The sequence below is a fragment of the Haliotis asinina genome, chromosome 12, assembly GCF_037392515.1.
Source record: "Haliotis asinina isolate JCU_RB_2024 chromosome 12, JCU_Hal_asi_v2, whole genome shotgun sequence".
Classification (NCBI taxonomy): domain Eukaryota; kingdom Metazoa; phylum Mollusca; class Gastropoda; order Lepetellida; family Haliotidae; genus Haliotis; species Haliotis asinina.
The window spans coordinates 1839403-1979244 of record NC_090291.1 but is presented as its reverse complement, the minus strand read 5'-3'; the positions used below and the strand labels follow the sequence as shown (position 1 = coordinate 1979244).

Here is a 139842-nt window from a genome sequence, read left to right as displayed (position 1 = left end):
CGTCACCTGTCACTGTGGCTGAGGCTGGTCGCATGGAACTCTGGGTAGGACACCGTTTGAAAAAGGTGAAAATAGTGAAACAGGAAAAAGTGGGCCAGTGTTTGTAGGAGTTATTTTTCCAAAATTATAGTGTGTATGATTGTAAATGGCTCATGAGAGCCAGTGGCTTTGGTTGTCGAGACACCGACTGTTGACTTGCAGCACTTCAAACTGGTTTCTCTCTTGTGACAGTTCATGAAAAACACATGACCATTTGAATTGTGTGCTACACTTTTTCACTTCGACCACATTACGATTCATTTATGATATTGCTTGATTTTGCTTTGTTGAGATACCTCACATCAGTGGGATTCTAACATATTTAGGCAGCAGGACAGCCTAGTACTTCAAGCGGCCCCTTGTCACGCACAGGACCCGAGGCCGATTCTCCACATCGGTACAATGTGTGAAGCCCATTTCCGGTGTCCCCACCGTGATATTGCTGGAATATTGCTAAAAGCGACATGAAACTCACTCCCTCATTCACTAATATGATCTTCCTTTACAGCCAGATCACGGCGGATGGAAGCTGTTTTATTCTAGACAGTCAGACATCTAGTCATGATCATGATTCACTATTAGATGATGGGACTCACATTCAAGACATCCCCATTACTCTTTGAAAAAGGCATGTGTCGTACTGAGTGGTAATGAAAATATTAATACTGCACACACTGTCAGCAATTAATATGGATCACCCTCTTCCTCTGTCCTGGTTCATTAAAGTCGAATGGTGGACATCAAAATGTTGACTTAAACCATACTGAATATTGACTAACACAGTGCCGTGACGTGCGTCTTTTGTCTAAGATGACAAAGTGCAGTTTAGTCACCAGTGTATATTCAGTTCTCTAATGAATATTCAATCCCACTGTACAAACAGTTTATTACAAACAGCACTATATGATCAGCAAGACTCAATTAATGCGGCACTCGTTATTCCAATGCACTGACAATGATAATCCGTCCATTACGCTTCATGCACATGGCTTAATGGCTTGATTGTTTTACCTTGGGCTGTTCATTACGGGATCCACAATAGCATTGGCCAGTTCTGTAGTACTGGTCTATCAAGTTACCTTGTTTTATTGGGTATTCTAACTATCCCTAACAGGGTTGGGCCATGGTGCGATGCATGTTTGTTCCAGAGTGTCCCGCGTTCTATTACTGGTGGGACTGGGAGACGGCTGTATCTGGCGCAATCGCAACCAAGGCAGAAGACCGGGAGACTTGCATCCATGGCTTAGATTCTAGGCTGACGTATAGAGGACAAGATACGCAGTGCAGTGTGATAGTGCTCTGTGGAATAACCTTAATTAGAGCAAAATGGCTACATATCTTTTAACTGATGAGTACGATTGTGTGGAGTATATTTTCTGAAGGCGTGCAGTTTCAGTAAGAGTTTCTCACGTTCCCCCATTTCAAATAATAAAAATAAATTAACATATACCTACATTATTAACAACTCCTAAACAACATTATCACAGAACTCATAAAAAAATTCTTAAAACTCCCAAATGTATTAGAATATATAGGGTCGAACCACGTTGTGTTGCTTCTGTCAATCTGCGGAAAAAAATATTGAGGAACGGAAGGAAGTCTTTTCGAAGTGGAGTGGGTAAGTGGGTGGGGATGTAGGCTAAAAGTAGGGGTGATGGTCCGAAATAGCATCTGAGGGTAATACATGCACGCTCTGATTTGGGCACCGAAGTCTAGTGTGTTTCAGTTGTTGTTTAATGCCGCAACGAGTTCAACTGTATTTCGACTTTCTGTAAAACAGTCAATCTAGTGATCAAAGTGAGTGAGTGAGTTTAGTTTTGCGCCGCAATCAGCAATATTCCAGCTATATGGCGACGGCCTGTACATAATCGAGTCTGGACCAGACAATCAAGTGATCAAGAGCATGAGCATTGATCTGCGCAATTGGGAACCGACGACATGTGTCAACCAAATCAGCAAGTCTGTCCACCCGATCCCGTTAGTCACCTCATACGGCAAGGATGGGTTGTTGAAGACCAATTCAAACGTGGATTTTCACCGAAGCCTTTGTTCGTATCGTATCGTAAATGATATTTTCTCATATCAAATCTGACGTCACAATAGTGCGTATCGTAAATGATATTTTCTCATATCAAATCTGATGTCACAATAGTGCGTATCGTATTGTCTTGTGAAGCTACAGCCCTTGCAACCGACGGGAACAGGAGAGCCCGGAATGACATAAGAACGTAATAAGGCTTCGCCCTATAGGTCTTTTTTCATCTCACTTTAATGATATCAACTTGGATGTACAGGCATGTGTAAAATAGTGAACGATTGTGTAGTTCCTTGCGCTTAAACTAAAGGACTTATAATAAAGGATTTTATCCTTAAATATAGGACTATAATTTTGAAAATTCGACAAACAAGCATTTGTCGACAGGGACGGGAGAGCCTCACAGATATCAGTGGTTTACAAAATGTCATGCAATGTTGTACGACTCGATGTCGAGTTTGAAAAACACCGTGTTGAAGATTAGTATTTCTCGATGGGTTGGGAAAACTTTCCTCTTGTGTTTTTTTCGGAGGACGTTGATGAAAAGCAAATATCGGATTGTTTCCGCTGGAAATATTATCTATATTGCTTCCTGGTTGATATATCGAGTTGGATGCGTTGTCCATCAAGGATATTGATTGGACAACGGTAGCGAGGATATATAACAGAAGCTGTACAGACATGGTGACGGAGGAGGATTATCTGATTCTTTGGTTTTTTAATTAACGCCGTACTCAACAAAGTTCCAGCTATATGGCGCTGGGGGTTGGAAGACTAGCGTCGGTCGTTCCGCTGGAGACTGGGGTTCGATGCCCCAACATGAGTACAATGTTTTAAGCCCATTTCTGTTGTCACCCGTCGTGATAATGAATACAGATTATTGTTAAGAGTGGAGTAAAACTAAACTCAGTCAGTCAGTCACATGACAAGGATGCTAATACGTGACATATGTGTGGCGGGTCCTGACTTGGAAAAGTGGACTGTGGCCTTTACAGCATTGCATATAACATTACACTTTGAACAGTACGAGCAAACTAGAGGAACCAGACATCACTCACACTTACTTACGTGCTGGTGTTTAAGTAGTACAGCGTGCAATCTCGTCTTATAATACATATAATAGAATATTATAAATACTACGCAAATGTGAAGATGTCAAGGCCTATGTTACGTAACAGGTAAAGCACGAAATGTCACGGAACAGGTAAAGCACGAGGTACTACTGGTACTACTGCTATTACAACCAAAGAAGTTTGAGTGAAGAAGCGCTCGTATATGAGCAGAGGGAAATGAAGTAATGTGTTGGGACCAAACATACACTTACCTTCTGTACCACAGAAACGTTATTTGTGCGAGTATAGTGTAGAGTCGTACTTAATATTCGACAGAATAACTTGCTATAATACCTTGTATATGGTCTAGATTGTATGGAGACACCTTCTACAGACTAAAGTTTCACCAGATTAGGTATATATCACACTAGAACAAGAGCGGTGAGTGAGTTTAGTTTTACACCGCCTTTAGCAATAATCCAGCAATATCATGTCGGGGGACACCAGAAATGGGCTCAACACATTGTACCATGTGGGGAATCGAACCCGGATCTTCGGCGTGACGAGAGAAAGCTTTGACCGCTAAGCTACCCAACCGCCCCTCCACTGATGCCATTGTGTTTTCACGGGTGCAGTCGTTAAACCCTTTACTGTCATTTAGAAAGTTCCTTGTTAAACCTTTCGAGGTCACTTGATCAAACATTCATTCGACAGTTAATGTCATGATCTGGTCGAATGATCGGAATGAAGAAAGTCAAATGTGGAAAGTTTTATTCCCTGGCTTGGCGTTATATGTTCCTTATCTGAAGTCTACTATAGTACTCTGAGTGTGGACGCTAGTCGTGTCAAACAACATGTTTACCCCAACAAATATCCCGAAAGATAACTATTATTTTCACGGACTGATTTGATTGGAAAAGATAACTGTTTTAAACTTCATAAAGTGTCATTTTCATGAAGCACTTTTGGACATTACTGTATTCAGTCGCTTGGTGTTAAAAACAATGCCGACATTTCAGGCAGACGACATCAGGCATTAACAACTGAACTAATGATAATATATGGCATTGACTACTTTCTGCATAAAAAAGTATCACAGTACATTGTATCGACATGTATGGTAATATTGTATGGATATTAAGCACGTACCTTTTGGATTTATGATTTTCCTATTTGACAAAAAGTGCAGGCACGTATGGAAATGACTTCGATTTCCAATAACGATATCACAGTACGTAGATCAGTCGTCATCAGTTATGTATACATGTGTCTGCACATTTACTGGTTCGTTAGCTGTTTCTTCAACTCATTGTAACACCTCAGCACGGGGACGAGTCATTCTGCTCCGGGAGCTGCAGCGACGAGGATACGGCCGCGTGGGAGGCGACATCGCACACACGGGTGTACGACAGCGCCTACCTAGCACTGTGTCATGCTGGCAGTGTACTGTAACGACAGACAAGCGTCAGTCTGTGACAGATAGGAAGCGGTGACAGTTCCAGAGTTCCGTATGTTACAGTCGTGATGCATGTAACAGGACATTCTGTATGACTGTTACAGGGTAAAAGGTGCTAACGTCGAGACTCAATGTACATGCAAGTTCAATGATGTCATATTGGGAATTATATATTGGATAACCATCTCCGAAGTTAATATAAAACATTTTGATATATTTGGATATCGACGTCTAGATATGGAATAACACATGGACGCGAAGGTGGAATAACAATATATGCATGTATAAATCGTATCAAGGAACGTTGATAATACGTCTATGGACCAAGGAAGTATATATGCAACTCGAATATGGAGTGTATATCAGTCATATGAAAAACACGGATGTTAAAGAACATATATCAGTGATATATACTGAAACAATGGATGGATGATATGGATCACTAATCGTTGATATTTGCTAACAGAAGAGTGGAATAAAGTCATATATCCCATGTGGAATACAGACAAGGACCACTAACATTTAGTGACAGAAGAATTGGATAAGGACATATATCAATAATATATATACCAGCAAAAACGGAATAAGGAAACGGAATAAGATGGACAAATGTCAGTGATATCAGCTGATTTAGGATAAACGCATTAATATGTTCTGATATAGATATTTGAAATACGAAAATCATAAGGACATATCAGTAATAAAAGCGTGTGAGTATTTTTTCGTCACACTCAGCAATATTCAAGCTATGACGGTTCAATAATATAAACTACAGAGGAAGTATACCAAGACGACCTAAGGACCTGATATGTCAGGAAACATGCCTTTCGTGTCAATATTTGTCATGGATAAGAAAGCATGACCTGAGATCGATCACACGTCACGTGGAGTGTTCATTGATATACAGTGTGGCGTACCGACCTCTCAAAGCTAAGACGTTTATATCTTGCCTGACTCTCCCCGGAGACCTATGCCACCATGTCTAACGTAACGACGTCAGTAACGTCAGAGGGAGAGACCACTGCACAGAAGTACCTTCAGGCGGTAACGCTGGCGCTTCTTATCCTGCTAGGTCTGTGTTTGAATCTCATCGTCATCATCACCTACATGTCCAGCAAGCTGCTGCGGCAGAGTAAACACAACGTCTTCGTCATGCACCTGATGCTCTGCGACATGGTCTACGTGCTGTGGGTGATGCCAGTGTCGGGGACGGAGGTCTTCTGTCGTGACGAACCATGCTTCCCTGCGCTACATGTAGGAATCTTGTGCGAGGTAAATACTTTATTTTCCGTCTTTACATATCGCGTTATTTTACTTCTCTTTCGTTATTTTAAAATTATTGTCTATTATGTATGTTTTTGTTTCGTATTTTAATTTGTTTTTGCGTTATATGTTATTGCCAGAATTGCTGTTTACACTTACTGCGGGGCGTTGAGGTAGCCTTGTGGTTAAAGCGTTCGTTCTGCACACCGAGAACCAAGGTTCGATTCCTCATATGAGTACGTTGTGTGAAGCCCATTTCTGTTGTCCCTCTCCCTGTTATTGCTGAACTATTGCTAAAGGCGGCGTAAAACTAAACTCACTCACTCATTCTGTTTTCAGTTTCTGTCACTTTTCCTAAGGACTCTTCCAAGATTGAATGTTCAGGTTTAAAAGTCAGTCTTGGAGGAGTCATTCATCGGTAAAGATTGCCACCTTCATCAAAGGAATAGACCCCAATGCCGCACCATTCTGTATGGTACAATGCATTTGTTGTTGCCTTGCCTTGCTCTCGACATTACGGATATATAATATAGATTGTCGGTTTATAAAATCAGTATACATGTACTGGGTTTGAGTAACAACAAAGCATCCTTGTTAATCCTTGGCAGGTTGTAAGTTATTTTTTGTACGTGACTCATTTTTCATTTACTCATCAAGTACTTTTGCTGTGCAAGATTTCCTCACTCATATGTACCAGGATACGGTGATTGTTGTTCCGACTTCCAGATTATGGTCCTTTATGAGACCGCATGCGTTAATGCTAGCCTAACGCCATTCGACTTTGCTGCCGAATAACGCTGTCTCACTGCATCCGGTCCTTACACTGTCGTTCCTCACTCGTCTACTATCACCGAACCTACAGCACACTACATCATCCCGAATACTAACATTTCATAGCCCATGTAATTACTTTCCATGAACAAATAAACACAAAGTAAATGTCTGTGTGTGAGCTGTGTGTGCGCCCTTGACTTTGATTACAGACCATATTCTGACATAATGTCACTACTATGATGAGTCGTGCAGGAGACAGTGAACAAAACATGTATTTCTTTCAGTGCCACTAAGATAGTGGCAAGTACAATACTGACAAACGTTGCGGATAACAACAGTACTTCATTCCTGCTTAACAATGGCACAAGCATCGAAACGTGGCACTCACGGAATAAAAGGAGAAGATTTTATCCGGAACGTTTGTCAATACTGCATTCATGTGCTGATTTTAAACATATATTTAAGTAATTATTATTTCTTAAACACCCGGGGATATTCCGGGTCAAACAGACAGTTCAGTCAATGGACATCGTTACTAAATAAATGCATTGATGCTACGAATCGAATGTAGTGTTTCTCTTCAGTTGTCTCGACAGTCCTCCTTGCTCGCTCACGGTGCTATAAGGCATAAAGCAAGTACTCATCACACAATTCTCGTGCATGTTTTAAGTCGATAATAAACATGACAAGGGTTTGGGTTCACGCGTGCTTCGCGGTTTTCGATTCATCGATCTGAATAAAAATGATTCATCATTAAGACATTGATATTTTTGTCGACGAAATCAATGTCCACCTAGCGTGACCGGGCCATAACCTCAGAGGGTGAAAAACATTGGGACATTGTATCGGGTTTACTGATTCTTACAACATCAATCTACAGCTTCTGGTGAGTTAATTAATATATTGTGAGACGCAGTTGCCTTGTTAATAATACAGAAGTCATAAATCCATACCATACGTTGTTAAGTTCTCGATACACATCCAGTTACGACCTCTGCCTAAATGGTATGATACTCACTTATAAACCGACAGTGACGTCACCCTATTGGTCTTGGCACTTTTCGTAACATCCCCCAAATCTGATACAATCTCGTGTCGTCGTGCAATTAGCTAAATATGAACTAGTACTTGTTTTGAAGACTTTGTCTTGCCATCTCTGAATATGATCGTAAAATATGACGTTATAGACAGATATCTGCGTGTAGTGCTGACAAGCGGCCACCAAACCGCAACCCTCTGCTTACTGGCTAGGCTGTTTTATCCTTTTGGCTGCGAGGGATCGCTGTGAACAAGGAGAGTGTTCCTCCATATGAAGACGGGTAGTGCGGCCAGCACTTCTGTATTGCGTGTGCAAGGCGAGGTTGCCTGTCTAATCCCTGTTGATTTCATCAGTGAATACTGAATATTATATTATATCTAAATTATATCTAAAACACATCTTCGGTCGGGGTTACCGTGGGAAATGCCCCAGGGCCGGGGGGGAAGAGGACTCAGTTTTCAATAATATCCACAGGCCATGTTATATCCTACACTTGCGACACCAATGGCCTTATGGCTACGTTCATGAAAGTGAGTGTGTGAGTTTAGTTTTACACCGCAATCAGCAATATTCCACCTATATCGTAGCAGTCTGTAAATAATCGAGTCTGGACCAGACAATCAAGTGATCGACAACATGAGCATCGATCTGCGCAATTGGTAACCGATGACATGTGTCAACCAAGTCAGCTAGTCTGACCACCCGATCCCGTTAGTTGCCTCTTACGACAAACATGGTATGCTGAACGTCAGTATTCTAGCTCTGACCTTCACGGGTACGTACGTGAAACGAAACGCAGAGATAATTTTGAGAATATTGGATTCGTGTAGCTTGACAAAAGTAGCACAAATATACTATTTCTTTCCAGAACGTCATTTTTCGGTCATTGTAAACAGTTTCAGAGCCAAAACTCGGCAATTAATTATTTTTCATCTGTTTTAGAAGCGTTTGAAGAAATATTTGCCAAAACGTCACCAAGAAAACATGCAAAGCTCAATGCACGTGCATGTCAGCGGAAAAAATGCAGTATTGATCACTATAAAAAGGCAAACGTTGTGTTTAATTTTGTCATTCGCTTGTGACGACTGAGTACCACCAGTAGAACATCGCCACACTCCGTCTTATTGTCGGAGAGTCACAGCCGGTAGTTGCCCGATATTTCAACTGCATGCGGTGGTGTCATTGAGACTGGCACTGGAGACGAGTCTGGTTCAGTGATGAGTCACGATTTCTTCTTCACAGTCGGAGTAGTGAATTATCGTTTTTCCAGATCGACAGATTCAGTGAATAAAGTGTCATGGTGTGGGGTGAGATATCCAGCACACAAAGATCTGGGGACCACGAATCTATTCACCAACCAAGTTCGTCCATCTCACATGCTTTCCATCACCTTGCCAATACTAACGTCACCATCTCTCTATAGCCTTCCCGATCACCAGACATAGACCCAGTAAGAACACCTATGACATCAACTCAGACCACCGTGCGGCAACATCAAAGCACACCTCAGACATTTACAACTGGCCACAGCATTGTAGAAACAGTGGGGAGGAATTTCACAAGAGCGACTTCATCCAGATTGTGCCCAGAGGGTGCCGAGCAATTGTGGCCAATGGTGGTCATACAAGATGCTAACTTTTCACCTTTTGCCACTGAAATTACATGAAATAATTGTTTTTAGGCTAACTCTAAATTACCCATTATGGTTCATGCGTTTTTCGTTTTGAAGAATGAACCATAGTGTGACCTTTATCCCTTGCTTCATGACATCACCGGTGCCAGTGATTAACAGTCTCACAGTCTGTTCGAAATAATGATCAATTAACAATTTTCCGTGTAACATCCTTTCAGATATTTGGTAATTTAACCTCAATCTCTGTGATTGTGTAATTTACTAATGAGCGAGTGAGTGATAATTAATATGGATTTATGCCGCTTTTAGAACCAATATCATGGCCGAAGATACCCGAAATGGGCTTTACACATTGTAACCATGTGGGGAATTGAACGCGGGTCTTCACCGTGAAGAACGAACGCTTTAACTGCTAGGCTAAACCAATCACTAAGAGAAATTGTACTACAATCTACGATTTATTATGAAATCATCAAAATCTGCTCTGTTTAAATCCCGTTTTGGAACACTGTAACCATTAGCCTACCCTATCGCCCCGATGAACAAATGAAACTCAGTGTGAAATATAACGTGATTGTCTAGATTCAGGGGAAAGGCCTTCCTGGCTACACAAATACCTGTTTACCTCCCCTCTTCATGTGCCAGGATGCGACTGTTTGTGCAACTGTTGGCGCGACCCGATTGTATCTTGCTGCATATACTATACAATGTTTAAATACCACTTTAACGAAAACAAGCATCATTATAAGAACATAAAATCGATGAAGCCATTTTAATTACACCCGTGTTTACTTAGGTCTAGTTTCACACGGAATATAAAACATCCATACAAATTCACAAATAGGGTAAACAACACAAGGCTAATCTGAAAACAGATTGAAGGTTAACATAACATGAGATAGTCATCTTTACATCAAACATATTTGTATGGACCATAATTACGTGGACGTATTTCAAAACATAGTGAGGGCGGATGTGTGAGGTACATTAAACAGAACAGAATCTCTGGTCACACACACATGAAAATGTAAATCAATAATTGTTCACCTATATGCGAACAACATATGATACACATTATGAAAGCGTTAGTTTGACAAGCACTCGAACTCATAACAGAAGCATTGTAGTTTGATTTGTATCCTTTTACTCGAATAAAACACGTGATATATGTCTAGACCCGTGAAGGTCCGGAATAGAATAGGCCATCAGCAACCCATGCTTGCCATAAGAGGCGACTATTCTTGTCGTTACAGGCGACTAAACAAATCGGGTGATCGGGCTTGCTGACATGATTGACACATGTCATCGATTCCCAATGGCGCAGACCAATGCGCATGTTGTTGATCACTGGATTGTCTGGTCCAGACTCGATTACTTGCAGACCGCCACCATATAGGTGGAATATTGCTGAGTGCGGCGTAAAACAAAACTCACTCACTGACATATATCTAAGGTGGCTTTCCGTTGTGTGAGATGTTTTAGGTCACATGCTAGATGAGCATGAGGTCATTGATAGCATAAACTTTAGGGCTAGTTTCAGAGATACGGAAATAAAGCATCTGGGTGAAAGAAGACCTTATAGGGATCAACATTATGCGTCAGCTTTAGACTCAGATGAAGACAAACGTGACTGTTAACTATAACGACGAGATGTTTTTAGAGAATTTGCTTAAAGGTCACATGCAACCAAAAAATCAAACATAATTAAAACACATTTATCACTTATTCATGACATATAATATACATTGCTGCTGTAAAAAAACAACAACAAATAAACAAAATTACAAGCGTACAATCGCGATTCAAAAGTGCAATATTTTGTACTTGGGCTTACTTTCCCCGAAACGAAGCCCTCGGGAAACCGAAGCCAGTCATGGCGGGTGGATGTGCACTCAAGTGTGACGACGGCTTCCGATTGGCTGGTTCATTTGCTGATATGCTGAGGGTTCATTGTGTGTACAGAAAGATGATCTGTTTGATGGGCATTTTAGAAGTATGGCGAGTCACAAGAAAGTAAGATTCTTTATGGATAACAACTTCCTTTTGTGTACTTGATGCGTCGTTTCAGTATGGATTCATATGCTGTTGTCAAACAAAATCATATACACTAAAACAAGTCGTTATCCATGAAGAATGTATAGAGAGATGTTGGGTTTTGAAAATACATGTTGTCTGAATTTGCGCTCGAACCAATCAAAAATCATCTCACTAGAGATGGTAAACTATGGCTGGAATCTGTCATTCATTCAAGTACAAAGCAGGACTTGAAACTGACAAGAGTTTGCACCAGTTTCCGTCAGATCCAATCATCCGAAAAAATGAATGTAGTTTTTTTGCAACCCACAGACATAAAAACCTGTCATGTGTATCACACGTGCCTAATTACATAATGTGCAGAGACGGGACTCAGGTGCACGAGTCATAAATCAGTTTATTATTTTTATGTCTTTTAGTCAGATATGTGTTAAGTTCAAATTGCGCGTGGTCAATGATTGAAGCTGTGTACTGCATGTTGTCTTTAGCAGACAAGCAGGCAGACATAAAGGTGTGAAGAAACCAGACACTGAGCTTTCTCTGTGACAGAGACTGCTTACCACAACCAACAAGTTTTTTTACGTAAAGAGTGGGATTACTGCTCACGACGCGAACCTATTCACTGTGCATGCGTTATGGACGCAGCGCAGCACAGCTGTTGAAACCAGTCCCCCCCCCCCCCCCCCCCCCCTCCCAGCGCTGGGGGAAATTTAGTGAAACGTTTGAACTCCGATTTCGCGGGCTTTTTTTTCACCGCGTTGTTTTCAACTTTATAGGTTGAATTGGCATTTTTTATGATTTGTTTCGGTAAGTGCATATCGAAAGGTACCAGAATCTGTAAAGTTGTATTTTACGTTGCATATGACCTTTAAAATATGAAATATTAAAATATTAATGTGTAAAAACAATCTTCTTTGTATTTGTAAGTTCATTTATCACAGAACACATCACGACTATCTACTCTTTCGATGGCAGCCGTGATAGTGGCTGAAAATTGCTTAAACCGGCGTAAAACTAAACTCACTCATAACTCTTTGACTTGATACATGACAGAGTCAGAGAGTTACATTTTGTTCACGGGGTTTGTGATGTCCACTACATCTGTCGACTCCGTCTTGTTGCTAGGTTACGGGCTTCTTGTCCGTGTTCCAGTGTACACTAGCCAGCCTGACACTGGCCACCATCGCCGTCGACCGCTACGTCGCTGTTCTCCATCCTCTGCGCTACATCACCGACTTCACCAAGGCCAAGTGTTTTGGTAAGTGTATACACTGTCGCCTATGCTGTGATGAATGTAATATAGTCGTGAAGATCAGGGTTAGAATATTGATCTTCAGCAAACCATGCTTGTCGTAAGTGGCGACTAATGGGATCAGGTGGTTAGGCTCGCCGGTTGACGATATGTCATCGTATACCATTTGCATAGATCGATGCCTCATGATCACCGGGTTGTCTGGTCCACAGAGGATCATGTACATACTGCCATCATACAGCTGAGTGAGGTGTTAAACAACTCAAGCAACTGAGCAGTTCTCCAGGCTTGATTCGAACAACGAACTTGAGGCCACGAGTGACTTGACTTGGCTCTTTGCTCATTACATCAACCATCAGTTCGACTACACTTGCTAGCTGGAATGTCGATATAATGGCTAGATATGTTAGAGGTGAGACCTTCATAATTTATTTGATTAATTCTATTAAAAAGTGATCCTAATACTGTTTCTTGAAAATGGTGTAAGGACATATACCGCTACTTCGCATCAAAAGTGTTATCAATAAAATATGCTACCTTTGCCGTTACTTCTTCAACATCATATGTTTGTCGTAAGAAGCGTCTAACGGTGTCGGGTGATCAGGCTCGCTCACTTGAGTGACACATGTCATCGGTTCCCAATGGCGCTGATCGATGCTCATGCCGTTGATCACCGGATTGACAGTTCAAGACTCGAGTATTTACAGACCGTTGTCATACAGCTTGGATATTGCCATCAGACGTTAAGAAACAAACAAACTAACTAACTAACTAACTAACTAACTAACTAACTAACTAACTAACTAACTTCTATCAAACAGTTGAATATTGCTTCGTAAAGCTGTCGTAAAACATCATTCAACCAACTTTGGATGTTTTCTCATCTCTGTTTTTCCTGCTGAATCTTCAAAGGAATTAGGAAGTCAGTATATAGATACCTAACATTTGATTCTCATCGCTGAATTACTATTGGATACGTCAAACCAATGCTGTGTAAATCCCATTGTTTCAACCGTGCTTTCTCATCAAGGTCTGTTAACCGGCTGCTGGCTGTGGGCGAGCCTGACCGCCCTGCCGCCATTGTTGCCGACGAAACCTGCAGAATACTACTTCGAGCCTGGCACCAAGCACTGTTCGCCCTCCTTCAGAACCAGCTGCTGGTACTTCTGGTACGCCATCATCATGGGCTACGGCATCCCTCTACCTACAATGGCATTCTGCTACTTCAAAGTGTCCAGGACTCTACGAGCTCACAAGATGAAGATTTTTGCTGCATCAGTTGTTCGTCCGACGTCAGTGAAAGAACACGAGGAGGTGACTGGCGTTAAGGAGATATCCGTGTGTCCAAATACTGCTATAACAAACGCTGTTACTATCAACAACGGCGGCACAGCGTACAGTGACATGGGCAACTACGATAAACACAAGCCATTGCCCGCAAAGAGGTCACACATACGCAGCGCAGACAAACAGATCGCAAAACGAGGTAAAATGTTCAAATATACATATGCTATGTATATTTAGACTAGAAAACAACAGGTTTCAAAATGTGTAAAATTGCTGGTTGTGCGTGTGCGTTTGGATGTGCTTGTGTGCAGAGAGAGGAGTATTGAGGGACAGTGAGAAGAAGGGAGAGACAGAGAGAGGAGTATTGAGGGACAGTGAGAAGAAGGGAGAGACAGAGAGGAGTATTGAGGGACAGTGAGAAGAAGGGAGAGACAGAGATAGGAGTATTGAGGGACAGTGAGAACAAGGGAGAGACAGAGAGAGGAGTATTAAGGGACAGTGAGAAGAAGGGAGAGACAGAGAGGAGTATTGAGGGACAGTTAGAAGAAGGGAGAGACAGAGAGAGTAGTATTGAGGGACAGTTAGAAGAAGGGAGAGACAGAGAGAGGAGTATTGAGGGACAGTGAGAAGAAGGGAGAGACAGAGAGGGGAGTATTGAGGGACAGTGAGAAGAAGGGAGAGACAGAGAGAGGAGTATTGAGGGACAGTTAGAAGAAGGGAGAGACAGAGAGAGGAGTATTGAGGGACAGTGAGAAGAAGGGAGAGACAGAGAGAGGAGTATTGAGGGACAGTTAGAACAAGGGAGAGACAGAGAGAGGAGTATTGAGGGACAGTGAGAAGGGAGAGACAGAGAGGGGAGTATTGAGGGACAGTGAGAAGAAGGGAGAGACAGAGAGGGGAGTATTAAGGGACAGTTAGAACAAGGGAGAGACAGAGAGGGGAGTATTAAGGGACAGTTAGAACAAGGGAGAGACAGAGAGGAGTATTGAGGGACAGTTAGAACAAGGGAGAGACAGAGAGAGGAGTATTGAGGGACAGTTAGAATAAGGGCGAGACAGAGAGAGAGAAAGTGTGAATCGCATGTACGTGCGTGCACGTGTGTGAGTGTTTAACCGAGTCAGGACTAATGCCTGTTTCATAGCGCTGACTCATTGAGATACTGTTTCATATCCGAACATAGATACTCCACTCACAGTTGTAGTCATGGAGGCCAGTATCTTGTAATGCCAAGTGTCCGGCAGGGTATCTACGAGTACCTTTTTTGACGTGTTTTGACATGAGGATCGAACCACCGACTGTCCGCTATTCAGCAGTCGTCAGGTCACCGAGTGGGGTGACACGCCGCTTGTGGTAATGTCATCAGAAATCGAACCTCACTCATTGGCACGATGGGAAAACTTTTGATATTGCGATAAGCAAAACTACTATTTCCATATATATATATATTATATATTTTGTTTTGCTTAAATGAAACAAGGAAGAGAAAACATTCACATCAACACAGTGATTACTAGTAAAGTGTGATAGTTTGCCCTAATTTCTCCACACTAAATAGTCCTGAGATTTCAGACAGCAACGTGACCTGGTCAGAACATAATCTGACACAGAGAAAAGCGCTATCAATCCTTCAGCGCAGTTTGCTTATTCAACCGGTTAGTCAGTGATGTTAGATGTACGCCGCTTTTAGCAATATTCCAGCAATGTCACTGCGGGGGACACCAGAAATGGACTTCACATATTGTACCCATGTGTGATGTGCGATGTGCGATGTGCGATGAGCGAACGGTCTAACCACGTGTCTACCCAACCGCCTGTTTGTCAGGGACGTATGTGAATTCTTGACAGGATGTAGATGATGCAGATGCGGTTGCTGCAGGTGACAAATTCTCTGATTACAGGTGCGCTGCTGATCACAGCCTACTTCTTGTGCTGGGGTCCGTACGCCGTCACTCACGCCTGTCCCGTGCACGTGAACACATCATTGTGGGTGGACGTGGCCGCTATGTGGCTAGTCTATTCCCTCACTGTCATCAACCCCATCATCTACGTCTTCAACAACAAAAATTTCAGGATGGAGCTCAAGAAGATGTTTGTAAAATGCCCCAGGTGTTGATTTACAAACTACGTTGTCACAGAAAATACAGACAGAATCCGTCAGCTGAGATGAGGTGCAGGCACATGGTGAAGCAAGAACATGAGTGTCTGGTGCACTCTAAGCATATCTGGAGCTCAGCCAAACGACTCTGGAGCTCAGGAAACGTGCCTTTAGTTCAGGCAAAAGTGGCTGAAGCTCAGGAAAGTGTCTGGAATTTAGGCATGTTTGTCTGGAGTTCTGGCAAATGTGCCTGGGGTTCTAGCAATTGTGTCTGGGGCTCTAGCAATTGTGTCTGGGGTTAAGACAAATGTTTCTGGAGTTCGGGCAGATGTGTCTGGAGATCAAGTTCAAAACGCAGAGATATTAGTGTATACCTTTAGGATTCGAATGTGTTGACGGCTGAAATATCTTTACGTGGTAGCAAAGATACTGCCTCAGTGAAGACAAATTTGACACTGCAACGAAATAATTACTCTGAAAGAATAAAAAGATTGAACCTTTAGAAGCTGTCTTTCTTGAGAAAATCCCAATACCTATTGTATACTCAAGACAATGAATCATGGATCACCTGAAAGTATGTACAAGCGTTCCTTTATTCATTCCAAGGCTTCCTCCACACCCGTTTCTACGAGTATGTTGTATCTCAATTCTGTGATCTTTAATACACTTCACCAGTTTGCTTCCAAGGCTTCTTTCAAGAAGGTTGAGCGAAAAGAAGTCATGAGCGAAAGAAGACCTTTGCTATTTTGGACACAGACGTCACTTCCGAAACGAAGCATAAAACGAGAATGAGGCTAGGAGAATGTCGCTGTTTGTGTCTTTGCGGGTCCCCGTGTATACAACACATGAATTACGTGTCACGCACACAAAATGTTTTCATTTAAAATACTTTAATAGTTTTTAAAGTGTTAAGTAAATATTTTACATCCGGGAAATAGATGCGTCAGATATAGTTTGTGGTATATACATGGTGGGCGTGATCTTTTTCAATGAACCGCTTACTTCATACCAATTCTATGAAAGTAGTGTGTGGTCGAGGTATGCAGCTTATGGTATGACTTTTCTGTGTTCATACATCAGCACGTTAATCACGTTGAGCAGCGACCGCCAGCTCTAATGCAACAGCAGATAACTACGTCGGGTAGATCCAGCGGTACCAATGAGCACTCACGGAATAGCTTCGTCCGTAACTAAGCAGTGAGGTTATCGTGTGTCGTTTTCATGTCACACACAGGAAGCAGTAAACTGATATTATAGTGGTGTTTGCTCACTGCGTGATGGATCATAAACCTGTATTTCGAACGCAAAGTGTTGACGGGCGTAAGTTAAGTACCATCATTGAACCTCTGGGGAGCTAGACAGATTCAACTGCACTGCAAATACAGCAGTAGGTTCATTAGGGGCAGGACTTCTGGTGTGGGCGTGGTCCGTCCTGGCGACATGGATAAACATATAGATGCATCAGATCGATATGCCATCTACCGCGGTGAATTATCATCTCAGATCGATATAGTATGTCAAATATCAGCTCGATCTGCCACAGCCGATAAATAAATCATGTGAATTTTGATCTAATCTTCATTGTTCCACACAGGAAAACGGCGTTAAACTCAACTCAGCTCATACTGTGCCTCAAACATCCCGTTAATCAGGAATGAGCTAAGCTAGTAAAATTGTACTAATTAACAAATGTCCTAATCAATAAAAATGTGTCTTGATTTATAAAGACGATCCAAAAGTCAATTGTCCGGATGTGTGAGTGAATGAGTGTTTAGTTTTAACTCGTTTGGCAATATTCCAGCAAAATATCACGGCAAAATAATGATAAGGTTACACATTTAAATGTACGTTCTAATAGATATTTTGTAATTTAACCTAAAATATATACACTGTATGTTCAAGTAACGTGTACTTTCGTTTTAGTCTGTAAAGATACTGACATTTTCCCTTTCAAGATTTTGGAGTTTCGATTTGAGACATGAAGTATCTGTGATCCACGAATGAGCAACAAGTGGTTTTACAAAGCTAGGCAATATTCTAGGAATATCATGGTGGAGGACTCGAGGAATCGAACCCGGGTCTTCAGCGTGATGAGCGAACGCTTTAACCACTAAGCTGCTAGGCGTCTCAGGTCTGGATCAATGAAATCCCGACTAACTGGATTCGAACTGAGACGGTTTTATATAAATTGTGTTACCCTGACACGTCAACTCCAACACGCACAGTTTATAGCTTGATATCCTGTGTTTTATTCATACGAATACTTACAGTGTGAGCTTTATAGTCCATGGTGTTTTGAATAATATCAAATGTGTTGTGATGAAGAACCTCGAACCTCCTGATATGAACTGATCTGTCCACCAAATACATTCTACCTCTTGTCATCAGCCACTACATGTAACGATAGTCTTTGACTGGCAAAGTTCAGAATGAGGTTTGTTGTGGAAGATGTGACAGTGAATCTTTTCACGCCAAAGTATTCATATAGCTTCAAAAGAACAGTTCGGTTAGAATGCATATTGTGGAGACATTCCCCAAGAGATGCAGATTGGTCTTCTTGAAACCAGTGACCAAGGGACTGTACTAAAAAACTGAGGATTATTATTAGAAGGAATCAGGGAATGGAGCTGAATAAAATGATATCCTGCCATGGCAACTGAAGGTCTTCAGTCCACTTGGTCATTGTGCAAGTCGAGCTTAGTACATGATGTTTTATGTCGAGCCAGGGCCAGTGATCACGCTTCCCTACACTTCCTTCTGTAGCCCACCTTGAATGTTGTCTTGTACACGAACTTCTGGACGATTCTGACCAGCAAAACATATGATATCTTAGGGAAGCACGCACAAAATACAATTAAACCCAGCAAATCCCGACTGCCCTTCCAAGATGATTTGTCATATGTTTCTAGTAAACAATATAACGTTAACTGTATTTACCGTTGACTTTTTAAAATGTTGCCCCGAAGAGACGGTTTACGGATAATAGGAGTTTTATCTTAACCAAGAAGAAAACAAATGTAGCCAAAGAAAATAGAAAGAGTGTTTGCATGAAAACCAACCAAAAGCTGCCCTTTCGGGTTGCTGTCTATTGCGTTTGATTGAGCCCCGAGTCTTGTGAAATTACAACGTTCTCACCAAGTTATACTTAATGATTCAACTGTTTATACATCAACCACATAGCGTTATGTTTGAAACCGTCTTTCGTACCTGTACGAAGTACACGTGTCCCAGCCGAACCTGCCGCACGGGACAGTGTAGGCTTCCCTCGCTGACTGCCGCACCCCCCGCTTCAGACTCTGCATGTATGTCACAATAGGGCAGTGTCTGTGTAGAGTACAATAAAAGAGTGAGCGAGCTGAGCTTTACGCCGCACTCAGCAATATTCCAACTATATGGAGGCGGTCTTTATGTAATCGAATCTGGACCAAACAATCCAGTGATCAGCAACATGAGCATCGATCTGAACCGATGACATGTGTCAACGAAGTCAGCAAGCCTGACCACCCGATCCCGTTAGTCGCCTTTTAGGGCAAGCGTGGGTTGCTGAAGGCCTATTCTACCCCGGACCTCCACGGATCGTACATTGAAAGAACACGTCACAATTGAGCAATGTCTGTGTAGGGAACAATAAAAAGAATACGTCACTATAGGACAATGTCTGTGTAGGGAACAATAAAAAGAATACGTCACTATAGGACAATGTCTGGGTAGGGAACTACAAACAGAACACGTCACTATAGGACAATGTCTGTGTAGGGAACAATAAAAAGAACACGTCACTATAGGACAATGTCTGTGTAGGGAACAATAAACAGAATACGTCACTATAGGACAATGTCTGGGTAGGGAACAATAAAAAGAACACGTCACAATTGAGCAATGTCTGTGTAGGGAACAATAAACGGAATACGTCACTATAGGAGAATGTCTGTGTAGGGAACAATAAAAAGAACACGTCACTATAGGACAATGTCTGGGTAGGGAACAATAAACAGAACACGTCACTATAGGACAATGTCTGTGCAGGGAACAATAAAAAGAATACGTCACTATAGGACAATGTCTGTGTAGGGAACACTAAAAAGAATACGTCACTATAGGACAATGTCTGGGTAGGGAACAATAAACAGAATACGTCACTATAGGACAATGTTTGGGTAGGGAACAATAAACAGAACACGTCACTATAGGACAATGTTTGGATAGGGAACAATAAACAGAACACGTCACTATAGGACAATGTCTGTGTAGGGAACACTAAAAAGAATACGTCACTATAGGACAATGTCTGTGTAGGGAACAATAAAAAGAACACGTCACAATTGAGCAATGTCTGTGTAGGGAACAATAAAAAGAATACGTCACTATAGGACAATGTCTGTGTAGGGAACAATAAAAAGAATACGTCACTATAGGACAATGTCTGTGTAGGGAACTATAAAAAGAATATGTCACTATAGGAGAATGTCTGGGTAGGGAACAATAAAAAGAACACGTCACAATTGAGCAATGTCTGTGTAGGGAACAATAAAAAGAATACGTCACTATAGGACAATGTCTGGGTAGGGAACAATAAACAGAACACGTCACTATAGGGCAATGTCTGTGTAGGGAACAATAAAAAGATTACGTCACTATAGGACAATGTCTGTGTAGGGAACAATAAAAAGAATACGTCACTATAGGACAATGTGTGTGTAGGGAGCAATGAAAGAACAGGTCACAATAGGTCGGCGTCCATGGTAAATAAACAAAAATGTACACGCCACAGTATTACAAATGTTGAAGTGGCAACACTGAATGGACAAGTCAAGTGGAGTTTCATTCATTGCCATAATGTTTATTCGGTTGATGGTCATGGCACGAAAAAAGTTGTTTGATTCGGAATTGTTTCCATGGAAACGTAGCAAAATAAAATAGGAAAAAGCACAAAGGACCTCAGTTACGCTGATCAATGCATGCGTTAAGCTAGGTTATAAAGTGTTGAAAGGTTTTCCAAGTCATGACTCGTAAACAAACCCTACCCTCGTTTGAGGCAAAATCGATATAATTTCCAGCTTTTTAATGTTTTTCAGTGGAAAAGTACATGTTAAGCTGAATATGCCATGTTGATTTGTCATGAAATGAACGAGTAGAAAGTTATGGCTCGACTTAGCATCGGAACAACGGCAACAACGTGAACCAACGTCTGTAAACCCAACTTTCCGGACACCCCTTTGGTCAAGCATCTTGCAAATGTAACTTGTTAGTGATGATGTTGCAACTACGGTCAAAACACCTAAAAGTGGGATGTTAACGAAAGACCAAACCCAAAGACCAAGACCAAACCCAGTCAGTTTCAGTGTATACGATAAGGTACTAAATCATTGCAAATCAGACATAATTGATTTCTTCTATGTCGCGAGGCAGAAGACTTTAACATGTAGTCACAAAAAGTGTTCTTTCAAAATCGTAAATGATGCAGAAAAGAGGTACCTGGAGGTGCTCAGCTATCAATAGTGTCTTTAATGCAACGGATAAATGATTCTGAAAGTTAATACTCAATATTTCCGAAACAACGAGATGTACCTATCTTGACACCGGAAACCCTTTGTTCCATCCGGGCACCGACACCTGTTGCCAGGGAGACATATGCCACCATTTTGACAAGCTGGGCGACAGTTTGCTCTGGGAGCTGAAACATGTAGTGGTGAAGGATAGGGTCAAGGTTAGGTTTTTCGACTGGGAATCGAAAAATACTTTCTTGGATTTCAAGTGCTGTGACACATGCCAATTCAGAAATGTAACCAATACTGAAATATTCGTCTGCTTGTAATTCTTGTAATGGCCCTGGTTCTCAATGACGTACATTGCTTCTGGTGTCTGTGCAGGGAAAGTCCAAACAAAGCTGGAATGTATGGCAGTATTATTTCTTATTACTCCTGTGATGCAATTTCTGTTGTCTAGACAACCACTGTACTCACTGCCGGCTAGATCACACATGAAACGGATGTGAGTGAGTGAATGAGTTGTGTTTAACGCCGCAGTTCCTTTAATCACACGACGCTGTAAACATAGCCTCTGTTCTAGTCATACCACGGCAGGTCACACCCATGTGGGGAATCAAAATCTTATCTTCAGCGTGACTTGCGAACGCTTAAATCATTAGACTGCCAACGCTCCCATTAATGTGACATACCTATTTGGCATATGTTTCCTCTGTATCCAGGCCGACACGTGCACTTGTTCAAGCCGACACATCTTCCGCCATTTCTACAGCGCGGGCGACACCGAGGACGTGCTGTGAACAATTAATAAAGGCTATATCAGTGTCACAAACGCGTCTTCGGAAATGGGGATTTATCCTTTATCCTTGATTAGGTGATTGCATATTGTTTCACGCCTATGTCGGCAGTATTCTGGTTATAGCATCGCTGCGATAAAATACTTCCGGGTCACGTAACCCGGAAGTTACCTGCATCAGCAACTGCCACACGTTATAATCACATGCGACCCTCGGTCGGTTCTCATGCTAAATGTGGGAAGCTAGGGCTGAAACTAGAAGGGTCAAATCTAAAAGGGCTTCCAGACAGGAATGGCGCCAGGGTGACCAGATTGTCCTGATCACGAGTGTCAGGAATGGAGGGGTGCTTGGACTAATAGCATTCCGTGTAGCCTATATTACAGAATATGACGTCCGCTATTCACTATTGTGTTCTGATTGTTCTTGGTGTGCCCTTGCATGTACTTGAACAGTTTGAGCAGGGAGCACTCATAGTTCGCGAACACCTGGTATCATCAATATTCGATAATAATTCACAAACCCGTGCGCTTAGTTAGATAGTGGGAATGTTACTGTCGTTGTTTACGATTTTCACAAGGTTCCGACATGGTGGAAAGACGGTGACACTGCTTACTTCCTGACTTTCTACAAAGCATGTACAAGGCCGATTATTGAATTAATCATTAATCATTTGCTAGGTGTAACGTCAAAAGGATTAACACCAATACATTGAGCGGTCAGGTCAACTGCCTTACACACAGTACCAAGCTCCTGTTGTGAATTATTCGACTATCAATTGATTAAATCATATGGGCATTTGTATCAGCTCCGCCATTGTTTGCCGCATTTACATTAGACTTGCAACCGGTTTATTTTCGGAATCTCGAGTGCAATCAGTAAGAAAACACAATCAGGTCTGTGATGGACCTTGGTTTGCTGTTCATGGACAGAGAATATATTTGTATGTCGACCTGATGAAGGCACAGGGTGCAAAAAGGGTTCAACAATAAGGAACTTGAGATCTATAAATGTTATAATTCTACAAAACACAAAGATCTGAGAGACGTGGGTTGTAAACTAATCTGACCGGACCTGTGTACGAGGAAGTCCACGTGATTACAACACCCATTGTTGCACAAACACTTGCTATCTAGACACCGACTAGTAGACCGACCTAGCACTAGACCCATGTAAGCTTGATATGAAACCCATGTAAGCTTGATATGAAACCCATGTAAGCTTGATATGAAACCCATGTAAGCTTGATATGAAACCCATGTAAGCTTGATATGAAACCCATGTAAGCTTGATATGAAACCCATGTAAGCTTGATATGAAACCCATGTAAGCTTGATATGAAACCCATGTAAGCTTGCTACATATTCACTATGACCCACAGTGTTGACGTGTATCCACGCCTGAATTTACAATGTCTTTTAGAAAGTGGTCAAATGCAGCATGGGTTGAGTACCAATTCGACCCTGCACTCTCACCTAATAATCAGCACACAAAGAAACCCTAACCCATTGCACTCAGCCACTGATATTCTAGATCACCATGCATGGGTGTATTTGCCACAGAGTATGCATTTTATCGTTCAGTGTTGACATGCAGTCCGTGATCGACAGTATTGACATACATACTTTCAACCGGTTTTGACATGTAAGTATTGACTGTGACCTACAGTTCTGACATCTTGGTCCCGAGAATCCCTTCTTACATAGGCAGACGTTCACCCGGATACATCGCCCGTCGTTTTCACATCCGGGGGAACATGTAGCTGCAATAAGACACAACACAAATGTGAGAAGGTATGATCAACCGTACTACCTATTAGCGTTCTATTGCCAGGTGTCTCATAGTGAGAAGACAGTCCAACCTGAGGGGAGCTGTGTGCTCTAAAATGGCTGACTTCCGGTGACGTGGAACATAAAGCGGATTCAAGGATAATGGGCTCCTGGAACAGTGTTTCAGTTATTCCACAAAGCGCTGTCACAGTACCCATGGGTCATACACGGATCTGATCTGATATTCTAACCCATGTTGACTGACCCTAAATTTTCACATTATGTACCATCACACATATTACGCACAATATCAAGACCGTATTTCAAGTAGAACCAATAGTATGTAAATACGTCGAATTGATAAGTCTTATGAAGATCCTGTTTTGGATTGCCTGCTTGCACTCAGATTTCTGTTCAGTAAAATGGTCACCATGACAACTGTATGTATACGCACGTGTCTGACACTGATCCCCAGTGAACCCTGATGAACACTGACACATGTTGGGTGCCACACATCGCCCTCCGTTCCTACAGGGTGTCTGACATACAGCTGAAACCAAAAACTGATGATATAAATGTATATTCAAATGTCAACGACATAAAACACCTAGTGTCGACCATTCCTGAAACAGATTACACTTCCTTTAAAGGGGTATACATGAACTGAGCCTTGAAAATAAGCAATGAGACCACTTGTTCATGAAAAGGGTAAAATAGGTAGCCCTACTGTTATCATACCCTAAATTGGTTCCCTAACGCTATTTCGCCCTAACAGAAGACTTAACCGGGTGACTGTCTCTACGAGAGTCAATATAGTACCACTGTTTATCGCTAAAAGTCACACCGCAAAAAAGTCACACCCAAACATCAAGACAAATATACTGCACGAAGACCAGTTTAAACAGAAACTGGGAGCAGATAGTCAAACCTGCATCTCTTTTTGACAAAAGGAAGGAGACAATCCGGACAACTCCCACCTCTCAGGCAGCTGTTCCCAGACCAGCCAACAGGACAAACACACCGGTTCCGTCTCAGACAAGTACCTCCGTGACTGCACGGTGGACTGCAGATTGCTGGAAGTAGTCACACAGGGTAAGCCGATTTAGCAGGATTCGCTTCTACCAGCTCTTTTAATAGATGAGTCGACGTCATATATCGTAAGCATGTAAGGATATCCACACAGACTATTGGCTAATGGAGAATATATTATGAAATGGTAACATAGATTCCGTTAGAGCTACACTCACCCGAACATCCGGGTCCTGGATAGCCAGCGGGACACAAACACTTGTTCGGTGCCAGACAGCGCCCGTAGTTGGAACATGGAGGGTCGCATGTTGCTGTGTACGAGTACCACGTAAAACATACATCAGTTAAACATAAAATAAGAATTCATGAAATTATAATATCATTTGTCAAAATTATTATCCAATTCAAACTCTTACCAATGCATGATAGGTCAAGTGGCCTTGACCCCTGTTATACTGACGGATAAAATCGATCGGGGAACGAGTCTAGGCTAATCAGTGGTTGATAGCGTGATAAGCTTTCCTTCATTGGGATGAATAAGCACACACAGCACAGGCCGTGTTTACGGACACTATAGCAGGCATTTATAGTCTCACCTCATACTTACCTGTGAATTAATTTACAGGACAAATAATGTCTGGGATTTAAAACTGCTCCGACAAAGATGTCATTCTTCTTGGGCAAACCATTTAAACAGAAGTATGACCACCAACGTTTCATAGCGTTTCCACAAAGCATATATAGTTTATATGTATCAATGAACTATGTGGGAGAAAGAGGATTTCTTCACCCAGAATTATAAATGTGACATTTCTAGATAGGTAACGGGTCACAGTTCATTAGTGACTAACATAAATCTCACAGTTGTTTGATTCAAATTGTATATTTTTATTAAAATATGGTACGTGCTAAATGTTGTTGATGGACTTAAAGATACTTCAGCTGATAGTGCTGGAACATTGCTAAAAGTGGCGTTAAAATAGAGTCACTCAATTGACAGAGACATTGGGATATTTCAGTGATAATGTACAGTATGGCTCATTCACACGTTTGCTTATGTGCATTTCAAATCAGAATACTTCCATGTATAATTACGTTCACATTTCCTCTGGTTGTTTATGTTTTTGCGCATCTGATAGCCCTTCCGGCATGCGCACTGAAAACTTCCGGGCGTATTGAGACATTCCTGTTCGCAGCCTGCGTTGCCGGAGAGACACTCGTCTATGTCTGAAAGAAGTAACGTGACACGTGAACAGAGAAAAGCATGACAGTATATACATGCCTGTTGATAGGTATGCGTGTGCCACGATATCACAAAGATCGCAAATGAATTTCAGCTGGCGCTTTGAATGACGACATCACGGAGCCCACTAGCATTTCTAGAAATACTTTCTATTGCCTTCATTTTGGAGAGTGTGCGTGTTAGATTTTATTTGCAACAAATATTGGTAAAAGGAATAGGTTGTTTCATAATGTTTACCCTGTTTTTCATTTTCCCGTTTAGTTATATTTTAGTTCAGAACATCAAATTAAACCGACAGAAGATACTACCTACTAGTGATATGCTGTCAGATTGTCAAACATCCACAGCAGTATGTCACGATGACCTTTATTAGCACAGTGGTCGTGTCAACAAATCTTGATAACCATATATCTAAAGTGTGTAACGATGATAACGGTTAACAGCGGAAACAACTGCACGTGTGTGTGGCCTTCGCTGTTTGGTCCAACATTTCTGAACTGGTGTTTTCGTTCTACAATATATGTCGGTATAACAAAACGTTGACGTACTTCCTAAGTCTACAGCCAGTATGTACCTCCCACACATAGTTACCAAATCTGGAATCCCAACCTTTATGTTTAGGCAGCGGTTTATCAACCAATTCCGCGACACAATCCTTACTATACCGATGTCCACCTCACCATTGCAGGATCTGCCATTGACGTTCTGGGTGAATCCAGACCTACAGGAGCATCTGAACTTGTCGTCTGGCAGATCCTCGCACACCTGCTCACAGCCGCCATTCTTGTCTCTGCAGCTCGCAATGGCTGGAACACGATACAAATCCTGAGCACAGGAACGTGCGAAGGTAAATACCTCTTAAAATGTCCTCAAACTGAACCTCCTTGTGTACGGGGACATACACCAGGGTATTGTTACAAATTCCATGCTACGTGATTTCTAAAAATTTATGAGACGATTTTTCAGATATATGTATTTGTGTGAGGGCGCATATGTTAAATACATGCCGTAAATAACATGGAACATCTAATTCTCATTTGGGAATTCCAGTGACATTCGGTGCTTATTGACTATCGGCCTCTAAACAGGACTAGGATTCCTTCTTGTGATGTGTGTTTTCATGAATGAATACCCAATGGTATTCAGATGTGCAATAATAATGTTTTTCTTGGCCATAAAAAAGTATCTTTTTGTGAATATTAGCCTTGTTTCAATCAGGTCAGTTCCTGCGATCTACCAATCGGATTGGAGCTATTCAAATTTACGGTTGAATATTTAACGAAATAGTTGGGACGATCGCATGAAGATCACGACTTAATTATATGTAAGATAACAGCAGCAGATGTTATAGCCCCTAACTTCAAGGCTACTCACATCTACAGGAGTAGAGGTTGCTACCGGGTCAAAGCTACTCACGTCTGTAGCAGCAGATGCTACTGATACAATCAGGTCAAGACTACTCCTACTTGCGTCTACACCAGTTGACGGTACAATGACGTAAAGGCTACTCACGTCTGCAGGAGAAGCCATCGTCTGCCAGAACAAGAGCGTCGGGACAGTGGCAGTAGAAGGAACCCACAGTGTTGTTACAGAATCCATGGCAGCCACCATGGTCGGTCATACACTCGTTCACGTCTGTAACGTAACGAATGCCATTTATGACTCTTGCCTAATACGTCTATGTCGAATGAAGCACTCATAGAAGATCGACTGTCGCAGCCGGTTTCTTGTAGGAGGTACTCCTCGACATTTAGCGTTAGCTCCCTTGGGGTGTTAACAAATGTACCTTGATCGTTTGAGACGTTAAGGGACAGATATGTGCCTATGCAAGAGCAGCTCAATGTAAATTTTATGCCATTTTACAAACTGAATTGGATGTTACCTTTTGACAAAGTGCCGAAAACATGGACTTCACGCCGCCTAGCAACATTTAATTTTTTATTCATCTTGGGCTGTTTTGTACTGATTTCATAATTAGGTTTCGTATCGACCGAATTCTTTATTAGCCTGAGTGTATAAATCTTAAAATCATCTTACTTGCCGATCATGAACAACTACTTACTAATAGTATTAAAATCCGAAAATTACCATCCGGTTGATCCGTATTCACTTCTCCATTCTCAAATATCACAACTACAGCAAATCATATCTGTTGTCTTATCGCTGTCGTAACTTTGACTGGAACGTATCTCGCATTATCAACGCTGCCTAATTCCATCAGTGGATCTAGGTTGGATAGCTGTTTATGTCATATGTACTTCTTAACATCATTACAATGGATATTTGATACACTTGATTATCGGGGTTGATGACGTGCAGTCTCACCGACACATCTCTTGTTGTCGACGTGCAACCTGTATCCCACGTTACAGCTGCAGTAGTAGGTGCCCACCACGTTGTTGCAGGTATGTTCACACCCGGCGTTCCCGTACTGACACTCGTCTACATCTGTAACACCGAGAACTCGCTACAGGCTGAAGTGAGTTGATGCCGTACCGTGGGCAATATCATCAATGTTGATTATCCTTGCCCACAGCAGTCCATGTGGGTCCATGTTGAAGTGACAGTGCGCCGTGCCTGTGCTCAGTTGGGTTTCACACTAGTGTTAACATCTCACACCTGCACCACAGGCTTCCCTCCCACATCTACCAGACCTTCCGAAACAGTGTTAAACCCAAATCATTGAAGACAGAGTGGTCGTTATTTGTGTATATTCACCTGTTTGAAGGATGTGTTAATTCAGGATGAGATGCGTATGGCTAATGTTCAAAATGACCTGCATTCTGCTTCACCTTCTTCTAACATTAATCAAATACGTATTGACATAACTTGAGCTCTGTTATGGTCATTGCCTCGTTGGGTTTTGTCTTCATTTTATTCGTCTCACCTTCACAGGTTCTCCCATCCCTGCCAAGTCGGTAACCATAGTTACAGCCACACCGGAAGCTGCCAGGGGTGTTGTGACATCTGTGATCGCAGCTGCCGTTGTTAACCTTGCACTCGTTGACATCTGAAACATCTCAGAATCACTCGTGGGCTACCCGGGGTATCTTCAACAAGCACTGGCACAAAACAGCCTTTAACACAACCCTACGGGTACGTGACTCGGGACACCAGAAATGGACTTCACACACTGGACCCATGTGTTGAATCAACCCCGGGCCTTCGGCGCTTTAACTACTAGACTACAACACCACCCCATAGCCAGCCATGATCATCCGAGCCACTGAGCACATACACAGTAGAATGCATTAACCAACTCAAGCCGGTCTCCATGTTAAATGACACGTTTTCTTGGGGTTGTGTACACGTCCACGTCATTTGACTCACCGTAGCAGATGTAGCCGCTGCCGCTGTACCCCTTCCAGCACTGACAGAAGTAGGAGCCGATCAGGTTGCCGCAGTGAGCATGCGCGTGACACCGGTCTTTACCGGATATGCACTCGTCAACGTCTAAAACAGGTAACATCTTGACTGCAGTTTATATCATCATGACGTATTGCAATACATATACACTTCATCACAATGCCACCGAACACTTATAGATCACCTGAAATTTCGGATCACAATCCCCAGTGTTGCAGGCCGTACGGTGACAAACATTAACATCCCCGATAATCATCCTAAAATGATATCCCACACCTTACAATGACTAGTTTCCGCAGCAACCTTCAGAAGGCATTTGCCTTCACGTCTGACAAATTGTCTTTAAACATGGAACTATATTCGTGGTAACTACGTTAGGTGACGAATGCCCGCGCGTTAAGGAAGTAGATTTAACCTTCTGTATTTTAGCATTGTAAGAAAGATGATGTCACCGGTGAATAAAACAAGATTCATCAATACAAGAGAGCTCGAACCATTACATAGAATTTATTGCGCATGGTACGTTGCAAAACATATACAACGTGCCTGTACAATAACCATAAAGCATAGATCTTCACTGCGTACAAAACATATACAACGTGCCTGTACAATAACTATAAAGCAAAGATCTTCACTGCGTTCAAAACATATACAACGTGCCTGTACAATAACCATAAAGCAAAGATCTTCACTGCGTACAAAACATATACAACGTGCCTGTACAATAACCATAAAGCAAAGATGTCCATTGCGTACAAAACAGTTTCTTGGTCATGCCATCAAAGACTAACCAGTACAGTGCTTTTGTCGAAATCTCCAATGCGTACAAGTCAGGGCATGTCCTATACATATGAGACTTCTTAACAGTGCTTAGGCCGAGATCTACTGGTGTGATAATGGTCACCTTGCCAAAGACCTCCATGACTCACGAATACCGTGGTGTTGAAGTCTTACCTACACACAGCGTGCCATTCTTCCGGTAGCCCTGCCGACACCCACAGTAGAAGTCCCCGAGGGTGTTGTAACAGATCAGCTCCCCCTCACAAGGGCTCACAGGCGTCCTGCACTCGTTGATGTCTGGATGGAGGATGTTCGTCATAGAGTATAGGTAAGAGAGTCAACAACAGAACACGTGGACCACAGTACCGATAATTCTAACAATTTACAGAACCTGTTTCTACACTATCAGTTCAATCATCTGGTTGGTTTCGCAAAAACGATTTAATGAAGAAACAGTCATTGCCAAATAGTCAGTGTTTAACTTGACTAAAAAATAAAGTGCTCTTGTAAATGAATGACACTAAAACAGTGTAACGATGAGGTAAACTGGTTCCTTCGTCGGGCAGTTAAGTCAAAGACCTCGGGATTCTGCAAATGATAATGAAAAATATCGTTACCCTAATACTATCATCCAAAACTGTGTTCCATGGGCAGAGATGTACATTTTTCACTGAAAACTAATGAAGAATGGTTTTTGATGATAAATAGAATCTCACCCTCGTGATATCAATTATATCAACACTCGTTAATAAAGGTAAAATATTTGTTACTTTATCAACTCGTGTTGATATATTTGGTGTCAGTACACACTTGGGTGAGATTCTCTGTATAAACAACAACAAAAAGAGTGGGATTTTTTTTCACCAAGACAGTGTGTGCCGTTGTTATAGTAACCCCTCCTACAGGAACAGAGGAAGCTGCCCACAGTGTTGTTACAGACGCCGCCGACAGCACAAGGAGAGGTTACACATTCATCTACGTCTGTAAAATTCACAACAAAAGTATGATCATTCCAACAACATCAGCAGGTCAGATACGAAAAGTTGACGTCAGCGTAACACGCATATCCTCAACACATACACCTGAGAATTTGTACATAATATTAGCTTTTTCAAAAGTGTGTTTACCAATGAACTACACAGAACGCAGACAGTTATAACAGATGTAATGTAATGAAATCAAGCATAGTAAAATTCAGTTGGACGATAGACAACTGAAACCGGTGAAATGAGTGATGAAGTGAAGACATCACCTGCACATCCGTCACTCGTATATTGGAATCCCGGGGGACAGGCACACTGGTAGGACCCCAGCAGGTTGTGACACTGGGACTCCCCGACACAGAGGCCTATGTCCATACACTCATCTATATCTGTCAACACCAACACATGGACACGTTAACATCTTTCAACACCAACGCAAGGACACGTTAACATCTTTCAACACCTGACATCGTGCCATGCAGACACACATGAACACGTTGGCATCTTTTTATACAAACACATGTACACGTTGGCATCTTTCTATACAAACACGTGGATACGTTGACATCTTGCCATAGAAACATATGGACGCGTTGACATTTTGCCATACAAACACACTTTGACAGTGTCGGTATAATGTCAGCGATATCTCGGAAGTCCTGTCTGGAACACCTGGTGATTGATATTATGAACAACGATCCACACTTTGGGTGTACGAGCGTAACCACTCATTCATTCAAACACACTCTTACAACCAGCATCTAGGCTGTCGGGATCTGTTCTAACCCGTAATACTCTCGGTTACCTGTACACAAGGGGTTGTTTCTTGCACACAAGATTTCGTTATTTGTACACATGTTGCCATAACCTGTAGACAATGTGTTAATTGTGACCTGTATGCAGGTTGTCGTTATCTGTACACAAGGTGTTGCTACAGACACCAGTTGTCATTACTTGTACACAGGGTGTTGCTAAAACACAAGTTGTTATCAGTACAGAAGGTGTTGTTTAGACACAAGTTGTCGTTACCTGTACACAACTTTTCTTTACCTACACAAGACGTTACCTTTCACAGATTGTCGTTTCCTATACACAAGTTGTCGTTACCTGTACACAAGTTGTCGTTGTTGAGGTAGAAGCCGGGTTCACAGGTACAGATGAAGGAGCCCATGGTGTTGACACACTGACCGTACTGACCACAGTAGCCGTCCTCACATTCGTCCACATCTGTGTTTGTACAGGACACAAAGTATTATACGACTCTCGAGCAGACTCAGAATGACTGGATGCCAGATGAACGTTAATCTATACGGATGCTATTGGTACATGACCAGGGCCTCATCTCACGAGGGCATATCAGTGTTAATCGAACTCCCCATACTTTGACAGTTTTTACAGTCGTAGTGCTATGCCACCTCAGTTTACGTTCCTGACACCACCAGACCTTTAACTTGTTTTATTCCCAGTGGGCGAATGAGTTCTCACCTCGTGTTTCAGGGATCATAACTTTGATAGCAACAAATAATCCCATTTAAATTGAAAAGGAGTCCTCAGGATACCAGAGAGCCTGAGGAAATACAGATTTGCTTCTTTAGCGTTTTAGCAGTGGGGAAAATAATATGATTCAGGGCTGTGAAACTTACCAGGACGACAGCGCTGGGAACGTTAGGAACGCGCGACGTCATCCTTGATTGCCAGAGTGGTGAACATAATGAACATAGACAGGCCCAGGCAACCACTGAGGGGAAACCTGCGAATCCTGGTACGACTAAAGCATGTAACTGCTATGCAGGTTATAATTACTGCTCCTTTAGACAATAGAGCTAACCATTGCAGATAACGGGCTTAGAGAATGACCGTAAATTGGACATCAGACTTTATCATAGAATAGATCAAATACCTCAGTGTCTGTTGTAATAACACATCAGTCACCCACTAACGCTTATATTGGAACACGGCTGATCTGACAGAGTTATCTTATCACTCTTATTCTCGTCACACATGCACCTGCGGAGTTCCTACCGGGTACCCACCTCTACACGACTCTCCGTCCAACATGAGTGAGAAGCCCTGATAGCAGTCACAGATCTGTGTGTCCGGCCCCGCCCTGTAGCACACCTGGTCACACGTGTTTCTCTCCTCCACACACTCATCAAAGAACGGGTTCAGAATGTTGTTTTCTTCTGTTAAAATACATATACACAGTATGTACAGTTGACTTGTTTGAAAACAAAACACGGAGTAATGTTCCAACTATATGACGTAGGCCTGCAAAAAATCCGATCTGGGCCAGACAAACCCGTGATAGACGACCATACTTTAACACCGCTGTGTCGATTAATCAATGTTCGATTAATCCTAATGTTCGACACATAATTCACAACAACAAAAGAATATGGCGCGTTCAACAGAGAATCCGTCACATCTGAACTAACCATGTTTAGCTGTGACAGTATCGTGTAGAATATATTCCGAACCTGTACATTCTCATCAGGTATTATTTGAACCACAATCACATCAAACATACAGTGTGGTACTTGTTGATTCAGATTGTGGGGCTAGGTATGTAGGGTACAAAACAAGGTCTGGACATGTGGCTTTACCGACTACATCCATGTAATTGAAATGTGGCCTTCACGGCAATAGTTATTTTTGAAATGCGGCTTCGAGCCTGACACCTATTTGTGAGTGAGAGTAGTCAGTGTACCGTATGTAAGTGGAAAGTATCCATGTCATACTATAATAACATAATAATAGTCATAGATATACGGGCACATCGCAGGAAGTTTAGTTTCATGATCTGTGACAAATGAAATCACATTCTTTTTAAATTTTAAAGTAAGAATGACATTGTATAAATAAATAGGTTATCACACTCGTATGTTTTGGGATGGTTAATATCATATCCTGCATTAGGAATAAACACTCTGTATTTAGCTCGCCAAGGCTCGCTAAAAACAATGTTTATTCCCAATATAGGATATTAACCATCCCAAAACACACTTGCGTGATAACCTGTATTGAACTGCCTGGTGGTTCTTCAGCGATGTCCCTATGAAGCAGACATTTCTGTGGATAAGGCCAAGATGCGTCCCACCAATCACGCGCGTGACGCACTCACTCACTCACTCACAAACCCCACACAGTACATAACACATGTGTCGAATTTGACATTTAAACGCATTTCTCCTCACGTTCCACTTCAAATTTCACTCAAGACTGTCGAAGAAACCGGTATACATTATATTGATTTTTAAGACGACAGACAGGTTTGACGTCATCACTATGGGACATTATTATTATTTATTATTATTTTTTGTCCTGAAGGTGGGGGGAAACATATTACCCCACGGAATGACGTACCTTCATTGTGTTGCTGGTCTGGCCAGTACACGAAGGGGCTGCTGTGGGGAGGGAGGTTATCGGCCCCTGTCAGCTGGAACAGCGGCCCGGTCGTGCTGCCCTACAAACAAGCCAATGTAAATGTGTCTCTTGTCATAGCCTCTGATGCTTTGGTGGATCTGCGTATCCATGCAGGGTATTTGTGGAATAGTTTCCATACTTGGATGTAGTTGCTGCGAAATTTTTCCTTAGTGAGATGACATCGTTAATATTTATATAGCCTTAAACCTTTGTGTTATATATGCCAAGTTACAAAATCAGACCAAGAGTCTACAGCAAAATGTGAATATTTCACAACCGCCGCCTCACTCACTCACTCACTCACTCACTCACTCACTCACTCACTCACTCACTCACTCACTCACTCACTCACTCACTCACTCACTCATTTCCCAACACTGAGCATGGTACTCTACAGAGAACGTTTCTAACAGAGCATTGTCTTCCCAGTGCCCAATACTTACACTCCCTTGGGATGTATCTAGACTATAAGGCATTAAATACCATCCACCCATTCAGCCATGCACCGTCAGCCTATCAAATAATAGTGTAGAACAGCTGGGTCTCCATCCTATCATATGTTTACAGAAAAACAAATGCACGTCCTTGGACAAAGACGTTTACTTCATGTAGGCTTTTAAATGGCAACGTGTACGTCTGAGACAGATGTTAACAGTTCATGATTCCAAAATATAAGAAATGGAAAACAGATGTAGCGATAGTATACAAAATAGCTTTTTAGGACATACATGCAACAATACTGTCAGCCATTTCTCAAAGACTTGCAATGTCCATATTTTGCACATGGTCTCATAATCTTTAGCGGAAACTGCACACTTTGTTGAAACAAATTAAGTAAGGTTTCTGGTACACAAACACTTCCCGTAAAGGCCAACACGGTTCCTAGAAGGATAAATAGTCTGGGTTATCACGTGGACGTCACGTTTGTTTGAGAAAGAAACACATGTCAGTTGTAAACATCTCCAAGCACCTGTTGTGCCGCCCTGTGTATGTAAACCATCTACAGCCTTACTTAACTTGCAACTGAAATGCGCAGTTAGCTGACATCTCTTTGGTAGTAACTTGATCCAGTAATGGCTTCCCGGAGAAGAAATGAGTATTTCCTGAAGCGGGACTGTGTTGAAGGGGGAACACATGAACACAGTATATTGTCCGCGAAACAAGGAAACTCCATGGGTACAGTTTTCAGAACAATTGGCAAAATTCTACCAGGACTGCTTAACGCGTTCTTCACATTACCTATCTGTCTGTCTGTATAATTCAAAAGGGTCTAGTGGCTGCTGCCAGATTAGGTTCCGATTCCTGGTAGCGTAGGTTATACCAAAACGCGTCCTCGTCGATAGGTTGTTTCCCGTCCTTACGCACGGCATTAGGGGGATATACAAGGCTTCGTTGATTCGAAGAAGTCAGCATATTTCGCAATAATTTGTAATCAATATCACAGCGGGGAACCTAGAAATGGGCTTCACACATTGTACCCGTGTAGGGAATGGAACCCGGGTCTTCGGCGTGACGAGGGTACGCTTTAACCACTAGGCTACCCCACCGGCTATGGCTAGTAGAAGGTACCACACATACATTACTGCATAAATGCAACAAGCATGACCTCGACTTTAAGCTACATTTCCTTCACTGCATAATATTATTAATCATGTTTGATGATGTTGCTTTTAGTCGCAGTCATTGATATCTACGGCGGTACATTATTGTCAAATGCTTTCATAGAATTAATAACTGTTGTTTTTTCAGTAACAGTTGGGTAACAGTCATGACACAGCGCAGCTCTGGATAGAGTGTATAACGTGGAAATATATATTCTGTAATTCTGAGTCACCTTCTGCTCTGACCATGGGCCATTATATATTCACCCTTCAAACTTATGTCTACAGCCTGTGTGCTGTGTCCACTAAACATGAGGCAATAGGGTAGACTTGTGGTTGAAGCGTTCGCTCGTCACGCCGAAGACCCGGATCGATTCCCCACATGGATACAGGGTTTGAATTTTCAAGCCCAATTCTGGTTTGATCCGAAGGGATATTGCTGGAATATTACTAAATCCGCTGTAAAACTCCACTATGCAGGGTAAGTTATGGTGTCTTGTATTCTTGTTAAGCAGAGACCACCTTAACTTAATCCTTATTGTTAAGCAGAACACCTTACCTAAATCCTTACTGAATATTTCAACTTACATCTACAGCTTCGTCTCCATAATCCGCCTGTGAGTACTGACACGTTCCTAATCCGACAATCAGGAAGAAAAAACACCGCATTGTCAACAAGTGTCTCCCAACTCCCGTACCTACAGGTCTACAATACTCATTGTCAAGCCCAGCAAGCACGGGTTGTCCCCCCGACCAGCTGTGGGACTGATGGAGACACGGGCTCTGGTTTCCTTGTAGGTAATTAGAGGGAAGTGATGTAGAGAAACTCGACACTATCTCGAACTGCGTTAGATAAAAACGTCTACAACTGGAAGAAACAATGCCGTTGGATGTGGTGGGAAGTGGAGGGGTGGCGGTAACCTACTGTCATTAATAATTAAATATTTAAATATATTTGATAAATAAATAAATAAATAAATAAATAAATAAATAAATAAATAAATAAATAAATAAATAAATAAATAAATACTATCAGGTGTTCGCAAAACGGTGAGCGCACTTTGCCAATACTGTGGCACCCCTCACAAAATTTAACAATTAATCTAATTACATTTTCAGCTGAAAACACGGGCACATATGGTCTATGTAATAGCCAAATGGTTATTAGCCGACTTGTAAGGACTCATGTGCAAGCAGTGAAGTAACGGAAGGCTTAAGAGATAAAATGATATAATAATGGTCATTTATACCGTGCCTTTTCCACACACTTCTCAAAGCGCTAACGCATTATTCCCCCGGATAACCCAAACTGCCTGCGAGGCGACTAAGGTTATTAGTCACGTGAAGAATCCCACCGGGTAACCACTTTCTGCTGGGTGAACAGAAGCGCATGTAGTTCATTGTGGAACAGGGCTGAAGTCCAAGAAACTAAGGGCGTCAGGCTGACAAAACACGGTCACCCAGTCAAGGTATGTCCGAGTTCAACGTTGCTGAACTTCAATTGATTTGTGTTCTAAGCTTTATGCACTGGTCCACACGCCATTACATGACCTAGAAGACAGAGGAAGACCTGATGACTGAATCCATAATTCGTCTGGCAAGACCCAAGACGTCCTTTAATTATCCACAGATAGGCAAAAGCAGGAACGTCTGTCGTGGTTCAGTTTCCGTGAAAACCGCAACTTGAGGATTGGGTTCATAGCTATCCACTGACATGCGGCAGAAGATGATCCATGCAGCTGAACCCTTTGATGGTTGCTCCCTTTCGTAAACTGTAAGTTGGATCCCAGTACCATGGACACTCAATGGTCAGTGTCGTACCACATTCTGAAAACCATACCCTTGCCAGTCGTCAGCTTGCCATGGAGGACAACTCTCGATCCGTTTACAGGACAACGACATGCAAACATCACTGTGGTAAACAAGGAGTATTAGTGTGAACCCCATCTCTGACACTACGCCAAGGTAGTGTTTTAGGTAATGTGAGGCATTTACTTTCAAATGACGACCACTCCGGTGTAGCCATTCTCTCGTGTACTCCACTCCCTAAAATTACACCATCCGTTTTGGCGCCACCAAATGTATCTGAACACGCTCATACCTCGCTGAAACACATCTCTGCATGCTTGCTGTTATACGCCACCTTGTGTTCTGACTCTATACCATGGTTAAATGCGAGTCATCGCATCTCACGAGACAGTTCTGACAGCTGCCACTTGAGTGCTGACACAAAAAGAAGCACCTTCAGGGCAGTTCTGGAACTGGACAAGACTGCAGTGGTGTGTGGACCAAACAGCCCAGTTCACAAATCAGTTGAAGTTAAACATGGTTGGTGTCCATGGATTGGTGACCATGTTTGGCACCCTGTCTCCAGAGAGTTTCACAGGCTTGAGTATTGCCCCCAAGGGAAGCACATGTGACACAACCTCAGCTGAAGTCAGGGACTTTGTTCATAATGTATGTTCACCCATTATGAATATGTACTTCGTAGAGTGAGACTGTCACACGACTGTTAACTATGACATCTTGTGTTGTAGCCCACACTGATCCATTGACCAGGTTCTTTGACAATAAACCATGTTCAGCAACACACTGCAGTCATATTGCTAAAAAACAACTACATTTACATAATTCCATATTTCAAAAAACTAAAAACAAAGGCATTTTTTCAGTGTATTTAATATACCAAAATTAAATACAGTTCTCAAAACAGCAGGACATTTGAGCACGAAACAGTCATCATGTAGACACCATACATTTATCAAATGATCAGCAAAAGCAGGTAAAACATTAACAACACTAACAAGGAAAATATATTATATATTGCTTTAACATGCTGTACACTTGACCATGTCCAACACATGGAGGTACAAGACATGTTATAACCTACTGAAACCGAGGACTTACCCATCCCCAAGAAATGAACTCAATATATGACTGAATGGTCGATGAGTGTGCGACTGTATGTCTAATGCCCTGCTCAGCAATATTCCAGTTTTGTGGGGGGTGGTAGGTGGTGTGCAAATTATTGACTGTGGAGCAGTCCTGTGATTGACAGAATAACTATCAACCTATGCCACTCAGCAAGTCTGATCCAGATTGCCATCTCCCATAGTGGACAAGATAAGTTAGGGATATTGGTATTTTTATAACTGACATTTTATGAGTATGTAAATGATTAAATACATCAAGCAATTTTATAATTTCAGAATTTACAAATATCCCTTTTTTTGTCCAGTATATTATGAGTGTGTGTGTGTGTGTGTGTGTGTGTGTGTGTGTGTGTGTGTGTGTGTTGTAGCTATCTGAAACAGATTTTGTTACAACATGAATGTCTAATCCAAATGCCTTTGTTAAATAACATCATATTGCTTCAATGTTAGGTGATGTTACTTAAAGTGATATAGCTAATTTTTCCACTTTACTTTCAATCACTGCCTGCTTATCATTATTTATTGTGTTCATGTGGCTGTATGTTGGTTACAGATCCAGCAATGTGATATTGACATCTAATAAAACCGCCTCATTATGCTTTAGAGGGATGGGCACCTCAAAGAAATTAGAATTATATATCATTAGACTCACATCCCAGACAGATTATTGTACAAAATGAAAGTATTGATCATAGTAATGTTGTGTATGAGAGGCTCAAATGTTCAGTCAGACCAGGTGATCCAGTGATGGACTTCACGAGCAACAATTCACAATGTCTGGTTACGACATGACATTACAACTCCCAGACCAACCAACCCATTCAGGCAGTGAATTCTGTTGCCCTTATTGACTGATATTCCAGAAATCGAGGAAGATAATTACATATTTTTCATCATATCATACAAATGGTTCTTGGATCACACAAGACCTCAGGATCAATAGTTTAAAGTAATTAAAGTTCCAGTTTGATGTCTTAAGGGAACTAGGGACCATCAAAACACCATTCCCGAATACACTTTTTGAAAATAACTTGCTTAAAGACAAAAATAAAAATTTCCCTGGACTGGAAGCACATTTTCTCCAACAAAAACCCATGACTGCCTGTCAGTACCTGTGTGGGTGAGTGAGTGAGTTTCTATTCATGCTCATTCAGCAAATATTCCACCTATATGGCAGAAGTCTGTAAAAAATCAAGTCTGGACTAGACAATCCAGGGATCAACAGCATGAGCATCGATCTGCGCAAATGGGACATTTGTCCACCAAGTCAGCAAGACTGACCACCTGATCCAGTTAGTCGTCTCTTAAGACAAGAATAGTCACCCTTTGTGGCAAGCATGGATCGCTGAAGAACTATTCTAGCCCGGCTCTTCATGGGTCAGCTAAGTACCTGAGAACCAGCTGTGTCTTATAATGCCCACACATGATCCATGTGATCCACATCATCTGCTGTACAATGGTCCTGCATGAAATACTTATATTAATCATATACAATTGTATCTGAAAGCTGTTTGTACAAAACATATTCCGCTAGTGGCATGTCTGATGAATAACACAACCTTTGACTGGACAAAGGGTTGCCATGAAATTACAGTTAACAGATATCATCTAAAGTACACAGTCAACATAATATATTTTGACTAAGCATAGTGAGTGTGGTTTTGCACCACTTCTAGCAATATCCCAGTAATATCACGGTAAGGGATACAGGAAATCAGCTTCACACCTTGTACCTATGTGTTGCATCAAAGCCAGGTCTTCAGAATGACAAGCTGATGCTACAAGCATTAGGCTGCTCCACCACTCCATGTGAGCAAAGCCACCTGAAAAGAGGTCTGAGTAGACCAGTGGGATGTAATCTATTTGTGTAACAATGTGTATCACGGTAACTATGCTAACACAATGGTCACTAAGCCCACATGGAAATAGAACTGGACCCAGAACTACATTATCAGGGGATTATAAAAAAGATGATGCAGGATGGAAAGACAAAATATTCCCTGAAAAGTAACCCATATAAAACACTGTAACCATGGCAACAATCATTTGTGTGCCTGGGTTTTAAAAGAGACATATTAGGCTGCATAAAAGAAATGAAAAGTTTCTCGAGCACACTTTTTTCAAAAGTGATGAGGGCAGTAGGACTTTTGTTTTTAATTCTTGATACAAAAACGTGATGAGGAAGGAAGACATTTGTATTTTTTTTCACTCAGAAATAAAGCTTGGGAAGTTCAGCATGTGTTAATGAGTTGTAGATTCAGTCACACTTGTCCTTACAAGCACTCATTCTTGTAGTGGACTAATGGATGATTAGAACGCAGCAAAGTCAAAATTATTTTTTAAACTGGTTATAAGGAATTATTGTGCGAACAAAGAAAAGTGATGGCCGATGCCCCAGAAACATTTCCCTTTTTTATTTAGCCTCAGAAACAGTTTATTCCTTCTAGAGACACACACCTTTCCTTTACAGATTCTAGCCTATGTACATGTGAGTCTGAGTCACCAGGATTAAGTGTGCCACAACCACTATAAGTAGTATAAATTGTATGCTTCTCTTGAGGGTAATACAGACTGTTATTAAATTTGACGAATTCTGATTGGTTGACAGCCAAAGCATACGAAACCATGTAGGCGGATTTGCCAGGGTGTGCGAACTGTACACCTCGTCAAATCTGTCACGTGACACACTTCACAGGTTGCACAGATGACCTTGGCCTCAGATGGAATGTGGCTGCTACATGGCTGATCGCTTCAAAATTTTAGAAATGGCGTATACAATTATGGATACAGAGTAATAGAACTGTTGCCATAATTTCATATTTGTTTGTATCCATAATTATATCCAAAATAAAAAGTTTTGTACATGTATTGACTTCTCATCATTTATCATTTTTATCATAAACTAAGCCATCTCGAGTTGTCTCCCTTTATGACCATACAGGAAAAGTCATGGAAAAATGTGCTGTGTCTCATTCTGCCAAAGTTTGAATGTTGTTGTTTAAAGATAAGCTAACTTAAAAGATCTTAAGGGTAATAAATTTGTCACACACTGTTTTGAAAGGGTGTATGGGACTGCCACACCTCAGAAAATACAGAATTTACAAGGGTCTTACAGTCCGGTACACCCTTTCAAAACACTGTCGAACTAATAACATGCCTCTTTGTGGCAGTGTTACACACAGGCAAACATCAGACTGTATTACCAGAGTGAGAAGTTTACATCATACCTATCTCACCACTATGTTAAATGTACAAAATATCATCATATTTTATTTTGAAGATCAATAAGATTGCTGCCAACTATATGACATGTAATGAAAATGGTGTCTGCCTCTAAAGAGAGAGCTTAAAATGAGTGAAACATATCCTGACAAACTTAAAACTGCAATAAAAGCTGCTAATTTTGTTTAGGTTGAGTGTGCAAACGAGGCAATGTATAAAATAGTTTGAATATAGCATTGAAAATCGGTAAATAAAATTTGTACATAGTGAACTGAAAAACAGCTAACTGAACGTTTTTCGAACCCACTGCACAGCATACTACAAATTATGATGTTATATGATTGTTTGTGATACTTCTTTGCAGAGGGAGTTTGCTGGTTATCATGGCAGCAGGTAATAATTTTTTCTACTTGTTAAAACATCATTGATCAATGAGGTAAGAAAATTTTACTTGTACATTGGTACTGTGCAGCTAGGCCCCTAGATCATAATTAAAACAAAAAAAAAGTGAAAAGTGGTGAGAAAATAGTTTCTTATTTGTCATATCTACATGAAGCTGACACTGAAAAATATACATGAACTCTACATATGAAATGATTTGATGTATTCATCAAAATGAGACAATTTAGCACTAGGGAAAACAATGATTGAGCACTTTTGATGAAACAAAATCTTGTGGTTGATATTACAACCAATGTGTAGAGGGTTGGGGGTTGGGGGTTGGGGGTTGGGGGTTGGGGGTTGGGGAAAAGTTATTGATGTCACACTGACAGCAATTTGGTTCCCATATGTATGGGTCTGAATCCTTGTTCCACACTAATTATTGGTCTGTTAACACTGAGCAGGGAATGTTGGGGGTTTCATTAGTTTTCTCCACTGTCAGGATGACAAGTCATGACAGTTCCTTGACAACTAAAGTTTAGGTCACAGCAGGGTGCACGCTTCCAAACAGAACCCCACTACTCTTGCCCGATTAATTACTGAAATTTATGGCAAGCATTAATGACAAGCAATATAACAGTCTCACTTTCTTCAAATCTGAATCTTAAGCTCTTGAAAATCTGAAATACTCACTGACTGTGTACCCATGATGTTAAACACACACCATAACTACATGCTGTCTGTCTTCATCTGAAATACTCACTGACTGTGTACCCATGATGTTAAACACACACCATAACTACATGCTGTCTGTCTTCATCTGAAATACTCACTGACTGTGTACCCATGATGTTAAACACACACCATAACTACATGCTGTCTGTCTTCATCTGAAATACTCACTGACTGTGTACCCATGATGTTAAAGGTCACATGCAACCAAAAAATCAAACATAATTAAAACACATGTATCACTTATTCATGACATACAATATACATTGCTTCTTTTAAAAAAAGAAATAAACAAATTACAAGCGTACAATCGCGATTGAAAAGTGCCTTATTTTGTACTTGGGCTTACTTCCCCCGAAACGAAGCCCTCGGGAGACCGAACCCAGTCATAGCTGGTGGATATGCACTCAAGTGTAACGACGGCTTCCGATTGGCTGTTTCATTTGCTGATATGCTAAGGGTTCATTGTGTGTACAGAAAGATGATCTGTTTGATGGGCATTTTAGAAGCATAGCCGGTCACAAGAAAGTAAGATTCTGTATGGATAACAACTTCTTTTTGTGTACTTGATGCGTCGTTTCAGTATGGATTCATATACTGTTGTCAAACAAAATCATATACCCTAAAAGAAGCCGTTATCCATGAAGAATGTAGAGATGTTGGGTTTGGAAAATACATGTTCTCCGAATTTGCGCTCGATCCAATCAAAAATCATTTCAGTAGAGATGATAAACTACTGGAATCTGTCATTCGTCCAAGTACAAAGCAGGACTTGAAACTGACAAGAGTTTGCACCAGTTTCCGTCAGATCCAGTCATCCGAAAAAAATGAAAGTAGTATGTTTGCAACCCACAGACATAAAAACATGACATGTGTATCACACGTGCCTAATTACATAATGTGGCAGACACGGGACTCGGGTGCACGAGTCATAAATCAACTTATTTTCTTTATGTCGTATAGTCTGATAGGTGTTAAGTTCAAATTGCACGTGGTCAATGATTGAAGCTGTGTATTGCATGTTGTCTTTAGCAGACAGGCAGGTAGACATATAGGTGTGAATAAACCAGACACTGAGCTTTCTCTGTGACAGAGACTGCTTACCACAATCAACAAGTTTTTTTACGTAACGAGTAGATTATTTACTTGTTTGTGTACACAACCAAGATTAGACTACTGCTCACAACCTCAGACGCTGGGCATACATACTGTTTCAAGCTCCGCGAACCTATTAACTGCGCATGCGTCGCGGGCGCAGCGCAGCACATCTGTTGGAACCAGTTTTCCCCCCAGTGCTGGGGGGAATTTAGTGAAACGTTTGAACTCCGATTTCGCGGGCTTTTTTTTCATCGCGTTTTTTTCAACTTTATAGGCTGAATTGGCATTTTTTATGATTTGTTTCGGTAAATGCATACCGAAAGGTACAAGAATCTGCAAAGTTGTGTTTTACGTTGCATGTGACCTTTAAACACAGACCATAACTACATGCTGTCTGTCTTCATCTGAAATACTCACTGACTGTGTACTCATGATGTTAAACACAGACCATAACTACATGCTGTCTGTCTTCATCTGAAATACTCACTGACTGTGTACCCATGATGTTAAACACAGACCATAACTACATGCTGTCTGTCTTCATCTGAAACACTCACTGACTGTGTACCCATGATTTTAAACACAGACCATAACTACATGCTGTCTGTCTTCATCTGAAACACTCACTGACTGTGTACCCATGATGTTAAACACACACCATAACTACATGCTGTCTGTCTTCATCTGAAACACTCACTGACTGTGTACCCATGATGTTAAACACACACCATAACTACATGCTGTCTGTCTTCATCTGAAATACTCACTGACTGTGTACCCATGATGTTAAACACACACCATAACTACATGCTGTCTGTCTTCATCTGAAACACTCACTGACTGTGTACCCATGATTTTAAACACAGACCATAACTACATGCTGTCTGTCTTCATCTGAAACACTCACTGACTGTGTACCCATGATGTTAAACACACACCATAACTACATGCTGTCTGTCTTCATCTGAAACACTCACTGACTGTGTACCCATGATGTTAAACACACACCATAACTACATGCTGTCTGTCTTCATCTGAAATACTCACTGACTGTGTACCCATGATGTTAAACACACACCATAACTACATGCTGTCTGTCTTCATCTGAAATACTCACTGACTGTGTACCCATGATGTTAAACACAGACCATAACTACATGCTGTCTGTCTTCATCTGAAATACTCACTGACTGTGTACCCATGATGTTAAACACACACCATAACTACATGCTGTCTGTCTTCATCTGAAATACTCACTGACTGTGTACCCATGATGTTAAACACACACCATAACTACATGCTGTCTGTCTTCATCTGAAATACTCACTGACTGTGTACCCATGATGTTAAACACACACCATAACTACATGCTGTCTGTCTTCATCTGAAATACTCACTGACTGTGTACCCATGATGTTAAACACAGACCATAACTACATGCTGTCTGTCTTCATCTGAAATACTCACTGACTGTGTACCCATGATGTTAAACACAGACCATAACTACATGCTGTCTGTCTTCATCTGAAATACTCACTGACTGTGTACCCATGATGTTAAACACACACCATAACTACATGCTGTCTGTCTTCATCTGAAATACTCACTGACTGTGTACCCATGATGTTAAACACACACCATAACTACATGCTGTCTGTCTTCATCTGAAATACTCACTGACTGTGTACCCATGATGTTAAACACACACCATAACTACATGCTGTCTGTCTTCATCTGAAATACTCACTGACTGTGTACCCATGATGTTAAACACACACCATAACTACATGCTGTCTGTCTTCATCTGAAATACTCACTGACTGTGTACCCATGATGTTAAACACAGACCATAACTACATGCTGTCTGTCTTCATCTGAAATACTCACTGACTGTGTACCCATGATGTTAAACACACACCATAACTACATGCTGTCTGTCTTCATCTGAAATACTCACTGACTGTGTACCCATGATGTTAAACACACACCATAACTACATGCTGTCTGTCTTCATTGGTAGTAACTATGGAGATACACACAAACAATGAATACAAAGTGTGCATGAGTTATACACTGTAACCATGGCAACATGATAAAACATACAGAAATATACAAATGGACCGAGTCCTATTGATTGGTTGTTGATGGATTATTGCAGCCATAGCTACTCTAAACATAGACGTGATTCATAACAAAAGAGAAAACGAAAACAAGGCATGCTTCACATTTAGGGTCCCTTCTGACTGATGGGCTATGTTCCAAGTTGATTGTAACACATACATATTGTTGGAAACACTTCTCTTGAACCACTTTTCAAATCAATCGCATTTATCCATGGTTACCAATATATTTCAGATGGTCATATATTGCTCTGCTTCATGATTCACCTTTGGGTTGATGTTCATGAAGAATACTAAGTAACCATGGTAACTGATTCATCCCACATCACTGGCTTCTCAGTAATAGCTACACCTGTATGGTAAAACATACATGAAGTTTACTTCAGCTTATGTTCCCTGGCTACTCCAGGTAGCCATGGTAACATATACATCACAGGTTGCCAGGCATCACATTCCCTACATTGATGTTCATTTGCTACACTTGGTAGTCATGGCAACACTTAAACCACAACTTGCCAGGTATCACAACCCGTATGCTGATGTTCATTAGCTATATCTGGTAGTCATGGTAACAGATACACCACTGGCTGCCATGTGTCACACTCCCTTTAGGTTGATGTTCATTGGCATGAGAAAGTCATGCATGGCGTACTTCCATGTCCATAGCCTGGCTATCCTGTCGAACTCTGCCCTGTTGTGTTGATACAGTCTACCAATGCGAGGCTCCATGCAGATTGCACAGTAGGGGTCTGTCAGCAGTGACTGGATGCTAATCAGCACTTTGGAAATTGTCAGAGCTAGACTCCAGTTGTGATGTATTGAGTCTAAACCTACATCTCCATGGCGACTGATGTTTGGGTGAAATATCTTTGTGATGAATCGGACTTTGGGTGGGCGCATGGGATAACTGCAAAGAAAGTACAAGAGGCTTTGAATCTACTTTTGTGGTATCTGAACATACAGGGGCAAGATGGTGACCTACCTTTGTGGTATCTGAACATACAGGGGCAAGATGGTGACCTACCTTTGTGGCATCTGAACATACAGGGGCAAGATGGTGACCTACCTTTGTGGTATCTGGAGATACAGGGGCAAGATGGTGACCTACCTTTGTGGTATCTGAACATACAGGGACAAGATGGTGACCTACCTTTGTGGTATCTGGAGATACAGGGGCAAGATGGTGACCTACCTTTGTGGTATCTGGAGATACAGGGGCAAGATGGTGACCTACCTTTGTGGTATCTGAAGATACAGGGGCAAGAAAATGACCTACCTTTGTGGTATCTGGAGATACAGGAGCAAGAAAATGACCTACCTTTGTGGTATCTGAAGATACAGGGGCAAGATGGGAGACCTATCTCTGTGATATCTGGAGATACTGGGGCAAGATGGGAGACCTACCTCTGTGCTATCTGGAGATACACGGACAAGGTGGTGACCTACCTTTGTGGTATCTGAAGATACAGGGGCAAGATAGGAGACCTACCTTTGTGGTATCTGAAGATACAGGGGCAAGAGGGTGACCTACCTTTGTGGTATCTGGAGATACAGGGGCAAGATGGCAGACCTACCTCTTTGCTATCTGGAGATACACCGACAAGGTGGCGACCTACCTTTGTGGTATCTGGAGATACAGGGGCAAGAAAATGACCTACCTTTGTGGTATCTGGAGATGCAGGAGCAAGAAAATGACCTACCTTTGTGGTATCTGGAGATACGGGGGCAAGATGGTAACCTACCTTTGTGGTATCTGGAGATACAGAAGAAAGATTCCTCCCTCATATGGACTGCCCTGGGGGCCGGTGATAGAGGCCTGCCAGTGGCAACAATGCCGGTCTAGAGGGGTGGCCTGTATTCCCTCAGGTGGGTCTGTCTTTAGTGTCTTCAGCTCACTGCGCAGTCGACGGTGACGCCATGAATTCTCCTCTATAGGTGGAGTACTCTGTAACCAGGGTAAGAATGCCAAATATTTGCAGTGGATTAGTGAGTATGTGTCTTGGGAATTAAGAAGAGCTTTTTGACATGTTGGAGCAAATCATAAAAAACTTGGCTGATGAAATGCCTCTCTTAGCAACATACAGAACCGACACTCGCTTCTAATACATCATTAGATCATTAAGTCATATCTTATCTGAAACATCAAAGCAGTGGATTACTTCAAAACACAAAATGGTTCGACAAATAAAACTTTGGCAAAAAAAAAATGCCTTTGTTTAGAATCAACCTTATGCAGATAAACACACTTGACAATGACAAAATAATTTCATTAAATTATATGCTACTGCTTGGATGTGTACAGTGCACAAACTACCAGGACCAGACCAGATTTTTAGACAAGCCCAACATTATGACTTGTGAAAAAGTGCAAGAGATGTAGGCATACCTGCAACATCATGCTTTCTAGACAGTATCGACATGGGGAACTCTCTAACCTGAAACAGACACAAAGTAACCCCTCTTCAAGAACAATGGCTACAAAATGGAGGTATTTAGCACATGCAAACATACATAACCATGTTTACAGACTAGCAACACATGACGACACACAACTTACAGTTTTGTGTATATGGTTTTCCAGCAATTGACTTTATACTGAGGCTGAAACAGAGGCCATCGCAATCGTATGAATGTTTGCCACTGGGCCTCAGTTGTCTCCCCTTCCAGTATCTCCTTCCATCTTGAACACACACTGCCCGCTGTCCACAGCGAAATGTCATCCAGGTGGCTGAACACAACCAGCAACACTGCAGGCAAAATGTACAATGTACAGACCTGTTCATATCTAAATATGCAGTTCTTATCTGAGCTGTCCATTCTTTCACACAAACCTAGCCATGTTCGTATAGTCCTAGCCACAGCAAGGGTTATGCCAAATACAAAGAATGCCTGCACCATTTTCAGAGGAATTCCATTAATCAAGCAGTTCTTTGTCTTCAAGAATATGCTTTTGTATTAGTTGGTATCCCGATATTGCTGGACAATGTTGACAGTAATTGTAAAACCTCAGTACCAGAGATAAAGAAGGTTACCTCTCAAGCTTAGAGTTAAGAGGATGCAACGCTGCTACGTGTAGCTGCTGATTTGTTCTTGAATATGGTCAATTATTAGTACCTTTTTCACTCTTTATTAATTACATCAATACAATGTATTTGAATTTTCTGAGCAAAAAGCACTGGACTAACTGCTCCCATGTTTTCACTGCAGATATAAAATGTTGAAAACAGTCTTACAATACATACCACAGATAAAAGGCAAGATAAATATGAGTTACCCTCTGGAGGCAGTGAATCCACAAGTCCATCTGGGACATTGTCATCTCTTTCTCTTGGTAGGGTTAGAGTTTGTATCCTCTCAGCAAGTTTGTCCATCTTACAGCTAAAGGATGACTTGTACGTCTTCATCACTGGTTCCTGTTTAGGGTAGAAGTCAGCCTCAGCCCCTGGTTCCTCATTACCAGAGTCATCTGAATCTGCCTTCTGGAGTTTATAAATACTTGTGTTACTTTCAACACAATTTCAACTGGCACAAAACATTAACACAAACTTTAGGTTGGTCAACAGAGAAGCTGATAGACTAACAACTAGTCTCTGAAATGAACATATTTTACTGAAAAGTTCATTGTAAATAAGAAAATAATATAATGAAATTCAGCCCTGAGACTTTCTTAATTTTCAGAGACTTAACAAATCTGCAGAGAGACTAAACAAATCTGCAGAGCAATAATTTCTTGGAATTTCTCTACTCGTGCAAAGATTCTTATCACCCATTACTGACATGCTACTGATCAACTGATAATTACTAACCATGAGCTAGCTATGAATTCAGCAGATTGGTACAGACCCTGAAGCTAAGGAAATCTAGACTTGCCATATTTTCTAAACTTGCATGGGCTTTCTTGGATAGATTTGCTTTAGGGTCTGTTTGACAGACTAAGAAGCTGACAAGAAACCATTTTTGTTTGTTTACCATGTCAACACGCCATAATAATCAAGCTAAATGATAGCAGTTTGTAAATAACTGTCCCTAGAACACATGGTCCAGTGACTGATATCAGCATTGATTTATCTTTATCCTGCTTACTGGAATTTGAAAACATGCAATCAACAAGTCATCAAATCGGAATATATGGTTCATGTCGTTTCATCTTAGTACCTGTACTGATTGCTGAGATCCTAGATTCTCAACTTGAAGTCCAGGGTAGTTTGACCCAAGTCATTTAACATGATGTAACAAGTACAGAATAAACACATTGTAGAATAATCTGGAAAGATGACCTATTATAACATGTCTTGTCTTATTTGCCTGTTTGTGATCAATTCATAGCATTTGTAACAATACTACAGTTGTCAGTAAAAGGGTTTATGTTTTAATATGTTTGTGATTTATTTATTGCCAACAATATAAGAAAAGGTGAATGCACAAATACAGTGCTGAGTGTAATAAACTTTATGATATTGCATGTTTCCAAAATGTAAAGATTAACAATGGATAAACTGGAATCTCTTTTTAGACATCCCTATCGTAAAAGTATTCAAGATGCTCATCCATTTCATATTAGGTCTCCATGGACTTCGGGTATGTTTAACTGACCTCAGTGTACACCTCAGCCTCTCCGTCTCCCTTGTTGATGTCCACAGAAAACAGGAACAGGTGACAGGTACTGCACACTGGCTGACCAAAGTTACACCCATAAAAGCCATCACACATCATGCACTTGTCATACTGAAATATTTCAACAGCTAATTTTAGTAACTGAAGATAAACACTAGCATTCTACTGAAACTAAATATTGAAACATATGACCTACACCGTCTTTCATTCTGTTTTATAATATATGACATGATAATAAGGGTGCCAGTCAAATCGCCCCAGCGACAAAACGCCCCAGTGACAAAACGCCCCAGCAAATTTGGTCAAATCGCCCCAGATATTTGGTCAAATCGCCCCAGGTTTGGTCAAATCACCCCAGGGGGGTAGTCAAAATGCCCCAGTTTATTCAAAATGGTTTGATATATGCCATAAATGCATGGTTTTGTCAACTTCCATGCTATATTCTTCACATAATATTATGTGTTGTATTATTAGCAATATCCCATGCCTAGGTAACACCATATTACCAATTATTTGGTAAAGAATTACAATCTGAAATGAGTGGTCTATGGGACTGCTTTCCCTCGGTGTCTCTTTGCAGATGGTGCATGTAAAGGGTATAGGGGAACCTGTCCTGTCCGGAGCATAACTCAGAAACCGTTCAATATTTTTAGACCAAACATGATAGAGGTAGTTATCTCAGCCTATAGTTGTGCCTTTTGCTATTTACAGAATTTTTGGTATTTATATTTTTTTTGTTTTTCTTAGTCTCTAAATGGAGGGATGGGCTTTGTTTCCGGAGCAGAACTTGAAAACCATTTCATATCTTTCAACAGATCAGCAGATATATGAGACAGATCTTGAAATTGTGACTTTGCTGGTTACAGATGTATGGCATTTATAATTTTCATGAATTCCATGGAAACAATTCAAACTTAGTCTAAAACACAATGAGTAACTCTCAGATTATTTGTCCTCTCAAACATGTGGGGGCCGGGGGGATATGTCAACTTCTGATGACTCTTGTTTTGATAAGTATTATACCATACTTGTTGACCAAACCTATGAATTTACGGCCTCACTTTTTGACAAGAGTAATTGAAAAACAACCCAACAAATTGTTTTCATAAGTATTATACTATACTTGTTGAGAAAACCTATTTTTGACAAGAGCACCTGTAGATTGTTTTGATATGTATTTAGTCCCATACTTGCTGATAAAAACTGTACATTTACGGCCAAAAAAACATTCTATACAAGCCTTTCATTTAATTCTTGTAATTAACAAAAGCATAGATAACATGCAAATAATTGGTGTTATAAGTGCTGTCTATCCATGAATATTACTTTTGCTGTTATCAGTTTACTAGTTAAATATTTATCACAAACATTACTACATAGTATTATGTGAAGGCTGTAACATGGAAGTTTTATACAGATTGTAATTCTTTGCCAAATAACTGGTATTACGGTGTTACCTGGGATATTACTAATAATACAACACATAATATTATGTGAAGAATATAGCATGGAAGTTGACAAAACCATGCATTTATGGCATATATCAAACCATTTTGAATAAACTGGGGCGTTTTGACTACCCCCCTGGGGCGATTTGACCAAACCTGGGGCGATTTGACCAAATATCTGGGGCGATTTGACCAAATTTGCTGGGGCGTTTTGTCACTGGGGCGACTTGACCGGCACACCCGATAATAATACTGGATTCTGGCTGTATGATGGAGTGAGTGAGTTTAGTTTTACGCCGCTTTTAGCAATATTCCAGCAATATCACGGCTGGGGACACCAGAAAATGGGCTTCACACATTGTACCCATATGGGGAATCGAACCCGGGTCTTCAGCGTGGCGAGCGAACGGGCTGTATAATGGATAATAACAAACATGTAATTGAATGATTAACTTAGAATGCTGTAATCTGTGAAAGACAGAATATGTATTCTTCTGCCAAAAAATTTTTGGGCAATGTTTTCACATATTCAGTAGTCCAGGCAGAAAAGGCTAACCTAAATCCAAACCCTAATCCTGACATAACGCTAACAATAACTCTATAACCCTAGCCCTGAAAATTAGAGGAAAGGAATATTGGTAAAGATGGTAAGATGGTCACAAAATAAGGTGAAGAACATATTTTAACATATAATAACATATTATCGCACCGTTTTTCTTACTCAGTATAAAGCAAACACGTAATTTACGTATATGCGTGACTGTGATATGGCATTCAACAGTGTGTAGATTCATGCGCTGTAAAGTAGGAGCGCGTTAAGTTGTATTTTCGCGAATCACACATATGGTGTCACTGAAGTTCTTTCCTTCGTGTTTTACGAAATAATAAAAAAGGTATTTTCTAGATTTCTATATCCCAAGCCTATGATTACATAAATATAATGCATTCGTATTTTGTCTGGCACTTCCTTACACAGAGCCAAACAAACTTGTTTGTGCGTATTAAAGTCAAATTCTAATAGAATGGGTTACCTCTGTGCTTAGAAACTCTGCTATCATACTTGAGTTCTCATCTTGTTTTGACATTTCAGACGCCATTACAACTTTGCTAGTGTGCTTCCGGTTTAGGTTGGATGCAAAAGAAAGAACCAGATATGAACTTAAGTAAAAAGTGATATTTCGAATGGTAAAGGCATATTTTGATAAATGCTGTGTATATAATGGAAATAACAAAAAGGAAAAGAGACGATTTGCTGTTATACTGATTGAACATGGCATAAGCTCTTATTTAGACGAGATTGTATTTAAAGTTTGTGTAATCCATTATAATTTTCGCTGTATAACTTTCACATATTGAATCTTCACTTCCTGTGAACCAATGACGCCAAAGGAGTTAAAATGAAATAAACGTTTTCCGTGAGTATTAGATCTACCCCAGTAAAAGAAACACTAACACTTGTTTATGATATTATTTGCATCAATTTGGCAGCACAGGAGAATGATATTTGATAAAGCTGTGGTCTGTTATTGGTGAAGATTTCGTGTTACATACACCAGAGCACGAGAACATAAGATAGACAAAATAAGATAATACTTTATTGTTCATATAATGGAAAGTTTCTTGCACAGTTCCAGGTCTCAGTCCCATTAAAATAAACATAAGAAATCTATGTGCAACAACAGCAATCTCAACACTTAAATGCAATCGCGTTTCCAATTTGTTTCACTTGAAGGTATCCCAGTGTTAGGGTTTTTTGGCAATATAAGACAAAAACGTAATTTTTATCTTTAATATCGTTTTAAGTTTTGATTTTGCTAATCTTGAGTGATAATGGTATATTCATCTATTTCACACAAAAGTATCATGTGTTTCCAGCAAAAATAGCGTTGATGTCATCAAATCTGCGAAACTTTAGCCGTTTGCCACATGGGTATTTTGTATATGTTTTCGACGATGAGCCATACTTTTCCCTCCGCACTGCGAAAGAGTGTGTCGATCATGTGGCTTTCTGTTTCATATGTAACCTGTCACTAGCAGACGACTGATCTTGCTGAATTTTGCTCGCTATTTTTTGTTATACAGGAAATTGATTTTGCATCTGAAGTATTAATGATCAAGGGTAAATAATATTGATGTTCATTTGCTCTTTACATAACTTAATTTCTTGATTTCAATTGTCAATAAAACGTCTCATGACAGGAACTTGGCATTCGCCCTACCAATGAAGCTGTTTGTGCACTCCGATCGTGCACATACTTCTTCGATATAGCGCTAGCAATGCAATCATCAAAATCACCAGAACGTTGAATTCAGCTTGCTTTGGAATATAAAAGAATGGCGAGCCATGTTTGTTCGTAATGTTGGCACATGCAGTCTATGGCCTGAAGGGAGAATGGAATATTCCCAAAATAGAACATGAGTCGGGTCTCTTAGAATTTTGTTTGTCTTTTGATAATTTGCTGATCATAAAAATAGACGATACTTTGCAAAGATAGATCAATTAGTTTTGATGAAGTAATAAGAATTCTGAGCAATTTGTTGTTTGTTTTGAACAGACAGGTTCCCATATCAGCATAGGATATTAAAACTTAGAACAGACTAGTTGAAAATTCTATAAAAGAGCACCATAATTGTTTGGTCTGACTTGAAGTGTTTTAATAGCCAAAGAAAATGTAACTGCGGCTTGCATTTTGTGTATATACTGATAGTGTTAGAATTCCATGATAATTTTGAGTCTAAAATAGTGCCTAGATTAATGCTGAGTACCTATCAAAATAGTCATTTGACATTTAGCATGTTTAGAATGTTCTTCCCCAATGATATAGTAGGAAGACTTCAGAATATGAACACAATTAATTGGCAAACACTCATGTTTTGAGAACAGATTTGAAATTTTCAATTACACTTTGATTTTTTGCAATTCTGCAAAAATACTTTGAAATACATGTATCATACATTATTGTTTATTCTTGGGAATTCCAATTTATCAAACCAGTCACTTGACATGACCATGATAATGGAAGTATATATATAATTTTGATATGAGACCATGCCTTGTAGCAAGGATTGTATTTGTAGCTGGACATTCTGCTGAATTCTATCACCTTCAAGTTTAAACACAAATTTTCAAGTTTTGATTGAACTCATCATGGCCACCATGTAAGTTACAGAAAATGGTGATCGAACCATTCTAAAATAGGTCATATAAGATTAACAGAGACACCTCACATGATATCACATGTTGTAGAACTCTGTATATTAGTCACTATATGTACATTTTCATTACAGACACGGTCATGATAACATCCTGCTTGAAAGTATGAAACTCTTTTTCACTTTCCAGAGAAGGATGACTGAGAGTCAAGTAGTTTCCCGTGGGGGTGGGTCCCTAGGGCCTATTGCCCTCCCAGCAGTCATGTGGTATGAGTTTGTCCTCAATGAAAATCTACTGGAAGATCACCTGCAGCAGGAAACACCTGGTAAGACATTCAGTACTCACTTCAGCTGGGGAGGAGGCAATAATATGAGTAGGTTGATTCAGCAATCATCAGCAATAATGAGTAGTAAACTTTCAAAATTAAACATTCAACATGTTCAAACATTGCTGATTATTCGAACAATGACTTCTGTCCCATTCAACATGCTTGACATTTTATTTATCTGTAAAACAATCTTAATTTTTTGTATATTTTCAGAACCCAGCCCAGTGCAGCTGCTTGTGACATTTATGCAACAAGCAAAGATTGAGTTCCGCAACGTTCTGTTAACACGTGAAGCCAGTCCACCAAGTCAACAAGTTGATGGCAAGCCAGGATTTGGAGCTCAGTCTGATGTTAAAACAGAACCAGGAAAGAATCAGCCCGCACTCACGTGTAAATATCATGAAGTCTTGAGTCATATCTGTCAGTCTGTCAACCTTTGTGTCCACCAACCAATGACTTTATATGGCCAGTTGTTATGTATTCTTGTTTTCTAACAAAGTCATCTTTAAGTTGGCTCAGCATTAATCCTCTTAGTAAGGACGGGTCTTTTAACATGCTGATAATTTTGTTCAATGGGGACATCCATGGAGAATGCATAACATGTTTTCTAAGGGAATATGCCAACATTATGAATTTGGAAAGGAATTTAGGAGTCTTGTTCATGACAACATGCATGAAAATATCAGTCAGCACACCTTAATATGTAATATATGAATATACTAACCATTGAATAACATGCCTCACACGGAGCTGAAAATCCACTGAATTTGTAAAACTGATCCCAAAATATGTAGCTAGCCTAGTTTGTTAAGCACCAACTTCTTATGCTTATGGCCTGGGTTAGATTCACCACATTGGTACAATGTATGAAGCACATTTCTGGTATTTCTACCATGATGTGGATGGAATATTGCTAAAAGTGGTGTGAAACAAGGCTCGGTCACTTTTGACATTTTGGGTGTGCATGCTTCCCTTATATTCACATTACAAACAACAACAAACATGGCCACACAACTGATGATTTGTGCTTCTTGTATCATCAGCATGGAGCAGATATTTTCTTAATGGCCCAGTTTCTATCCACCCTGCTTGTTCCAGATGAAAACCTAGAGGAGGCGATGAAGGTGATCCCTGCAAAGCAACTGAAGAAGGTTGTGGCTCTGAAAACCCTGGCTCTGAAAGTAGCTGCACATCTCCGATGGAATATGAGCATCTTGGAGAAGGGGTAAGGTGATGGCCTCTGTACACAGTAGGATATGACAGAGCTTTAATTCATTCATCATCCATGTTGCTAGTATGTACAACTGAGGCATTTCACTACAGTAGTCGCGTCAGAAACAATATGGTTGTATCCCAGACAGCCGATGTGCTTGTTTATACGGGATGATATGGGTGTATCCCAGACAGCCGATCTGATTGTTTATATGGGATGATATGGGTGTATCCAAGATGTCCGATCTGATTGTTTATACGGGATGATATGGGTGTATCCAAGATGTCCGATCTGATTGTTTATCATTGGAGGATATGGGTATATCCCAGACAGCCGATCTGATTATTTATACGAGATGATATGGGTGTATCCCAGACAGCAGATCTAATTGTTAATATGGGATGATATGGGTACTCTGTGAAATGACTCTGACACCTTCAAAAAGGTGATTAAAGCACCTTGTAAAATCCTCCAAGCATGATGATAATCCACCCTATCCAGTCTCTGACAAAGACCTAGGTTTGATTCCACATGGGTACAGTGTGTGATGCCCATTGCTGGTGTCCTCTCTCCATGATAATAACTCACTCAGTCATGCCTGATAACATGAATATTTTTTGACAAAATGGTCACTGGATTGTCTGGTCTGAGGTGGATTGTTTTCATTTAGCTGGCATATTGCTGTGTGTGGCAGTGAAAAAATCTGGGTCATAATTTGTTGCTAGTATCCTTACTTGCCATGAGTTGTAATGTTGTTCTGTTTGGCAAAAAACAAGAAAAACAAAAACAAGAGTCAGTGAAGAGGGCCACATGTTCTTGTGTGGTTCTTGTGTGAGTACCTACTTAACTTCAGTGTTCGCCTGTACTTAGTTATGTACAAACTTGGAGATAGCTTGGAGTGATTGTCTTATGCTGATAACATCAACCAGTTAATGTGCACTAACTACAAACAGCGGCATTACTGTTGACCACACTTCAAGAAGTATCTCATAACCCTCTACATTTAGTCATTGGACTTTTTGCATTTCTTCAGCATTTCTCAAACTAAAAGACGTAGTGGAGCATTGAGAATCACTGTGTAAGCCCCTGCACTAATTCTGTTGATGTTGAGCATAGTGTTTTTCTTATACTATCCTGTGAGTATTCTGTGTTAGAAATGGTCTCCAGCAGCTTGCTGCTCAGGTCTCCAGCAACTGATCTACTCTCCAGCAAATTATGCTGGTCAGGGTCCCGATCCACAAAACATTCATGGCACTGCAGCATTTGTAAACCTATGTTAAACTGTAGAATTACGACGGGTTGTAACGTTAGCAGCCTATGATGTTCTGGCCCCTAGCTACAAATGCTGGTAACCTAAGCTTGTTGTAAGAGGCGCTAGTCTGACTGTCTGTCAACTCACCGATGGGATGCTGCTCATTAGATCAGTAACTGGTTGCTGGAACCAGACACTGGTTGCCGGGACCAGACACTGGTTGCTGGGACCAAACACTGGTTGCCGGGACTAGACACAGTTCTTAAGGTCCACTCTGGGGTGAATACTGTTGAAGACTGTTTGAAACAAAACTGACAATGCCTGATTTTGACATATATACACTACTAATTACACAGGTGGTTGTTGTGACACCTGTTCACACGTAGCATGTTAACCCAATTTGTCACATTTCATATGTTTTTGAAAATACACTTGAGGATCTGCACTGTTCTTATGTAACCATGGTAACTTAACAATGGTTTATACTCAGAGCAATAACCTACGCAAACACATCGCTCTGTACATTCAAATAGATACATGTATTTGAGGATTTATTCTTTGTGTATTAAAGAATTTATAATTTAAACATAAAGAATGGTAAAGAAAATTATTTTGACAGATATGCTTCATTGTTGACAGTTCATTATTTTGATGATGTAAGGGTCACAGCCACTGTTATATATAACTGCCCGTAAAAGCTGATTCGTGTAAGTGGGTTTTGTGGCATAATGTGTTTGTTAAAGGTGCATTCTCACGTTCCAACTTGTAGCAACAACTTATATCATTCAACTTATTTGAAACTTCTGAACATCATTATCGAAATGATTTTTAATTGTGTTCAGCTAGTTTTAGGAGTTGTATGTATGAGTTCTAGACTGTTGACCAGTTATGTGGAATAGGTCTGTCTACAGTGATGTCCCTTGCTTATGCTGCCATGTCAGATATTCTGTTCTTATGGATATAAAGAACTGAATGAATTCTCATATGTTGACATTGAATGAAGGAAAAACTGAAGCATCGCTTGTTCGTAGCTCACAATTTTGATCATGAATCACAGAAACTGCAATCCAAGTATACAATTCCATCATACCATTTTTCTACAGTGTTAAAGACCTTGGACTTCACCTAGATTGGGAACTTACTTTAAAGACACACATTGACAATATCTTCAAGGCTTGCTATTTTCAGCTAAGAAATGTCAGCAACATCAGAAGTTCCTTAACAATGTTAGTGCTATTGAAGTTAGATTATTGCAACAGTGCCTATTGTGGATTACCGGAAACACTCATCTCAAAACTACAAAGAGTACAAAACTCAGTAGTTTGCATTGTCAACAAAGTGTCCAAAAGAGATCATTTCTCACCAGTTTTATGAGCCTTACACTAGTTACCCATTAGAACCAGAGCACAATACAAAATCTTAAGTCAGGCCCACCAGTGCTATTGTGAAACTGCTCCTGACTACCTCAACAAGTTGGTGACCAAACATGCTTCATCGAGGTCAGCCGATCAACATATATTGGTCATCGCAAGACACAAACAAAAGGCCTTTGGTTTCCGTTCTTTTAGTTATAGAGCTGCAACACTATAGAATCAGCCACTGCCACTCGAAACTTGAACAACATACCTTGATTCCTTCAAATGTGCCTTAAAAACATTTTTTTTTAAAAAAAGTTTGTTTTTATGCTTTTGGAAGATCATGTTGATGAGTTAATCATTGGAATTCTTAATATTAATTTCCATTTAAATTATTGTTATGTACCTAATCATGAACAGGTCAGTGTATCCACATGATATGTTATCATTTTCTGTATATTCATTTTATAAAAAAGACAATTATGAGAATAGCATTTACCGACTTTGATGTGACGTTAAGGGTATGAGTACTGATGGATTATCTCCCCTGGCTCAGTGTCCCGCTTCCTGTGTCCAAGTCTCTCATGCTGGACCTGCTGAAGATGACCCTGGGGGAGAGGCTGGACGGAATGAAGGACCCTGACATTGCATCCTTGTCTGACACTGCCGCCTTTGCTGTACACCTGTATCACAGATGGTGAGTACACCTTCATGTGGCTGTTCACTTTTGTAAAACATGGTGAGTAAAACTTCATGTAGTGGTACACCTTTGTCCCAGATGGTGAGTACACCTTCATGTGGCTGTACACCTTTGCCCCAGATGGTGAGTACACCTTCATGTGGCTGTACACCTTTGCCCCAGATGGTGAGTACACCTTCATGTGGCTGTACACCTTTGCCCCAGATGGTGAGTACACCTTCATGTGGCTGTACACCGTTGTCCCAGATGGTGTGTACACCTTCATGTGGCTGTACACCTTTGTCCCAGATGGTGTGTACACCTTCATGTGGCTGTACACCTTTGCCCCGGATGGTGAGTACACCTTCATGTGGCTGTACACCTTTGCCCCGGATGGTGTGTACACCTTCATGTGGCTGTACACCTTTGCCCCGAATGGTGTGTACACCTTCATTTGGCTGTACACCTTTTCCCCAGATGGTGTGTACACCTTCATGTGGCTGTACACCTTTGAAAAGTTAGGTGCAGGGTAGAATTGGTCTTTAACAAACCATGCTTGTTGTGGGAGGCTGCTAATGGGATGAAGTGGTAAGATGTGGTTGCCACATGTCATATGCCAGTGGTGTAGGTCAATACTTTGCTGTTGATCACTGTATTATCTGGTCCAGGTTCAATTATTTACAGACTGTCAGCATATAGCTGAAATACTGCTGAGTGCGTCATTAAATAAGAAACAAATCTTAAGTCAGATTATGTCAGAAGATTTGAAATAGAATGTCAGTATTTGAGAATTTAACATAATGTTCTAATCTCAGCTAATGACAAAACTTGATTGCCGTTGTTGATTGTCTAAAGGTGTGTGCAGTCAGTTGTGAAAGACAGCTTCCCCTCAAGACCCGTCCGACAGCATGTCTTCACCATGTGAGTATCAGGCTGACATATTCTTGTACTTTCATTGGGTTGAGTCTCATCTGGGATTCGAACCCACACCCTCAGAGTCGGGCATCTAATCACCAGCACACAAAGTCAGCAACTTGTGGAAGTCTCAGTCGCTGAGCAGGTTAGACTTTGTGTGCTGGCAATCAGGTGCCTGCCTATGAGGGTGGGGGTTCGAATCCCAGATGGGACTCAATACAAAGTGTACTGGGATCTCTACTTTATTAAGAAAGGGTAATCTCAAATATAACATGTTACATTTGACCACTTCCTTGGTATTGTGTAATCATGTTCTTTATGAGCTGGTCATCTTGAACCCAACTAATGCTGACTGCTATTGGTCTATAGGGCTGACCAGATCGACCCAGTGGAGGCCTGTGCTGCAGCCACAGAAGCTATTTGTACTGGGGTAAGTGTTGCACTGCCCTCGTCATGTTCATGTCATTGTTAATGGTGGCACTGACAAGTGTCATCTCCACTTATGGGAAGACAATTTTTTATGGTAACAGCAACATTGACTTTCACTTTTCTTGACTCATGCTCTCCTCTCTTCTCATGCTTATCTCCTCCCTCTTTATGAAGATAGTGGAACACTTGAAATCCCTTGAAGTTCCCTTCTAACTGAAGTGGATGAACAAAACACCCTCCCACCAGAATCCTCCTTTTCCCAACAATCCGGTCACATGACCAGCCATGCTTGTCACTCTCTGGTTCATCGCCTGACGAGGACGGTTATCGATTTTATACAGAAAATTACATAATTAACATTTCTGGACTCAAATACTTTGGGACCAGAACCGAGTTTGAAAGGAGTCATGACATGTCATGACACGTCATGACAACTGTGATATTTCTCTGGTAACTCGATTTAACTGGGTGTTGATTTCCATATGACTGATTACCAAGCCACAATTACTTTCTTAATGATTAACAGCACTTTATGTAGAAATAATCGATAAGCAAGAATAGAAGTGTGAAATTTCATGATTTCAGTTAAGGTTTTGTCTCAAACAGGATGAACATCTTATCGAAGTTGAGACTTTTCAAGTTGATATCATCCATATTCTGCATGTTCGTGGTGCAGTACTCTTCACTTGCATCCTAAATTTAACTCAATTCAACTCAACACCATGGGGAGAGTAGCTCCCTGCTGCCAGTAAACCCCATGTCGTACAAGTCTGATGGTGTGAAATGTTTCTCTCTCTGTTGTTATAGCTCAAGAGTGAGTTGTCCACTTCAATCCAGATGCTTGAGCGGTTCCTGCAGACAAACAAGACGCTGTCCATGCCAACCCCAAACTGCTTCAACGTCCCAAGTGAGAATACCGAAGTGGAGTATGACTGGAACCAAGGCAGAGTTATTCCCCCTGAGGAGGTCCGCTGCCAGGTGAGAGGTTGAGGAAGTTGCTGTATTTTACTCAGCTCATGTACTAGTTTGTTTTTCCATCCATCCATGTTTTCCATGTTGTGACTTTCTTGATGCCGAAGAGGGGCAGTTGTTAAAGCAGTTGTTCGTCATGTTTAACGCTAATGACCCGGGTTCATTTCCCCACTCGGGTACAATGTGTGAAGCCCATTTCTGCTCTCCCCTGCTGTGATATTGCTGGAATATTGCTGAAGATGGCATCAAACTAAACTCCCACACTCTGTTGTTTCCGCACCAGCCCACCCAAACACACACACTCATTCACTCAGAGATGGAAGCAGATCTTTTAACAAATATTTGCAACTTTTGCCAAAGTATATTTTTTTGCAAGATTTGATGTTGTTTGTGTTGTTAATAGTGCGCAGCTGTGTCTGTTAACCTTATATAGGCATTTTACAATCCCCAGGCTGCACAGTAAACTATGGTTTTGACTCCGCTCAGAAGGAGCTGATTGTCTTTCAGTGTCAACCTGTACCGTCACCTGTTTATAAGTATTGCAAAGTCTATGGTATGTACTTGGCAACAGAGATTAGTGATGCTTTTGACGTCATGGTGATCTCACAACACTGCTTGCAGGTGTGCTATGACCTGGGCTGTGTTCTGTTCCACCAAAAGGAGTACAAGAGAGCCTACGAACTGTTTACCCAGTGCCAAACTATCCATGCCAAGGTGAGACAGTCATAGTGAAACATACAGTGTCTGATGTTATGTTTGATAAACATGTCCTTCAGCTGCTGTCAAATCACCGACTTCAACCTGATGTTTCTATTTTGTTCAGCCTTATAAGATTTCGGGTCAGGGTTTGCTGCTAGGTAAATCCGTCCTACCCTAATGTCAGTATCTACAAGATTCTTGATTGTATATGGGAATAATGGCACCGCTTCATATATATGCCTTCTCTGTGGAGAAGTGGAGGAAGTATCGGTCAGAAGACGGCACATGGTGCGGGTGTTTTGATTCTCAGTGTAATCCAAATGATAACAGTTGCTGTTACACACCTACCTGGAAAATACAACTGGATACAGTATGGTGTGTAATGATACTGTACCTGTACTGCTATTTGTACTGCTATTTGTGCTGATGCTGTACTAGTACTGATATTTGTACTGATACTATGTTTGTACTGATACTTATACTGATATTGTACTTGTACTAATACCAATACTGATATACATATGCTGATACTATGCTTGTATTGATTCTTTAATGAACACTTGATTGTCTGGTGTTTACCTACCATGGTTTCAGGAGGAACATTCTGTTACTTTGCATTTCCTTTCAGCTTAAGGAACATATCTACATCAGTATAGACACTGCCCGACTCCGTGGCTACCTCATCAGCTGCTCCTCACTGCTAGGGATTGTAACAGATTCCCACAAGCTCAGCATCTTTCAACGAGCTGAAAACTCAAGGAAGAAAAACTTTGAAGGCCTGATTGACATTCTCCTTGAAGATAACGTCAGCCAGGAACTGAGCGTTTTGTATCGGTCCAGTCTTGAAGATGACATCCTTCACGCAGGGAAGGGATGTGAACTGTTATATACCAAGGTGTGCATATGTAACGTTGTCCGCGGCGTGATGGAGGGGAAGGCGCTGATGTCACCGGTGCTGTTTGCACTAGAGAAGACTGACCAAAGTGTGACAATGTTTCTAGTGATGACAATTAGCAGGGCTATGAAAGATGCCTCATTCTCTCAGACAGCCAACCTGAAGTGTTTTATTCAGCATCTGATAGAGTTGGCGGAGCCGGAATCAGGCTTTACCAATGCTGTGTTAGGCAGTGAGCTGGCCACATACTTCGACAAGGAGGAGTGTATGGACATGGCGCTGGGGGACGAGGGGGAGCAGATGTACTTGGAGGACTTTGATTCTGAGGACCCAGGGGGATCTTCTGCCAGCTTCCAGTCATCAAGGGGTGGGTCTCATCAGTGCCTCATGTCCCAGCAACCATTTCATTAATGTCTATCAATTATCAGCTGGTAGGATGTTGAGGAACAGATTGTATGGATTGATAACTACAATTACCACAAAGAAGTTGTCAGTCCATAGAATTTCTTTCTCTTCATGCCACTAATTGTTGTCAGTTCTTATTATTGATCTTTATGGTACAGTTAAATCCTTTTATTTTCTGTCTTTCATAAAAAATGTGCATCATTGCATAAATACAGAGCAGCGAGTTAAGACATGAACTTAATAGTGCATACACAGTAAACTTATGGCTAGAACACACTGATGCATGTACTGAAGCGTTTGGGGTTTTTAGTTTTTAAGTAAGACTAAGTGGTCCTTTTGTTTGTTTGATTCAAGTATACTGTATAGATCAACAGGGCAGGATAACTCTGTTTTTGCAGGTAGGGTCAGCGTTAACACTTGATCACCACTTTGCTGAGTCTAGTAGCTTTGATTAATGAAGCTTCGAGATTATATGGAATGTGTTGTATCATTTCATGCAAGATGAATCTATCTTTATAATCAGGTGTCTTTGGAAATGGAATCTTAAGTACTTAAAGAAAGGGTCAGGTTTATGTGAAATTCTGTCATCCAAAGTATTGGACAGAATAGCATGAGTATGAAGTATGGTTATGTGCTCATGGCGATGAATTTTGCTGATACAGATAGCTAATTTTTCAGATTTTATACATGTGACGTGTGACTTCGTAAGCATTTTATCATGTATTCCCCTCAAACAGAACCAACGTATAATTTGAGTGACCTTGAGGGGAAACTGTTGACCTTGTACGACCCTGGCCTGCTGCGGGATGTTGTGAATGACCTTCATGGAAACAGAAACTGGCGTTACCCACAGTTTGTACAGTTCAACGATAAGGTAGGCATCTGCACTTGATGACTCCCTCAGTGTTGTCATGGAAATATCCAGTCCTGTTCTACTGTTGTTACGTTATGTTCATAAGGAAATATCTATGTTGTGTACACATCTGTCTTGTCTGTACTGCTTGTTCTTTCATTAGTAATGTTTGTAGTACTTAGGAAGCTGCAGAAAATGGCAGACCATCTGTGTTACATTTGTCATCACAGCCACTGGACTGCTGTTTCTCTCTCTATCGATGTTTTTACAATTTAATCATCTTTAGCATGGTTCTTATCTGAGACTCTATCATCATGGTTACTTCTAGTGGAAAGTTCCTCGTGAGATCCGACAGCTTATTGATGGCCTGAATCACCATGGAATGCAGAAACCATTTATCTATGTCCTTGTGGCTAAGGCAAGACACTGTATGGAGGTCAAGGTGAGTACTATGTCAAGGTCAGTGTTCAATGATGCCCTTTTTGTGGCATTGGAAGTTGGTGCAATGAACAAGGGAGATAGTTCTGTGGATATACAGCTTCTTTGTTTTATGTGACATTTCAGTGTGGATGCTAATACTAACATGAAACAAGTGGAACGTCCATGTATTATAAAGAGATGCCTTTTGAACTCACGGTCCCACTGTTTGTCATTTCATGTCACGTCAGTTTTTTTTAAAAATGTTAGATAACTTCCCCTGTGTCTGTTTATCTAAACTCCTCCATGTTGACAAAAATCTGAAATAGGTGCCTTTCTGTTTCGTAAATAATCACCTGATAAATGATGAAAGATGATAGGTGTCATATTTTGGCATAGTAAGCATGATACATGAGCTAACAATTTTACATGTAAATCTGTAGATCAATGTACATGTAAAACTGTAGATTGATGTACTGTCATCGACATGTAAAGCACTGACATCTCCACTGAGTCCAGACCTCTTACTGTGATTATTCCTTATCCAGATATTTGACCGAGCACGTCAGCTGTTTGCTGTGGCGGACTCCGTGGTCAGTGATTTGTCCTATGTCCTGTCTAAACATGTGCGCTGGCAATCCCTGCTGGCTGACCTCCGGCAGTATGATCTCAACCAGACATTTGGAGAGGGCTCCACGCTTCAGGACCTCGTCAAGAAAACCAAGACCTGTCTCACCACCATCAGACTCGGCCAGGGTGAGCTGTTTCCTCACTTGCCCACCCTCTCTCTCACTCAGGAGATTTGGGGGCAGCCGTGTGGTTAAAGTTAAACCCTTCGCTCAGGTCGAACCTGGGGTTTGTTTTCTCACATAGGTACATTGTGTGAAGCCCATTTCTGGTGCTCCCCGCCATGATGTTGTTGCCTGTTATTACTGAATAGCACTATGTACATTATTGCTGTGAAACTACTCTTAAGTAACCCTGTTCCAGTAGCTTCCTTCTGTTTTAGTTTACCACTGGATGGAGGAGTATGGGTAACAAGTATATTGGTTGATGTTATGTTGTGTATTTGTGTGATTCAGAAATCCAGCCCAGTGAGGAGGTGTTGGAGGAGTGCACAGCGTTCCTGGTGAACATCAAGGACTGGGACTACCTCTGTAACCTGGAGAACACGGCAAACGGATATATCGAGGTGAGTGAGTGCATACAGATTTGGATTTCTATACTGTTGTCATTGTCTTAAAGAGTTACCTCCCCCTTCATACACTTGCCTCTATTTGATGCAATGGAGAGGCCTGCAGGTTTTTGTGTTTGTCTTATTCATGTATTTTGTGAAATCTCTGTTAGAGCTGTTGCTGCTTTTTCTTCAGTTGAGTCGGCTGTTGGCGTGTTGTTGCAAGGAGCTGCCAGTCATCAGGACAGCTCGGAAACCAGCTCGGGACCTCTGGGACGCAGGTGAGGGGAACATACAGTGTAGCAATTCATGACTGTCTGATCCTTCAGAAGTGGTTGTGCATATTTATTAGGCATTTGTTAGTTATTTCCATCATGAAACTCTTTAGTGAGTGAGTGAGTTTGGTTTTATGCCACTTTTAGCAATATTCCAGCAATATGACTGCAGGGGACACCAGAAATGGACTTCACTCGTGGCGAATTGAACCCGGATCTATGTGCAAATGCTCCATCCCAGAAACAATGTAGTTTCATGCATTTTTGAGTCTGTAATCCTCTTAAACTTGCTAGATTGACCAAATGTTTGTTACACACATAAGGTTCTAACGTCACAAATTGCTCTCTCTATTAATTTTAGAAAAGTTGATAGTGTTGTGTTTTTATTAACATTTCTGATTGACAGGAAAAAGAATTCTAGGAAAAATCTGATGACAGCAATGCTACAAGTCACTGTTGAGAGTTGCATCCCTTAACCGTGCTAGGATCCTCTGATGGTGGGTTGGAATTGCATATTTGTTTTGAAAGCGTCTGTGGTATCCAGTGTTGCAGATCTTCCAGACCAAGACGCAGCACAAGCGGAACAACAGCGGCAGGGAGAGCGCCATGCACCGAGACTCCCAGCAGGGGATGCTCCCTCGGGACTCCTTCATCAGCTTCCTGCTCAAGATAACGGTAAGTGCATCTGGGATGTTGTTGAAAGTGACATGCAGAATCTCACCCAAGACTTTTGATGTCATCCATACCAACATGGTCAATAGAAACGAAGCTTTTAGGCTTGCCAGTGCATTTTAAACTTTTATGAATGGAGGGGTGTGATACTTTTGAAAACCAAAGGTACATGGGTGACATTCTGCAGCTGTTTGTCATGTGAAATCATTTTTACCACTACCTATGTATCTGGAAAAAGCAAATAATATGGATGACAACTTTTTGTTTATTTCATGTCAAAACATTTCTAGGCTATTCCTTGCCCCTTCATCAGGTGAGCTGATACAATAAACAAGAAGTTGTCATTCGTAAATATATATGTATCAGTTTGTAAACACTACTGACCAGTGCTTTTAGTCAAAAACATATTGTTAATCAGCTCTATTAGCACAGAGGTGAGTGATGTCATTTCAGTGTCATGTTGTGATATCTTATGATGCATCCATTGTGATGCAACTTCTCACAAGTGTTATCTCCAAAGGGATGTTCTTTGATGTCACTCGGGCAATATTCATTGTGATAGCCACTTTGGGTGATACGAACACATACAGTTGGAATATTAATAATTATGCAGTAAACACACAAGCTTCACTTTTATCTCAGGAAGGATGTTGACATGTATACCATACTTGTATCTTTGATTCTTCCCACAAGATACACTGTTGATACTGGCAAACAAGGATATATTGAACTCTGACCTCACAGTTGACCCATATTAACATATATGAGTGCTGACCTCTGGCGCTTGCCACTGTGAGTGAAAGGGCGCCAGGTTGTCCGCGATCAAGTGTAGTGTGATGGGTGAAGTGTGTGGCCTGTCTCAGCAAACTCCTACGGGGGAATCAATTCCATCGTCATTCACTGCACGTACATAAGCCTACATCTCCTACCTTTAACAAACCAAATGGGTTTGCTGTGCTGTGCACCTCCTACGTCTCATAAATGCGTTCTCTGCGCCAGTCCAACTTATCCTTGTTTGCCAGTGCAATAGCACAGTATGGTATCATGGCATCTCAGTCCCCAAATGTTTCGCTTTATAGTTGTAATGAATTAATTCCAGGCATGAACCACGCATTGTTACTGTAATGTGTTGAGCATGGTGATTAATTGGTTATGACATTTTGTATCGTATATTGTTTGGAAGTGTTAATTCACATGTGCAGATATTCAAGTTTCTCTTTTTTCTTTCACTCCAGGAACAAAGTGTCCTGACTCTGTTTATATCATCATTCACCAAACTGTTCACAATACTCAAGGTAAGTGCTCTATGTATCATGGTTGAATCGCATAAGAGTAAATATACTTTGAAAAGTGTTATGAAACCTGGCAGTTGGGTGCTTTCTTTCCTAAAAGAGTTCATGACAATTTGAATGTTGCCGAAGAAGTCTTGTCGTCCTTTATCAAGAAAAGTCTGTGAACTACAAGTTTATATCATTGGGGGCTATATATGTGACATTAGACTTTATCAAGAAAAGTCTGTGAACTACAAGTTTATATCATTGGGGGCTATATATGTGACATTAGACTTTATCAAGAAAAGTCTGTGAACTACAAGTTTATATCATTGGGGGCTATATATGTGACATTAGACTTTATCAAGAAAAGTCTGTGAACTACAAGTTTATATCATTGGGGGCTATATATGTGACATTAGACTTTCATCACTGAAAGCGTAAGGCAAACAAAGCGTATGAACAAAATGATTTGGGAGTGGCGTTGTGAGTAGTCTAATCATTGATTTGGGAGTGGCGTTGTGAGTAGTCTAATCATTGATTTGGGAGTGGCGTTGTGAGTAGTCTAATCATTGATTTGGGAGTGGCGTTGTGAGTAGTCTAATCATTGATTTGGGAGTGGCGTTGTGAGTAGTCTAATCATTGATTTGGGAGTGGCGTTGTGAGTAGTCTAATCATTGATTTGTTCACCTGAACAGTGATATCCATAGCTGTTAAATCAAGTGAGTTTTTAATGTATGCTGTGTTATTGTGCAGGATGATATAACAAGTCAGATAGCCAGTGAATTCCAAGCTCTGTGGCCAACAGCTATAGCCAAGTGAGTAGCTTGCCTCTTCACTTTGTATCTCACTGATTTGTCTCATTGTTACTACGACGATTCACACAGACCTTGATTTGATTCGATTTTTGCTATTTTTCCTTATCCTGACTCATGCTTATTATTCTTAGATGACTACCAAACGTAGTGGAACACTTGAATCCCTTGAAGTTCCCTTCATTGAAGTGGATGTAAAATCATTACTCACCCACGAGTAGCCTCTCTTGAACCTGTGCATTTTGGTACACAATTCAGTCACATGACATGCCATGCTCCTAACTCTCTCCCTATTCGTCCTAGATGATGGACGCGAGGGCACCAGGGTTCTGACACGGCACATATCCTTTACTAGTTTTGGCCTTATTCTCACCTAAATTACTGCTGTATTTTTGGTTTTTGATCAGTATATTTATATCATGTAACTTATGACTTATGACTAAATTGTACATCATTTGTTTGCTTTTTTGACTGGTATTCATCGTTGCATGTTTCATGACAATTGATGAAAACTTGTTTACATTGCAAATATCGGTTACTTGGGGTTGACCAGCGTCTATATTGTCTTTCTTGTTCTGACGTTTGCTCTTTTAGCCCACATTGTACCCTTTGTCAAAATTTAACTATTCAACAGTTCAGCAGTTATATTTTTGCTGTTCTTAGGCATGCAAAGGATTATAATAGAAGGCATAACCAAGTCACGTCCGGTTAAAAATATTACCGGTAATAAAAGCACTAGTGACCATATGTTACAGTTTTAGTGAATCGCCTAGTGGCTCCCAGGGACAGTTGTCTGATGCAGTGGTGTCTACCATCACCAGCCAGAAGAGATCATTGTCTTCCAAGTTGCCGTCATTCAAGACTAAGAAGCACAAATCTACATTGGCGCTTGAGAAGAAGAAATCGTCAGCTTTGAGGACTTTGTCAAGTTCTTCACAGAAGTCAAGGTCCTTCTCTTCAGAGATACTCCCGGCACATGAAGTGGACGTTTTGATGAACCCCCGATCCTTCTGCCAGAGGTTCCAGTCTTCAGGCGACCTGCTACGATGGCTAGTGCGACAGCAACAGTGTTTACTCTGACACAGAACTTGAGTCAACCTCTACAGCCGTCACAAACACAAGCTTTATCTTCCCATTCGTCTCAACCACAAGATTCAATGCAGAGCTTCGACCCAGGTCTGTTTATGCAGCAGTTTACGGAGAAGAAGCTGTCCATGATGGAGCAATGCTTTGTGGAAGGAAGGGCCACTAGAGCTCCACAGTCGTCCACTCCAATATCAGGAACCCGGTGTAGCAGCACTACAGTTAGATCAGCACAACTGGACCAAGATTGAAAGTAGTCATGGGGTCCTGCATGAATATGCTATGGACAACTGATCAGAAGCACACCATTTAGATGATGAAGACCTGTGCAGTAACCCACATATGAGTATCCAGTCCAAGCCCGTGTCACAGGACTGCAGAAGTTTACAGTCTATCTGCGGGGAGGAATCGACCACCTCCAGACGGCACAGTCATAGAGACTCCCCATGCAGACATGGCACAAGTCATCATAGACGTAGGTCTTCATCGGCATCAACTCATTAATCATAAGCGCGCAGGAATCATCGATTGAGAGACTACTCACACCAGGATTCTGGAGAATCAACTAAATATCGATGTCAGCATACACCAACGTTCAAGCTAAAGAAGTTTCCCTTGCACGTCATGGAACTGTTTACCAAGGCTCCTGATGTAGACAAAGATTACAAGCTTATTTCAGTCTCACAGCAGGTCTTATAATGTTGAGGATGAGAAGATGGCGCAGTTGGATACAACTAACCGATGTTCGTTTTGTGGACTTGGACGATCTAGAGCCATCAGTGAAAACCTCACAATTCAAGGATTGCATGATCTTGTCTGCATTGCTGACTCAAAAGAAAGACCTGATATTTATGTCATAGCACTTGGTGTGGACTTCTGCTGCACTAACAGTTTTGAGGAGGAAAGGTTTACTTTCGGCATCTACTTGGAGTGAAACTTATACCAAGCCCTTGCTTACAACACCTTGGGTGGCCTTAACTTCACTTTGCGGATGCATAGACAGTGTTGCAAAGAATCTTACGTCAGAGTCCCGTGCAGTAATGACGATAATATCTATTGACACATTGGCCAATGTGATAGGTCAAATGTCTCAACATTACTCAGCTAAATCCAATTACCAATGGCCAAGGAAAGGAAGATTTCTACCTTCAAATGTGGAAAAGGTTCTTTTTGTCACTCTACAGGGAATAACAAGACCACCTCAGGACGGGGCTGTTCCCTTAGAGGTGCCAAGGGTTCCAAGCGCTGAAGGTCAGGTTTGGAGTGACTGGCACCTTCCATACCTTCAGCTGTTCACATAGACCCATTGACAGTGCGTGGACATCTCCAACGATACTGGGAAATTTGGGGCACTATAGGACAGCCATAAATCTCAAGTTCTGTTCAGAGGATACAAGATACAGTTAAGAGCCACTCCACCTCTGACAAGAGAGCCGATGGTGTTCAACTATGCGACTGACCAGATGGAAAAACTGGACGATGCCATCACAGCTGTACTTGCAAAAAATGCTGCCGAGGAGTTGGGCCAGACTCACCTCCCGCCAAGATTTTATTCCCCAATTTTCCTGGTTCCCAAGAAAAACTCCAGACAAAAGTTTGGCTTCATATACAATGTGAAGAAATTCAACATTGAGTATTTACTCAAGCCTGCAAAGTTCAAGATGATACATCTTCTTCAGCTGATACGTCCGGCAGATTACCTTGCAAGCATAGACCTTCAAGACGCTTATCTGCACATACTGATACACCAAGAATCGTGAAAATATATACAATTCCTGTTCAAGGGGCATCAGTTTAAGTGGAGCATCTTATTGGAATATTGTGGGACCCCTGTTAACTCGAGTGACCAAACCTATTGTGCAATATCAACATCAAAAAGGTCTGCAAAAGGTAGACATTTGCAGTGGCTGAGTGGGGCTAAACTTTGTATGCTGGCGATTAGGTACCTGACTCTGAGGGTAGGCTCGATTCCTGGATTGGACTCAACCAAAAAAGTACTAGAATTTGTACTTTACTGAGAAAGTGAAATCCCAAATATGACATGTTGCATTTGACCACTTTCTAAAATGGCATCGTGTAATCTACAGTTTCAATTTCCCAATGGGGGTTACAAGACATAAAATAAATAACAACCAGAGGATCCAGGATGTGGTACGACCCACCACAGATTCCATTGGATTCTGGCAAGTATAATAAGCATTAGACAGGATAAGGAAAATTATGGATAAGAATAAAATATCAATCTTTTGGCGTCAATTTGGCATTGTCTACTAACAACCCATCACGTCTTGCCTTATTTCTGTGCTCAAACCTGCTTGAGCTGAAGTCAAAATTATGTTCTGGGTGTATAGAAATAGTATAAATAAATTCAAATATCAGATCGAAATAGTGGTAATGGTTCTTGAAAATTGAAACTAAGGTGTCAGATTTGATTTTTGATGAATTGAACTGAATCATTGCAGCCCTAATCGTTGTGTCTCATTTTGTGTGTCATTGTATACAACATTTGTGTGTCATTGTATACAACATTTATGTGTCTCAGTGTGTATCTCATTTATGTTTCTCACTCTGTATATCATTAATAAGAATGTTTGAGTTTGAGGTAAGATATGTTTGAGATTGGAGTAATCGTAATACAGCAATGTGTATGTAGAATTTGAGATTGACTGGCACGTGTCCTCCGCAGCGCTGGCGGGCTGGGTGTGGAGAGTATGGAGGATGCGCTGACCACCCTGATGAAACATGCCCTCACCGTGGTGCCCACCCAGCAATCCTGGCTTCGTACACAAGCAGATATCTACTTTGGTACGCTTGTGGCTCTGCATACAGTACAATAGATACTACACTCTCAAGTCTTTTGTGATGAAGTAAACTTTCCACCTACACTTTCTCATTAAAGTTGGTTGATATTTCTCCATGGTCAACATCCTGATGGAGGTACTGTGATGAATGACTAAAGTGGCATCCCACAGGATCAAAATAAAATGCTGGTTTAGACAGTTTGCTGGATTAATGTAGTGCCCGTGTTTATAAAACATAAGTGCTGTAATCCTATGTGTGTTTGATTCACCGCACAATGAGTACTTCCTGGTTCTCTAACATGCAAAGAGGATTCATAAGTGTACTGGATTATGGGCCCGTGATTGGACTGCTCATACCAGTACTGGATAAGACATGTTTTACTGTATTAACTCTTGTGCTTGTTCCTCACAGCCCAGAATCAGTACTCTGCTGCGATGAAGCTGTACCTCGAAGTGGCTGTTGTCTCCACAGATTTCTTCTCCCGGCCTGTGCCAAAGAGTGTGTTTGATGATCAGGTGAGTACAGAATAGTCAGCTATGTCAACATAGAACTGTTAGGTATTATCCACTGTAAATATTACTATAAAAACTAAATAAAGTCATTTATTTTGATATGAACTAGATACTCGGAAATTTGAAAATAAAGTGTGATCTGATACTTGTGATAACTTTCAGCATATATCTGTATGATTGATAAATGAGATTTCAGATGTGTTGTTTTTTGGAGGACATGTATAGAACCAGGATAGTTTAGTGTTGTTTTGTTGTTTTCAGATCTACCGACGTATGATGAAATGCTGCTCCTATCTGCAGTGTCACACACAGGTGGGTGGGTGTTGTGGATGTGGTTCTAATGTCCCAGTCCGACATTGTGTTGATACATTGTTGTCACACATTGGTCCATTTGTTTATTTATCTGCTGCAGACATTTGGCTCATTTCTTCAAATGGGGATTTACTTATTGGTCACCCATCTATCGTGCTTTGGGTATTCACTCATAGTAAGGTTTTATAATACACTATTGGTAGTTGTGCCCCTTGGCTGTTGCATATGCTGTTTGTTCTCGGTCTGTGAACATCACAATAGTTAAATCTCCACAGCGACAGAGGTCTACAACCTGTGTCAGTTTAAACTATGCTGACATGTGTTTAGTTTACTGTTGATAGTGGTGTCATGCCATTTAACTCCTGCATCCCATCTGTTCAGGTTGCTGTTCTGTGCCAGTTCTTGGATGAGGTAGACTACACGGCAGCCTTTAAGGCTCTACAGGAGAAGACGACATATGACGCCATGGATGCCTACTACACCTGCATCTGGGATGTCAGTGTCCTGGAATACCTAACTCGTATCCTTCTCATGCTGCTGGTGATGACAACACCATTATGCAATGACACCTGATCTGTGTCTGTGTCTAGCTTATATCTAGAGCCACCTAAATGAGCCCTGAAGAGACTTGACTCTGCATCCTCAATTATTGTGTGTACTGTATCTATATTCTATTTCAGTAAACACTCTGGACTCATTTAATACACATTTGTATAGATGTAGGGTGAGAAGCTTACTTGGTGACAACTCAAATCAACATGTCCCTGAATAAATGCTCTTATTGTCCCTTAACTACAAGATTTGCATGGCAAGAGAGGAGAGTTAGAGAAAAAACAGTCTGCTGTAAGTATGATTCCATTCTGTTGTAAAAGAAGCATGGTGTGAGGTAGCAGTATGTCCTCAAAATAAGTAGCAGTGTAAAAGCATGTGGATTACACATGCCGAAGCCCCAGGTTCAGGGTTTCACCCCCATTTACAACATCTGTAGCTATTACCTGATGTTCCTTTCCTGATTATTGATTAAAGCAACACAGAACTATACTCACTGTGTCAATGCAGATTGAATGCAGTAAAAGGCTATGAGTTGTCCAATGTTTAATACCATAAGTTTTCCTTACAATGAGTCATACGTTATTGCTTTATCTCTCTTTTCTGCTTAGGTTCCCTAATAAAAAATAGTCAAAAATAGTTCACCCCAAATGGACCTCTCCCTACCTCTGCCCCAGCAACCAAAGTGACATGATCACGAATTCCCTGAAGTGATGTTGCTTAAATGGGTAGAAATAGCTGCTCACACATTTAGACAATAAAATGGCTGTTTAAACAATGGTGGTAAAACATTGACTGAGGTAATGTGTTGCACTCCACCAGAGCTGGATGATGATGCACATAATACACTCTTCGTGCTGACTGCCATTTAACAGACTCCTAAGTAAATAGTTTACATGTGTACATGGAATTGATTGGACTCTTTAATGGCAGATGGACCCAATGATAAGGTGAGGGATGTCTTTTTCTGGACCTGTGAAGATCCTGTAGAACAGGCCTTCAGTAACTCATGCTTGCCACCAAGGGTGACTATGCTTGTTGTAAGAGGCAACTAACGGGATGAAGTGACTTGGCTGACACATTTCATTGGTTCTCATATGCACAGATCGATGCTCATGCTGTTGATCACTGAATTGTCTGGTCCAGACTTGATTATTTACAGACTGCTGCCATATAGCTGGAATGTTGATGACTTTGGCATGAAACTGCTCATGCACTCACTCACTCATTCACTCACTCTCTCTCTCTTTTGTTTCTGTTACAGCTGCGAGCTCTGAGCCAGATGGACCTGAACAGCAGCAACCCAGAAGAGATTCAGCGTCGAGCCATCCACGTTCGCAAAACCAGATTTCTCAGATCACTTGCAAAGCAGTATCTGTCTTGTTAGATATTGCTGCATATATAGGTGATTGGGAGGCAAATCACTTACTTCACAGGATCATGTCAAGTCAGTTACACAAAAGGATAACAGTGTGCAAATCTGAAGGGAAGATACTACTATAGTTGAAAACTAGTTCTTTCATTTCTTTTCATTGTTAATTCTGGGATGTTGTTTTAAATATCATCTGCACATCTCCCTAATAGCCTTACTGAATGTAGATGATGCATTCTTACTGATACGGAAATTCAAGGGCATGATCTTTAGCCACAACGTTTACGGGAGTCAACTTTTGTGATGTGAGGGACTCCAAAACACCATGTTCTTCTTTCTGACATCTGACATTCATTTTTGTGTCTCACTTCCAAATGCCGTTCAAAGACTTAAATACCTCAGGGGTTGGAGATAAGTCATCATCTGTCATTTATTTGAAGACTCCCTTAATCTCTATTTTCTACACAGCAGTCCTTTGTATTTCATTCTGAGCCGAAAACCCAGTAGAAGTCGGTATAATAACAATTCCTCAAGTTCAGCACCTATGACATGTAGAGGCGTTGGACAGCACATTGCCTGTATGTCGCTACACGCCAGTACCACCTGTATTCTTAGATTCTTTGTTACTTACATGCATACACTCTTATATGACAGATAGTCAGCCTTCAAGTTGGTTCTAGTAGACATGGATTCTTCCTGCAGTCAGTACATGGTGACATTGGTGACTTGGGTTCTGGCAGACATAGTACATGGTGACATTGGTGACTTGGGTTCTGGCAGACATAGTACATGGTGACATTGGTGACTTGGGTTCTGGCAGACATAGCACATGGTGACATTGGTGACTTGGGTTCTGGCAGACATAGTACATGGTGACATTGGTGACTTGGGTTCTGGCAGACATAGCACATGGTGACATTGGTGACTTGGGTTCTGGCAGACGTAGCACATGGTGAGATTGGTGACTTGGGTTCATGGTTGTGATGTAGGGAGACCATTGATGGAGTTCACTGACCCTGTATCTGTGTAAACACAAGAGATGGCATAAAGCCATACTTGATTTCCTATTCACTATCATTTACATTTAAGTCTGTTTTGAAATATTGATGTTTGTATATTCTATTCAAAAGCTAATGAATCTGCTAATAATACATTATTGTGTTCTGGCTTACCCTTAAAGAAATGCTTTGAAGGTGAATGTTTTGCCTTTTGATAATGGGTTTAGGGGACGGTTCAGTTATTTAGGGGACGGTTCAGTTATTAGAGAGGGGCATAGTTGGATTGATCTCAGGACCATAAGATACCTTGATGAAGTCGTCATGAGTTTGTTTGTAACATATCTTCTTTTTCCCCCCGGATACATGTAGCCATATTTCATGAGATTCTACTCACTGTAATTACTGACTGTTCCCTCAATAAATCCCCCTAAATCTCACAAGCCAATGCTTCCTGTAACAACTGACCACTCCCTTACGCAGATCTAAACATGTAACATATTGTTGTTAATGTGAGCATCACATTGAAAATATCGATCTCCACACCATGCTAGTGTTGTTTCTGAGATCTAGGTTTTGTAAAGTGGACTGGTCAGTGAGTGGGTGAGTGAGTGGATGGGTGAGTGAGTTCTGGGTGAGTGAGTGAGTGAGTGCTGCTTATAGCAATATTTCAGAAATGTCATGGTGATGTTGAAGAACGCCTCAAGCTATGGTGTAGAGAAGAAAACTGATGTAATTACCAAACTAGTTAGTATTATATGGTTATCATTCATCCTTAAATTCGGAAATTGAAGTCAGATTTCTACTTTTGCAATCTTTCTCATTTTTCTGGAAAGAGGGTCACTGAATAGAATGTCAAGACTGGATGGTAGAAGCAATCATTGTTCAAGGCAAGTGTGCTGGTCAGTGTTGCCTCCTTTGGATGTGCTGGAACCCATTATCAGTGGTTTGAATCTTTCTTGATTTAGCAGCACCATACTCATTGATCAGTGTTGCACCAAAGCGGTAGCATCTAAGATGTGAACCACCTCTGGCTTTCCACAGCGGCCAGCTCCCACACCATGATGTAACTGAAATATCGTTGAGAGGAGGGTTGAACCACACAGTATCGTAAGGTATTGGTTAGTGTGATGGGATGAGATTATTGAAACACATCCTCTGTAGTGAATATGTTCTCATTATCATTATCATTGCCAGTAAATGCAGTATTGATTTTTTTCATGAAGTACTTATACTTTCATAGTTGCTATATGATGTTCTACGCAGTTGTGTTCAAGAATGGATATTTAAGCTGTAGTCTGTAACAACTTATGGAACACACCCATGCTTATAAGTGCTGAGTATGTTAAGGTATTCAGAACAGTATTTGTAAACTGAATCATGCTTCAGATTGCTTAAAACAGACTAATTTTTTTAAGACTGTTGATTCTGTGTAGGGACACTGTGTATACACACGCTAAACAGTGTATACACCATTTGACCAGTGTATACACTATCCAGTCTAAGTGAACTTAGTCTCTGTATTGCTCATTACACTCCTCTACTGAGTCTAACAAACCCTAGAAGACTGCATCAGGTAACCTTTGACATTGGCCATTCAGAACACAGCTTACCAAATCGCGGAAGTGGCTATTTGCACATGCTGTTTGAGTTTTTATCTTGAAAAGGTTTGTACCCGAATAATTCCAAGTGCTATTTTCTGTACGATGGCTTCCGAGTGATGCACATGGAATATGCTACAGGACTCTCAACAATGAGTAAACAGTCAATGAAAATAGGTCTTTTTTGTCTGTATTCAAGGATGTCAGCTGGCGGAAATATTGTCTAATGGTAACCATGTCATCAGAAAACCGTAAGCGTGTATACTGCAGGTCAATTATTTGTGTTTTATGTGGATTTTTATTTGTTGAGGGATCATTGTCAGTGACTGGGAAATTTTGTAAGTCCCACCAAACCCTAAACAGTATCCCTTGTCTGATTAGTTTAATCTGTTCGCTTGTCATGCGTTTGATTGCAGGTCATAGGTCGCTCAAAGGTTACCTGACGTGACCTCCTACTAGGGTTTGTTAGACTCAGTAGAGGACTGTAATGAATAATACTGAGACTGATACACCATCTGAACTCTGTGTACACTGTCTGAACTCACTGTACCACAGTTATATCTGAACACAGATTGTAGTGGAGTGGCTGATATCAAGTTTTCATAAGAACTGTGCATTTGATGATAAAAGCATCAAAATTGGTCATCATATTAAAAAAACATATGTTTCAAATATTTTCAGATATTGAGGCACCTCAAATTTTGTATCTTGTGCACATGCGCAGCACATAAACTTTGACGTACTATTTTCATTGTTTCCCGTTCAGTCATTCGTATTGCCATTCATTACACACCTATAATTACAAACCACCCACCACCCTCCCACCCCGCACCCCTTAGCTTCCAACCCATATGAAATCAGAGCGCTGTATGGCACTTGTTCCTTCCCTAAAATCATGAAAGGATGCTTTGGGAATAGTTTCATTTTTTAAGTTCAATCATTTTTATTTGAGATTGTGTGCGAAGACAAACTCAATTCAGGCCATCCCATCAACACATGCAGCTGCTGTACAGCATGTCAAAGGGCAGCTTACATGCAGACAGGTCATATACAGGGTCAGTCATTCTTCCACAGACTCGACTCCCATCTCCAGCTGAGTGGGACTGAACACAGAAGGAAAGTGACAGTTCTCTACTGACAACTCTACACCAAGCACCAACATCTTGCCAGGAGTTGACATCTTGTGTGGGCAAGGGGCGCAACCAGTGATTCAAGTGCAAAGAGACCTCACTTCCATGCACTAGTGTGAGAGCCAGTGTTCATATCATTGGTTCAACTTTGTTTTCATGATGTTCAATAAGTCATTTAAAAAACAAATCATCTCAGTAGAGTATCGGTGGCATACCCATAGATACAAAAGTAGAAAGAAAAGGCAAAATATTATTCATCCACAGCGCATGCGCAAATGAAATTATTTTGAGTGCCTCCATATCCTGAAATCTTCACTAAGTATCCGTCTATAAATGTGCCAAGTTTCATGCTTTTATCACTAAATGCACATCTTATCTGCTTAGCCGCGCCACTTTTAGTCTGAAAAGAGGACATTATTTCAGTTTGTTATGTTGTACCAAACAGTTGTTAAAGATATTTTGATACCAAATTCATGCGTCTGTACATACATGGATGATATGTCTGTAATGTGATGTGCATTATTAACATATTCTTTTCTAGGACAGAGTTTTGTGTTGTGTAGTACAGTGGCGTATGTCACAGCTTTGGTTGAGTTTGATTCCTTCAGCCAAACATTGTTTTCAGAAGAGTCTGTAACTGAGCTGATTGTGTCCACTACCACCTCCCACTTTCCCATGAAGATCAAGGTTAGAATTGGTCTTCAGCAAACAATGCTTGTCATAATAGGCGACTAATGGGATCAGGTGGTCAGACTCACTGACTTGACTGACACGTCATTGTGTCCCAAATGCATAGATTGGCGTTCATACTATTGGTCAATGGATTGTCTGGTCAAGACACGATTATTTCCAGACTATGGTCCCATAGCAGGAATATTGCTGAGTGCATGGTGAAACTAAACTCACATACGAACATATGATATCAGCAAAATACAAACAAGGAAATAAGAATTTATTTGTACAATGAATCACCTTTACATTGCCATAAAAAAGCAAAGTTAAAATAGACAATAGGCTGATTTGTTTCTGGATTGTTTGTAAACATGATTACATATATAAATGTCTTCATAAAAATGTTAACAAAAACATGCACAATATGAGTAACATGGGTGTCAGTGAAACAATACCCACAACAATGTCATTGTTCACAAGAACATATCCCAGCAAGAGCAAATAGAACAAAATGCAACATGGCGACATCTGGATAACGCCACTGAATTCGGAATAGTAATGCAGCAAATCTGGATAAATGTATTCAATGATTAAGGCGACGAGAATATTTTTCTAAAAAATTAATATATGATATTATGCATATGTCATTTTCATTACATATTCTATTGATAAAGGCAGATCTGGTGAAAGGGCAAAATGTTGTTTGTGATGTCTACCAGTCCCGCTTCTGAAGGACAACGAAGGGTAGCCAGATATACATATACATATGATACAAACATCACATTTTGTAAAATATTTTTTGGTCCCAAAATTTGTAAATAAAAGGATCTGTATTGTCATTCAGTATTCAATAAATACAACAAAAATGGCCTAAATAAATTCAGCAATAAGTTTTTAATTAATAAAAAATAGGCTTGAGCCACCTATAAGAGTTGTGCCAAATGCATTTATTCCGTACATATCACGAAAGTACCGACCATACGTTAATCCGCAACATTGTTTCTATCCCTGAGATAAGTCAGATGCAGACTACTCGGGTGTCACTGGCGTCGTGATGGTCTTATATTATCTAAAACATGTAGTTATGAAAGTATGCACTATTTTTACACATGTATGTACAAAGTATCACATCTTTAACATCATCCGCCAAAAGAACGGAAGGACGGGCTGAACATTATGGGACATGGCAACACCATGTTGAAGTTCATTGCACGTGCATACTAACAACCCCACGTGATGTGGTTTTCAGGCGTACTATCACCACTTTAGGTAAGTACATAAAAATGAGCAGTGTTGGATCAACCCAGTTCTCAAGCACAGAGCCCTAGCTATTGCTTCAAATGTCTGGCATGCTGACTTCATCTGAACAATGCCTGGTTTCGCATCTTGGACTTCTGTACCATCCTTGAAGCTTGTTCCAGCTGTATAGAGGAACTGTTGCATTCATACACGTCTTCGGCGCTCGACATGGGCGAAGACACAGCCGACATGGCTGGCATGGCATAGGCAAGGTCTGCAGAACGTCCAAAAAGGCCTGATTGAGGTACTTGTGCTGGTGCTGGTGCCTCTTTGCGGTAATCAGACAGATTCTTCATTTTTGATATTTTCTTGACCTGTGAGGACACTTCTCCAAGTCCTGCGCTGTTACGTTGAAGCTGTTTGGCCATGACGCCCCGACTCGCCCACCCTTCAGCAAGCCTCTTTGCCATAGCGTCATCATCGAAGTTGTCAGCTCCTCTAGCCTGCACCTCCGCCTGGACCTCTTGGTTGACCTCCTCCATCCACTGCTCCAGTGACAGCTCCTCCTGGGCACCTCCGATGATGACACTGGTAAGAGACTTGGCAGCTGCCAGTGGCACGTACTGACCACCAGTCAGATAGGCCAGACCTGTGAAGAAGTCTTTGTATGAGCAGATACTGGGCTCGCACCCCACGACGTACAGGGTGACGCCCTTCTCAGCCAGTTGACCTGTGATCTCCATTGGGTCCAGTCCAGAGGGACATCCATTGGGGAATCCGTCCCCACATTCCCCAAGTCCATGGGGAGGGGCGTCTGAGATGAGGACAGCTATCTTTGTGGCGGCATCCCTCCAGCTCAGCTTCAGGAGTTGGTGCAAGCCATCAGCAACGGCCTCGGGACCATCGCCTCCACCGCTAGCGGTACACCCGTCCAGCCACGACTTCATCTTACCGACCTTGGGTGTGAAATCATGAGGACGGGTGACAAACGACGAGTCCTGTGGAGGGTGGTCTCTGTATTCTACTAGGGCCAGACACACGTTACTCTTTTCATTTGCCACAATGTCCTCCACTATCTTCCTGATGTTGTTTCGGGCATTTTCGATGTACGACCCCATACTGCCCGTACAGTCCATGACAAAGGCAAGGTCAAGGATGGATGAATCGTGATTGGCCAGGGCTGGCTGTTCAATTTTCCCAGATGCCATCTTTACAGTTTGTTTTCTCGGTTGTTCTGATGGGGAGGAAAACACACTTGTGAGGTATGACCACATCTGTAAATAGAAGGGAAAGGGTTAAACTGATGCCCTGTGACCGTTTCCACCACAAATATTTCTGTAGCTCTTCTGGTTGGTTCTTTTATTTGTTGTTTAAGCCACACTCAGCAATATTCCAGCTGTATGGCGGCGGTCTGTAAATAATTAAGTCTTAACCAGACATTCACCTGATTCAACATCATGAGCATCGATCTGTGCAAATGGGATATGGTCAGGAAGGCCAGCAAGCCTGACCACCCGATCTCGTTTGTTGACCCTTACAACAACCACTGAAGACCAGTTCTAACCCGGATCTTCACAGAACGTCTAGGGACATAGGAGGAGGGAATGGACATCAAACCACACCTCAGTCTCACAGAGTGGGTAACAGAGGACATCTGCTAGAGGTGAATCATGACCCTCTTCGCAAACACACAGATATGCACAGACACACATACGCACACCTGCGCTCTCTTCGCAAACACGGATATACACAGACACACGCGCGCACACCTGCGCTCTCTGCGCAAAAACACATATACACAGACGTACGCACACCTGCGCTCTCTTCGAAAACACACAGATATACACAGACACACGTACGCACACCTGCGCTATATGATAACTGATGACTTAATGACCAATCAGGATATTCAATCTGAACACCGGCGACATACAACGCCACAAGTTAATGTATTCAAACGTTAAACAGCGCTGATGTTAGAACAAGCTTGAGGCACACATACAAATATTGCCATTCAGACCTTACAGGCAGCAGTTTAGGGCGACAGTGTATTAATTCATGTGTCATGTAGAGTGTGCCGTGTTCCCACAGAAAACGTTCAGGAGTACTCAAGTCGTGCCTGTTTACCCTCCCTATCAAGACACACCCGTCTCATGAAACCCAGTCGTCCGTGAAAGAACGCGTCATATATTGATCAAAACAAGACGGAGACTGCGTACTGAAGCCCTGCATGCTTTTAGTCTTTGGAGACATTCTCCTGGCGGCCATTCCCGAAATAGTATTACACTATTACACACGCGCGTGCACGCACGCTCACATACAGAGGGAGAGAGAGAGAGGGAGAGAGAGAGAAGCAGAGAGAATCGACGTGGAAAATCCTATAGAAGGAAATACCACCATTAACGCTGACACATGTAATAACATTAACGCCAAAGGTTAATTAATACATCGTGACAGAGCAGCCATATTATTCGCAATGAACATTAAACACAGGACAGAATTACAACAACCGACACTGTACCTGTGATCGTCAGGGCTAGCCCGCTTGGCGCACAACACGGAACTGAACCGACAAGAGCCGACTGTCACAAGCACTGTTAGAAACGTTATGGTTGGATCTCAACACTCACCCACTATATATACGTTGACTGCCTGGTTATGCCACACCGACTGCGTGTTTTGGTCGACGTTGCTGTTTATAACAATAAGGTGTTGACATGACGCATTTCTCTCAACATAGGAGGTGACGTAGGAATTCCCCAAAGTTAAAAATAGATATCGATTGTATATTCATACGCTGAAGGAGTATTTTCTTTGTATCCACAGAAAACCCCCAAAAGAAAGTAATTAAGATAGCTTATTAAATATGATGCTACGTTTGGGTGATTTTTATGCCGTTGCCAAGCAATAGTAAAGTACTAAAGCACTGAACGGATATATGTATATCAACATAGATTAAGTAAAACAACATATCCAGGTATGCACCAAAGGGATCAACAACAACTACAATGGATTGTGGTAAACATAGAAAACATGTTCACGACAGAGTAAATATTTTATCAACAATCTTGTCGAAGTTTAATGGAATAGGTCCCGAATCCTACATTGGGACTATTTTGAAAGGCCTCTACAGGAGACTGAATTCCACTTAGGGACTATTTTCACTCAATCCCGAATGTTTACGGAAATGAACGAGGTAGAAGAAATAGTGCTGAACGTGCAATCCCACTCAGGTATTTGAGTCATTCGCATCCAGCGAGACTCATTCTATAATATTAGAAACTAGTGTCACAGGAAGCGGGAATATACGGGAATATGCTACACAAAATTATTTCTCTGACAGTAAATTGATATGTAGAGAAACATAACTACAAAAAAAGGTCATCCCGGGCCAGAATATACCCTGTGTTTTCTTCGTCCGATACACAATGTCGCACATGAAAGGGTGTGTTTACTGTCACGATAAACACTCAGTGTTATTTGCTTGTCGTTGCTCGTTCATTACTTAACTTGTTCTTGGTTCTTATATGAATTAAGAAAATAAAAAATGTAGGGTATGTTGGTGGTACAAGAATTTCACGAATAACGCATGTCGCTATCGGTAGCGATGCCAACCCACAAGGGCCGTACCGGAGAAGAACGAATGTATTCAAGCGCAATGAGCAGGTTGGAGAATTACAAGGAAATAACACAGACACTAACGCTGGTACAGGTACTAACATTAACACCGCCTGTGGCCTTACACTGGGGATTACAGCATCACTTTATTTGGCCCCAAAGCGGACCAAGAAATAGAGAACGAGAGAAATTGTCAGAGCCACGTGTACAAGTGCCGGTGTAAGATTGAAAATATACCCGCGTTGAAAAGGTACGCGTCGGGTACTGTTGTCAACATTGAATTATAACCCGGATTCACTTCTCAGTGTCAGGGTTTTTCCCCAGCAATGAATAATCACCTGACTGCTTTTGAATATTAACACGGGTCACTTATTGAAAAGATATCCTCGTTGAATAATGACAGGTATACACATTTACTTGTCTGTAGGAAGTACGTTTACAATGAAGAAACACAAGGGTCATTTCTCAAACAAGGTATCACATGACATGGGTTAATTTTCAGTCACAGCTGGGTGATTATTCAATGTTGAAAAAAGACCTCTGGCGTTGAAAAGTGCACGTGAGTCCAGATATCAATTCCATGTTGAACAAGCATTGTCACTTTGGTGACATAATCCCCCGCCGCATATTATCAAATCAGACTTAAAAGGAAATGAAAGTGAAGGTCGTAGTTTAATATGAAATATAATGTCAACAAAAACATTAATCTCAAACTCTTTTGATATAACCTAAAATGCTGCTGGTCCTGCTGACATGGAACCATCCCTGCACGAAAAGGAGGAAACTGATATAAGATGTTGCAATAATGTAATTATTGAATTGATGTGTGATTGTGACAGACTGTCAGAAAAGACCATCACTGTTCATTGGCTGAAAGCATTCTTTAGACCAATCACATTTAGTGTTAGATAAATGGGAAGGCTGATCTGTGGAAGTTATGGTTTGATTGATCAAGAACTATACAGACATCATCTAGCAATTGTATATTGTTTTCGAAATAGTTCCCGTAATCAATGACACGGTCAAATGTATACCCTTGGAAAATGCATTGGGTTGCTATGAAATAAAGTTGTAAGCTCATTATGTGAAAATAAGATTGAAGGTCATCAAAATCGATTGATCCCTGCGCCTTCCCTCGATAAAGTTTTGTGTTGAATATCAAGAAAACACAGTGAACGGTTGTTGAGATATCTCGCTGACAAGCTTAACATGCAGTTTACATGCTGAAATCTTCAAAGTGTAGCCGTGACCTTGACAATTAACTGAAGATCATCAAAATCGACTGGGCCCTGCACCTTTCCTAGATAAAGTCTGCTGTTGAATATGAGGAAAATCCAGTGAACGGTACCTGAGATATCCCGCTGTTCCTGAGATATCCCGCTGACAAGGTAAAGCGCTTAAGTCCCCTTGTGACTTTGAGATGAATGTCAAGGTCACCAAAGAAATGAAAAGAATCTAGTCAACGGTTCTTAAGATATTCTAATCCGTACGTACGGTCGGACGGAGCCTAATACTATATCCCCATCTTCGCACTAAGCGCGCGGCGGGGGATAAAAAGTACACACCGGTATATCTTTTCAACGTGGGTAAGTTTTCAGTCTTACACCGGCACTTGTACACGTGGCTCTCATGCATCTGGCTATTAATCTGGGCCCAAATTTTCGAAGCTCTCTTAGCGCTAAGATCGTCGTAAGTGCCATATATTAACATTAACGTACGACTATCCTAGCGCTATGGTAGCTTCGAAAATCGGGGCCCTGTGCAGAGCCGTTTCCACCCTTTCTCGCACCTCTCTTTGCATTCCTCCCTCGTAACAAAATAGTGAACAGTGTCAATATTTCAGTGATAGCTTGTTACCTTTATCGGGTAATTTTATGACATATGTTCTGAAAACAAAAATCACGGAGATGGTGAATCAATCAATTTGGAGTTTTACGTCGGCTTCGGAGATGGTCTGATGTCTTGATTCTGATCAGCGTTTCATTGGGTATGACATGGTTATTAGTTTTCGGGTTACATTGTAATTCATCGGTCCGCTTTTGAGCTAAGCCGTAGTGGAATTTGTATATGTACCTAAACTCCACATGAAACATCCGGGTTAGAAGTGGCCTTCTGTAATCCATGCTTGTTGGGATCGTGTAGTCAGATCCGCTGACTTGGCAGACACATGTCATTATGTCCCAGTTGTGTAGATCTGTGCCCATGCTGTTGATTACTGGGTTGTCTGGCCCAGCTTCGTTTATTTACAGACCGCCGCCATATAGCTGGAATATTGCTGAGTGAGGCGGAAACCTGAACTGTCTCACACTCACATGATGTCAACAAAATACGAGAGAGGAAATACAAATTTATTTGTACATTGAATCATATTTACATTTCCAGAAAATGTGAAACAAACATTAAAACACATTATAGGTTGATTTGTTTCTGGACGTTTGTTTGTAAACATGATTATATCTCCATATGAGCGTTAACAAAATCTCAGTATCTCTCTGGGACATACCCAGCAATAGCAAATCTCAAAACGGAGTTCAGTCAGTGAGTATGGCCTTACGTCGCTTTTAGCAATATTCCAGCAATATAACGGCGCGGGACACCAGAAATGGGCTTTAGACACTGGGCCCACGTGGGGAACTGAACCCGAATCTGCGGCGTGACGTGCGAACGCCTTAACCACATGGCTACTCCCATCGGCCCTAAATGCAACGAGTGGCATAGAATTTCTCAGACATCAATTCACACACCGAGCATTCAGCCTAATTATTTCACGTTTCGGAATAATGATTAAGCACATGGGACATTTTTACTGAAATATGTCATTATGCATATGTCATCCTCAGTGCATATCCCGTTGGTATCTCGTGATAAGAGCAGATCTGGAGGAAGGGCAAAATATCATTTGTGATATGTCTCCCAGAGTAAGCAATGTTTCTTCAGAAGGATAACGAAGGATACACAGATGTATGTACAAATATGATACAAACATCACATGTTTATGTTTAAACATGTTTGGTCCCTAACATGTAAATAAATATATCCGCATCATTCAAAATCCAATAAATACAATAGAAAAAGCAACCTAAATAAATTCAGCAATAAATCATTAGTTACAAAAAAATAATTCGTCTATCACGGTTGTGACATGAGGAAGTTCCACACGGATCACGAAAGCAATACCGACCATATGCATAGGTTAGTCCGTGACATTATTGCTATCCCTGATATCAGTCACAATGCAAGCCAAGAGTACCGTCGGTATATGTGTTATCGTTGTGGTCTGATGTTAGTATCTGCAACATGGAGTTACGAAAGTATGTACAATATGTAAATATGTACGTACAAGGTACCATGTGCTGAGCATTGTCCACCTGAAGAACGGAAGGACACCTTGAACATTATGGCACATGGCGATGTCAGGTTGAAGTTAACTGCACATACATATGTACGTTCATCCACAGGGTACGTTGTTTTCAGGCGTACTATCCCCACGTAAGGTTAGTATGTACATAAACACGGGCAGTGGTGGATCCACACTGAGCCCTAGCTGTTGCGTTGAAGTCCAGGGTGTTGACTTCATTTGAACAATGCCTGGTTGCGCATCTTGGACTTCTGTACCATCCTTGAAGCTTGCTCCAGCTGTATAGAAGAACTGTTACATTCATACACATCTTCGGCGCTCGACATGGGGGAAGACATGCCCGGCGGGGGGTGCGGGGAAGACATGCCCGGCATGGGGGACCTGGCCGGCATGGCATGAGATAATTTTGCAGAACGTTTACGTCGAGAACTTGGTACTGAGTGAAGTGCTGGTGCTGGTGCCTCTTTGCGGTAATCAGACAGATTCTTCATTTTTGATATTTTCTTGACCTGTGAGGACACTTCTCCAAGTCCTGCGCTGTTACGTTGAAGCTGTTTGGCCATGACGCCCCGACTCGCCCACCCTTCAGCAAGCCTCTTTGCCATAGCGTCATCATCGAAGTTGTCAGCTCCTCTAGCCTGCACCTCCGCCTGGACCTCTTGGTTGACCTCCTCCATCCACTGCTCCAGTGACAGCTCCTCCTGGGCACCTCCGATGATGACACTGGTAAGAGACTTGGCAGCTGCCAGTGGCACGTACTGACCACCAGTCAGATAGGCCAGTCCTGTGAAGAAGGCTTTGTATGGGCAGATACTGGGCTCGCACCCCACGACGTACAGGGTGACGCCCTTCTCAGCCAGTTGACCTGTGATCTCCATTGGGTCCAGTCCAGAGGGACATCCATTGGGGAATCCGTCCCCGCCTCCCCCAAGTCCATGAGGAGGGGCATCTGAGATGAGGACAGCTATCTTTGTGGCGGCATCCCTCCAGCTCAGCTTCAGGAGTTGGTGCAAGCCATCAGCAACGGCCTCGGGGCCATCGCCTCCACCTCTAGCGGTGCACTCGTCCAGCCACGACTTCATCTTACCGACCTTGGGTGTGAAATCATGAGGACGGGTGACAAACGACGAGTCCTGTGGAGGGTGGTCTCTGTATTCTACTAGGGCCAGACACACGTTACTCTTTTCATTTGCCACAATGTCCTCCACTATCTTCCTGATGTTGTTTCGGGCATTTTCGATGTACGACCCCATACTGCCCGTACAGTCCATGACAAAGGCAAGGTCAAGGATGGATGAATCGTGATTGGCCAGGGCTGGCTGTTCAATTTTCCCAGATGCCATCTTTACAGTTTGTTTTCTCGGTTGTTCTGATGAGGAGGAAAACACACTTGTGAGGTATGACCACATCTGTAAATAGAAGGGAAAGGGTTAAACTGATGCCCTGTGACTGTTTCCACCACAAATATTTTTTGTGGTTGGTTGTAGTAATTACTGCAAAATATTCCTGCTATATGGCGGCGGTCTGTAAATAATCGAGCCTGGATCAGACAGTCCAGTGATCAACATCATGAGCATCGACCTACTCAAATGGGATATGATGACATGTGTCAATGAGCCTGACTACTCGATCCCGTTAGTCGTCTCTTACGACATGCATGGGTTACAAAAAGCAAAGGAACAGCCAGTTGTCCGAGATAGGATAGAGACGGCACTGAAAAGGTTAAGGAATCAAAAACTTTGTCGGCACTTGTGCACGCGTCTCATACACCTCACTGTCCCTCGTAGCAAATGGTGAACTGTGTCAATATTGTGTTTTTTAGTTTTAGGACATATATTCTGCTAAAAAGTTCCCAGAGTTGGTCTGTTACTTTTTTATGATCAGCGTGTCACTGAGTATTTTGTGTTTTTCACTTTTCGAGTTGGATTGCAGTTCATCGGCCCGCCTTTGAGCCAAACTGACCGTAGTCATAAGCGACATTCATCAGCACAAGTTATTAACTTACTCAAAAGTCAGTCTTAGGTACAAATGGTGAACAAATATATTAGGCTACATCTATACCTTACAGGACTGAGGCGGTAGTTTACAGCCACTGTGTATTCACATGTCATGTGCCTACATGTGGTTATTATGTATATAAAACATTGTCAGAAATACCATGACTGACAGTGCGTACCTGAGATCCCCAGTGGTAGCCCGCTTGGCGCACAACACGGAACCGAAAGAGGCAGCTATACACAGGAGCGATAATATACTGTGGTAGCTAATTTAAAGTACATAGCGTTTCCCAGCAGCAACAATCTTAGCTAACACTGTCGGATCCACTTCCACAATTACTGTCTGAAATGTTATGATGGGATATTAACACTCACCAACTATATACGTTGTCTGCTTGCCTGTGAAACACCGACTGCTGGTTTCGGCCGATGTCGCTGTTTACATCAATAGACACCTGAAAGGTGTTGACATGACGTATTTCTCTTTACATAGCAAGTGACGGAAGGAATTCCCCAAATGTTAAAAATAGATTATATTGATTATATATTCATACGCCGATGCGTTATTTTCTTTGTATCTTTAGAAACCCTATATGTTTACGGTTCATAATAGCATTGAATATACATCTGTGAACTTGTAGGTTAATTAATAAAGTCCCGACCGCAGAGTGATATCCACTTAGGGACTATTTTCACTCAGTTCCGAATGATTACGGAAATGAACGAGGTAGAAGAAATAGTGCTGAACGTGCAATCCCACTCAGGTATTTGAGTCATTCTCATCCAGTGAGACTCATTCTATAACATTAGAAACTAGTGTCACAGGAAGCGGGAATATACAGGAATATGCTACACAGAAGTATGACATTGACAGAAAAATGAGTAACGCAAGTGGCGCGATGCCAACTCACAATGGTCATAGCTGAAAGGTATTCATGGGCCATGGCCACGCGGGAAATATTGTAAGGAAATAATCAACACTAACACTGATATATGTACTAACACTAACGCTGCCCGTGTTCCTACCATGGGAAAGGAACTTCGGGTAGTGGTGTTGGTATATGTATCTAAAACTTCACATGAACATCCGGGTTAGAATTGGTCCTCACTACAACCCATATGCTTGTCTTTAGAGACAACGAACTGTATTGGGTGGTTGACACATGTCACCGTATCTCACTTGCATATATCGATGCTCATGCTGTTGATCACTGGATTCTCTGGTCCACTTCAGACTTGATTATTTACAGACCGCCGTCGTATTGCTGAAAAACTGCAGAGTGCGGCTTAAACAGCAACCAACCAATCTATAATTACCAAACAGCAACCAACCAATCTATAATTACCAAACAGCAACCAACCAATCTATAATTACCAAACAGCAACCAACCAATCTATAATTACCAAACAGCAACCAGTCAATCTATAAATACCAAACAGCAACCAGTCAATCTATAATTACCAAACAGCAACCAACCAATCTATAATTACCAAACAGCAACCAACCAATCTATAATTACCAAACAGCAATTAACCAATCTATAATTACCAAACAGCAACCAACCAATCTATAATTACCAAACAGCAACCAACCAATCTATAATTACCAAACAGCCACCAACCAATCTATAATTACCAAACAGCAACCAGTCAATCTATAATTACCAAACAGCCACCAACCAATCTATAATTACCAAACAGCAACCAGTCAATCTATAATTACCAAACAGCAACCAACCAATCTATAATTACCAAACAGCCACCAACCAATCTATAATTACCAAACAGCAACCAGTCAATCTATAATTACCTGTCACGCATACATATTTAAGCATAATATGAATATATCGAGTCCTCACTGATCGTTTACTTGTTAGACAGGCTGCAAGACTGAAAATATCATAGTGTGAAATTCAGTAATTTCAAAACTAACACCTGCTATATAAGAAAGTAGGCCAAACTCTATTTCATAGGATGGTGAAATAAGTCGGAGAGTGTAACATTATGTAAAAGATATTCTCTTTCAGAACAAGGTGTATAGTTGTGTACACGATGTATACTCTCAATAGAAAGTCATAAAATGTTACGTTCATCGTGTGTTCCTATCATCTTTGTGGTTTCACTTAATAAAAAGACAAAATATTTCACTGGATGAATCTTAATATCGTCTAGAGACACGTCAAGATAGTGTTCGAATCTACTTTCAGTTTATTAACGCTGACTTGGCAGCAAGCTCATTTATTTCCTGTGACAGATCGTCTGTATACATGGGTCCCACGACGTTTTACTTGGCATTGGAGAGCAGTATGGTAGTCAGAGTTGCCTCCCTTCGATTATGCACAGAGCAGGGAATTTTATTGTGTTGTTTATTCAGAGTGCCAACATCCCTGGGATTCTACACTTCTGCTGGACCCGCTTGCACATAACAATCTTAGTTACAATCCGTCTAATGCCCCTACAATCAAATGTACAATCACCGTGCAATTGCCCAAATCCACTTGCACAACTTTAGACGATCTTAAGACAGCACGGATTTAAGATCGCGAACTAAGATCGCGAACTCTTTGACGTTGGAGGTAGAAATTTCTTTAACTCGATTCCTGTCTACAGTTGTCTGCAAGTGCGCATAGCATGCAGCGCAAATCAAACGTGGAACTGGTTCCTGCACACAACTGACATACCTTCCTTAATCGCACCTTGCAGATTTTTCATGGAAACAAAACAGAACAAAAACAACAACAAACAAACAAACAACAAACCCCCCCCCCCCAAACAAACAAATCTTTGTAATGATAACGTGTAAGATAACATACATGATTCTCGCACCTCTTGGGTTATTCTCTATTTTTTTCAACATTCTAATATGATTTATGAACTAAGAATGTCATACTGCAACCACAGAAACATCACGTTTTATGAAAATCTTGAAATACAACAAATACATTAACAAAGGACAAGGTATGATAAGGCCGTTTTTTGGCCCACTAACAGAATTGGCTGAAAACATGTTATTTGTTTAGAGACAAGTTAGCTTTGCATAAAAATGCTATATTTTATATGTTCTGAGGTGTAATTTTTCTGCAGAGGGGCCCAAATGGGTTTTTTCAATTCCCATGAAAAATAACAATACGTCTGAAATATCAGTGTGCCATAATGACTTATTTACAACTGTCATTTTATTTACATACAAAATACAGCAGTTTTACAACAGGCAGTCATGCTGAACAACATAATAATAATGTTTTAACCTCAAAGTGCCCAATTAGGGTTGCAAAAACATTGTTAAGTCAATTAGTTTTCAATTGTGTCCCTAAAACTAAGTCATTATTCACAGTATTCTTTGCAAATGTAATCCATGCGTCAATTTTACAACATGTAAGCATGGTAACCAATCATGTTATACTAAGAATCACAGGGGCCTGTTTTGGGTAAAGCTACATTTTGGGCACAGTTTCATTTTAACTAGTAAGTGTTACAAGTCAGCAATTACAACCAGTTTTAGCAAATATACAGTTAACATCTCAATCATCATATGTTATTACAATAGCCATGTTGCACTAAAAATCACAGGTTTTGACCTCAAAGGGGTCCAATTCGGGTGAAATTGTATCGTCGGCACAGGTTCATATTAACACCATGCAAGTGTTAAAGTCAGTATTCAAAAGACTTTACAGAGTAATTATTCACAACTTATCCACTTTAAAGATATAAAACATCCACTATTACTCTTCATTCACACAGTCATCAATCTCAGTTTCTGATTCACTGTCAAGAACTGCACTATTCAAGAGTGTATAAACCTAAAATAGATCAATATATATAAAATATGAATTTTAAAATATTGGTAACAAAGGCAGCTGAAAAGGTGAATGGTCTGTGTCTTACATGATGTTAATTACAGCTTGTTTCAACAGTGTTGTAACATAGATTACCAAACTTAAGAAAAAAATATTTGCATTTGATGTGAAACAGTTTAGTTAAACATTGTAGACTTGATAAACAAACTTTGCAAAAAAGAAAGAAAAGTTACATGGATTTGAACCTGCTTGTCTGATAAAAACCAACAACATTCCACTATTGCAACCGTTAGGCTAAATATTCCTTTGTAATATACAAAATATAACGTATCATACTGTATCATGTGTCAATGTGATGGATTGTTTTTATATGTAAGTGTTTATTTTTTTAGATGTATGGAGCAATTTCATAAACCAAAAAAATGTGACCCACCACAATGTTTTAGATGTGCATTCTAATTTACTCTCTTCATATGTGGTGAAAAAAATTGGATGGGTCATGCTTTTGCTCACACTTGTTTCTATCAATCTGAAAATCAGAAAATGTGGGTTTCTAGAAGATATTGTGAAATGATGTTAACTTTGAGGTCTTCAACGAGGAAAACTAGCAACACTAAAAACATAACAATGCAATTGGAAGTAACTTCAGCAATTAATTTCGCCCTTTTTATGCTAAAATTATCATGTAAAATTTTGATAATCATAACATGTTGTGGGCCAATACGGGCCTCTATCACATACCTTGTCCTTTGGGTTTTGAGTTATTGACCTAATAATCATGAAAATTAAAAGATAACATAAATTATAAGCAAAACTTCCTTATGATACAACACCTAAATGTACCATGATTTGTCAATGGCCGTCAATGAATCTGAGTTTGGCATCTGGATGGTGTTATTTGGAGTAAAAATCCAAAATATATCCCACAAACATTAGATTTGTAAAGATATGAAAGGGTGACATGACTATGGGAGCGTTGTGGAAAAAGCATGACAGGGAAATATGAAACGATATCATTCCGTGTGTGTTGTATGTGTTGTATGTGTTGTATGTGTCGTATGTGTTGTATGTGTTGTATGTGTTGTATGTGTTGTATGTGTTGTTAAATACTTATCCACAGTATGTTAATTGCTTTACGCTATTTTGTTGATAATTATTTTTTCTTTTTGTTAAAAACGTTTTTGCGCAAATTTCACATGCCTCAGCACGTGTATTTTCCTGTTTGAAGAATACTTGTATTATATTTCAAATGCATAGATTAAAACTCTATTCTCTCGTCAGAAAGAAACATACTTTTGTACGTTATCCAACTGTAGATTATTGTAATGATAAACCACGACAAAGTCATTGACACGACTGTGACCGGAAAGAAATATATGTGGAGATCTGCGCTGTCACAACATAACATACATTGTTTTTGGGCATGGCAGATTTTACGGCAACGGCATAATATGCAAAGGGAAACCACTCCCATCTTGTGTAAAAACTAAAATTAGCTGCCCTTGAGTTATTGCAAAGGTTCTGGCCACTGCTAATCGAATGGAGAAACCTTTCTTTACTCTCCTTTCCTGGTGTTCGTACTTTTTCCAACACTGAATCGGGAGAGAAATGTACATAATTATATCGACTCGATATTGAGTTTGTTCACTACCGCAAATAACGATATTTCTGACGTTAAATGGTTGTTGCATTCTCCGTGTTGTTGAAGTGTCGAAGCTAATCATCCAGTTTTATGCAATATAAAAGGAAACCCCAAAAGTAAAGGTAATTATTTGCGTGAAACTGACACCAACTTGAGCGCCATTTTGCTACTGACTACAATGATCTTAGCTCCTTACAATTGGTTCCGACCAATTGTAAGTTTTGATTGTAACTTACAATGATCTTAGCCTACAATCGCTTTGTGCAAGTGGGTGGCGATTGTAGCCGAAGCCTAAGATCGCGATCTTAAGGATTTACAATAATTGTAGCGGTAAGATCGTTTGGTGCAAGTGGGCAAATAATGATAACAATCCCCGAAATGTGTGATACATAATGTCATACTGTTTGTTTACCTACTCCTACGCCCAGCTTTAGTTGTGTTTGCCCTCCGGAGTTTCATTAAACAGGGATGACTGTTTACCATCCACAGTTGGCTTTCACAGCAGATGCCGCTTGTGCTAGATCAACCTAGGCGTTATCAATCATCACAATGCTTTGAAGAACATCCGTTACCATGACGTCAGTAATATATTTGACGTCACTAAACGTTTTTCTACTGACGCTTCGACTGTTTCCGTCATACCTCGAAAAAGCATTCGTGTGGCGCACACTTGTTGCACCCTTTGGTTTTGCTTTACCACCGCACTCAGTAATATCCCAGCTGTATGGCGGGGGTCTGTAATTAATAGTGCATGGACCACACAATCCAGTAATCGACAGCATGATCATCGATCTACGCAACTGGGATATAATGAATGTGTCAACCAAGTCAGTGTGTCTGACCACCCGATCCCGATAGTCACCTCTTACGACAAGCATGGTTTACTGAAGATCTTTATAAACCCGGATCTTCACATTTCTTACTGGTTCCTGTGTCCCCACCAAGAATCCCCGCAGATATGACGGAGCGGTAAACGAGATATAGGCTTAATATCTGTTTCACAAAGCGATTGTAGCGCTACGAGTCGTTTCTCCTATACTCTAACATAGACTTACGACAGTCGCAGCGTTACGAGTCGTATTTCCCGTACTCTAAGATAGACTTACGACAGTCGCAGCGCTACTTACGACAGTCGTAGTGCTACGTGTCGTATTTCCTGTACTCTAACATAGACTTACGACCGTCGTAGTGCTACGTGTCGTATTTCCCGTACTCTAAGATAGACTTACGACAGTCGCAGCGCTACTTACGACAGTCGTAGTGCTACGTGTCGTATTTCCTGTACTCTAAGATAGACGTACGACAGTCGTAGTGCTACGTGTCGTATTTCCTGTACTCTAAGATAGACTTACGACAGTCGTAGTGCTACGTGTCGTATTTCCTGTACTCTAAGATAGACTTACGACAGTCGTAACGCTACGAGTCGTATCTCCTGTACTCTAACATAGACCCATGCCCCTCCGCACCCAACACCCCACCCCTCCCCACACACTCATACTTGTCATGTACAAAATCAATGAAGCCCCACCGAACCTCCCCAGAACCCAGAACATAATGGATGACATAAACCCACAAATATCATTTAACCCCCGCCCCGTCTCCTACTCATAAATTTTAAACGGCCCCTTAGTGCTCAGATATCCGTAAGTGCCTAACTTCAACATTAACTAAAAATGCGAATGTCTCTCAGATATATATGTATTAAAGATTACACAGAACAATATGCATTGTACTTACAGTCTGACGCATGTTATCATATGATACAGGCGCCATCTGGTGTCAGTTATTGGTGGTTGCAGAAACTATGAACCATAAAAGACGAAGGTCCTATTAGTAGAGTCATGTGAATACAACATCAGTGCTGGTGACGCGCCATTGCCAAAGTCCAAAGTTGCACTAAATGCTCAGCCATGGAAGTAAAGTAATTCTATCTAATATAAAGGCAAGACTAGACAAGTGGACAGTACAAGGACGCCATTCAATGTGGGTTTTTTTGTGTCTTTTTTTAAAAAGTATCATTACAACTATTAATCATTAGCTTAGAGACCTTTACAAATGGAATTCAACCAGACACAAATATTTTTGACCTACATTTTTTTCAGGAAAAAAATAATTCGTAGACTAGGTGTAAGTTTACTAACAAGCAGTTGAACGTATGTGTGTTCAGACGGGACAGTCATCCGTTAGAGGATCCCCCCATCCCTGCCCTCTAGTGCGACCACCACCGCATCCATGGGCAAGGGCGTCTCAGATGAAGACGTCTGTCCTGGTCGCGGCGTCCCCGAGTCAAGCTGTAGCAGCCGTGGGTGTCACTACGTTGGTTGGTGGCCCAAGGTCAGCGGTGAACCTGTCAGGCACACTGACCATGTTACATGGCCAGGTGTGTGGGCGGTGTGCATAGGTCACGCGTCTGCATGGTGACAATGTCTTTGCTGCAGGCTGTAGTGCTCCCCGAATGGCTCGTGTTTCACCTGACTTGACAAGTCCATGAAGACTGTCTCTATGTAACCTCTGGTTCTCGTCTGTCATTTACCACATCATACATTTACCCAAGAATATACAACATCGAGCCTTCCACTTGCTCCAACTGTCCAATTTCCAATGACCTGTCAACATCCGGAATTCAACATGATCAAACTGCCCACTGTTCAACGATATGATAAATATTGTGGTTTCTACACGATGAAATTGTCCAGTTCCAACGATCTGACAATGTTTTGGGTTGTACGTGATCACATGGCTGACATAAAGACAAGTGACATCCGCAACATTTCCACATGATCACACTATAAGTTACAGCATCAACACAGGCTATTAGACTGTAAATCACCAAGGGATCGGAGGTCTCAAGGATTCCACTTGATCAAAATGTCCATTTCGTATCTATACATATGACAGCATCTACACTTCTACGTGATCAAAACGTTCTCTGCTATCGGCCCACTCTGTTTTCAGTGCATACCACATTCACAGTCTGGTCGTAACTATGCCTCACCCTTGCCATACAACACTCGCGGGCTACATCCCATTCTGGCGCTTATAAGGAGTTTTCTTTCAAACGTTTCATTTATGTAAGGGATCTTTAGACAAACGTGTTTTCTGTGAATCTTTTATTAAAAAGTACAATTAACTAAACTTAAGACGTTCACCTGCTCATTTCATATTTCAAATTTTATCCAGACAAGCATTTTCATACCCTGGATTATTTTTGGTTTAATAAAATACCAACATTCCCACAGTCTTGGTGCCGGGCAAGTGGATGTTACAAATACGTTGATAATCTATGTACCGTCTATATTTGACATTCTGTTTGCTTGAACTAAACACATTAGCAATTTGTTGACGCCCTCTCCATGCTGTCAGTGAGTGAGTCCAGAATACATTAGACTCCTGTAGCATGGCGACACAGGAATCTGCGTTAGAGCAGCCGGCAAACTGTGTGAATATAAACATATTGCTAACGTACAGGTAATATGATTATAACATAATTACTGTCACAACTGTTGATTGTCACCTTTGACTTGGTATTGTTAAGGTGACAACATGTCCATTGCTCCTGGCAGATTTCATTTCTTTCACTTGTCTGATAAAGATACCACAATTACAATTAGTGTTATCTATTAGTAGTTCAGTTATTTTGTAATAGATGACATACTTCTGAAAAGAGTCTCTAGGATTAATTCCGACCACACCCATCCACATACCATCAGACTGACGGTGGGGTAGCCTAATAGTTCAGGCGTTCGCTCGTCTCGCTGAAGACCCGGGTTCAAATCCGACACTGGCACAGTGTAGGAAGCCATTTCTGGTGTCCCCCGCCGTGATATTGCTGGTGCCCCCCGCCATGATATTGCTGGAATATAAAGGCGGAGTAAAACTAAACTCACTCACTCACTCACCAACATAATACTACACAGAATACTACATAGAATACTACATCATTGCCTGGAAATACATCACTGAGAGAAACAAAGATCCATTTAAATCGAAGCCTCGGTGAGAAGGGGGGGTGGGGGGGGATCAAACTTGCTTCGCAGGGAGCGTTTATCTTACAGGAAGAGCTGGGTTAACGGCGAAATAATATGGTTAAGGGAATGCGAGACAGACTAAAACGGTTTATATACAATTCAGTGGGATCGAACTGACTGAGGGTTTTGTGAAATTAATCCACAGGGTCCACAGCCGTGTTATTGCCAGAACCCTTTTCAAGTGGTGTAAAGCCATACTGTTTACTCATTGTCCCGAATTTATTGTTAATTCGATCTGCGTTAGTTACCCTGAATAACCATCTGCATCATAGCAGATCCGAAGTTAACTTTCATTGCATGGCGACAAAGCGTTATAAAAAATGCAACAATTTATCTGCACAACGTTTGTCTTCACGTTATCAACCCATACATACGATTTTTTTTTATCTGCGACTCGTGTTCGACATTTTGTTTCCCTTGTGATGTTGAGGTCGGGGAGCTCCGTGGTTAAAGTGTCAGTTCCTGACATCGGACGCCTGGTTCGAATCCCAAAGTATCTTCAGTGTGAGGACGAACTATACACATCCACTTTACCGTCATGTCATGTATAGTTATCATTATTTCTCCCATTAATTGTGTTTAGTTCCACATTTATTGTTCTTGCAGTGTTATTATTTTGATATATTGTTATCGTGCCATATTTTTCCCTTTAACTTTTCAACGGCAAGCAGCAAGACTCAGTTGACCATAAATTTCTCCTACCCTACATATAGGATAAAACCACAAAGAAATTGTTAGAACATTCAAAATGCAACTTCCTCCCTGTAACCCGACTACACAAATTAACACAAGAAATGACTCGACCCTTTCCCTGAATGTTTCAGCTCCTATGGTGTAAAGTTAATATTCCTCAAGAAGCTATTTCCATCCCCATAATGCACGACGCCTATAAGTGGTATAATTTGTGAATTTAGATGCATGAGTGTGGGGTTCAACGTCGGGCATTACGTGCCTTGCGTAGGTGTTTCTTCATTAGGTACGAGGTGTTTTGGCAGTGTAATTACATTTTTATCTCCCTTTCCCGTAACCTGTGCACTCGAATTTTCTCTTGCGTATCCTGTGTTAATTTATCTACAACCATGACCCCAAATGCCGCCTCTGCTCAACAATGAACGCCTGAAATTAAACAACGAAACTCTGATATGATTTATGAGACTGTGTAAGCCCGTATGTCAAGAGTCGGATCAAGTGGTAGCTATCGCAAGGAGTGAAGGGAGGTTAGCATCAACAATGGCCTAGACAGTCAGCGAATGCTGATGACGTTCCCAGCCATGCCCAAACTCCCGCTATCCCATGTACTACTCTGAACCTTGCCCAATAGCGCTAACCACCACCACGATAATTGAATTTTACGAGTATCGATCCCTTCGCGCCATTTCAGCGAGGTCGTCTGCTCGCGAGAGTCGCCATCACATCTGCTTCGTGACAGCATTTCATCACAGAGTGACCGACTCTAGGAGCGAGGAGTTGTGCAAAGAGAGTTCCATTCATCCATTCCTGAGCGAGGCGGGAATACATTAATACATCCAGCAAAATGTCGGTAAGTACAAAGCCAGTCAGCTCGTATACTCTTTGGTGGTAGCGTCGAGCTGGAATACTCTCTGTGTATTTGTCAGTCTCACTATTAATGCGGTTTGGTGGATCTACTCTCTACCTGTCTTACTTGGTGTAATTGAGACGATGTTGGGTAGTTGCAGCCGGAGAGATCTACAGGGTGGACAGGATTTGTTGTGAATCTCACAGGTTTAAGACAGACAGTTAACATCTGGTCTGTTCCCAGCGTGGTATACAAATCAATCATGTTTAGACCGCATTTGTGAGCGAGTTGTATTTCTTCTTCCCGCGCTGCATCCGCCCACACACCTTGATGTTATCTTGGTAAAAACTAAGACGTTTAATGTCAAGGATCGAGGTGTTATGTAACGTCCTCGTATGACTGTGGATTTGATGTATGGGGCAGACGTCTCTGATGAGATAGAGAGCCTTTTACAGGAAGAAAGGACATGTTACTGTGTGTCAGTACCTTCTTAAGAGCTTACTACTACTACTACTACTACTACTACTACTACTATAATAATAATAATAATAATAATAATAACACCGCCATTTCTACCAGTGAAACGTTCGCCCGTCAAACCGAAAGTCCGGGTTCAATCCCCCACAATGTGTGAGGCCATTTGCAGGTGCCTTGCGCTGTGATATTCCTGGAATATTGATAAAATCGGTGTGAAAATATACTCACTGAATCAGTGCTGCTGATACTACTGCTGCAAATGCTGTTACTGCTGTTATTGTTACTGCTGCTACTGCTACTATCACGGACGACTACTACCATTGTTATATGATTTTCCCGTGGCTATAGGTTCGAATCCACGTTCGACCCGATTATGTTTTGCTGACCCCATGCCCGTGGCCATGAGTTTAACCAAAGAAGCGAGCGTTGATCCTCTTACCCATCAACTACAGACTACAGTGACCAGACGCTACTGATGTAACTAAAACACTGCTCAAACCGACCAACCCAACTGCCACTACTACTTAAATAATAATGGTTATAATTACACTTATGACGACCATGACGACACTACTGCTAACGCTCCTACGTTTGTTAATCCAATACCTACACTACAACGACGACTGCCATTACAGCTACCATGCAGAGCTACTGCTTAAATGACCCAGGTGATTGTTGCGACAACCCTGTTGTGAGACATCAGAGCGCTGGCAACAGAACTGGATATAACGAACTGGGGTTATGACGAACTAAACTGAATGGTCCCTTTGACATCGTGACCTAAGGGTTACTGAGAAAAGTTTGCTTTCAAATTGCCAGGACGTTAATTGCCATGAATTTGATTACTCCAAATTCCTCCATTTACAATAAAAGAAAGTGCAGAACAAGGTTTAAAAATAACAACGACCAACCAAAATATCACGAGAAGTCAGAAAATATACAGCCTCCTTTATGCCGCCAAAATATTCCATCTGGCACAATAGGGGTGACAATCATTTGAATGTCGTGACACCCGGTGTCGTAATTAGCAGCCAAAACGTCGCCAGGACCTACTGTGTGAGTGAATGATACCTAGATAATCTCATGCAAAATATCACGTGCGACATCTCGGACGGAATTGCCTTCTTCGTATCGAGTTTCTGCACAAACTATCCACCATCTGCTATCATACACCGATGAAACCTTGCGTCATCTGTACATGGTGACAGGCAGCGCCAGTGGATATCCCACATAACAACCAGCAATCGATTTTGGACGGCATGTGTGTGTCATACCGGGCAGGTAATTACTCAATAAAGAAATTAATCTTTGTTTGCAACGGTTGCTTGCTTGCATATTACCCAAACAATGTTCTTTCATATGGTCAGTTCCAGATATATTACCCAAACAGCGTTCTTTCATATGGTCAGTTCCAGACTGGTGTTTTATGTCCACACGCTACGTCAGTTTCAAATAGAGTGTTTGGACCGTTCAGGTAAAGACGTTAAATTTATGACGGATTTGACGATACAGGAACAGTAATTTCAAATAAACATCCTTCAGAAACATTGAAATAATATTATTCATTAAGATTAACAGCATAAGTCGGTGCTATTGTTTAAGCCTGTGTTCTCCTGAGAGAGGCAATGGGATGATCCTAGTGGTTAAAGACGTTCAGTTGTCATGCCACGGGTTCGATTCCTCACATGGATACAATGTGTGAAGCCCACTTGTGGTGTTCCCCGCGTGATATTGCTGGAATGTGCTAAAATCGACGTAAAACAATATTCACTCCCTCCCTCCCCCTGGCACGATTTTGAGATGCGTAAGTCTGGGATGAAATGAATCTAAAGATAATCAATCTGATAATATGACAACGAGGCTTATATTGGCCTGATGGAGTCATTCTACAAATTAAGTCCAGTTTGAAATATGATAACGTGTGTGAAAGGGAATTCCATCCCGTATTTAGATCATGTGTTAATTTACATATTGCAACCTTTGGGTATCGATCGATGGATTCCTTTAAACTTCATTCGTTCACTCGAACTTCCTTTAGTCGACTTGTCGTTTACCAGCATGTATGATAGGATACCAACAGGTTCTTATTGGCTATATACCTCGAATATCTTATATCTTCAGCTACTGATAACTCGATATAGGATATTGTTGACTTCGAGAAAATGACGTATTGCTGTGTGTTCCGTCCTTTAAAAGAGGCGTTGGTTAATTCCAAGGGGCAGAATCCCGTTTCAAATGAAACTCAGACGAACGCACTACGTGTGAATTTGTGACTCGTTTCAAATTTATTTCATTTCTCCTGCTGTGTAATCAGCTCCCTGCCATAGTCTTCCGATTGGAGCACTGGAACCAGACTTCATGGAACAGTCGGTAGACATGGCTATAAATATTTCCTGCGGTAATTTGATCAGGTGATACAGAGACAAATGACTCCACAGTTCGTGAACAGTTTGTGATATGTCTTAAGGATCTGTTGTTTCCACAGGTGTCCACGAGAAAATATAAAAAGTCATCAAAGGTATTGTTGCGCCTCCCCTTGTCCTGCATGAAAAGAGAATCAATCTTCCGGTTGTGGGATCCATCCTCGTGTGTCAGGGGTATTATATTACCAGTACTATGATATATACCCTGGACCCAGTCTCTTCCATTACGTCAGTTGAAACCCTTTTCGAATAACACGAGAGAAATGCCCTTAATGAAATTACGTCATGAGCCAGAGATATGTGGTAGGCATGCCTGTCGTGGGCGTTGATGTCATTTCCGATAAGCCATGGCAGCAGATGGGTCTAGGTTATTTATCAACAGTAACTGGAGATATAATGCTCTAGAAACCTTGGGATGTATGTGTGGGTGCTGAAAACAGTGTACGATGGGTGTACTATGGGTGTACGATGTGTATTTTCTGTACGTGACGGCGTGTCCAGGAGAAACATATACACGTGGTGTAGGTGCTGACAAACCAAATGGATTCGAACCTACGATAGAGGGATATTAGTCGTTGGCTATACCTCCTCACATGTACTAGTATATGACTTGTCTGACTGTTCAAATTGTCATTTTTTCATAGTATCCACATTGAACCCACGATGACACCGTTCATCCCATCAATGGTTAATACTGAATCTTTTATCTCTACGAGGTGATACCGGGAAAGGGCATGATTTCAGAAAAATAATAAATGATTTAACCGATTTCCTATATGTATATCATTTGTAAAACAATAATCAGAATGCATTAAATAATGTATAACTTGGCCCAGGTACACGGATAAAGAAATATGATCAGGCGCTGTGGTTTGTTTTACAGACAAGAGACATTTGTTCTTATTTGTATGCTTTTAGCACTGTGCGCATAGGTTCTTTTCCATATTGTATGGTGAGACCCATCCACCTTGTTTCTACATGTACCGATGTAATTAAAGATGGTGGTGAGTCCAGACAGCGCCAAGGAAGGCGGTGCAGTACAAAGCGGTAAAGCAGTAGGTTTGTGTGTACGCCTGTCCGCTATATGCTCACAATGGACAATGTCTTACGCTATTTGTTTATAATGGATACTATCTTGGGAATCATCTGCATGTCTTTCGTGGGTGATATACTTTGTCGGGGAATTTATGCAGGCGAGCTACAGAACATGCATAAAATAATTGCATTCTCTGGTATATCAAGCCGTGTTCCAAGGCCGTTTTGAATTCAACTCTTAATAGAAGAGAGAAAAAAGGAAACACAACAGCGTCGCCAGTCCCACGGGTTCCGTGTGTGTATCTTGTTGCAGCATTGGACACGTCGTTGTCAGTGAAATCATGTTTGAACAGATCCAACTTTTGGTCGATAAGCTCGAAATCATTCTTCTCTCAGATTTCTGATGGACGGAAATTCTTCGAAGACCAGGCACCCGTCTTATATTGTTCTTTACTGTAGCGAATCGGTGACGAAGGTGATACAGTCGAATGAATCGGTCCTGGTCACTCTTGAGTTTCTACTTCTGAGCCGATCTTGGGTGGAACTGACTCGGGTATATTGATACGATTATCGAGAAATGGTGTTGTGGACGATAAGTGGCTTGCAACAGCAGACTGTGACCCTCATGTTTCCAAATGTCCAAAAGCGATATTTCCTTCAGTTGCGTTCAACCTTGGCAGTTTTGAACTTTGTTTAGGTCGTAAATTTCGTAATGAAATGATGCATTTGGTTTGGCATTTCAAAGCCGATGTCTCCACTTATGTGTCCGATATGCTGCACGTGCATTACGTGGAAGACTTTGTCTGCATGCACTCACTTTTCATTTTGTTAGGATGTGTTTGTGCACAATACACCACAATCACGACGTGATTAACGGGATTCAAACACAGGAATTGTCATCATTAGGACTGCACTTATAGTATACAGAAATGAACTGCTTTTTCGAATAGTGTATGAGACAAGAAATGTAAAGTAATTCTCTTGTATAAAGAGACAAGTCTTAGGTCTATTCGAGTCTTCCGCTAAGAATTCCGTCCAATTCTATGGAATGTGAAAGACGGGAACTATTGCATGGATGATGACGTCATTTCCGGTAAGGACGCCGGTCTTTTGTAAGATCTGTAATTGTATGTTTACTTCTATATATAATCTAGAAATTATCATTAAACAAATGATTATTTCCTAAGAGGGCTGTGTAAGTCTATTGTCTGCCGTACGTACGTGTACTATGAACCTGTTGGTTTACGTTAACAGAAAACATAATGTATTATTTGCAATGTGTTCAGCGTCCGGTGATCACACAAGTCAGTCAGGTGTTCGTGCGCCTGCGCGTGATACACGCATATGGCCGCCAGATAATCATGTCTATACCGATTCCTTATATATTCTGGAAGTAATTTCTTTTCAGTGATTTTTCTTTGTAGTGTTTGCAGTTTGGCAGTGGTGGTTTTTACGTTGATGTAACACAACTGTTGTTTATTCCAATACCATGTTGGTTTTACGTTGATGTAACACAACTGTTGTTTATTCCAATACCATGTTGGTTGAAGAAAAGTCAGTGTGTAACATCGTGTTAGGTGGCGAAGGAAAAATACAAAATTGATTTGCAGCTGTAATGAAAATAAAACCCCGAAAAATCCCACCGAAGAAATGTTTTTTTTTTTCGATGGCGATGTATTTGACACGATGTATTTAACAAGAGGTATTTGGCACGGTGTATTAACAAGAGGTATTTGATACAATGTATTTAACAAGAGGTTTTCGACAAGATCTATTGGACAAACAGTATTTGACAAGACGTATTAACGCAAGGTATTTGACAAGATCTGTTGGACAATATGCATTTGACACGATGTATTTGACATGGTGTATTTGACAAGACGTATTTGACAAGATGTATTTAACACGATGTATTTGACAAGATGTATTTGACATGATATATTTGACCATACATCAGTTCTCAAATATGCATTTTCTTTTGTCCGGTAGTGTACTTGGCTAGATCAGTAAATGATTTGTTTGAGAATGTATCAGAAACAATATACGTCTGAATAAACACGGCGACATATGTACGAGGGGATGACATCAACGCAATGATTGACGGTATTTTGATCTTACAGGATCAAGATGAATGTGTGCGGAGAATGAATTTAACGATTTTTGCACAGTAAATGATATTATTGTTGCGAACTATAAAATATCTGTGAAAACTGCTTCTGGAATCGAATTTCTGCTTCAGCTGAACGTCAACTGCTATCACCATCATCTGTTGTGTGTAGACGTTAACCAGGCTATTCATAGGTATCCCTCGCTATTACGCGAGACTGGTACATTTGGCGACGTCCACTTGAACTGCTTCTATTACGGGAACAATTATCACTTCCTCACACGTCTCTTCTGACTTTTATCCTTACTAATTGGACCACCTGCCTCAATCAAAAATAGGCATACCTGCCTTAATCTGCACGTATAGTCTTCTCTCACAAATTGGGACACCTGCCTTACTCTACACATATAGCCTTAACTCACGAACAGGGACACCTGCCTTACTCTACACATATAGCCTTAACTCACGAACAGGGACACCTGCCTTACTCTACACATAGAGCCTTAACTCACAAACAGGGACACCTGCCTTACTCTACACATATAGCCTTAACTCACAAACAAGGACACCTACCTTATTCTGCACGTATAGTCTTCACTGACAAATAGGGACACCTGCCTTAATCTGCACGTAAGGTCTTCACTGACAAATAAAGACACCTGTTTTATTTGCACATATAGTTATCACTCACAAACAGGGACACCTGCCTTGTTCTGCACGTATAGTCGTCACTGACAAAGAGGGACACCTGCCTCACTCTAACAAAATAGGCTTCACTCACGAGTAGGGGAACCGGCTTTAGTCAACTGGCTCACTCAGACACCCGCCAGTTCTGCATCAGTGAAAGCAGTTTAAATGCTAAGCTTTTAACGATTCAGATATTACATTGTTGAAAGTAATCAGATATCATCAGATATCATCAGTGATGGGTTTTATGTTCTGGCCAGCAACACTTAATTTGATTTAGAGTTTTCAACACTTGGAAACCGTCAGGGTTTGAATTTGACAAGACTGCATATTCATGTTAAGTAGTTCCAGTTCTAGCGCAGCAATAACTGACACATGTAGCGTAATTTTAGGCTGTGCGATGGAGAGTGTTTAACATTTCTTATTTATATCATGATTGTTTACAGGACTTTCTTCTTCATAACAATGCTCAATTTCTCCACACATGTTGTTTATCTCCTCTGTTTTAGAATGACGTCATTCAGATAATGACTGTGAAATGTTCGCACTTTGAATAAGCTAAACATACCTGACCGTTTACAAATTTCACAAATTCATGAAGGGTGAGATATGTTAGGTTGTATGCTTACTAGACTATTTTGTCAGCCATATTATCTGTATATATTCGGGTCTGAACCAGACAGTCCAGTGATCGACACCATGAGCCTACACAGTTCGGATACAATGACATGCTTCAACCAAGTCGGGGGGTTCACTGACAAACTATGACCGAGCGAAGTTGTTTACCCCCTATAACTGTCCGAATTTCTGTGGTCAGTGAATCAAGCGGGGTTGCAAACAAAGTCTGCATCATTTTGAGTTTGCCTCCGCAATGTGACTGTCACGTGATCCCAACTGAAAACTGTTCAGAGCAGCGTGAAACCTAACCCACTCACTCACCCTGTGATGAAGTAGCTAAAGACGGGCTATTGTTTTCACAGTTGTCTACTGTCAGACGGCGACTGTAATAGTGCTGTACTGTGTGGGTGTAATTAGGTCAGCCAAACTGAACTGTGCTGAACACTTGACTTACTCTCTAGAGGAGTGACATGTTTGAATGACCCGTTTATGACATGGCTAGGTACGGACATGAAATATTCTGTGGATAAGAGGCTAGGACGGCTGGACTGCGTGCGGGCGTGTGTGCGTGTGTGCGTGTGTGCGTGTGTGCGTGTGTGCATGGGTGCATGGGTTGTAGAGGGGTTCTGGTGTTGGTACAGGTACCCTTCCCGTGTAGATTATATATTTCAGACTACCGGTCATGTTGCGAGAATAATTTCATCGGTGTTGTTTAAAAAGGAATTTACTTCAACATTTTGTAAACTTTCACATAAAATTGAAAATGCACCCTAACCACGCCTAGCTCTCCCTGTGTTCCTTCAAAAATTCAAATGACATACGTGACTTCTATTAATATAACACGGACTAGTTGAAGGCATCCTGTCGAGAATGATCCCTGGTTGTATGGCGTCTTTCAACCGCTATTTACCGTGATGCTTGGTTGTTGAAAGGTTCCCAGTACAAAGCGATAAATAACGGTTAAACTTTAATTCATGTACTGTCGCTTAGCTTCAAATAACACATTGTTAGTTTTTTTAAAACCCAGTGGGATATTGTGAAAACTGAATCAATGGTTTAAGAGAATAAAGAACAGCTAATTATTTTTATCTTGCACTGCAATCTCGCGATATCCGTCACCGACCAACAGTGCAAGTTGGTTACTACTCTCCCTACAGCGTCGTGAGGCACGTGTGGTGTACGGAGCACAGCATGCCTAACGTGGCTGTTATGAGCTGAGAAACAGCAGTTGTGTTATTGATATTACTTAGAGATAACGCAAACAGTGATAGTTATTGTTGTTGGTATTCGGTTACTGGTATTTGATAGCTTGCTATTCGATAAGATATCAATCATATTCTGTAATATTGCTGTTAATATTGATTTTCGTGGCTGGATAGGGCAACGGGTTCAGAGGGAAGCCGGCATGGTTACATGGAGTAAGGTTACATCTTCAATAGTGTGACCGTTAAACGACATTTTGTACATTGTGTTTTTGTGTTTTTATGTATAAGTGTTTGTGCAGGGGTTTACTTACTGTGTATTTCATAGGATTCGAATTTGAAGTCTCTCTCAGCTGTGTGCCCTCGAGAATACATCAGGTTGCTACTTTGACAGGTTTCATTTACTTTAATGTCTTTCTTGGACGATTTATTCGAGATGACATGAAATGTATCTTAGGTAAAATGATATTCTGACATTAGAAGTCTGAATGAAGACTTAAAACGTTTGTTAGTTACACCTTGAATAATAATAGCAGGTATTAGACGATATACACTATTGAACTCACAAACTAAAGAACCCTACATTCTGTCACCATCTCACTACGCTCAATAAGAGTCTTACCCACTCACTCAAACACTCACTCACTCACTCACTCGCCCACCCACCCGTCCACTCACTCACTCACTCACTCACTCGCCCACCCACTTATCTACATATCCACTCACTCACTCAGTGACGTGTTATAACAATGTCGCTGTAAGGCTGTCAGTACCTCTCATGTCCGTGTATGCACACGATGGATTAACTGTGATCCACAGAAGGACGTAAGTGTCTCATGGGAAACACTTCCATCTTCCACGCTCACTTGAGCCCGATCAACATCAATTTGTGTGATTACTTCTCCCAAACAAACCTTGTAAGTTAGTACTTAGCGTTACTGATGGCTGTAACGAGAACATCGGGTGCGCGGCTTCTGTCAAGGCGATGTAAACACACTGGCTCGCTTCAGTTTTCCATGAATTATCAGTGAACTATAAACCTTTTTTTCCATGACATGATTGATTGAACATGGTGTCATATTTGGACATGAAGCTTCATGGATGACAAGCTTTGATTTCAAATGATTTTAAATGGTATTGGCTGTCGATGTCTTCTTTCTCATGTCATCAGGAATGTAAGTCATCTTTTCCATGACATCCCTTTCTTGATTAGCAACTGGTTATCATATAAATAAATGATACCGTATATGTACCATGTCATAACGTTATCATAAAACATGTGGTATAAAAGTATAAAACGAACTTGACACGAAAAGGGGTATTCGTACATACACCGACTAGCAAAGGAATGTCTTCGCCTCAATGGACTTTATCCCGTATATTATTTCAGTTGCTGGTGAAGGCAATGAACTTCTTTTATCGCTCCAAGAATAATTTAGTTCTGTGTTCTTGGTTTTTTGTTTTTTTTCAAGCTATTACTTGATTTATAGTCCGTTTATCTTTGAAAGCTGACCGATGAATTGTAATCTAACTCGAAAACTAATGAACGCAAAATACTACTATGAAACGCTGATCATAATCAAAACATCATACCAACTCTGTAAAGACTTGGCAGATTTTTCTCCGAAAAGCAAACAGGTTGTTTAACAAGCTATCATTAAAGTATTGCCACAGTTCACTACATTTTACGAGGGAGGAGTGCAGGGAACGGAACAGCGAGGTGTGCGGGAAGAAATGGAGACGACACAGCACAGGTTAATGAAAATTTGGACGCATGCGTTGATCTGTGCGATTTTATATGTACACTGTTTTGCACAAGTTTATGAGCTGCCTTTTCATTCACGATTTAAGATGGAACTAATCAAGTTAGCCGCTGTCGTGACACTGATGGGGGAGGTAGAATATACAGAGGAGGAACTTCTGACAAGTGTAACCTCTTTGCACTGCAATAGTGAGTGGGGATCGCGGTACGTCTACTCAAAGAACGAAGACACAAGGAGGGTTCTCATTATCGACTGATAACGGAACTGGATCTCTATCCTGAAAATACTTTAGTAATGAACAGTTTCACGATGTCCTGTCTCAAATTGAAGGTGTGATTAAACGACAATATACTAGGACGAGGACAGCAAAGGTTTATGAGATGCTCAACATCTGTTGATGTCCGGCGTGATTTCTTCACACTCAAGATGTCTAAAAACATAACAATACCAACTATACTAAACTAGCGTCCAAACGAAACCCCACCAAATATGTTTCTGCTCTAAAACAAAACAAAAGCAAATTATGGTAAATTAAATGTTTTATTATGTTTTATTATCATTTAGCAACAGTATTTAATGGATTACAACAAGAATAGCGACGTGGCTCGTGATCTGTTATCACACGAATGACACCGGGGTGCATTATCCAGTATTCGATCACCAATGCAGAATTCACAGGGAGCTTTTACATGTTTCTGGGCAGCACAAATTGCTCAATACCAGGTGTGGCCACTCCGAGCAGTGATGCAGGCCAGAACCCAGCCTGACTCTGATTAAGGATCCGACGCCATAATTCTTCCAGGGCATATGCCAAAGCGTTCCTCGGCAATGGCTGAAAGGTGGTCAATTGGAGACATATCTTGAAGACCTGGAACCTGTTTTCGTCACAAAGGGCACTCTTTGTCAGTTTCGCTGCTGCCAGTGTGGTACAGTTCTAGTCCATCTCAGTCTGGCACATCGGTGTTGGTACGTCAACGTCATGCCCTTGAAAGATCTATAGGTACGGAGACAGTAATGGCGGAGTCGTCTGGACATAGTCTGGCTGCGGACTGGATGTCCAAGGCTATTGATGCTTGACTGCGTCACGTTTTCTCGGGTTAAACACCTGTAAATACCGGTCTTCTTGTTGTGTAGTGACCTCCGGTCTGCCATTCTTTAGCCTGTCTGTAATACTGCCGGTCTGTCGTAGACGTGTGTCAAGTCTGGCGATAGTGGATTTGCAGCATCCCATGGCCCTAGCCACATGTTCTTGTGTTGCTCCCATCTGTAACATACCGACTGCTCTGTCCCTCTCTTCCGCTGTTAAACGAAGCTTGCTCCTGGTTGCCAATCGATTAACATCATGTAAGAGAATAAAAAGGGCCAGCTTCGAGAACCTAATTGGACAGGGTAAGTTTTGCACAAATTCCATTTTACAATGTAAATTCGTTGTTTTTTTTCACAAAATATGAAATGCAAGTGCAAGTGTTCACTGGGAATACACATTTCACAAAGAGATGTGTTTTTAGCTATTTTCAAACACACTGACAACCATTTCGACTATTTACAATCATTTATATTTTGTTGACGTTTTGATTGGACGCTAGTTTATTTATTCACTGAGTTCATCAAATGATGACTTCTTTGAGTGGCATTATTTAGTAGCTGGTAAGTAGTATAAGGACAAGCTTTATGGACTAACAACTTCTTCATTCAGATGAAACGCCACAAACGCCGTTGTTAATCCATAAAGCTTGTCCTTATGTTGTATCAAATGAAATGCGCTTGTATCAATAGAAAATTACAACTGAACGCAAAAACAGAGAGGGCAGTAACCACGAGGTGGGGAAACACCCTTGAACACGATTAAATATATTACATCATCAGATGAATTCCCATACGTTTCCCAATGCCATGCGGTGCAGGACCTATTTTCATCGCATCGCATCGCATCGCATCGCATCGCATCGCATCGCATCGCATCGCAATCACAATTCGGACTTTATGTAAATGACATTTTGGGGGATGTAGTGTGCAGCCTCCAGCGGCACTTGCGCACGTTCTTCTCGAACACATGGCTCTCTTGTACGTTATCTGTGTCCCGCAAGTCCGGTACGTTCTGTAACTTCGATAAATGAGTAGGTTCTGTTCTTAGGAAAGAAGTCACAAGATGTGATCTTAGTCTGAACAATGACGAAACAATCATTCTCTGGATTTCCGGTCGATTCAGAAAATTATATTGGCACAGCCGAGTTTCATATGCCGTCTATCAATAACATCTATCTCTGAAAGATCACGTGCTGGCCATTCACATGGCCGGGACCAGCGACCCCAAGTCACGTTGTCAATACGGATGTTTATGATGGAAATATGTATCCATGCGACTGGTGTAAGTGAATTCGTAAAAATACATTTAAATTGAAACCGGTGCCTGCAAACAACCCCTAGATGTCGGATATCCATATAAGTCTATCCTGTTATTTTATTGAGTTTATCGATGAATGTTTTGGTGGGTTAGGAAGTGCAGAGAATATGTGCTAGAGTAGAAATTGCTGAAGTTTTGATAATGGTACTTTCCTTAATTAGAGTCAAGTTTCTTCTTCGCCCACTAGCGAGTAATCTATTAATATGTTCCGGGCGTTTTCTTGTATTAAATTAACGAACGTTTTAAAGAGAAATATTCAATGTTATTCTTAAGATGAAAGTCATCTAAAAGTCAAGGTAAAAGTCATTAAAAGTCAAGATAAAAGTCATTGGTTAAAGTTATGTTACTACCTGTCATTGAGCTTATATAGGACATTTTTGGTCATTTTAAGTCCTGACATTTGACAGAAAATATTCAGTCTTTCAGTTGCAACCTTCAGGCCTGTTGTGGATCCGTTTGTTTTGTTGACTGACATGTGTTGTGCATATGATAACTGAAGTTTACCTCCCCAATTTATTTCATGTTACTGAAGACTTCAAAACTGAAAACATTTATGTTACATTTAGAAAGTTACTGAAAGTCAAGAGAGTTAGCGATCGAGCAGCTACTACACACTTGCACCCACGATACTGTATCACACACAGAGCCACAGAGCCACACAACAAAATGAAAAGTAAACAACATAAGGATGTCAAGGATTACATAGGCCACCTTCAACAACCCACTCGGGTATGTAGTCAAAGATTGCATAGGGCACCTTCATCAACCCACTCGGGTATGTAGTCAAAGATTGCATAGGCCACCTTCAACAACCCACTCGGGTATGTAGTCAAAGATTGCATAGGGCACCTTCATCAACCCACTCGGGTATGTAGTCAAAGATTGCATAGGCCACCTTCAACAACCCACTCGGGTATGTAGTCAAAGATTGCATAGGGCACCTTCATCAACCCACTCGGGTATGTAGTCAAAGATTGCATAGGGCACCTTCATCAACCCACTCGGGTATGTAGTCTAGGATTATATAAGCCTCCTCCATAATCCTAATCGGGTATGTAGTCTAGGAGTACCACCACGTCTCTCCCCCAACAACCACCACAACATGCTACCACCCCATATCTTCCCCAACAACCACCACAACATGCTACGACCCCATATCTCCCCCAACAACCAGCACAACATGCTACCACCCCATCTCTCCCCCAACAACCACCACAACATGCTACCACCCCATCTGTCCCCAACAACCACCACAACATGCTACCACCCCATATCTCCCCCAACAACCAACCCGCCACAGTTACACTCTGTCTCCCCAACAACCACCACAACATGCTACCGCCCCATCTCTCCCCCAACAACCACCACAACATGCTACCACCCCATATCTCCCCCCAACAACCAGCCCGCCACAGTTACACTCTGTCTCCCCAACAACCACCACAACATGCTACCGCCCCATCTCTCCCCCAACAACCACCACAACATGCTACCACCCCATATCTCTCCCCAACAACCAGCCCGCCACAGTTACACTCTGTCTCCCCAACAACCACCACAACATGCTACCACCCCATCTCTCCCCCAACAACCACCACAACATGCTACCACCCCATCTCTCCCCCAACAACCACCACAACATGCTACCACCCCATCTCTCCCCCCAACAACCAGCCCGCCACAGTTACACTCTGTCTCCCCAACAACCAGCACAACATGCTACCATCCCGTCTCTCCCCCAACAACCACCACAACATGCTACCACCCCATCTCTCCCCCAACAACCACCACAACATGCTACCACCTCATATCTCCCCCAACAACCAGCACAACATGCTACCACCCCATCTCTCCCCCAACAACCAGCACAACATGCTACCACCCCATCTCTCCCCCAACAACCAGCACAACATGCTACCACTCCATCTCTCCCCCAACAACCAGCACAACATGCTACCACCCCATATCTCCCCCCAACAACCAGCCCGCCACAGTTACACTCTGTCTCCCCAACAACCACCACAACATGCTACCACCTCATATCTCCCCCCAACAACCACCACAACATGCTACCATCCCGTCTCTCCCCCAGCAACCACCACAACATGCTACCATCCCGTCTCTCCCCCAACAACCAGCACAACATGCTACCGCCCCATGTCTCCCCAACAACCAGTACAACATGCTACCACCTCATCTCTCCCCCAACAACCAGCACAACATGCTACCACCCCATCTCTCCCCCAACAACCACCACAACATGCTACCACCCCATCTCTCCCCCAACAACCACCACAACACGCTACCACCCCATATCTCCCCCCAACAACCACCACGGCATGCTACCACTCCATCTCTCCCCCAACAACCACCACAACACGCTACCACCCCATCTCTCCCCCAACAACCACCACAACACGCTACCACCCCATCTCTCCCCCAACAACCACCACAACATGCTACCACCCCATCTCTCCCCCAACAACCACCACAACACGCTACCACCCCATCTCTCCCCCAACAACCACCACAACATGCTACCACCCCATCTCTCCCCCAACAACCAGCCCGCCACAGTTACACTCTGTCTCCCCAACGGGGCCAGCCCATCCTCAGGTAGAAGTTCTCCTCTGTTTACATTTCCCTCCTCTCTGCTGTCGGAGAGCGTGTGTCTTGGATTCCAGGTTATCGATTGTGAAGCGGATCAGAGTGATTCAATTGCCAACCCCAGGAACAAATAAAGAAACAATCGCCCCGTGATAAACAGCGATAAGCCACTTTGTCGCTCAATAGATCCGACGACCCGAATAAATATCTGCAGCAACTGGAGCAGGCTGATTGATTGACGGCCGTCCACTCGGGCTACGTGGGGCGGGATACAAAGCCTGCTTCATTAGTCTAATTACGTCCAGTCTACAATGTAGTAACTGTTTCATATCATATAACCCGGCTTATAATGCGGATTTCTTTATTCAACGATGTGGCTCAGCCAGTGTTCGACACTAATTAGTATGTAAGAACGTACAGCCTGGTACATAAAAATATCTAACGTGTTTGATGTATGATGTACTGTTGCGGTTCTTGTGTCTGAATCATGCTCCTCTGGTGTTTCAGGAGAGCATACTTCAGAAGTACTCGGAGTCCCAGATACGAGGTAACGTATGGATCATAACCCCTTAATGTGATATTCAAGAACAGCCCAAAGACTATCACTGTATTCAAACTGACGTACATTTGGAAGCCCCATCTGGGTTTGTTTCAAAAGATATTTTGTTTCAAGAGAAAGAAAAGGGATTTGCAAACAAACTCAGTGGGTGTATATGAATGGTTCCCCTGAACTCGTACATATCAGCGGAGGTTATTCACAATACACCAGTTGTCAGAAAAGCAGTAGAATGTATTGGTACCACGCGTTTGCTCGTTGAATAACATATGGCATTTACATTTCATGTTAAATCTTTTTGAAAACTGGTTTAAATGGTGAACAGAGGAGATCAACGTGTTGCTAGTTTCAGAGTCTACAGAGTCTCTTTAGAATTACCAAATGCCATAATTATAATACCGAATGTATATCTGAGCGCAGCATGGAGAAAATGCCCTGTCTCCTTACATGCGAGCGAAGGGAGCAAAGGAGCAACGTACATTCCTCGCTTCGGTTGGAAGAATATTTTTCATGTCCAAATAAAATATCGCCACCATCAAAGGTATACACGTATATCTTCACTTGGTTGTGCTCTCACATTTCTACCCCAGTGTTGAACAACTACTCATGTGAAATATTCTTTATTCAACATTTTAAGCGCAGTTCGTGGTATATCAGACCGTTCCTCGCCTCCATTACCCCTGCCAGCTTCCGCTTCAAAGGTGTGAAGGAAAAGGAGGGTATTATTTAATAGGGAATACTTACAGTTATCTCCCCTGCTTCATTCGCCCACTACGCCAGAAGTGTTTTTATGTAAAATAAATGTTACGAAAATTATAACAATAGCGACGACAGATCAGACAAATAAACTGCGACAGGTTCATGATAAAATTAGGCAATATGGTATTTCTTTGTAATTTTTTTCTTGTTCCGTCACTACGTTCAATCGGAAGCTGGCAGAGGTAATGGAGACGAAGAACGATCTGAATACCACGAGTGGCGTTCAAAATATTGAATAAAACATATTTCACGTGAGTAATTATTAAACATGGGGTAGGAAATGTGAGAGAACAGCCTAGTGAGGAAATGGGAATGTACCTTTGATGGTGGCGATATTTTATTTTGATATGGAAAATTATGTTTGATCCGAAGCGAGGGAAGTACGTTGCCAACCTTTGGTCGTTTCACTCGCATATAATAAGACTTGTCATATTCTTTAAGCAGCACAACCCTATCTGCGCTACAGTTTGCCTGTCATCTGAGTTTAAACACAAAGTCATATATATCTGAGTTTAAACGCCATACCTGCCACTCCGTGTTCATTCTACTTATTAACCCGCCCACGAGATGATAGTTTGTAGGTTTTATGTGGCTTGTTATGAAACACTAACGACCGATTTGTTTACGTACAATGGGAGTTATGAAAATATGCTTCAAATGCGAGTCACGTTACTGGAAAGCACCTACATCCGCAATACATCAACCGACATTTAAATACTTACATAACGAAAGTCCTTCAACGATTGACGTGAGTATATGTTATTAAACGCCGCAGAATAGTTGGGCAGTAGAAAGGCGGCGTCATTAGCAGATCTCCATCATATGCGTCCACATCCAGCGACGGACCCATCGCCATTTTAGTCAGCTTCCTCGAGAGGTGCCATAGTGGTATTCTGACCTTGACCTCGTTCTACAAAACTCACTTGGCGCTAAGATGGTCATAGCTTTCATATGTTACCAAAGGCTTACCACAGCCGTTATTGCCTTATAATATCATCTCACATTTATTCCGATGATGCTGTTTTGCAAAGTAGCGTCCCTTGAGTGTGTCAGGATCCGTTGTTCGTTGGTTCGAATCCCAGATTCGGATTCCATCTATCCTGTGTCTTCACCATATCTGAACATCTGGATTTCTCTAAACCATTTCAACCTATTGGACTTGATCTCCAGATAAGGATAATCATCAAAGGGTCACAGCGAGAAAAAATATCTTATTTCTCAAATAATCTTGAGAGTTAATTTAAAACAACTTTACACGCTTTCGCTCTTTTCTCTTGTGTAATATTCGATGACACATTACCCTTTTTCTGAAGAACAGAAACCTTAATGTATTGTAGGATCTGGCCTCGAGACGTGGACGGACTACGTCAGTAACAATAGTCTTCGTCATCTGCCCATTGTAATAATAACTTGTTTATGATAGCCATGACATTTCCGCGAGCAACGTGATAAGCACTGTCCTCCTTGATCGCCGACAGACGGCAGGGAACTGTAGCGGTGATAGCTTGTTTCTACAAGATATCTCTTCTTCCGCATCAGGTGTCTCACCCCTAGCTAGTCTCAGCATTAACCAGAAGCGTTACAAAGCTAATCTTATTTCTGTCATCCGAGAAACAGTTTGGAAAGTTGAAGAGAAACCTTGAGAGATATATGAGAGGTGAAACCGTTTCCGACATTCTGCTACTATTCTGTGAAATATTCGCTGGATTTTAAATAGACAAATATCCTTGATACTTCCGCAGCCGTGAACTGTATATCTGATTCTCTCTGTATATGTTCAGCTAGGTGTAACACCAGTTGGAATTTTATCAATCAGAATCTTGCATATACAGAGGTGCACCCAGGAAGTCTCCACTAAGGCGACAGGCAGTTGTTTCTTGTTGGCCGGGGTCACGACCAAACTCACCTATGTTTTATTCAGAGTTGCGAGAGGCCTTCCGACTTTTTGACAAGGATGGGGACGGGTCAATCTCCACGGATGAGCTTGGCACCGTCATGAGAAACCTCGGACAGTTCCCGTCTGGGGATGAACTCAAGGACATGATCACGGAGATTGACATCGATGGTGAGTAGAATTATCTGGCATGCTGGTAATGGTGTGTTTAGCTGCTTGTGGGTGAACTGACCTTTTCGATGGTGAAATGAGCTACCGGTTGGTGAGATGAATTTTGTGATGGTGAGTTGATCTACGTGATGAATGGTTCGACTTCTCGTTGTGAGTAGAACTGTCTTTCATGCCGATGGTGGTGAGTTTAACTGCTTGTGGGTAAGTTGACCTTTGTGATGGTGACCTGAGCTGCGTGTTGGTGAGCTGAACTTCGTGATGTTGAGTTGAGCTACGTGTTGGAAGGTTGGGCTTCTTGTTTGTGAGTATATCTATCTTGCATACTGAACTGCACGTGGGTGACTGGAACTTTGTGATGGTGAGTTGAGCTACGTGTTGGAAGGCTGGGTTTTTCATGTGTTAGCAGAACTACCTGTTGGTAGGTAGAACTATGAGTGGGGGAGTTGAGCTTTGTATTGTTAAGCTAAGGTATCTGCTTGTCAGCTGCACAAAGGGCCTATGAAAGTAAGTCCAGAAGTGTGTCGATAGAATGATGGTTGGATTGACGTTGTTGTGGATTGACGTTGTTGTGGATTGATGTTGTTGTGGATTGATGCTGTTGTGGATTGATGTTGCTGTGGATTGATGCTGTGAATTGATGCTGTTGTGGATTGATATTGTTGACGTTGTTTGGAGGGTATTCATCCTGATGCCCATAGGGGATCAAACAAACTACTTTTTCTTCAAGAATTTGACAAGACTATAGCACTTCCTCATTGGAAGGTCTCAAACAGAAATCAGTTATTTGTCCCCTGCACATTGTCTAACCGAATCTTGCAGGAAATTGGTAACATTGTTTGCTTTAACAAAACCTCTCGCTAGCATCGAACTCCAATACCTCGTCTGTTCGAGAATACCGATAATAATTCACAGTTTAATGCAATACGGTGGCCTGTTGGAACTTGGGTAATACCTGTAATAGTCTGCTTACCTGACGCTCGTATCCAAGCACATTGCCTGCTCACATAGCTACGCACATTACTATGCCCTGTCATAGGCAACATTGTATTTTTCGGTACTCCCTGGGGATGATACTGCGACGCTGCCTGCCAGGCTGAATGAACTAAATACTGACATTGCTAGCACATCATCACGAGTACCCATTTTACAGCTGGGTGAATTGAGACAATGTGGATCTAAGTATATTGTCCAAGGAAGCTACGCAAATGTTCCCATCTCGGGACCCGATTTAATCCTAGGATCACTGCATTCCCCTTACTCTCTTTATATAAGGTACTGGCGACACGCTGGGCTATACTCTAGCAACAAAAGTACCGTTTAATTACCTCATTTATATATTGATATCCCACACCCCGAAAATACTAAATTGAAAGTATACTATAACTGAATGTTTTTTCAAACCCTCTTATGTTTGATATAGCACACATTTATCCTCGCTAGTAGAACCTAAAACTGAACACACACTAACACATACAGCAATAATTTGTAATCGCCAATGCGTCCGCCGTCCGTGTTCTGTTCACTGAAGTCCCAAATTCAGGCGTTTGTTTCTAAACTTGCTTGTTTCTAAACTTGATCAAAATAGATGCGAAGTCATGCCTGTTCATGATTTCGGATTTATGCATTTGTATTTGTCCAAGCCTTCATGATAAGTAGAACTTTACTGAAAACAGAAGTAGATTTGTTTCCGGGAATGAATTGGTGTGGTAAAAGAGGAAGGTGCAGGAATGAATCAGTGTGGTAACAGAGGAAGGTGTAGGAATGAATCAGTATGGTAACAGAGGAAGGTGTTGAAATGAATCAGTATGGTAACAGAGGAAGATGCATGAATGAATCACTATGGCAACATAGGTAAACATAAGAATGAATCCCTGTAGCAACATGGGAATATGTAAGAATCAGTCACTATGGCAACATAGGAAGGGATAAGATTGAAGTACTATAGCAATACAGGAAGGCGTAAGAATCAGTCACTATGGCAACATAGGAAGGGATAAGATTGAAGCACTATAGCAATATAGGAAGGCGTAAGAATCAGTCACTATGGCAACATAGGAAGGGATAAGATTGAAGCACTATAGCAATATAGGAAGGCGTAAGAATCAGTCACTATGGCAACATAGGAAGGGATAAGATTGAAGCACGATAGCAATATAGGAAGGCGTAAGAATCAGTCACTATGGCAACATAGGAAGGGATAAGATTGAAGCACGATAGCAATATAGGAAGGCGTAAGAATCAGTCACTATGGCAACATAGGTAAACATAAGAATGAATCCCTGTAGCAACATGGGAATATGTAAGAATCAGTCACTATGGCAACATAGGAAGGGATAAGATTGAAGCACTATAGCAATACAGGAAGGCGTAAGAATCAGTCACTATGGCAACATAGGAAGGGATAAGATTGAAGCACTATAGCAATATAGGAAGGCGTAAGAATCAGTCACTATGGCAACATAGGAAGGGATAAGATTGAAGCACTATAGCAATATAGGAAGGCGTAAGAATCAGTCACTATGGCAACATAGGAAGGGATAAGATTGAAGCACTATAGCAATATAGGAAGGCGTAAGAATCAGTCACTATGGCAACATAGGAAGGGATAAGATTGAAGCACTATAGCAATATAGGAAGGCGTAAGAATCAGTCACTATGGCAACATAGGAAGGGATAAGATTGAAGCACTATAGCAATATAGGAAGGCGTAAGAATCAGTCACTATGGCAACATAGGTAAACATAAGAATGAATCCCTGTAGCTACATGGGAATATGTAAGAATCAGTCACTATGGCAACATAGGAAGGGATAAGATTGAAGCACTATAGCAATACAGGAAGGCGTAAGAATCAGTCACTATGGCAACATAGGAAGGGATAAGATTGAAGCACTATAGCAATACAGGAAGGCGTAAGAATCAGTCACTATGGCAACATAGGAAGGGATAAGATTGAAGCACTATAGCAATACAGGAAGGCGTAAGAATCAGTCACTATGGCAACATAGGAAGGGATAAGATTGAAGCACTATAGCAATACAGGAAGGCGTAAGAATTAGTCACTATGGCAACATAGGAAGGGATAAGATTGAAGCACTATAGCAATACAGGAAGGCGTAAGAATCAGTCACTATGGCAACATAGGAAGGGATAAGATTGAAGCACTATAGCAATACAGGAAGGCGTAAGAATCAGTCACTATGGCAACATAGGAAGGGATAAGATTGAAGCACTATAGCAATACAGGAAGGCGTAAGAATCAGTCACTATGGCAACATAGGAAGGGATAAGATTGAAGCACTATAGCAATACAGGAAGGCGTAAGAATCAGTCACTATGGCAACATAGGAAGGGATAAGATTGAAGCACTATAGCAATACAGGAAGGCGTAAGAATCAGTCACTATGGCAACATAGGAAGGGATAAGATTGAAGCACTATAGCAATACAGGAAGGTGTAAGAATCAGTCACTATGGCAACATAGGAAGGGATAAGATTGAAGCACTATAGCAATACAGGAAGGCGTAAGAATCAGTCACTATGGCAACATAGGAAGGGATAAGATTGAAGCACGATAGCAATATAGGAAGGCGTAAGAATCAGTCACTATGGCAACATAGGAAGGTATAGCAATAAATCACTATGGCAACACCAGGTAAGTGCACGAACTATTTTGGTGTAAGGATCGACCACTAAAACAACGCTAGTCGGTGTATGAATGGTTACGTGAAATGATTCGAGGTTGAATCATTTTGGCAAGAAATGACGTGTAAGAAATATTCACATTGGAAATGTAGGATGCTCCTTGAATCGGAGACATGTTTACAGTCCATACCATGTTCCTCGTAAATCTCCACCTGATACCTAGCTCAGAACATGATGTACTCATGTTGCACTTTTGTTCCCAGATGCGGTTCATGCAGAAGACTCTGATAGAGACATTAGATGAAATATATCCTCGGACGGTCATTCATAAATCTGACATTCCCAAAATATCTGGGAATATGTTATTTGTTATGAGCGTGTATGTGTCATGGGTTAATGACAATACATCTATATATGTGACTGTAGACGACATGATTACCTGTGTGTGTATCAGTGTGGCTTGATAATGTAATACAGTACAGCGAGGTGTCCAGTTGAAACACCAGCCGTCTAGTTGTTAGCAAATGCGTTAGTGTAAGCTGATGATGGATTTGCTTACGTCATCACTGCTTACATCAGTGGCAGTTAATGTTAACGTGGGTATGTAGGGCTGCAGTAATCCGTCAGGTTAATCCTTCATCGATATTGGCGTCAACGACTCCCATACCGACTAGTTTGTACACGTCCAGCCACAACCATCATTTCACTTTGCATATTGTCAGACAGTAAATTATTTGTAAATAACATTTCTAATGGATCTAACTAATCGCAGGGAATTGATTAGTTGCGAAGTGAAGACATTACAGACATTTTCTACCTTTGATAGGGTAAACTACCTAGTGTGTTGATGTGTTTGGAAACTGTTTGTCAGAAAACAAATACAAATATAGAACGCGCGCTAATATAGGTCTACAAGATTATTTTCTCCGAGAAAATTCTTGCATTCATAACTGAAAGTTACTCCATTCCAGTAATTATCCACAGTTTTGTACCTTTGCCCTCTTGCTCATGCGACACGTTCTGCCCTGATGTTGTTCTTGAATTCGTATTTTACTTCTAACGATACGCCTGTGAAACTTATTCTAATGAAAAACACTCCACAATTGTCCTCTGTGAGACAGGGGGATTCCTACCCCTATTTAAATGTTGGTAATTTCATGTAAAGGTGCGATAAGATGTCTTTCACGATCCGAAACAACTGTCTCCTAGCTCTCCGTCACTCCTTGGCTGCACGACCCGTTCGATAGCGATTTTTCTATCGAGCCTCTTCGTTGAAAACGGTTTACACAAGAATAAACAGTACTTCTGGGCAAGCCCAAATGTCTGGCAATAGCTGAACAGGTTTGGCCGTCTTGTTATCGTTCTGCAATAATAGGTTTGAGGGCTGAAGGCAAGTCTTGGGATTTTCCTATGTCGACAAAAACATCAGACGGAAGCGAGCTGACGTAAATGTCACGTGACGAAATAGCGTGTTCGTAAAAGATATGGATAACGTTCGTAATATGGTTGTGAGCACGGTGTGTATACTAGGTGTGTGTGTGTGTGTGTGTGTGTGTGTGTGTGTGTGTGTGTTATATTTGCCGCGTGTGTATATGTTGTGTGCGTGTACATTGTAATACTATGTATAATCTATGTTTGTTTGTATGTTAGTGTGAGGCGTATATGCTTTGTGTATGTATGTGTCTGTATGGTGTAAGGGATTGAGAAACTGAACGACCTAATTTAAGTGAGACTTAGATTGTTTTGACATAATAACACCACACCAATTGTCATGTTCAGATCTACATTGTGCTGAAATTTCATGTTGAAAAATGAATATGACTGATTTATGCAAAAACAAAGACGTAAGTCAGAATTGTGTTTTTGCCTTATAACTCAAAAAAAGGTCTGGTGAGCACGTGTTGTGCTGCAAGGAACTTAGGAAGCTCCGCGATAAGAGGAAATTACTTTGACAAATACTTTGTGCATGCCATTTTCCGGATCAAGGCGACCCTGATTATGTGAATGTTTCCCATGCATCTGATGATACGGATGGCTGTAATGACAGTAAAGCTGCCCCACTACTTAATGTAGCCTTGCCAAACTGTGGTACACCGCTTGCCTCAGTTCGACCGTATCAAAGATGGAGACTGACAGACACTCAGTTACAATGTGTTCCAGTTCTACCCACAGGAAAGTCTCATCGGCATGTTCTGCAAGGCCAGCTACAGTGTCCCGAACAGTACGAAACTCTTGCTGTTTCATTCACTCTTGAAACTTTCTTTCACTCTTGCATTCGCTGGCTGCGTGTAGAGGGAGCGAAGGCCCTGAGCTTATGATAAGCTTTACCAGCCTGACTGTGCTAGGATCACCCAGAGCCTATCTGCTGCATTTCTATCTCAATCTGTAAAACATAATAAACTGTGGTGGTCAGCAGGATAAGTGCCTCCCGAGGATGCCAGCGAAAGGTTCCGGAATCAGTTGTGGTCTGTACACGGCAACTGTAATCTGGATTCACCAGGGGTCAGTGATTATTGTATTGCTGATTCCCCCGTGCCTAGTGCATGCTCGAAGCATACACCCACATGAAAAGGGTTAACAGCTGTTGAAAGCGGTATCTATTCTGGATTCAAACCAGGACCATATACTACCATTGAGAAAGAAATCATTCTTGAGGCGCCTGCATGTTGCATGTGGTGGTCCAGGGTATCAAACGCCTTTCTCAAATCTAACAACACCAGGAGCTCAATGTCAATACCACATCTAAGATCGTTGGAGACTTTCTCTCCATATTGTGTTTAGGACAGTTTGCAGATTGAAAAGACTCGTGCGTGCAACTCACACTAGAGGATAACAGACGTATTGTGTGATCCTGAGGAGAACAGTATATGAGACGAAAGCTTTCCTGGGAATGATTTGATTAGAAATAAAAAAATATGTAGATATTATAATCCAAAAGGATGAATAATTCATTAGAGATTGTTGTTCAGAGTGTTTATGTTTAGACAAATAGAAAAAGCGTTACTAGTATCCTCTTAGGCTGAGATGAATTTCAGAAAATATTGCGTCGTCTTAAAACATTATATTCCATTATATGACCAGAAGCATGTGCAGTTCATAGATACATCTGGTCTGGAATCTTATTTCTTGAAATGATCTTGTGCATAATGACTTTGGTTGTTTTGCTTCTTAATTTTAGTGACTTCTGCCAGGACAAATATCCCTGACTTAGGTCATTCTGTCAGAAAACGGAAATCCAATAATTAGTTTTACCTCCATTATTCTGAAAATATTTCAGGAAGCACCACTAAAGTAAAGCATGATGCATTTTATCTCACTACGCAAGTCATAAAAACGATACGTGGACGTTCCCCCAGTAGTTTTCAAGATACCAGTTTTCGTCTCTCCTGAAAACCTATAAAAAGTGACTCAGGTCGTTCTGCTTCCCAACTCTTTGCTCTGTGTATCTAGGTTAGTGCATGGTGTATATGCAATGTGTATGCTCTGTGTGTATATGTTAGTGCATGGTGTGCATGCAATGAGTATATATGTTAGTGCCTGGTGTATATACAATGTGTATGCTCTGTGGATATAGCTCTGTGTATATATGTTAGTGCCTGGTTTATATGTAATGTGTATGCTCAGTGTGTATATGTTAGTGCATGGTGTATATTCAATGTGTATGCTCTGTAGGTATATGTTAGTGCATGGTGCATATGCAATGTGTATGCTCTGTGTATATATGTTAGTGCATGGTGTATATACAATGTGTATGCTCTGTGGATATAGCTCTGTGTGTTTATATTAGTGCATGATGTGTATGCAATGTGCATGCTCTGTGTATATATGTTAGTGCATGGTGTATATACAATGTGTATGCTCTGTGGATATAGCTCTGTGTGTTTATATTAGTGCATGATGTGTATGCAATGTGTATGCTCTGTGTATATATGTTAGTCCATGGTGTGTATGCAATGTGTATGCTCTGTGGATATATGTTAGTCCATGGTGTGTATGCAATGTGTATGCTCTGTGGATATATGTTAGTGCATGGTGTGTATGCAATGTGTATCCTATGTGTATGTATGTTAGTGCATGGTGCATATGCAATGTGTATGCTCTGTGAATATATGTTCTTTATATGCTCACCGCGTTAGTGTGTTCTGCTTATGTATGGCCAGTGTATTATTCTGTCGGGGTTCCCATACAGAGTGATCATCTCTCCGGGTATCTTACTGCTTGGAGGTTTAAAGGTGCTCCCTCTCTCTTATGACAGGTGATGGCACGTTCACGTTCGAGGAGTTTGTGCAGGTGATGGCGAACATGGGCGGCATCAGCAGTGAACAGTCGGAGGAGGATGAGGAAGAGGAACTCCGGCAAGCCTTCACTGTAAGGAGCCTAGACACCCTTTTTATTTGTTTGCTGTTTAACGCTGCCTTTAGCAATATTCTAGTTATATGGCCGTAGTCTGTTTCATATTCGGGCCTAGATCAGACAATCCTGTGATCATATCTTTAGAATCGATCTACGCATCTGGGATATAATGACATGTCTGACCAAACAGTCCCGTTAGTCGAATCTCACAACCAGCTCGGGTTGTTGAGGACTAGTTCTCACCCGGAAATCCTATTTGCTACATGGTGTGGCGATTGTGTTTCGAAGTTAAACAAATTTGGGACCATTCTTTCAAAATCTGTAGATCCCTGTATATATCGCCTGTATATATCACCTGTATATATCATCTGTACTAAAGGCCACTCAAAGGAAGTTGAAAAATAACCGATTCCTTTCACATCTGATGCGACATGCTCTTTGACGTTTGATGTGTAGTATCTAAAGCTGAACAAGAGACTCTCAGGTTTTCCCAAAAATTGTAACACAGATTAAATGATTTGTTGGAAACACGGCGCACGTTAAAGGCGGAGTATGATTTAATCATTATGGCTGTTCAGCAAGCTTGTTGTGAAACCAATTACGACCGGACGCTACCAAACCATTTCTTTCGTGTGAACCCGATAGGTTGTAAAGCCTTATGATTTCAGCGTGATCTTTAACAAAACTCGTGTGTAAGCCCGGGGTTTTTGATGCCCTGTGACCGATGTCATATTGTTAACTCGCGAGTTTGGGGAATCAGCTCGCTTGGCAGCTAGGAGGTGTAACCATACCAACCCCCACACAACACGAGAACATGAGTGAATAAACAAGGAGTTTATTACGCCACAATCACAGGATGATCTTCACATAATTAGTCACAGTAATATAGGGTACAAATAATTATTAGAACATATTGACACGGTAATCAGGTGTCAAAATACATTATCATTATAGGCCGTTATACAAAGTACATAATCATCATACGTCGATGTACACGACACATACTATATAAATCAAGATACATTTTCTAACACATAACATCAACCCAATTTCATTCATACATCTTATAATACTAGCATATCCAAAACAACATTACGCAGTACATAATGAAATACACAGTGTCGAACACACTCTATACATTATACCAGTATCATTCAACACGGGAAGATATTCACTCATAATACATTAATTGAACCAATACACGACACGCTCCACGACCGCCACGAAACCACTATTATCAAACAGACAAAACATGAACAGCAATACAGGGAGCGATTTGGGTTTTACAGCGCTTTTAACAATATTTCAGCAATAGCTTGGGACACCAGAGATGGGCTTAACACATTGTGCCCAAGTGGGGAATTGAACCCGGACCTTCAGCGTGATGAGCAAACGCTCTAACCACTGGGGTACCTAGGGAACCACTCCTGAACAGAGCAATAGAGAGTAATACAGTCTAAAATATATCAACGACTACGTTCCACCTAAACATAACGACCTTGCCAAGGATCTTAACACGTGGTCATGATAGCAAAAATGTATTGCAGAAAACATTGAACAGTAATGGTAACGATTTGCCAAGGTAGAAGAAAGTAAAGGGTCTTACCTGAGTGAATAAACAAGGAGTTTATTATGCCACAGTCACAGGATGATTTGTGACTGTGGTCGTCCCTGTTTTATACCCTTTTCCAGTTGTCATAGCTAATCGGGTTTACTGATAATATTGCTGATAAGTTGTTGTATCTAAATCCTATTGCCTAATTCGATTACCGATAACGTGCCTACTGCGAAGTTAAGTTACTCTATCTGTCAGAATTACATAAAGATTTTCATAACGTATTTGACGACAACGGCGTTGACAAGCGAAAGACATGATGCATCTGCTGACACATACAAGATATTGGTCTTGGACATTCGATATCAGTGTGACCACGAGAGAAGTACACGATAAATTGGATTAGCCTATCTCTATCTGTTGGCACTTACAAGACATTGGTCTTGGACATTCGTTATCAGTGTGACCCTTGGCAGACTGAAGATGTGGAACGTTTAGCATTTCGATATTTCAATAAAATATTCTGTCATAGAATCTTTATAAAATATTGTGCATTTCCACCATGTTAATAATATTATCACGTTGGTCTCTCAGTGGCAGAAGTACCACGTTCAGTTTCAAACGGGTTCAGTTTGGGTAACCTATTTTGGAGTGTTTCTGGGCAGATAACGGGGGCTTGCATCTATACACACTCGCTTGTTTATTTGCGTCATGCCGTGTTACAGGTATTTGACAAGTCTGGTTGTGGATACATCACAGCGTCTGACCTGAGGGCAGTGCTGCAGTGTATGGGAGAGGATCTCACAGAGGAAGAGAGTATGTAGACTTGTTGAAGAAACACGAAAACAAACACATTTGTTAAATCTCGCTGACAAGCACTGTGGTCATTATAACGCAGATACGTACGGAATCATGAAACCCATTTGGCTTCCTCGAGAAAGAGAGCTCGCTGGGCTTCGTTGTTTTAAAAACTGAATATGCTTTTGTCAAGTACATGGAAATAAAAATACATCCTCGACAGTCTGAACCATATTAAGATCAGATCATATTTCTCGCTACAGCTAACAGAAATCTGAGGACATCGCTTTAGCACAGGTACCTCAGAGCGACCTTGGCGACCTTTGACCTACCAAATACATAGCAAGCATGGTCCACACTAGTCCAAAATCGGACGAGTTCAGTCCCAGATGACACTTTCAAACAAATGTCTATTAAGCTTCAAACTTCAAAATGGACAGAAAACATAATTCCAGAATGTCTGTTTCACGTCCGAATTTCTAATGGAATAAGTTCTTGCTGACTTCCGTTTCTGAAGTTCGTGTCAAGGGACAGATGAGTTGCACGTCCCGTACTGTCGTTCGGCTTACCTCGTTTTACTTATCCGAGGTTAAATGGTAAGGAAAAAACATTCCAAAGGACACTACCCGATTCCGAAAGAGACGCTCCGATTAAGTCTCGTTTTGACGCGCACGGTAAAACAATGGCTGCTGACCTTTGCTTGTCGGTAGTGAGAACCGAGATCTGATTTTTATGCGATTGCGGCAGTCTTAAGGGGAGACTATTGACGTTTATAGGTTTCATTACCTGGTCTGTCTGGTACAGACCCCATTATTTACAAAGTGTAGTCATACTGCTGACAATACCATGCACGGATAACAACTCAAGTCAGATGCAAGATCCTAAACACAAAACCCGATTTTCAGGCATATCATAATCCACTTTGTTATGGTGATTACCAATGACCCAAGCTACTCTGGAAAAATTCTACCGCTACACTCGTTATTTATTTAGAATCTTCTTAAAATATCCACGTCTTCACCGATTTCGTTCAAATTTGAAAGATATGTCAATCACAACATATGGAAACCATATACGATTACAAAAGTCTACATTTTTATTTTTAAAAATTGCCGTCCAAACAGAGATTCGAACCACTCTGATTATTGCCATATAACGGTAATATGGATACATAATTCAGCGGCTACCCATGTCATGCCGTGTCATAAGGGTGATGCAGTCGTTCCCGACGCCGGAGTTTCTTTCAGTCACGGGATGCTATTGTAACGACATATAACGTTCACTCTCTCGACATGCATGCAAGCGGCATGTTAGTTACACTCTGGTAAAGTCTGTCGCACGCATTATATGACGTCATGATGACCGTATTTACCCTTTTCAGTTGACGAGATGATTGCAGAGGTCGACATCGATGGTGATGGAAGGATCGATTTTGAAGGTGAGAATTAATCGGGATAACACATCAGATTGAACATGTTAGTGTTTGGAATATGTTGTATAAAAAAGCTTCTCACAGTTCCTGAACTGCATGATTTACCTCCTTCCTATCGATGCTTAAGCCGTAAAGTTAAATTCTTAAGTCCAGATTCTCTCTGGTCCTGAATTTCTCATCTGACTGGGACTCCTTTTGAATTTCAAAAGGTTTCCTGGTTTCTGTCGAAATTATACGCATTCAGAGACGAGGCGTTAGTCTCTATGGCGGGGCCCACAGGGTTATCCTTCTGAAGTATACACAACAATGTAAATTCCCTTCTAAGAAAAGTCGACCCGTGAAGGTCCCGGGGTAGAATATGTCTTGAGCAACCTATGCTTGCCATAAAAGGCGACTATGCTTGTCGTAAGAGGCGACTAACGGGATCGGGTGGTCAGGCTCGCTGACTTGGTTGACACATGTCATCGGTTCCCAATTGCACAGATCGATGCTCATGTTGTTGATCACTGGATTGTCAGGTCCAGACTCGATTATTTACAGACCGGTGCCATATAGCTGGAATATTGTTGAGTGCGGCGTAAAACTAAACTCACTCACGCACTCTAAGAAAAGTCACTGAAAATTATATATTCAGACCTGCCTTGTGTACATTTGTAACGGACATATTTTTGCTTTCCATGTTAACCCAGTTTGGAGTGAGATTTATGATTTTTGTCTTGAGAGAGTCACATGGATAAGTAAATATATCGAGTGGTGGATCGAGTTTGTTGAAAGCTAAATGCGAGATAGCTGGCAGGTATGTATAATGATACTGTACTTGTATTGCATCGTAACTGTTTTTCCACACAGAATTCATTGCCTGTATGAAGGAAGAAAAGGATGAAGAAAGTAAGAGCGAGGATGATGATACTGGGAGCCAGATTTCTCTCGACAACCCAATGTAGACACCGTGCACAGAAACGGGCTGTCCAACGCTAGTGGTCACGTGGCATACTCTTTGCCCATAAGCTGTTCGCAGCGATAGCCCATTAGCAGATCTCCGTATAAATGTGTCAAGCGCTGGTTTGGAGTTTACGTGGCGCATTTTCGAAAGGAGAGCACCACAGCTGCCATTGAGAGTTGAATCGGACTCATTTCAAATAACTAATAATAAATATATTTTGTATTGGGACTGATTGTTGATATACAGCGTCACTGCTGGTAGCATTTATCTTCTCAACTTGTGGCTGACTTTATGGCACGTTTTCTTTCAGATTTGTCTTATTTACGAGCACCCCTCTCTCCATTCAAAGACAGCTTGCTCACATTGTATCTTGTCAAATCTATACAGCTGTTTTCGCTAACAATCTCTATGGGCTCGTACATTTCTTCACTGCTTTGGTTGTGTGAAAGATGGCTACTCGGTAGGCTAATTTTACCTTATAATAAAAAAACTTTATTTGGAAATATTTATTTTACAAATGAACTCATGAACAAATCTCCTTTGGACAAAGAGAATATTTTTCAGCTTACGTTCTATCCTTTAACCGGGAATGATGAACTGTGCCCGCTTCATGTACATGATAAGCGATATGACAATAAACACAAATAAATAATTGTGACACAAGCATGCTGTACCGCAAATTGGGCTGTGCAACAATGTGAAACGTACCAGTCTTGATAATAATTAATGGCAGACTGGTCATTTTCTGTTTGTTACGCAACCCTATTCGCGCTCCAGTTTGCCTGTGATTGTGCCAACTTTATATTGTTTGATACTATACCGACGTGCACACATATTTCACAGCCTTTGGGCAAATGTACGAGATGATCTTCATGACGTAATTTAATTGAGACAAAGGAAAATTTATCATGTGGCAAGTCAGTCAGTAAAGTCATTATATATTATGTCAATTATAATTTGTACATTGACTTGTTGAATATCGACACGTATTTGTCTGTATATATTGCAGTTTGTTTTTGGTACTATTAAATTGTATATTTTCGCTTTACATTTTTTCAACTATATCTCTTTTTCAATCTGCCTGTTTAACCCACTGACGTATGGAGGTTCCTTGGTGTATTTGTCAAAAAACCTATTCTTCAATGACTGAATAAATACGTTTCGATGGAAAAAAATGTCTGTCCTTTCATGGGTGAAATATGAGGAATATTTTGATGAGCTTCCATGAATGTCATGTTGATGTGGATAGGAAAAGTGACGTTCGATTAATCTGCCGAAGTAGTCAACTATCTGCCTGATTTGTGTTTGGATCATGCAGTCAACAAACTGCCTATCTATCTATCTATCTATCTATCTATCTATCTATCTATCTATCTATATACGGAGTCAAAAAAGAAACTACCCAAAATGTAATATTTTAAATATCATGAATGTTTTTTTCTCTAATGATACATCTACGTATCCGAAATAGGATTAATATCTTCCGACTCTAGAAAAACGTTAGCAAAACCCACTCAACCCAATCCATTCGTCGTGCACATGACGTTAGCGCCAAATCAGGTTTTGCACGTGCAGTTGATCACGTGATCTTCGCAAAGTTTTCTTCATTTGCATGTGTTTGCATTTGCTTCGAGAATTTTAAAATCACTGTTAAACCACAGTTCTAAATTTATTTTAAATGCCACGATTGTCAAATGTGCAATGTGAACGTGCCGTTGGCATGTTGCAAGGGGGAAGATCTGTTACTGACGTCGCAAGAGCAATGGGATGCAGCCGCCTTACCGAGAATGACTTGTGAGGTCGTCTACAACAAACTGGCACCACATCTGATCGCCCAGGGTCGGGTCGTCCACGTGTGGGCTCAACATCATCTCCGACTGACCCAGAGAGACTGGAATCGAGTCGTTTCTAGCGATGAATCCAGGTTTACCCTCAGATTCGCAGATGGCAGGCATAGAGTCTCGAGATGACTTCGTGAACGGTGTGTCCAATGTTGTGTACAGGAACTCGACAGATTCGGGGGCGAAAGTTGCGTGGTGTGGGATGCTTTCTGTTGGAACAACCGTTCCCGACTTCTGGTCATCCATGGAAACCTAACAGCTGCTGCTTACCGAGACCAGATGCTCACCCCTGAACTCGTTCCTTTCGTGGCGGCTCATGAACCAGGTCTACAGTTCCAGCATTATAATGCTCAGCCGCATACCGCGATGTTGACACAAAATTTCCTTCAAAACGCTGGAATAAACGTCATGGACTGGCCATCGAGGTCCTCTTACCTTAATGTAATAGAGCACATGCGGAATACACTTGGGAGAAGGCTTCATGGTCTTATACAGGAACTAACCTCAGACTTTGCAGGAACTTGGTGCTGCCTTGCAAGAGCAATGACTTACCATCTTACCATCTCTTGTTCTTTTGTAGTGCCCTGAAGAAGGAATGTGAAGTTAACTCAGAAAATTTTATATATATATATATATGTGTGTGTGTGTGTGTGTGTGTGTGAATATATACACACACACATACATGTGTGTATGTACATATATAGAGAGATGTATATATATATATATACACACACACACACACATATACATACGATATATACATATGTGTGTGTGTGTATATATATATATGACAGCTTATTAAAGTCAGCTGCATTACATGCACAGGCTAAAGCGCCCACATCAGAGCAACTTATACAAGATCGTATAATGTATGTGTGATGTTAACTGTTCATGAAATGATAATAGACAACAGATGTAGAAAATAAGTTGTTTATAAATTCATCACAGATGGGTGATACAATTATTCGACTATCACAGACATAAATCAGACTGGCAACATACACATCCATATCTATCAACAAAAACAATGACAACTAGTCCACACTATATAAAAGAAATCCAAACCATACAATATAGCTAGTCCTCATTATACAACATAGCTGGTCCTCATTGTACAATAGATTTAGTCAGTGCTTGTTGTTTAACGGTTATCATGGGAGGATCTTCGTTTTCCAGACTGAACACATCTTCTGGAGTATCTGTTTCCTTGCCTAGCAACATTCAAAGTTAAACCTCACATCTTATTCATGCAAGACCAGCAATTTCACGTTTTGTGATATTTTTTTGTTTTACCTTCCATATCATGTGATGTTTTAAATGTCAAATATAATAAATCAAAGAGTTAAATTGACTTGAATTTACTGTCAATAACGCATCTTTGCGTATCATGACTAGGTACATCCAAGAACAAGATTAAGATCAGCCTTTTTATCTCACAAATAGCATAGTGAGCATTAAAAATAAGGCATACAGTATTCTGCATCCATTGCGTGTTAAACCGAAAAAACTATGCATAATCAGTTCCAATAAAAGAACAAAAAAAAAAAAAAAAAAAAAAAATGAAACTCTGTTGACTCATCCAAGACACTACTGGATCACCATCCAGACACTACTCCACATCAATACGTGAGAGGATTGTACAGACTGCTCTGTATATAGATGTAGTCTGGTGTATATACCTCATCTACATCACCATCCAGACACTACTCCACATCAGTACATAGAAGGATTGTACAGACTGCTCTGTATATAGATGTAGCCTGGTGTATACACCTCATCTACATCACCATCCAGACACTACTCCACATCAGTACATAGAAGGATTGTACAGACTGCTCTGTATACAGACGTAGCCTGGTGTATATACCTCATCTACATCACCATCCAGACACTACTCCACATCAGTACATAGAAGGATTGTACAGACTGCTCTGTATACAGATGTGGCCTGGTGTATATACCTCATCTACATCACCATCCAGACACTACTCCACATCAGTACATAGAAGGATTGTACAGACTGCTCTGTATATAGATGTAGTCTGGTGTATACAACTCATCTACATCACCATCCAGACACTACTCCACATCAGTACATAGAAGGATTGTACAGACTGCTCTGTATACAGATGTAGTCTGGTGTATATACCTCATCTACATCACCATCCAGACACTACTCCACATCAGTACATAGAAGGATTGTACAGACTGCTCTGTATACAGACGTAGCCTGGTGTATATACCTCATCTACATCACCATCCAGACACTACTCCACATCAGTATATAGAAGGATTGTACAGACTGCTCTGTATATAGATGTAGTCTGGTGTATACAACTCATTTACATCACCATCCAGACGCTACTCCACATCAGTACATAGAAGGATTGTACAGACTGCTCTGTATATAGATGTCGTCTGGTGTATATACCTCATCTACATCACCATCCAGACACTACTCCACATCAGTACATAGAAGGATTGTACAGACTGCTCTGTATATAGATGTAGTCTGGTGTATACAACTCATCTACATCACCATCCAGACACTACTCCACATCAGTACATAGAAGGATTGTACAGACTGCTCTGTATATAGATGTAGTCTGGTGTATACAACTCATTTACATCACCATCCAGACACTACTCCACATCAGTACATAGAAGGATTGTACAGACTGCTCTGTATATAGATGTCGTCTGGTGTATATACCTCATCTACATCACCATCCAGACACTACCCCACATCAATACATAGAAGGATTGTACAGACCGCTGTAGGTAGAGTTTCCTGAATGTTGCTGCTGTTGCATATGGTGGACATGCTGTATAATACATGGACATACTACAAGGGTGGAATGTATACAACATTGCGGCACACTGGTCAAACCCTGTTGGAATACCTTGCATTTGCATTATATTGTTCAAAAAGCTGGACTGAAGTCAAAACAAAATCTCTCAAATGTTCTTGAGTGATATACACCATTCATACCTTTACAGACTGTCATCACAAACATTCACTAACGTGATAGAATTGACTGTTCAACAAGAATTATCTCCCCTTAACCAGCTGCAGTGACCTTCACCTTCAGTGATGATTACGTGGTAATGTGTCAGTCTGCTGATGTTACCCTATCATGAAGATAGTAGCTGTAGACCTCTTTTTCTTTACTGCACACAAACCCTGGCACACTTGTTAAATTTACAGTAACATACTTACAAACTGTGTGGAATGTTAAATAAGCAAAAAGGTGGAAAAATTAGAATATATAATGTGAAATCATTAGACAGTTTCCATGGCAACAAAATATAGATGAGATCTTAATGCATGATCTCTATGTATACATTTATTCGTACATGAAACATATCAGTCAATGTATCATGTATCAAACAGATTCCATTTAACCACAAGTTTCCAGTTACAAAATAAGGCCTTAAAATATATCACTGTTTTGAGCAGCATGACCATTTCAGATGAAATCAGGAAGATAAGGAGTTTGTTTTTCATCCACACCTCACAATAAATACTGACAAATGAGCAGATTGGGAGGGTGTACATACTATTTAACAAAGAA

At 41.2% G+C, this 139842-nt stretch overlaps 7 protein-coding genes across 9 annotated transcripts; 3 read left to right on the top strand and 4 right to left on the bottom strand.

Moving 5' to 3' along the window:
• The first annotated feature begins 5560 nt into the window (after nt 1–5560).
• LOC137258625 (G protein-coupled receptor 161-like) lies at nt 5561–15977 on the top strand. The gene is made up of 4 exons (XM_067796321.1): nt 5561–5854; nt 12451–12583; nt 13608–14063; nt 15763–15977. Exons 1-4 carry the CDS (start codon nt 5561–5563, stop codon nt 15975–15977), a joined length of 1098 nt encoding a protein of 365 aa, XP_067652422.1.
• A 2207-nt stretch (nt 15978–18184) lies between these two features.
• LOC137257628 (fibulin-2-like) lies at nt 18185–37212 on the bottom strand. The gene is made up of 21 exons (XM_067794958.1): nt 37022–37212; nt 34773–34872; nt 33443–33592; nt 32517–32636; nt 31679–31798; nt 31291–31407; nt 30601–30723; nt 29611–29733; nt 29168–29290; nt 28606–28728; nt 27793–27915; nt 26961–27086; nt 26133–26264; nt 25256–25348; nt 24986–25081; nt 24463–24558; nt 23906–24001; nt 22138–22239; nt 21528–21633; nt 19167–19283; nt 18185–18764 (listed from the first exon to the last, which is right to left on the bottom strand). The coding sequence occupies exons 1-21, from the start codon at nt 37100–37102 to the stop codon at nt 18695–18697; spliced, it is 2337 nt and encodes a 778-aa protein (XP_067651059.1). The 5' UTR covers nt 37103–37212; the 3' UTR covers nt 18185–18694.
• A 9581-nt stretch (nt 37213–46793) lies between these two features.
• Nucleotides 46794–54085, bottom strand: LOC137258149 (uncharacterized). The gene is made up of 7 exons (XM_067795716.1): nt 54013–54085; nt 51513–51644; nt 50194–50398; nt 49477–49666; nt 49306–49354; nt 48662–48864; nt 46794–47826 (listed from the first exon to the last, which is right to left on the bottom strand). The coding sequence occupies exons 1-7, from the start codon at nt 54076–54078 to the stop codon at nt 47517–47519; spliced, it is 1155 nt and encodes a 384-aa protein (XP_067651817.1). The 5' UTR covers nt 54079–54085; the 3' UTR covers nt 46794–47516.
• Nucleotides 54086–54328: 243 nt separating this feature from the next.
• LOC137258322 (integrator complex subunit 8-like) lies at nt 54329–77522 on the top strand. Its single transcript, XM_067795957.1, has 24 exons — nt 54329–54396; nt 56325–56460; nt 56677–56853; nt 57562–57688; nt 60840–60980; nt 61818–61883; nt 62247–62307; nt 63114–63284; nt 63900–63992; nt 64606–65239; nt 66015–66151; nt 66459–66572; nt 67096–67303; nt 67630–67739; nt 67918–68002; nt 68541–68671; nt 69904–69963; nt 70696–70757; nt 74524–74642; nt 75051–75154; nt 75413–75463; nt 75845–75983; nt 76263–76306; nt 77277–77522. The coding sequence occupies exons 2-24, from the start codon at nt 56331–56333 to the stop codon at nt 77397–77399; spliced, it is 3087 nt and encodes a 1028-aa protein (XP_067652058.1). The 5' UTR covers nt 54329–54396; nt 56325–56330; the 3' UTR covers nt 77400–77522.
• Nucleotides 77523–82045: 4523 nt separating this feature from the next.
• LOC137258889 (uncharacterized) lies at nt 82046–85771 on the bottom strand. Of its 2 annotated transcripts, none has more exons than XM_067796585.1 (2): nt 85652–85771; nt 82046–84295 (listed from the first exon to the last, which is right to left on the bottom strand). In XM_067796585.1, the coding sequence occupies exon 2, from the start codon at nt 84293–84295 to the stop codon at nt 83141–83143; it is 1155 nt and encodes a 384-aa protein (XP_067652686.1). In that variant the 5' UTR covers nt 85652–85771; the 3' UTR covers nt 82046–83140. The 2 variants fall into 2 exon arrangements, with proteins under 2 accessions (XP_067652686.1, XP_067652687.1); XM_067796586.1 differs by having other exon boundaries at nt 85543–85681.
• A 3202-nt stretch (nt 85772–88973) lies between these two features.
• On the bottom strand, nt 88974–92501 carry LOC137258735 (uncharacterized). The gene is made up of 2 exons (XM_067796427.1): nt 92370–92501; nt 88974–91406 (listed from the first exon to the last, which is right to left on the bottom strand). The coding sequence occupies exon 2, from the start codon at nt 91404–91406 to the stop codon at nt 90213–90215; it is 1194 nt and encodes a 397-aa protein (XP_067652528.1). The 5' UTR covers nt 92370–92501; the 3' UTR covers nt 88974–90212.
• A 9999-nt stretch (nt 92502–102500) lies between these two features.
• LOC137258915 (calmodulin-like) lies at nt 102501–135601 on the top strand. 2 transcript variants are annotated; one of them, XM_067796607.1, is made up of 8 exons: nt 102501–103001; nt 105961–105993; nt 118829–118868; nt 121558–121701; nt 129601–129713; nt 131979–132069; nt 133433–133489; nt 134333–135601. In XM_067796607.1, the coding sequence occupies exons 1-8, from the start codon at nt 102996–102998 to the stop codon at nt 134425–134427; spliced, it is 579 nt and encodes a 192-aa protein (XP_067652708.1). In that variant the 5' UTR covers nt 102501–102995; the 3' UTR covers nt 134428–135601. The 2 variants fall into 2 exon arrangements, with proteins under 2 accessions (XP_067652708.1, XP_067652710.1); XM_067796609.1 differs by lacking the exon at nt 105961–105993 and having other exon boundaries at nt 102516–103001.
• The last annotated feature ends 4241 nt before the right edge of the window (nt 135602–139842 follow it).

Coding starts and splice junctions, on each gene's coding strand:
- LOC137258322 (XM_067795957.1), top strand. CDS start 56,331: ATGACTGAGAGTCAAGTAGTTTCCCGTGGGGGTGGGTCCCTAGGGCCT. Junction 56,854..57,561: donor GAATCAGCCCGCACTCACGT/GTAAATATCATG, acceptor TGCTTGTTCCAG/ATGAAAACCTAGAGGAGGCG. Junction 68,003..68,540: donor TCGGGACCTCTGGGACGCAG/GTGAGGGGAACA, acceptor TGTGGTATCCAG/TGTTGCAGATCTTCCAGACC.
- LOC137258735 (XM_067796427.1), bottom strand. CDS start 91,406: ATGTGGTCATACCTCACAAGTGTGTTTTCCTCCTCATCAGAACAACCG.
- LOC137258889 (XM_067796585.1), bottom strand. CDS start 84,295: ATGTGGTCATACCTCACAAGTGTGTTTTCCTCCCCATCAGAACAACCG.
- LOC137257628 (XM_067794958.1), bottom strand. CDS start 37,102: ATGCGGTGTTTTTTCTTCCTGATTGTCGGATTAGGAACGTGTCAGTAC. Junction 32,637..33,442: donor GGACGGAGAGTCGTGTAGAG/GTGGGTACCCGG, acceptor GTACAAACACAG/ATGTGGACGAATGTGAGGAC. Junction 25,082..25,255: donor TCCAGGACCCGGATGTTCGG/GTGAGTGTAGCT, acceptor GACTACTTCCAG/CAATCTGCAGTCCACCGTGC.
- LOC137258149 (XM_067795716.1), bottom strand. CDS start 54,078: ATGGCGTCTGAAATGTCAAAACAAGATGAGAACTCAAGTATGATAGCA. Junction 50,399..51,512: donor AGGCTGAGGTGTACACTGAG/GTCAGTTAAACA, acceptor TATAAACTCCAG/AAGGCAGATTCAGATGACTC. Junction 48,865..49,305: donor TAGAAAGCATGATGTTGCAG/GTATGCCTACAT, acceptor CCCTGGTTACAG/AGTACTCCACCTATAGAGGA.
- LOC137258915 (XM_067796607.1), top strand. Junction 105,994..118,828: donor AATATAAAAAGTCATCAAAG/GTATTGTTGCGC, acceptor CTGGTGTTTCAG/GAGAGCATACTTCAGAAGTA. Junction 132,070..133,432: donor GGATCTCACAGAGGAAGAGA/GTATGTAGACTT, acceptor TACCCTTTTCAG/TTGACGAGATGATTGCAGAG.
- LOC137258625 (XM_067796321.1), top strand. CDS start 5,561: ATGTCTAACGTAACGACGTCAGTAACGTCAGAGGGAGAGACCACTGCA. Junction 12,584..13,607: donor CACCAAGGCCAAGTGTTTTG/GTAAGTGTATAC, acceptor TTTCTCATCAAG/GTCTGTTAACCGGCTGCTGG. Junction 14,064..15,762: donor CAAACAGATCGCAAAACGAG/GTAAAATGTTCA, acceptor CTCTGATTACAG/GTGCGCTGCTGATCACAGCC.